Source organism: Onychomys torridus, chromosome 5 (genome assembly GCF_903995425.1).
Source record: "Onychomys torridus chromosome 5, mOncTor1.1, whole genome shotgun sequence".
NCBI classification, from domain to species: Eukaryota; Metazoa; Chordata; class Mammalia; order Rodentia; family Cricetidae; genus Onychomys; species Onychomys torridus.
This window is the reverse complement of record NC_050447.1, coordinates 31404224-31546543: the sequence shown is the minus strand read 5'-3', so window position 1 is coordinate 31546543 and position 142320 is coordinate 31404224. Positions and strand designations below refer to the sequence as shown.

The following is a 142320-nucleotide window of genomic DNA, read 5'->3' as shown; positions in this document are numbered from 1 at the left end:
TCTCTGTGGTAAAAATACCCATTCTAAGATATTATCTTCTCTCTGCATTAGAATTCTAGTAGGAGAATATGTTGAAGGTAAAATAATCATAATACAATCAAGCTGAGGTTTCAGACAATCCACATGTGCATCCTGTAATTTCTTTTCTACCAAAGCCAGTTCTCTCTCAGCCTCAGCTGATAATTCTCTTGGCCTATTTAAGTCCTTATTACATCACCTTGTAATGTTTGAAATAAATGACTTAGTTCTTGAGTTGTTAATCCAATAGTGGGTCATAGCCAGTTACTATCTCCCAGCAATTTTTGAAAATCATTAAGCATTTGTAATTGATCTCTTCTGATTTGTACTTTCTGTGGTTGAATTTAATTTTGTAAACTTATCTTATATCCTTGGTAATTAATAGACTCTCCTCTTTGTATTTTTTCAGGAATAATTTGTAATCCCCAACAAGGCAAAATTTTCTTTATTTCTTTAAACATTTTCTCTAAGGTGTCTTCATCTGAATCATCTAGTAAGATATCATCCATGTAATGGTAAATTTTAGATTGAGGGAACTGATTACAAATTATTTCCAATGACTGTTGTACAAAATAGTAACACAAGGTATTGCTTTTTAACATCCTTTGTGGATGAACTTTCCACTGATACCTTTGAAGAGGCTGGGATTTATTACAAGTAGGCACTGTGAAGGCAAATTTTTCTCTATTCTGTTTTCCCAAAGGTATAGTAATAAAGCAGTCTTCTAAATCAATCAGTATAATAGACCATACTTTAGGTAATAGAGAAGACAAGGGAATTCCATACTGTAAAGAGCTCATTGGCTGAATCACCATATTAATATTTCTTAGATATTTTACCATTCTCCATTTCCATTAAAAAGATTTCTTTTTAATGACAAATATTGAAGAATATGGGGGCCCACAGAGGCTCCCTAGTAAGGCCTTACTCAAAATCAGAGGATCTAAACTTGCTTTACCCAGCAGGGCTGCATAATGGGATAATTTGGCCAGGGATGTGGTTACTAAGTGTTTTGAAGTGTCTACACTTGGCTGTACATTGTGCTTTGACCTTGAAATGGGGAGGTCTTTTGCCTCTTGTAGCATGAATCTTAAAGGTACTTATTAATAAAATCAAACCTGAGGTCAGTTATTGGGATGAATGTTGGAAGATCAGAGAAGCAGAACAAGCCACAGTTTCCTCACCTTGCCAGTTCCTTAGCTGATCCTGTTTCCTCTGACTGGAAGCTTCTGAATCCTCATCCAAATGAATCTCAGCTGAACTGTGCTGCTTAAAGACTAAAGGCTTAACCAGCCCAAATGGTTCTAGTTTCTGGTCTTCACACCTTATATATCTTTCTCTTTCTGCCATCACTCTCTGGGATTAAAGTCGTGAGTCACCATGCTTGGCTGTATCCTTGAACAGATGGATTTCTGCCTCTGGAATGCTAGGATTAAAGGTGTAAGTGCCACCATTTTCTAGCCTCTGTATCTAGTGGCTGTCTGTTCTCTGACCCCAGATAAATTTATTAGGGTACACAATATTTTGGGGAACAAAATACCACCACAACCTCCCCCCTTGGTAGTGTATAAAAAGCCCATTAAAACAAAACTCTGGGTGGTTGGGTATCGACCCTGGGCTCTCTGGGAGCTATCCTGTGTCTCTGTCTTTCTTGTTGTCTCTATGTATATTTCTGTTTAATACTTCCTCATTCTTCTCTCCTCCCCCAAGAACCCTTCAACAGGTCAGAGCTCAACTCCAATAGGAGAATTCTAAGGACTGGTTGATTCTTTAATATGCTGAGCATTTAGCTGCTCTGGTACCAGCTGTTCTAACCCCTGAAATTTTTCTGATGTCAAAGACCATTGTTTCATCTAGACAGTTTTGTCAGTCAACCATTTTAAAGGTAGGGCTGTTGATACCTTTGAAAGATCAGGAACTCTTGTGCCTGTTTTATGTACAACATGAATGGTTAGTGACGATTCTTTATGATACATTTTAATATTTTTCTCAGAAGCATAAATTAGCTTATGGTTTGTTTTTGAAATTGGAGGGATGTAATTGGAGCATTGGAATCTGGGCATTACATTGCTGTAACAAATCATGTTCCTATAAATTCATTGCTATGTTAGCCACACATGACTTTCATTTTCCTCTCTGTCATTCCAGCCCTAAACATTCATCCCATCTTGCAGTTTGTTTTGCCTGAAATAAAGTTCCAGTCCCTAAAAGCTGAACATTTACCTCCTGAAAAGGCCAATATTGATGGCAAGATTTTGGTGCAACTATTGTTATATCTGCCCCTGTGTCTAACAATTCTCTCAGTTACATTTGTATTTTTAACTTTGGTCTTTGACCATTTATGGAAGTTTGCCAAAATATTTGCTTTATGGTTTCTCTTGAAATTTTTGTTTTATCTTCTAAAGCTGTTCTTTCATTCAGAGCAGTATGGCTTTTCATAACAGGTATTAAGTCTTTTAATTGCTCTGTGGAGGAGTTTACCCAATGCTGACAGGGAATGATTGAACCAAATTTGACATGGGGGCCTGCAAGAGGCCCCCCATGGTATTTCCCAACAGTAAAGGGTTACCTTGCCTATTCCATGTTGATCTGTATTCATTAGTCCAGTGTTGGCCTTTGCCAAACCTTCTGCATATTCCAGAAAGCTGGGACCTTCTGTTTGAATTCTCTCTTAAAAAAAAATTTTGTTCCTAGGAATGCCTTCTCTACAATTGCTTTTCAGTTTACCTGGTTTACCACAATTAAAACATCCAACTTTTGATTTTTCTTAAAATTTTTAGAAGTCACTTCTCTTATCCAAGTGAGATCCAACATCAGCTGTATTTTTAATCCATTTGTCTGTGGGTGCAGATGTTGCCTTTAAAGGCCTGGTCACCCTTTTACATTAGCATTTTCAAAAACCAAAGATTCAATTAATTGTCTAATTTCTGGATCTGATATCATTCTATTTACAGCTGAAGTCAATCTTTGTGAAAAGTCAGTGATGGCTTCTTTGGGCCTTGTGTAACTTTAGTAAATGGTCCAGTCCTCTTTCCTGATTCTTCAGTATTGTCTCATGCATTTAAAGCTGCTATCTGGCATAGGGCCAAGGTGTGATCATCAAATGTGATCTGTCTTTGCACATCATCATAATGGTCCTCACTGAAGATTTGATCTTGGGAAATCTCATAACTTCTATCCCTACCTCATTGTTTGATGTTCCTAGCTTCATCTTTCCACCAGATTCTCCACTGTAACTGAGGACCAGCTTCTAATACTGCTCTAACTAAATCTTTCCAGTCTTATGGAGTAATTCTGTTCAGAGTGGCCCATGAATTTAACATCTGCTTCTCAAAAAGTGAATGCATACCATATAAAACTGTTGCATCCTTAAATCTCTTCAAATCTAACATTTCTATAGGATCCTAGTTAACTTCTGAATAGCCTTGGAGATGTCTGTCATCTAGTGGTCATTCTTTAGTGGTAATTGGATAAATTAAGGTTGGTTTTCTGATGAAATGGGGTCTCTCCTCTTCAGTTTCATAATGCAATGGTGTGGTAACTTCTGCTTTAAACTCCTCTGTCTATGAATATTTTTCTTAGTTTCATCAGTCTGCCTTTCTAAGGATTTTATCTTATCAGTCCATTTTTCATGTTTGGCACCCATATCAAACAAGTTTTTAAGGGATAAAACAAGAGTTACCAAAATAATAATGATTATAATTGACATTACTTCAGTCCCAGCTAAGGTTATTATTCCTTCATTTGTTTTATTTCAAAACATTTATTGTGGAACTATACAGAGACCTAACTCCATGCATCATAATATTATTTCCCATTTTTTATGTGGGACACCCCCCTTTTTTTTCAAGGCAGAGTTTCTCTGTGTAGCTTTGTGCCTTTCCTGGAACTTACTCTGTAGCCCAGGCTGGCCTCAAACTCACAGAGATCCGCCTGCCTCTGCCTCTCGAGTGCTGGAATTAAAGGCATGCACCACCACTGCCTGGTCTTTTTGTTTTTAATTCTCTTTTTTAATTTCTTTTAACTCTAATTCCCCTTTTTAAGAATTCCCAGTTGCCTCACCAGATCTGCTGACGAGGATAGTGAAGTACAAGGCTGACTGTCACTGCATGGCACAGTTGAGCAGAGAACATGGAGCCTTGCTGAGGGCTGCTGCAACGGCTCACCTGTAGCCATGAACTGAGTGTGTGTCCCGGTTGCAACAACAGAAGCTTGAACTGGTGTTGAGGACACTAACCTATTGTGGCAGCAACCTGAGGAGGGCGACAGGCAAATCTGCAACCCACAGGAGAAGGAGCCAGCTGTCTGAAAAGCAGACATAGGAGGACTTCTGAAAGAAGCACATGTGGCGGGAGCTGCCTGAAGGCAGAGCCAGCCAGTGGTGGGTAGCTAACTCTGTTTGGAGCCCAGGCACCTCTGGAGTTTGGGGCCTGTGGAGTTTGGGCAGCAGCTGGAGGCTGTGGTAGAGAGACTGCGACAGGAAAATCCCAGGCTCACTCAGAGGGCTTGGGGCAAGGAAGGAGGAGCCAGCCGGAGGCACAGTTGTGGCTCTAGCTGATGCAGCTCTTCTTGGCCACAAAGCCATGGGCCAGCAGCTATCTCATGATTTTGTGCCCCAAGTTGGATGCCAGGTGATGTGTTTATCTAATGATTTTAACAATAAAAAATTGGGAGTCATATTGGGGTAAGAACCTGAGTGATCAGAGAAGCTTCAGAGAAGACACCAGTGACCTCCTATCCATTCTTCCATCCAAAAGGGCTGAGATTGTCTCAGCCCCTCCTTACTACTTCCTGTTTCCTATCTGTCCTCCAAGCCTCTATGGCTAATTTTGGTTAGCTAGCTCTGCCCTCTGACTCAAAGCAAGCTTTATTGTCAGAATGCCATCAAAATATCACATAACACATGAGCTTCATGTGGTATGACTTCCCACCTGCATGGTTGATCCATGGCTACTTGCATAGTGAGAGCCCTCTTGTGATATGCTGAATATGCTAGCCAATCACAATAGAAACTACTTCTGTCTTTGGCTACTTTCTGCTGTAAGACCTAGAAAAAGCTCCTAGACAAACAGTATTTCCCTCTACCTTGTGTTTCTCTCAGGAGTTTTGTCTTCTTTCTGGAGTCTACTTTCTATCATAGATTTTAAGAAATATTTTTAAAATATTTTCATATGAATGGGCATTTTGCTTACATGTATGTATGTATGTATGTATGTATGTATGTATGCCACATGTGTGTGTGGTGATTACAGACATCAGAAAAGGGTGTCAGATCATCTGGGAGGCACCATAGGAGTGTTGGGAACTGAACATAGGTTCCCAGGAAAAGCAGCCAGTCCTCTTAACCAATGAACCATCTCCCCAGACCCTCTACTATAAATCTTTGTTATCTTTAAGGTTTCTCTTTTATGTTTTGTTAAAGGCTTACTATGTGTATGAATGTATTTCTGTGTGGGGTATGTGCATGTGAGAGTAGTTGCATGTGGAGGCCTGAAGAGGCAGTTGGATTGTGGAGCTGGGGTTACAGGTTGTTACAGTTGTCAGCCATCTTTCTTGGGGTCTTCTCTAAGTGCAGGATGCTTTAACCAAGAGCCATCTCTCTCGCCCCTAAGCTTTTTTTTTTTTTCTATAAATAAAATGCCTCTTCAAAACTCAGCCTTGGCCTGTGGATTTCCCTTTTTGAGTTCCTGAGACAAGGACCTGGAACTAACTCCTGTGTTATGCACGCCTGAGGTGAGAAAGCGTGAGAAAGTCTGCTGTGCACTCCCAAGAACACCATTAGTTCCTTTCTCCGATTCACTCTTAGGACTCCAGGCTTCTACTTACAGATTTCCCTCCTTGGATGTCTGTTGGAGCCTTCACTCTTCCCTCAGGAGGATAACTCCCTTTCAGGGTGGGTAGAACCTCTAGAGCAGCGGTTCTCAACCTGTGGGTCGTGACCCCTCTGGGGCCTTTCCCTTAGCACCGAAATTTCCAGGAGTTTCTGTGTGATGAAGAGCACTGGATAAATGTTGACCAACTTTTAGTACAAAATCCATTTAAAGAGAAATTTTCTTTCCAAGAGGTGTTTATTGATGGGAAAGAAAAGTAGGCTAGAAAGCCGAGAAGGGGAGAGTGTAGAAAGGCCTGGCCGAAAAGCTGGCTGCCCTTCCTGACCGCGGGTGTCGCTGTCCACTCACTTCTTTTTCTTGCCCTTTTTTGCCTTTGCCTGCTTCTTCTTCTGCTTTGCCTTCTGCTTTGCCTCCCTCTCCTTCTTCTCCTTCTCCTCCTTCTCCCTTTGCTTTGCCTCCTCTTCTTCTTTCTTTTCCAGCAGTAATTTGAGGTTCGGGTCCGGCATCTTGCCGAACTTGTCTGGAGCAAGCAGATGGAGCTTTCGGAGCTTCTTGGCTTTGAAGTGTCTCCTTTGAAGACAGAAGTCGACGAGAGCGAAAAATGCAGCAACTGCCGTAAGAACCTAGGGAAACAAGTGCATCTGCATTGTTTTGACTACCCATCTAGAAGGCTGGCACAGATTCCACTCTTAGTCTCTCATCTGAGGTGATGCACAGTGTAGCCCAAAACACCTCGATCCTAGACCCACCTTCAGTAGCCCTCCCTGGTGTCATGCCCAGTGTCCCCTCATTTCCTTTTTACTTTCTTTTCACATACAGGAGAGTCACAGGTGACTTGGCTGCCTTCTTAGACAACACATTTAGAAATGTGTCTTCTGCATTAGAAACAATTACCAACCTCTTAAATTTGCTTTGACCCAAGCTTTGTTTGTTTGTTTGTTTGTTTGAGACAGGGTCTCATGTACCCCAGGCTGGCCTTGAACTTACTATTGTGCCAAGGATGGCTTTGGGCTTTGGATCCTCTGCCTCTAACTCCTGAGTGCCAACTTTGTAGATAGGCATGAGGTACTACAGTAGGATTTTGCAGTGTCATAGATCAGGCTAGACCAGCACACTATAGACTCAGGAGCAACCTAGCCCATGGTCCCAGGATTTTTGTGACAGTGAATCAGGAAACCCAGAGCTCAGCAGAAACACCTCACCAGAGCGATAATGAAGGTCATTGGATATTCTGTTTTAGACTTCACAGCAAAGACTATGGCGCCTATGAGGAACACACAGGTGCAGAGGTCGTTCAAGAGGTCCTGAAAGTGGGAGAGATAAGCTGGTCTTAGAAAGCTGTGCCCCATGTACCCCAGAAACAACACAGTATCCTCCATGTAACCATGTTCAAATGACCCTCCACCCCAATAATTTAAAATATACACAGGTAAATATGTTTCTGCCAAGCAGTTCAACCAGCAGCTCCCTGCTGGCCTTTGTGAGTGCAACAGAGAGTCCACACTTAACTGCTGTCAGTCCAGGTGAGCCACAAATACCATCTTGCCTAAAACACCAGGCATCTGGTGCCTATCGGTAGTCTTGTAAATAAATGCATAGGCTACTTCCTGGTCTCTCTGTTCGGTACTTCCCCTCATCATTTCTGTACTCTCCTCTCTGCAGCTTCCGTGAGCAGTATTGCTGCTGCCAGGAGGTTCTTGCTCTCTGACTTAACTCTGGGAGCCTTGCTGCTCCCTCTACACCCAACCCTGCCTTACCCCTGGATCACCTTCCTTGACTGCTTCCTCCTTCATCATTTTTTTCTTTTCATTCCTTGGGGATTTGGTCTTCCTTTACCACATACAAACTTTCTTCTCCCAACACAGAACAAAACCAACCAAAATTCTATGTATTTGTGCCCATTGTCCCATTTTCTATTAGTTGTGTTTTATCTTAGAATGTCCAAATTTTAAATTGTTTTTATTTTAGTGGGATGTACAATCTCTCCTGCCAATATTCCTAGGTACTCTCATTGAATGTTCTGTCCAACTTTCTTTTACAAAAAGTTTTGCTTATTTTTATTTTATGTGTATGAGTGTGTTGTCTGCATGCATGTAATCATACCAAATGTGTGTAGTGCCTGAGAAGGCCAGAGAGGGAATTGGATTCCCTGGAGTTACAGCAGCTTGTGAGCTGCTTTGGGTGCTGGGAACCCAACCTGGGTCCTCTGCAGGAGCAGCCAGTGCTCTTAACTTCTTAGCCAACTCACCAGCTGCTGTCCCAGGGTTTCAATGCTACCTCTGTCATATACAAGTTGCAGTATGTGTATACTTCTAAATTCTCTGATCTAGTCCTATGTTAGTATACCATTATAAAATACAATAGGCTGGGTGGCTTAAACAACAGATGTATATCCTCTCAGAGTTCTGGGTCTGGAAGGAGGAAGAGCAAGGTCCCAGAGCACTCTCCCTGGCTGGAGACAACTGCCCTTTCCTCTCTATCTACATATGACCTTTCATAGGACCTGTCTTTTCCTGGAATGATACTAATCATTTTGGATCAGGGTTCCAACCTTAATTTTTCTGTTTAATTTTAGTTGCTTCCTCAAAGGCCCCATCTCAGGATATAAATCCAGGGAGGACACAAACATTCCATTTGTAACAATTCCATTAGTTGATCCACGATCTAACACCAAATCTTAGGGTAAATCAAATTAGTTATACACAATGATGGGCTCATTATATTTTATTTAGTAATTTATTTATTTTTACTTTATTTGTATTGGTGTTTTTCCTGCATGTATGTCTGTGTGAGGTTGTCAGATCTTGGAGTTACAGACAGTTGATAGCTGCCACATAGGTGTTGGGAATTGAACCTGGGTCCTCTGGGAGAACAGTCAGTGCTCTCAACCACTGAGCCATCTCTCCAGCTTCCCCATTATATTTTAATACATGTATATAAAGTAATCGGTCACATTACCTCCCTCTCCCTGTCACTTTCTCTCTGTCTTTCTTCCCACTTTGGCTACTCTACTTCTTTCCAACTATCCTCACCTCCTTCCTCTTGTTACAATGCATTTGGCATCCTAGGATACTGTGTTGCATGGACTGTGCATACATATTCCTCTCTGAACAATGCGCATAATGACCTGTAAGCAACCTGGGACCCCCACCTGCATCAAACTACTAGTGGAATAAGTTCCTCCTCCTCTTAATGACTTGGGCAATTTCTACCCAAATTTATTCAGTACTGTGGAGGGGTCTATGAAAGGTAAGCTAAAACTGTGTTTTCAAGAGAACTTTTAGGAAGAATCCCCTATTTACCATCTTATGACTGTGCATATTTGGAGTTGCATATGATTAAAATCAGATGCATTAAGGGAAGGGATATGCCCATGAGCAAGAGCTTATGTAGTCCAAGCGTAGTAGTCTTAATAGAGAACCACCCAAATTAAACCCTTTGTAAGCAAACTCCTCTCCACTTGAGCCCCATAAAGGAAGTCCCAAACAATAACTGAAGGAAGCCCCCAAGCAATAGCTGAGGCCCTTGATTACCTTCACTTGGGTAGCTGCTGTCAGTCTTGACTGTGGATCTGCCTGTTCAATGGCTGCACTTTGCACAGAGATTACTGGTTACTTTGCAGTCTCTGTGGGCTTGAATAGGAGGCTAAGAAGCCAAAAACACCTTGCCAGACCTCCACCACCAATAACAGTATAGCCTAACCTGGCCTCAACTTGCTGGGTAGCTGAGGCTGGTTTTGAACTTCTGATCTCTTGCCTCAACTTTCCAAGTGTTAGAACAGAGGTATATGTCACCACATCTGGTGGCAGATGCTTCATTTATTTTCAGCCATATCTTAGCATATGGATTTCAACCCGAATTCTTTAGCTGTCTGATAAGTTAAAATGCCCAGTGCTCTCTCACTATTATTCAGCAGTTTCTTTCTTTATTACACATTCTCATGGCCGGTGATGGCAGCACATTGCCTTTAATCCCAGCACTCAGAAGGCAGAGGCAGGCAGATTTCTTGAGTTCAAGGCCAGCTTGGTCTACAGAGTGAGTTCCAGGTCAGTCAGGGCTACACAGAGAAACCCTGTCTTGAAAAACAAAAACAACGAAAACAAAAACCCAACAAAAGGACAAACAAAACAACAAAACATTCTCCTGGTTGCTTTAAGTTACAAGCAAAATTTCTGAAACATTTGTTGCCAGTGTTCCCCCAGTTTAACTATTGCTACTATAGAGGGACAAAGTTTTGGGGTTCTATATTATGCATATTTAGATGATGTCAGTTTCATTAAATGTACAAAGTTCTTGGCTTTGATCACTTTAAATGTTTCTTCTCCAGTCTCTTGTATGGAATTCTGATTTTGTATTCTGTGCCTCATCTTCTCCTTCATTCTCCTTCTGTTCATCTTTCAGGGCTAGTTCTAGCTAATTCTCCCATTCCTGTCAACTCACTCATTCTCTTTAGTTGTGTCAGATCTGCTCACTCATTCTGTATATGTATTTATTTGTATTTGTTTTATATGCATGAGTGTTTTTCCTGCATGTGTATATGTGCATCACATGTGTGTCAGTGAGTGGAGGCCAGAGGAAGGTCAGATCCTTTGAAAGTCAAGTCACAGGGAGGCCAAAAGCCACCTGATATGGGTGCTGGGAACTGAACCCAGGTCCTCTGTAAGAGCAACAAGTATTGTTTTTTTTTGCGGGGGGGGGGGGGGGGGTTGAAACAGGGTTTCTCTGTGTAGCTTTGTGCCTTTCCTGGATCTCGCTCTGTAGACCAGGTTGGCCTGCAACTCACAAAGATCTGCCTGCCTCTGCCTCCCAAGTACTGGGATTAAAGGCCTGCACCACCAACGCCCAGCTCAACAAGTATTCTTAACCACTGAACAATCTCTCTAGAGGCATTCCGACTCCCTCAACAACCTTTTGTTTAGACAAGGTCTTGCTTTGTCTCAGGCTGTCCTTGAACTCATGAGCCTCCTTCCTCAGCCTCCTATGTGCTGGGATGACAGATTGTGCCACCACACTGGGCCCTGATCTGCTTTTTAACTCATCTGTTCACATTTTTACTTCAAGAATTGTATTTTCTATTATAGACATTAAACTCTGCACTTTAAAAATGGTTTATTCTGTCCCTACAGTCTTTTTGTTGTGGTTTGTTTTTCAATACAGAATTTCTCTATGAAACCCTGGCTGTCCTGGAACTGGCTGTGCAGTCTAGGCTGGCCTAGAACTCAGAAGTCTGCCTGCCTCTGCCTCTGCCTCCCAAGTGCTGGGATCAAAGGTGTGTGCCACCATTGCCCAGTGTTATAGTCTTATTTTATCTGCAATCGTTTAAACAGCATTGATTATGTTCTCACATCATTGCTCATCTATGGTCTCTGAGTCTCAAGATTCTATTCTTCCAACTTGTTTCATTTATTTATCTTTTGATACCAAATTTTTGTTATGAGTTCAGGATGGCCTTGAAATCAGTTTTCCTGTTTTGGCTTTTGAGTGGTAGGATTATATACATATCCTATGTAAACACGGACCATGTGTGCCAATTTTTGATTCTTAGTTTGGAGAATTTTCAAAAGACCAAGTGTATCACAAATCACATGCTTTGGCTGTGGTTCTGCATTTATTTCTGTTATGAGTTATCATAAGTCCAAGGCATGAGTATTCTAGACTCTGGGCAGCAAAAATTCAGATCCCCAAATGTATGTAAGAGAAAGGTCTTAGCTTTCCCATTCTCAAAGAAAACTCAGGCCTCCTGTCCCCACTCCCACAGGTCAAGAATGTTTCCTGCTTCTTTGTGTTGGGAATGTGTGTATATCTTCCTTCTCCATCTTTCCTCAATGGGTGCAGTATTCTCTGGATGCTGGCTTGATTTTTTAGGCCTCTGCTTGGCTTTGGCTTAAGGCCCTGTGCTGGCTAGTTTTACATCCATTTGACATGAACTAGATTCACCTGAGAGGAGGGAGCCTCAATTGAGAAAATATCTCCAAAGATCCAGCTGGAGGGCATTTTCTTAATCAGTGATTGATGGGAGAGGGTCCAACCCATTATGAATCATGCTATGCCTGGGCTGGTGGTCCTGGGGTCTATAAGAAAGTAGGCTGAGCAAAGCATGGGAAGCAAGACAGAAGCAGCATTCCTCCATGGCATCTGCATCATGTCCTGCCTCCAGGTCCCTGTGCTGCTTAAGTTCTTATCCTGACTTCCCTTGATGATGAACTGTGATGTAAATGTATAAACTGAATAAACTCTTTCCTCCCCAAGTAGCTTTGGTCATGATTGTTTTGTCTCAGCAATAAAAACCTAAACTAAGACAGGCCTCATCTCTTGTCTTGAGAGTATTTGAAAATCCATATCTCAAGTTCCTGAGATGGTACCTCATGAGTCACTCCCAACCATCTACAGCTTGTACTGTCACTACTGCTGTTTTCCATCTCAAGAACCTCTGCATCCTATCTCGATTCCTTCCCTCTTCTTCCTCCTTCTCATCCCTCCATTCCTTCCTCTCTCCTTCATTCCCTCCTTTCTTCCCTCATTTCTCTTCCTCCCTTCCTTCTTTCCAGCTGGGCTATTTAGGTAAGCAATATTGGTTACATTTCCATCACTATGCTTAGGGTAAGTAGAGGAGGATTGACTTTCATGGTTTGGTGGACGGTATTTTACTGGATCTTTTCAGTCCCTTAACTGGACACATGGTCTCCATCTTTTTGTCTTCTGTGCATTCTATTTCCAAGAGTTTTTATTTTTAGTTCTATCTCCTTCCCTCCTGTACTGGACGTCTTCATGAGGACTGATGGATCCCTGGACACTAACAGCTTTTAACAAAAGGGCAGATAGTAGGTGATCACAGCTATCAGAATCATATTTCATTAAGTTTTGATCTTTTTTTTTTTTTTGTTTCTTGCTATTTACTAGTTGAATTGAGTTGAAGGGCAGGTTATTTGACTTTTGGCAATTCACTTGCTGGTTTGTAAGTGTAATGAAATGGGGGAACAGAGGTCTCTGGAGGTGGATAATGAGCAAAGGGAGTTGGAAGCTGAGGTGTTAATTGTCTATGAGGGAGTTAGGTGGGTACACTTGGTGATTCCATTATGTGAGGTGAGGGAATTTGAGTCATGAGCCCTAAGACACAATGGCAAGAAATTTATATGTATTCAATCTCCCTACAGATTGTTGCAGACCCTCAGGTACTGATAAGGGACTAGAGGAAGGGATGCTTGAGTGACTTACCAAGCTCAGCCTCACCCCATTGGATGACTATTTCAGGTTGACCATGCTTCTGAATCATTCTTTATGTTCATCAGAGACCTGATATTGTTTTAGACATGCTTGAAATTTGCTTCATTTTACCTTACTGGTTTATGCAGAGTTTGATTTTCTGTTTTGAATCCTGGAATGATATTCCAATGAGATGTATGCCAGCAAAAGCATTAGCAGAAATGGCTGGTTGCTACAGCCTTCCCTATTTGTGAGGCTAGTACCCAACACAGTTTTGGGGATCATTTCTTGCCTGGCTTCCCTTCTACAACCCAGCTTCCCAGCCTGAGCACCAATAGAGGAGGCAAGGTTGTCTTTTTCCAGGTGCTAGAATGTGACTGGCACCATATTCCCTACAGTCTTTACTTACAGTCATAGGCCAGTAGATGAAAGTAATGTATCTGCTGATGGCGAACGTATAAAGGAACATGAAGAAAAAAATAAAGGACAGTTCCATAGTGAGGACCAGCATCAGGAGGGGGTGTGAGGAAATTGATTCGAGGAGGTTGAGTCCAGCGATCATGAAGCCCTGGGTGGAAAAATACGTACACCTGAGCTGCTGCAAGGACTCCCCCCCCCCCCGACTTCTGAGGCCCTCCCTTCCACAGACACCCCTAGAATTCCAATCCAGCTTACGAGACTCAGGATCTTGACCTCGGCGTGGCCCCCTAGCCAGAACTCTTTATTGCTGTCTTTGAATTCCCACTTGTAGCGACTAAACCCCTTTCTTGTGCCCACATCATCCTTGGGCTGTACTTTTGTGTCAGCCATGGTAAGCAGTTGTTCTCAATTTCTCGGGGCTCAGACTTGCCTGCAGTCCTTGAACAGGCCCAGCTCAAGAGAGAGCCTGGTGTCTTCAGACCTGTTCAAGGGCGGCACTCAACTGACCGCTGGGACTGCAGAATTCTAACGCTTCTGGTTGGTCGGCGCGAGCACCTCATCTCGTGGACCAGCAGGATTGCCTCGACCCTGGCAGAGGCCAGAAATTCCCACCAGCCATGCAGCAACTTGCCCTAAGCACCACCTGTTCTAGTGAGGCCTTCCTTGGAAAGGAGTCCCAGGTGTGTGGCTGTTGCTCCCTGGGGTCCTGGCCCTCCCGACCTCCTGGGGCATCCTTGTGGAGGAGTGGGAGGTGTAACGCGACTTTTAGACAAGGGCACACGAGGAAGCAGAAGCGTTGCCGACTTAGCAGCCCTGTCTTTATGGTTACACACATGTGGGCTTGGGAGCTCATGAAGGCCTGGAGGGAGTGATTGATTATACGTGGAGTCTCTTCTAAATGCCGGGAAGGGCTGGGTGACTTCAGCAGAGCTTCTGCCTCAGTGGGGCGGTGGAGAGCTTAGTTTACATGCCCAGGGCTGTTTTCCATGTTATTCATGTTCTTGATGACCAATAACGCATCGATGAGACACAAGATTGCTGCCGAGAGGCACAGGATCTGTCAGACACAACACAGGTGGGAAGTAATGGTCAGATAGTTTACAACTGGCGCAGCGTCCATTTCTCATTCCTATTCCTATCCGAAGAGGTCAGGAGCTGCAACACTCCCTCCTGGCTGCTTGTAGGTCTGGTTTGTCTTTCCAAGAGAAAGGGAAACATTGGAGTTTGCTGCCCACAGTGGCCTGATCTTATAACTTGCTACTAGAACAGTGGTTCCCAACATGTGGGTTGTGACCCCTTGGACCTAATGACCCTTTCACAGGGGTCACCTAAGAAGAGTGAAAAACACAGATATGTACATCATGATTCCTAACAATAGCTAAGTTACAGTTACAAAGTAGCAATGAAAATAATTTTATGGTTGGGTGTCAACACAACATTAGGAACTGTGTTAAAGTGTTGCAGCGTTAAGTAGGTTGAAAGCCAGTGCATTAGACAATGACCTTTGCAGTTCTGAGTTGAGTGCCTGGCAGAGTTGAGCCTGAGTGGTGAATGGTCTGGAGCTCTCTGAGGAGGGGACAGGTTTGAGATTCAGAAAACGCACCTGCAGTTACTATGAGATGAAGGGAGAGTGAACCTGGATAAGGCAGGAAGACATGGAGGTGGGCTGATGCCAGTACAGGCAAGAAGAAATGAAGGTGGGAGTGTGTGTGTGTGTGTGGGGGGGCGACCATGGCAGTACAAAGCCCAACTGATGAGTTGCCAGATTGGGACCAGGGATGGCAACACCTGGTATTCCAGCCATGGATGTTTCTCTTTGTGGGCAACCTGGTGACAGTTTCTTAGTCGGTCTTGTTGCAGCCCCTGTGTGAGTTTCTTAGGGGAAAGGGATTGTTTCCAGTGCCCAACTCTAGCTTGGCACAATGCAGTGGGGCTAACAAATGTTTTCCAATTGTGGAATGAACTTAAAGAATTTAAATTCTTTTTAAAAGTTTCTACATTTCTCTCTTTGGTGTGTGTGTGTGTGTGTGTGTGTGTGTGTGTGTGTGTGTGTGTGTGTACATGCCTGTACATGCCTGTACATGCCACAGCACGTGTGTGGAGGTTAGGAATAACAGGTAGGATTCACCTTTCTCCTTCCATTCCAGCGCTTGAACTGGGCTCATCACGCTTAGTGGCAAGTACCACTAAGACATCATCCCTGTCCTAAACTGTTTTCTTTTCTTGGTTAATCTCTGTCCACATTATTGAACCAAGTCCCATTTCCTTACTATTCCTATTCTTTAAACATTTGATTCACTATCTTGTATTCTTCCATTTGATATGGATTTATGCTCAGTTCATCTAAGCTTTGTGACCCAGGACAAAGTATTAACCTCAGTCTAAGGACCTATCTACCTGGTGTTTATAAACCTGAATGTTTAAAGATTAAGTCAGGGACCAGGGAAGTGGTTCTGTTGGAATAGTGTTGGCCTGGCATGCATGAGGCCCTGGGTTTTGATCACCAGCACTGCATAAACCAAGCATGGTGATGCATACCTATCAGGGGAATAGGGTTTGTATGGAAGCCGGATAATCATAAGTTCAAGTTTATGCTCAACCACAGAGCAATGTAGAGAGTGCCTGGATTGGAGGCCTTATTTATAAAGGTCTAAGACTAAGGAAGTACCTAGACTGTGCTGGGCACACACTAGGTACTTCACAATAGACAGGATCCCTTCCTCCTTGACAAGCAGAGCTATCCAATTCTAAAAGCCTCCACTTTATATCTGTGTTTTATATAGTTCTCTAGCCAAGAAAAAACAAACTGATAGTATGGTGGTTTGCATAAGAAGGGCCTCTACAGGGTCATGTATTTGAATGTTTGGTTCTCAGTTGTTGAACTGTTTAACAAGGATTAGGAGGCATTTCCTTGTTTGAAGAGGAGTGTCATTATGGGTGGGCTTTGAGGTTTCAAGAGTTCAAGTCAGGCCTAATCTTATTCTTTTCCTGCTGACTGTTGATCAGATGTGAGCTCTCCACTACTGCTCCATCACAGTGCCTCTCTACCCACCGCCATGCTCCAAACCACGATAGTCATGGACTCATCCTCTGAAACTGTAAGCCAGCCCCCAATTAAATGCTTTCTTTTTTAAGTTTCCTTGGTCATGGAGTCTGTCTTCACAGCAATAGAATGGTGACCAAGACACCTATTTATAAGGATTTTTTCTTTTAGTATTTTATATGTAGTGTATATGATTCGCAAAAGTTATTCTGTAGATTCAAAAACTTATTTGGAGAATATATTTTGTGAGTTTCAGGTTTGGCAACTTGACATCATTTGAAGATGTCCCTACAAGAAAGAGAAGGGGGTCTGGAGAGATGGCTCAGTGGTTAAGAGCACTTGCTACCCTTGTAGAGGACCCAGGCGTGGTTCCCAGGCCCCTTGTACATACCTACATACAGGCACATCTCACACACACACACACACACACACACACACACACACACACACACACACGAAATTAAAAATAAGTCTTCTCCATCCTGTTAATGACTCCATGATGGCCTTCCTTTTTTGGGATCCTGATACAGTCTATTTATATTTGTTTTATTTTTCAAGACAGGGTTTCTCCTTGTAACATTGGCTCTCTTGGAACTCGCTCTGTAGACCATACTGACCTCAGACTCACAGATAGCCTCCTACCTCTGTCTCCTTGGTGCTAAAATTAAAGGTGTGCACCACTATTGCCTAGCTATATTATTTTCATTTTAAAATGTATGTATGACTTTATTTGTGCGTATATGTATATGCACTTGTGTTGGACTTGGGGATATATTGTAGATTGTTAGACTGGGTGGTAGATGACTTTAACCGCTGAGTCATCTCACTGACCCCAGACCACTGATCTTAAATAGATTCATAGAGGCCTCTACTTACCCCTCCAACATAGGGCCAATGCCTTCTTTCTTTTTCTTGCAATGTTAGTATGGCAACTACTCCAAGGAACACAGTTGAAATGATACTGTTGATAAGATCCTGCAATGCAGAGTTGAAATTGGTCAACTGTAAATGAGAATGTAATTTCCAAATATTCAAACAGGTCAGTGAACCATCTAAGTGTGGATACCTTTTAAACACTTTTTCTTTGATTGGAATGGACTTTCAGGGATATAATTATGGTTTTCAGAGATTTGAGTATGTGATTTTAAGGTCTTGGATAGGACTTTGTAAAATAGGTTTGATTTCATTAGAACATCATTAGGGATGTTAACATTTCCATTGGCTTTTCTTTAGCCATCTCTCCATGCCCTTCCACGGCTTTTCTTGAAGATACAGCAATTCTGTTCTATGGTCTAAGACTGGCCAAAATTGGCCCTCCATAACATGACTTTTTTTGAAGTTTTATATTTTAATGTTGATTCTTCATTTTATCCAATAACTTATTTATTTTAATATATGTAAACATGTGGGTTTGGGGGTAAATTTTATATTAGTAGTTCATTCATTCAATATATTCATATATTCATAGGTAAAAGTTAATGCTGTAGAAGTTGGGTTATATTTATTATTTTGTGAGCCCATGTATCCCAAGAACATCTAAACCCATTTGAAGAGCAGACTTGATTTTCTGAAGTGAATGGCTGTGTTGTTCACTCTTGTCTGAGACAAGGTCAGAATTAAATCAGCCTGATATGATATCTTCAAGTTCTGGGTTTTGTTTTGGTTTTTCAAGACAGGGTTTCTCTGTGTAGTTTTGGTGCCTGTCCTGGATCTCGCTCTGTAGAACAGCCTGGCCTGGAACTCAACAGAGATCCACCTGGCTCTGCCTCCTGAGTGTTGGGTTTAAAGGCGTGCGCCACTACCACCCAGCTTATCTTCAAGTTCTTATGTCCTTTGTTCTGCATTTTGGTTATGGGCTCTTCAACTATAGGCCAGCCTGCCTCTTTGTGCACTGGAAGAGTGAGCATGGATAGGAAGGGGTTCTCTCAGAGTGGGACATGACACTTTGATGGTAGATTGATGATGGAGTCTGTGGGACCAGTGTGTGGACAGGGCTTAGGGTGAAAAGCAATGATTTGATAAGGTATATAATTGGAGGACTCTAAGTCTGTGTGCCAAACTTGGGTGTTATTCCTCAGGAGCTCTCCATCTTGTGTTTTGTATCTTTAGTTACATTTTATTCATTGTATGTGTGTGTGGTGGGGGAGGGATGCACATGATATGCATGTATATTGAGGTCAGAGGACAATGTTTGGGAGCTGGTTTTCTCTTTCTACCATGTGAACCCCAGGTATTGAACTCAGGTCATCAGGATTGGTGACAGGTACCCTCTGAGCCATTTCCCTAGGCCTCACTTTTTCAAGTAGGCTATGCCATCTGGCAAGAAAGCTCCCAGGGATCTTCCTGTGTCTCTTTCCCCAGTGCTGAGATTACAAGCTTGTCTGGTTTTTGTTTGTTTTTTAACGTGTTCTGGGGATTGAACTCAGGTCCTCAAGCTTGCAAGTCTATAACTTTACCAAATGAACTATCTCCTCACCACATTCTTAATGGCTTAAGTGGTGGTGGCAGCCTGTCTGGGATATGAGCCTGTATGTAGAAAGAAGCCTGACCATTCAGTGTAAGAAACCATGATGACCTTAATGGCTCCCTTCAATGTAGCAAGCAATTCCTAGCCTACTTTGTTTAACTATTATAAAGAAGCCCTCAAAAGAATTGCTATGCTGTGTGTTCCCACAGAGAATGCAATAGTCATCTTGGAGAAGTTTATTAAGTTTTTTACGACTGAACACTGCTAAAGAGAGGAGTCAGTACTGAACTCATTGACTCCCATCAGGAGCATGAACAGGAAAGAAGTTAGGATCTATCTATCACCTTAGACTGCAAGTGCAGTATCCATTTCCATCATTATCTGTGGAAGGCTTCTGGAGAGTTCACATGATGTGGAACAAATAAGCCTACAGTGTTTTTGTGACTCACATCTTTGGCTGCCAATTCTTGGATGTGGGACCTGGGATCTTTTTTTTTTTTTTTTTTAAATCACCCCTCTGCCAGCCTGCTAATTTTTTTTTTTTTAAATGGGGATGATGATTGGGATTGATTACATTGATCCGAGGGTTAAATGGAACACTGAATCTGAAATACTACATGCTGTGCCTCTGGTAAGTACAGGCAGTACATACGATGTAGACTTGTGTTATCTGCTCTGTGAATGTACAGACAATGAACTTACTGCAAACTCTGTGTTTTCTTCCTGTTATGATTGGTGAGCCCAGAGCCCGGTCATGTCACCTGTCTCTGGAAAAGGCACTGATGTCTTTACTATTGGTCAACATTGGCATGAGGTCATAGCGCAAGGCTGCTGAGGTCTAAGACTGAGCTGGATTTTGCTGGCTCAAAGAGAAGTGCCTGCAGAGGGGAGGTGGGCTGAGGCTAGACAGGAGTTCAAAGCTTAGTGGGAAACTTTGTACTTGATGATTGTGTAAAACAAGATACTCAAAGATGTGAATGAGAATTTGAGAAAGAGTTTAAAGCACTCAGGAAGCTGAGGTAGGAAGATCACTTCATGTTCAAGGCCAGCCTGAGCTACAGAGTGAGACTCTGCCTCAAATACAACCAAACAAAATGAAAACAATGTTAACTTCTAAAAGCTAAAATGAGCTAGTTATGGTTCTAGGTCCTTGAGAATTTGGATCAAAGCACATTAATAACAATATACTAATGAATAGATCTGGCTAACTTGGGCACTCTGTCATAATTTTAACTCATTAGACTACTGCTCACCATGCTTGGCTCAGGTTGCTCATGACAGTGGAATCAGCTCCTGATCTGTCATCCCTGGGAGCTGTGCTTTGCCCTCTACATCTTTCTGTGCTAGCTCACATTTATTGAGCACTTTCTGTGTGCCATGTACTGGGCCAAGGTATGAGAAGTTATTCAATTCTCACAAAAGACTCTTACTATTCCCAGTTTGTGGTACCTTGCTGAAGGGTTGTTCATCCAGGAAGTGGCTAGGCCCCTCAGCAGTGTGGTGTTCACGGTCATCTTCTTTCTCTTATCCAGTCCCTTCCCTTCTTTTCTTTTCTTTCTTCTCTTTTTATTTTTATTCTTCTCTCCCCTTCCTTTTGCCATAAGTACAGACTTTTCTGTCTGCCTCTTCTGGATATTGTGAGAAATGTCATCCTGCATGGCCGGGCTGAAGTTGACATTGCACTTGGCTGTGCATAAAGGGGACTCTGCCTTCTGCAGGAATGCCGTCCCTACTCATTCTTTCTTCTAAATAACCCAAAGACGCAGATCCCATCCTCTCATTAAAGTGAAATGAATGTCCTACTTGACTATAATTTGCCACTAAGCTCCCCAATAATTTTGAGATGTCAAAAACTAAAATTATAGTTAGCAAAAAAAAAAAATGTACTTTCAATTGCTGGGCATAGTGATGTGTACCTGTAATCCCAGCATGCAGGAGGTGGGCTAAAAGGATCAGGAGTCATTCTTGACGATGTAGTAAACTCAAGGCTAGCCTGAACTACATACATGAGACCCCATCTCGAGGAAATCAAGGGAAAAAAGACAACTATGCCTTTTAGGATTGCATGCTGCTAGGCATGCTGGCACACACCTTTAATCCTAGCATGGGGGAGGCAGAGGCTGGCTGATCTCTGAGAGTTTGAGGACAACCTGGTCTATATAGGGAGTTCCAGGACAGCCAAGGCAACATAGTGAGACCCTGTCTCACAAAACAAACAAACAACAACAACAATGAAAAAATTGAATGCTTAGTTTGAAATTTTTCTGAATATTAGAAAAAAATTCATTAACTTGAAAAGGAAGTTAGGGGGACCTTCTCACAGGGCTACACCCGAGCATGTAAAGATGCCCCTGGTACTTTTAGAATCATCATCTCTTTAGAGTTTCAGGTTAAAGTGTGTTTATTATGTAGAAAGAGCTCTTTCTAAGCCAGGTGTCTTGTACACACCTATAATCATAGCACTCAGGAGGCTGAAGGAGGAACTTAAGCTTGAGGTTAGCCTGGACTACACAGGGAGTGCCTACCATAAAAACAAAGGCCAGGAGAGATGGCTCAGTGGGTTAAAGCCTTTGCTTCACAAGCCTGACTGCATAGGTTTGATTCTTTAATCCATGATGGAAGGAGAGAATGGATTTCCGAAAGTCTTTTTTTTTTTTCCAGAGCTGAGGACCAAACCCAGGGCCTTGCGCTTTCTAGGCAAGTGCTCTACCACTGAGCTAAATCCCCAACCCCTGGATTTCCAAAAGTCATCTTCTGAACTCTGCACTTCTGTCCTCATACATCCACACCAAAAATAATTAACAACAACAAGAGTGATTTCTACTGGAAAATGTCTTTTCTTGACCGGAACTCAATTGCTCTGACCACTAGTAATATACAGAAGTGTTGAAAATACATGTTATTCATCCAGGAGAGTGCAAGTTTTTGTTTGCTTATTTGAGACAGCTATGTAACCCCGGTGGGCCTTGAAATCACATTCTTCTGTGTGAGCCTCTCCAGTACCGGGATTACATGTGTGCCACAACCCCTCCCCTTACAGTAGTTAGAATTCACGATTTTCTTGGATATATTGGCAGATGACATGAGAATATGTTAGATAAAGTCAATAGCACTCAAACTGGAGACAGTGTCCCCAGCCCAGAAAAAGGCAATCTGTGGGGAATGTGATACAGAGGCATAGTCTACATTTGCTGGAGGCTGATAGCTGAGCTTGTACCTCTCAGTACAGAGTCCCCAGCAAAGACTTCAAAGGAGCTGCTGACTGTCCAGGTTCCATTATTCATCAGAGAGGGTGGCCCAGGAAAAATACATCAAAAACAAAACAAAACGAAAAACAAAAACAAACAAACAAACCCAAAACTTAAACAGTTCTCATTGAAGCTGACCTCATGAGTGTGTGTGTGTGTGTGTGTGTGTGTGTGTGTGTGTGTGTGTGTGTGTGTACGGGGGTTCAGGTGGGGGCAAAGGGTATTTGCCTTTCTATGTCCATGATAGGTGGTAATCTTTACCCTCAGTATTTGTTTTTTTCTATTCCTAGTCAGAGACTCATGTAACTGAGGCTAGCCTTGAACTTGGTATTTGAACTTCTGATCTCCCTGCTTCCTGAGTGCTGAGATGACAGGTGTATGCCAGCACACCAAGTTTGTTTAGTGCTAGAAATCAGTCCAAGGGCCTTGGGTGTGCTAGGCAAGCCAATCCTGACCAAACTACATCCCAAGCTCCAGCCCCTGCCCATTGTCAAACAAGAAGGAAAATGGGAGGTAAAAGAACTTTATCCTTTGTAGGGGCCTTTCAATTAGAAATCACCACTTACCTTCACCCTATACATTTTGTACCAAGTAATTTTGTCTGGAAAGAAAGGCTGGAAGGAAGGATCTCCATGCACACTGGGTACCTGTAGACTGTGCAGAGGCCAAACCAGTTCTGGGGCTTCCCCCACCTGTCTTATGATAGATCCCACATGACTCCTGCCACTTAATGCCAACACATCTCCAAGCGCACCTACCTGCTATCGTATTGAGTCTTCACCCCAGCACCATTACCCTCACTAAATTGGCACATCTCCTACCAGACTGGGGGCTCCCCCTTACTACCCAGTGGTAGCTAGTTGCACCAAAGTGGCATATGTCCTTCATCTTGTGGGACCCGAAAGGGGAAGACTAGACAGGAAAGGAGAGGATAAGAGGCAAGAATTTGGGTCCTATTTTAAAGGGTTAAAAACACTTCAAGTCTGTTAGGTCATTCCTCACTTGCCCAGCTGTGTGATGGTTTATTATGTGGTGGTATTATTATGTTTATTATTTGTTCTTTGAACATCCCAATACCTGGACAACCTTAGTCATCCAGTTTCCCCATTAGGCTTTAAGGAACTCCTGATGCTCTGCCAGACACTGGACTATGCTTTAGAGAACAATAGCAGGAAAAAAAGATAGGGGCTCTAAACCCCACTTGGGGTTCTCCTTGTCTTCTTCAGAGAAAAGAGGGCATTTTTCCCATCAGATGGTTGTGGTTAGAAGAACTGGCTGTACTGGAGTTGATCAAAGGCTTGGAGTTTAAGAGCTGGCCCCGAGCTTCCTGTGACCACTGTGAGCAGAGGTTCTCTCATGGGCAGCCCATGCTCAAGAGCTGCTTGCTAGCCAGCCTGACTGGGTTACTTCCTGGATATTTCCTATGTACCTTTCAATGAGGCATGGGGTTGCATGGCTTTCTTTAGCTTTTCTTCTGTTTCTTCTTAAATCTTGCCTGTTGGAAAGATGGCTCAGCAGAAGACCCAAGTTCAATTTCCAGAACCCATGTCGGGCAGCTCACAATGGCCTGTAACTTTAGCTCCAGGGGATCCAACACCCTGTTCTGGTCTCCATGGGCACTCATACTCTTGTGCACCCACCTCACCCCACCATGCATACACATAATTAAAAATAAAAAGTTAAAATCCTTTAAAAGAGTTGTTGTTTGTTTTTAAAATAAAGTCTTGGCCATGGTACCCAAGTAGATCTTATGGCAGTCACTCCAAGTTTCATGAGTTCCTACTCAGTCACTCATACCCATCAGGGTACTGGCTTCACCTTCTGAGAAAATCACTAGGAAACCAGAGAACATGGGGGAAGGCATAGACATGTGGCTTCAGTGAGGTGATTTGGGCTGAATGAAGCTGGAGAAACTGCCTCAAAATGATAAAGCCTGTGAAGTCTGGGCTTTAGAGTCAGAGAGGCCTGACCTCAAGTCTGAGTTCCAGTGAAACCTATATATGGCTGTGGGCAACTTCATCTTCTCACTCCAGTAGTTTCATCTGTTAAGTAGGGAGTGGCAGATGATCACAACCCTACTGGATGGTTGGCAGGATCAAACAAAACAAAATATGAAAAGGTGTTTTGGGCATAGCAAGTGTTTAGAAATGCCCACCTTATATTCCCTTGAAAATTGCCATGGGCAGAGATTTTAGTCATCCCTCCCCTCCCCAGAAACCAACTGCTAGTTAATAGCTCCCCAAACTAAGGGCCTTCCGTGCAGCAAATCATAGCAGCACATGTTTCGTCAGTGCTCTGAGGCTTGTTACTCTGTGGGATAGACACAGTTCAGCAGCCTCTTTAGAAAAGCCTGATACAGTTGAAGAAAATGTCTGAGATCCAGCTCACCAGCAACCCACTCCACTTTAAGGTTAGAAATAATGTACTATAAGGACCTGAGGCTGGGCTTGGGAACACAGGCTTGTAATTCCAGCTGCTTAGAAAGATGTCAAGTTCAAGGCCTGCCTTGGCTACAGAGTAAGTTCAAGGCTAGCCTGGGAAATAAGCTGAGAACCCGTCTTAAAATGAGAAAAAAATATAAAGAAGAGTTGTGGGGCTGGAGAGATGGTTCAGCAGTAAACAGCATTTGCTGCTCTTTGCAGAGGACCTGGATTGGGTTCACAGTGTGGTAGCTCACAATTGACTATAATTCCAGTTCCATGGGATCTGGCACCCTCTTCTGGCTTCTATGGGCACCAGGCATGTTTGCAGTGCACTTTTACACAGGCTAGCAAAATAGCCAGAGATATGAGTCTTGAAAGACAGAACTATAGCTCAGTAGTAGAGTGCTTTCATGGCATGCACAGGCCTTAGATTCAATTCCACACATAAACAAAGGAAGTGAGGTGTGGAAGAGATGGGAGCCATGTCAGGATTGTTCACAGTAAGAGAGAATGGCCAAAACTGTCCAAATACCTTATGGGATGTGGCAGCTTGTTTTTCTTTTCTGGATACCATGTACTGAGTGTGTGCTTGGTGCTAAGTACTATGCCATCTTTATACACATTCCAATGTTACAGAAACCCTATGAGGTAGGGACTCCTCCATACGCTTCCCCCTTTCTGCATTCCCTAGATGGGGAAAATGAAGCTACAAGGTCTTAGGAGTCTGATGACACCTAAGTGACATCTTTCTAAGCAGCTGTAATCCCAGTACTCAGAAGGCTAAGGCAAGAGGATGCTATTTTTAAGGGCAGCCTAAGTTACCTTGTGAGTTCAAGTCTGGCTTTTTCTATATAGCAAAGCCTTGTTTCACCCACTTCAAACATCCTCCTTAAAAATATAAAGGCCACAGAGCTAGTAAGGAAGGTCCCGAGGCAAGGGACTGGACCTGCTTCAGCCGCTGGAGAGCTAGGGGTCTCCAGGCTTAGCTTCTGGCATTCTCAATGGTAAAGAAAATGTGGAAAAAGCCACATAGCATCCTTTCCTGGATACCACCACCCTTTAAGATCATGGCTCCTAGACTCACACAAACACATTTTCCACAACTCTGTTATGCCAACTCTTGTTTGGGGTGGGTTATAAATCTACTTGGGTGACACTGTTTGAAAAGCAGAAACATACACTCTTTTACAAGCTTCTCTCCTCTTCTTAGGACAAGGAGAAAATAGGGCATGTGCTCCTTCACACAAGCCCTTCGGGATGGACTCTGCACTCTCAGCTAAAAGCAGGAGGCTGTCCTGAAAACAGGAGTCCAAGGGACCTTCCTGAGTTTGGGGTGGTTTCTCCCCAGGACAGGACAGTACTTCGTCATAGCTCTGCTGTGCAGTTGTCTAGAGATCTCTTTTGTCTTCCCTGGAAGACAATGAGGACAAGCTTACTCTTGGGGTAATGAGCAAAGCTTAGCTTTGAATTATGAAAACGAACACTTACAAGCAAAGGCCATTGTATACAGATCAGCAAGTGTTGAAGGGTTACCAAATATACTATGATAAAAAATAGGACGATGCAGGTTTCCTGAATTGTGATTGCTACAAACATCTCATGGACGCCACCAATGATGAAACAAACCACCGATGCTGCAATAATACACTGCAAGAAAAGAACAGGTTTGTTCAATGCATGTAGCTGTTTAGCAGTAGCACATATTAACTGGCAGCATTTGTTACATTTAATTTGATTATACTGCAGTAGCCTATATTTTAAAAAGTGTGTGTATGTGTGTGTGTGTGTATTGTACAAGTTTATGTGTGAGGGCATGAGTGTTATGGCATGCATGTAGCAATCAGAGGTCAATCTCAGGCAACAGGCCTCACTTTCCACCATGTTTGAGACAGGGCTTCTTGCTGTTTGCTGCCATGTTGTGTACTCAGGGCTATTCTCCTGTCTCTGCTTCCCATCTCATTGCAGGAATGCTAGGACTTCAGACTGCATCCTGCCTCATCCAGCTTCTGAATAGGTTCTGAGGGTCTGAACTCAGGAGGTCAGGCCTGTGCAGCAGGCACTTTTGTTCAGAGCCATCTTTCCAGGCCATGCCTGTAGTGTTTTCCACAAATATTTTATTTTTAATTGTTTTAAATTAATTATTTGTTTGTAGTACTGGGGCTTGAGCTCAGAGTCTGGCATATGCCAGGTAAGCATGCTACTGCTGAATTACATTCCTAACTAATTAATTTTTCAGTGCTAGGGGTCAAACCCAGGATCTTTATCATGCTAGCCAAGCCATCTACTACTGAGCTACATTCCCAGCCCTATTTAAAAGTATTTTTAGAAGTTAAATAATATATGCAAATAAAGATTGAACACAGAAAAGTTTTTAAACTTCTATCTTCTTCTCTATCCAAACCTAGTCTCTCTCTGTTTTGTTTTTCAGATAGGATCTCACTATGTAGCTCTGGCTGGCCTCAAACTCACAGAGAACCACCTGCCTTTGCCTCCTGAGTGCTGGAAATAAAGGCATGGGCTAGTCTATCTTCTTTAAAAAAAAAAAACCCACTACTACTGGGTTGTATTTCTGGAAGGAAACCCAAGTATATATTGGTTAAATTATGTTGATTTTGACAGAAATAGTGATGCAGAACCTCAGTTTTCTTTCTGTCCAGTTGATTACATCAGTCATTCACTGGGAGATGCTAGGATTTCCCCTAATGATCGAAAATGCAATTTTTGTCATATATTAAATTCTCAGATGTATTTGTGTCTCTTTTGAGTCTATTGTCTCATTGAGTTGTCAATTTTAAAGTACTTTTTAAAAAAATTGTGTGTGTGTGTGTGTGTGTGTGTGTGTGTGTGTGTCCGTCCATAGAGGCCAGAGAGGGTGTCAGATCTCTGGAGCTGGAGTTAAAGGGGATGGTGATCCAACTGACCTGAGCATTGGAAACAGAACCCAATTAGAGCAGCAAGTATTCCAAACTGCTGAGCCATTTCTCCAGCCTCTACGGTACTTTTTGAATGGTAGGGTGTTTGTACATGCTCATGATATGTACTACAGCTTGGTCCAGCTCTCTGTTTTCATTTTCAGACTCTTTATGATACCCATGATTGTCTTGGTCGTGTTCCTACACTAAACCTGTTGACGTTTTAATTGGGATTTCATCTAACTTCTAACAACCAATTGTTATTTTAGTGTGTTTCCCTCTCTATAAAGTCTTAAAGTTTTCTTCTTATAGGTTTTTGTTTTTACTTCTTTGCCAAATATTGATCATTCTGATGGCTGTAGTGAAAAGAAACATTTTCTTTTTATTTTATTTTTGAGAGAAAGTTTCACTATGTAGCTCTGGCTGTCCTGGAACTCACTATGTAGACCAGACTGGCCTAGAACTTACAGATATCTGCCTGCCTCTGCCTCCAAAATGCTGGGATTAAAGGAGTGCACTACTACACTTGGATTCTTACATTTTAGTTTTCTATAGAAAGTGTTTTAGTCTACTAATTTGATTGCCACCCAGCTAAATGTTCTATGTAGTCTCCCAGTGGATTTAAATTTTATAATCATATCAGTGGAAAGAAATATATTTCTCTTCTTTTTCCTTCTTTCTGGGAACCAGAAACAAACATTCAAGTTTTCCACATGTTCTCAAACACTATTTGATTTAATCTCATAACCTTCAATTATAATATGGTGGGTTATTTTAAGAGTCCTAAGAGAAAATCATCCTTGTGTTTTGTGGTATATGTTTTAAAAATACAGATGGATTTTTTTTGTTAATATGGTAACAGGTTTTTCCATTCTGGGGATCCATCCCAGGACCTCACACTTGCTAAGCACCCTGGGCCTGAACATTAATCTTTGCTTTGGTGCTGAGAGATCTCTATTTTGTGTTCTTTTTTTAAACCTGATAAGTGTTGATGTCAGTGTTAGACTGACTTGATAAAGCAGTCGCTCAGAAAGGGGTGGGGATACAGCTCAGTGGTAGTGTGTCTGTCAAGTGCAAGGCCTTGGACTCATTCTTCAGAAAAACACATCATTCCAAAGTGCCTGTTTCTCTAAAAATCTTGAGCATCATCAAAATGATATCTCATGATCTGAAAGAGCTGACCCTAAACATGTCGGACCTGATTCACTTTTATAATGAAAAAAATCATTTGTTTATGTCTGTGTATTAGGTGGGGAGAGGGCGCATGCGAAGGTTAGAGGAGAATTTATAGGGATGGTCCTCTCCTCCCACCATCTGAGTTCTGGGGATTGAAGTCTGGTCTTCAGGATTGATCATAGCAGCATTTACATAGGCTCCTTGCTTTCCCTCTGCTTTTATATGTTGCTCGGTTTGTATTTCTCTATTTTGGGGTCTGTTTGGGTCATTAAACTTTCCTCCCCGTAAGTTTTATGCCCCCATCTGCAGGTCCTTTCACTTTCAGTGATGGTTAGGAGCATTTCCCCATTCTCTCTTCCCCTTTTCCTGGATTACTGCCTGTTGTGTATGGTGGTCCTTATCAATTGTGCTTGCTGGTTTACAACTTTCCTTTTACTCAGTACTTTTCTACTTTTGTGAGAGGAAATCCTGAGAAAAGAAAGGGGAGGGTTATAACCTACCAATTTAGTCCTGAGAACTGTGTGATACTGGGGGGGGGGGGGGGGGTGGGGTGGCACCAGCATTTAGTTCCAGCGAAGTTCTGGAGGCAGAGGCAGGCAGATCTCTATGAGCTCAAGGCCACCCTGGTCGACCTAGCGAGCTCCAGGCCAGACAGGGCTATGTTAGTGATATTCTATCTCAAAAAAAAAAAAAAAAAAAAAAAGTGTTGGAAGAAAGGGAGTAAAAGCTGTGGCAAAGGGAGCTGTGGAGGACGTGCTCCAGGAGCACCACTGCCCGCCCTCCCCTATCCATCCAGCTGGGCAGCTTCTGCTCACCATCCTCAAGACCTTCAACACTCCAGCAGATGAGAAGATAAAATGCTTTGAGCTGTCTCTGAGTCTTTTTGGGACCTTAGCCCGGCCCTCAGCCCGTCTTTTGAACGATGCACGTATCTTAATTTTCTTAGACACATGGCCAGGCGGCGCCTTCTGGCTCTGGTTGGGTTTCGTTGGTGGTAATCTGCTGGCACTCTGTTCTCTGTGCACTGACCGTGTAGACCTACTAAATGATGTGGCACTCGGTGGAGGCTTTTTGGGAGGGGCAACAGAGGTGATAGACACCAGTGACTCCGAGCGTGAGGGAACACCCCTGAGTTCAGATTGTGATGTTGTGCGGCTGGGAGGGTGGATGGACTCACGTCTGTGCTCATGCCTGGTAGATGCAGGATTCATGGTGTATCTCAAGCCTGACTGTGTCAGGCTGGTCCTGGGGCTTCAGTCGGCACCCGTCCACTGGGGAACCAGCGTCAACGGCTGCTGGCAGCCTATCCCGCGTGCACCTGCCCTTGATGGCTGCGGTCTAGCCTAGCAGTCTGTTATTCTTGTGGTGATCTGGGGAAAGGCACTTTGCTTAGACTGGAAACTCAGACCAGCAACCATACCTGCAGGAGCTGCTGCCAGCCAACCCAGAGGAGAGGGTTTCTGTAGTTATTTGCTGGGTATGCCTGGCCAGATTCCAGCTCTGAGCCATATACAATAAGGCTGCTGGCAGAGTGCAGGGTCCAAAAATCTGTCAAGCTCCCACATCACCTAAGGGTTTGTGAGAAAACAGCATGACCAAAAGCAGCTTGGGGAGGAAAGGGTTTATCTCATCTTAGAGCTTGAGGTCCATCATCTAGGCGAGTCAAGGTGGGAACTCAAGGCAGGAACCTGGAGGCAGTAGCTGATGCAGAGGCCATGGAGGGGTGCTGCTTACTGTCTTACTCCCCATAGCTTGCTCAGCCTGAATTCTTACTTACAGCACCCAGGACCACATCAATCATCAATTAAGCAAATGTACCACAGGTCTGTCAATCTGTAACATTTTCTCAATTGAGGTTCCCTCTTTCCAAAGGATTCTATCTTGGGTCAAACGGACATAAAACTAGCTGGAACACACATTGAAATTAAAAAAAAAAAAAAAAAAGAAAGAACTGCGGAAAATACATGGAAGAATGAAGAAGTATGTTTAATAGCTAGTAAAAATGAATACAAATTATTGACTTTCATCTTTGCTGTAAGTAGAAGAACTTTTCCGGTAAGGTCCACTTGGATTGAAAAGAAGTTTTCGGTACACCAGGGCACAGTCAGCAATAGCACATATTGCTGTCAGAAGACAAAACACCTGCAAACAGAGACACTGCCATCAGCTTCTGTCACACAAATTCTCAGGGAGCTGCCCACTAGATTTCTCTCCTGCCAGGGGACAGAGCTTGCTCTCTGTGCTGCCATCCAACACTAATGTGGAAGGGACTTCAGAGAGCACTGCTAGTTTCCCCCATACCTCTCCACAGTAAAGGAAACAGTAAGTGCAGTGAGTAGAAGTACCCTTGAGGTGGAATGGGAGTTGCCTCTTCCTCCTGATTTGCTCTGGCACACATTCTTTAAAGCTCTACTGACTGGATTTAGCCGCCAATCAACATTTCTCTCTTTAGTGGTCAGCTGTTTGATTTTTCTATCAGCATCCTTGACCAGGTAAAGAGTTGGTACTGGCAGCAAATTAAGTCCTGGGGACCATAGTAGTGATACAAGTTTTGTAGGACTGGAGTGATAAGATGCTCCACAGTGGACACTCAAAGGCTGGGCAACATCTATGTAAGGCAGAGGGGTCTAGACAGGACTGAGGAGCTAAAGGGAAATAGAGCAAACTGCAATTCTACTGCCAGAGAGCTAGGGCTCTTTCTTTTCTTCTGGGCTAGGCAGCCTCCATTAATGGCTTATCTACTGTCGGCTTTCCCTTGTGTTAGGCTCTAAGCAACTTGAGGCTTGTTGAGTCCCATCCACCAGCTCAGTAACCACCCTGAAGGAATACATAGTCTCCATTGTGAGCCACATAATTAAGATTTCCAAGAGTTTCATTTAAAAAGAAAAAAAAGTGAAGTTATTTTAATACATTTATTTAGCTCAACTTATCCAAAATATTATCCCTTTATAAATCATTGCTATAATAAGTTATTAACAAAACATTCTATGTTCTTTTGCAGAGATAATACAATCTCTGAAATTCAATGCATATTTTATATTCAGAGCTTATCTCAAGTCATACTAGCCCTATTTCCTGTGCTCAGCAGCCATATGACCACTGGCTCCTGTACTGGATAACAGTTCTGTCTTCTAAGCACTTACCCAATGACTAAACGAAAGAAGAACTCAGTCAATGAATTTGAGTCCTATCACTGGTTCACCTTTTTCCATACTAGATAGATAAAATTGTCTTTAAAACAATTGGGGGAGATTGGAATTTCAGCATACCTCATTTCTAGAAAAATTATATAAGCTATGAAGTGGCTTAGTGCCTAGAGGAGTTGAAACCCAGAGTTCCGACAGACATGGCGAAGCACCGTCAATTCTATGTAGTCCTTGCAAAGAAAGAACCAGGAAGCAGGAAGGAAAAATTATCCAATTCAGTTCTTTAGATAAGAGCCTAGAAAAGCCAAATGACCAAATCTCAGAAAAATACTAGCGCTCTCTCTCTCTCTGGATTCCCACCTTAGACGCTAGGTAGCTGTTTTGAAATTCCTTTGGATTTCTACTGTTCTACACAGAATTGATAAGTCATTTATATCAGATATTTTAAAGGAAATTATTTAAAAGAGATTTTTCCCCCACATTAAAAAAAATGGGTTTTATGTGTATATTGGAAGAAAATTGGGCTTTGTTTGAAATTTTAGGCAGTCTGACAATGGAACAACTATATGAGAAGATTAATGTTGATTGAATTATGTACATTCTTCTTCTTCTTATCCTTATTTTACAATTTTAAAAGATAGTCAATTTAAGTGCCAGGATAAAAATTTTAGAAAAACTTGTTAAACCTGTTAAAATGAAGTATAGAGAAATTCAGATTCAGACAGAAGAAATTAAGAGTGAAGTTGTTTCAGGATTGGATTATAAGGTTACAGAAAGAAAGCCTGTTTTCACACAATTACCCTTAATTTATCTGATAACCATACAACCGCTACCTGGTCAAATGAATACACAAAATATTTGGACTGCAGTTGACATGTTAGACTTACGAAGGTTTAAGGAGGCAATAGTATCTTATGACATGCATTCCCCATATGTATAATGAAATGACTGAGCTCTTCCATTTAGGCTTGTCAGGATCAAGTCCAACCTAACTGACTTGCTTCTCTGTAAGCAGTCCTCAGAATAGCCCTTTAGTTGCAAGGTTTTCAACCACATCCCTTGCAGTAAGGAAATCTATTATATTGCATCTGAAACATTATGGGAATATTTGGTCTCACCTAACAAGTGATGTGAATCTTTTAAAAGAAGAGCTAGAAAACCCATACTCCATGTTTCTTTCTTTTTGTTCAACATCAAGTTTCTCAGAGCTAAGAGTTGTAGCTGATTCTAGCAGCTTCTTACAGTCTGGTACATCCCTGTAAGAAACATGTAGGAACCTCTTTATTTGGATAACTCCAGTATGAAACCATGTCTAATTATGCTAGTCAGGGAATGCATCTACTCACACAAATTATAAATCCAGTAGGCACTGTATGCCAGTTCAGGAGTCCCTGGCACAAATACAGTGCAGCTTGCTTGTATCATATTTCCAAATGAATTCACATTTTGATCAAACCTGAAGAAACTTGAAAGATGTCCCCCACCTCCCACACACATACATACACTACTTACTCCTCCAAGGATTGCCATTGTTGAAGGTTTTGGTATCAGTGCCAACACAGACACAACAAGCATGAATAATGTTGCTACTATTGAGTTGGTAATATCCTAAAAACACAGAATAGAAAAGACAGCTTATTATCAAAGACCACCAAGGCTGGGAATACAGCTCAGATCTAGCATAGCTCTAGGGCCTGGCTTCTTCCATGCCTAACATCTTGAGGTTAGGGGAGAGAAGACCAACAAGTACTGCTAAAAAAATATGGGGGCAGATCCCTAAAAATTTTTAAAGTTGCATTTTATTTGATGTAGCACACATCGCTGTCTTTTTGGAAACTAAAATGCTACAGTAAAATAATGCCTATATATTTGCTCTACAACATTCCTAGTGGGTCTCATATATCATATCAATCATTTAATTATTTAAGCATATATATGTATATACATATTCACTTAACATAGATATAATTAGAGGGAGAACTCATCTGGTTTGGAAAAGCAGATAATTATGCTAAAGATTTGGAGTACAGAGGGTCTTCTATGAAGCTGGAATGCTTATTTTTTAATAGGAAATGTGGAATAATTGGCTATCAAATAACTGTTACTAAAATGAAATTAATAAAACTGAAGCCAGGCCTGGTGGGTCATGCCTTTAATTCCAGCACTCAGGACTTTTGAGGTTAGCCTGTTCTACACAGAGTCCCAGGCCAGCCAGAGCCACATAGTATGACCCTATAAAAAACTAACCCCCCAAACTGAAAACAGCCTATATTTAGAATGGTAATTTCCGGGATGAACCTCACCCACATTTGTAATGCAGTGGCGTGCTAAATTATTAATAATTTTCCCAATTGAAACATTTTAACAAGAGTAATTTGTATTTTTAGGTGGATGTGATTGTAGAAAAGGATAAATTGTCCTTATCATGGAATGGAACACTTGCAATAATTAGGCAGGAAGAAATTAATGAAGAAATGCTAGATTCCAAAAGAAAAGAAGTTAAGGAAAGAAAAAGGTTTGACTCTAAGGAAGGAAGACAAAGTTGCAGGAGATAATGAGTTGGCTGTCTTGGGCTAAATCCCCTTTGCTCTGCTTCAAGGCAGGCCCCACTACCTCAGTCAGGCAGCTGTAAACAGCTATGAATTAGGCTATAAATGTCCTTGTACAAAAGTGGTGTTCTAGGGAGTGTGTAGAACCATGGAGTATGAGGAGAGGACAGGCTGGGAGAGGAAGGCACGCTTATCTCAGAATATCTTTGCTCCCTAGTGGAAGTTTAGAACATTGTGTTTGTTTATTTTCAGGCTATAGCCCAAGCTGGTGTGGTACTTATCATGTAGCACAGACTGATCTCTAATTCAAAGACCTCCTATCTTCTGCATGCTAAGATCATATGTGTGAGCCATCACACCCAACTTAAAACACTGTCTTTATATTGAAAGCTCAATATGCAGCCAGGCATGGTGGCATAGGCCTTTAATCGCAGCACTTGGGAGGCAGAGACAGGAAGAAATTTCTGAGTTTGAGGCAGCATGGTCTATATAGTGAGTTCTAGCACTGCCAGGGCTACTGAGGCCCTGTCACAAAACAAAAACATAAAACCCCAAACCCTCAATATGCTGTTAAATGGAATGCAAATTTAATTACAAAAAATGGAGATTCTATAGTAATTTTTAACCTAAGAGCCCTGGGTTTGTGCCTTCATTCATAATCTGTCAAGGAGTGCTAGAGAGGAACAGAGGCCTGGTCTACAGATTGTGTCAGGGCATGGATACAGATGGCAGATCTGAGGGCAGACAGGCGACCAGTATCTTCGAGTGAGGGAGCACTGGTTATAGGATATCAGTGTTTATCATCCCCTTCTGCTCCTTATAGAGCAGCTGTGGTACTTAGACGGTTCACTTTAACTGTAGTGAAGCCTCTGGCAGCTCTGCTACTCCACCCTGTGGGGGCCCCGTTATTACTACCTGTGTCCCTGGGATTTCCTCAGGAAATAGGAAATTAGGCAGTGGTGGCCTCCCCATTATAAGCTGCCTCTCCTTTCATGCTTGGTCTCACAACCTTCCTATTATTACCTGTCACTCATGGAAAGCCACTCTGGAGCAAGCCCACCGGGCCCTTCTATGAGCACAGCTGCTGGAGAATGGGGTTACACATTTCAAGACTTTTTCTTTCCATCTGTATGACATTATTCACTGTTCTTTTCTTCATGAAATGCTCTCCTGTCTGGTGTCTGTGACATTGGGCCCTCTTGGGTCCTCTCCTTTTTCTGGCCACTTGTCTCCACTCCCTACATTCTCTCTGAGCTCAGTTGCCAGCACCTGGTACTGACTCCCAACTGACGCTCTAGCTTCTCCTCCCACGCTGAAGATGTTATCAATAGGCCCCCAACTCCTCGGGAGATCCGACACTCTTTAATCCATTACCCCATTTCTTAGCCTGTTCTCCCACCTCAGCATTCTCCCAATTACACTTGGGAGGCCGAGGCAGGAAGAGTGAAAGCAGAAGGCCAGGCTGGGCTATAGGGTGAGTTCAAGGCTAGTTTGGGCAACATTAGTGAGACCTTGTGTCAAAATAAAAAGTCAAAGGAGATATAGCTCAGCAGTACAGTATTTGCCTAGCATGCAAGAGGCCATGGGAACAATCCCCTATAGGGCATCAATAATGATCATTTTATAGAAAGCAGAGGTTGCAACTAGTCACTAGTACTAGGAACCCCATTAGAGAACTCCCTTCTCTCCACCTATAGTTATAAACTTACTCCATGTCTCTATCATTTTTACGACTGATGATAACAGATTAAAAAGCCTCTGAGAACCACTTCCAGTTTGGGGTTTATTTTAAATTTTTATTATGTTATTATTATTTTGAGATAGGGCTGGTCTCTAACTCTCTGTGTAGCCAAGAATGACCTTTAACTTCTGATCTTCCTGCCTCCATCTTCTGAGATGTTGATTATAGGTGTATGCTAATATATCTAGGTTCTACTATGCAGGGGATCAAATCCAGGGCTTTGTTTATGCTTGGCAAGCACTCTACCAACTGAAGTACACACCTTCAGCCTGGAATGCTCATCACTTGCCTCCAAAGATGCTTCCAGAAGGTACCACTTAAAAGCATGTTTCTGGTTTGGGAACAGCTCTGAAGTACTGTCCCCTTAATAGTAGTTAGCAGCTTGGATGTAAGCATTTCAGAATCCAAGAAGACATGACAAGTGCAGCAGAGGAGGAGGTGGCAGCCACCTGTCTAGACAAAGAAGTGAAGGAGAGTTGGGGGCACAGAGGATACCCACCAAGACAGGATGCTGGGATGTGACTTCAGAGAAAAGAAAGAGGTAAAGTTTGATCAGGTTTTGCTAGTACTAGCTTTGTTGTGCCTGGGCCATATAGACGTCAACTAATAATTTCCATTTGTCTATTGTGACAGCTCTGGTAGCCACTGGAGCACTTGAGTAGACAAACATTTCTAATGCTATGAGTCTGGCAGTTGAGGTCCAATATTATCAAACATGGCTCAGTAAGATCAGTTGGAATTATCACAAATGACTACAGAATTTTCAAGTATGATCAAATTGTATTTTATTGAATGTTCTTAAATAGTTTGACTTTCCATTTTGAGATGAGGGATAGGCAAGGATAGTTCCTTGTTGTACCTGCTTGTCTCTGTCTCCCAATTCTGAAACTATACCCACACGCATTTAAAAAATGGGGTAAAACATCATAAATGGAGAAAACTCAAAGCAATTCCATTAAAATCAGGAAGAAAAGGTTGTTCACTCCATATCTATTCAATATAGTACTTGAAGTTTTAGCTAAAGCAATAAGACAACTAAAAGAGATCAAGGGATACAAACTGGAAGAGAAGAAAGCAAAGTATAGCTATTTATTTACAGATGATATGACAGTGTACATAAGTGACCTTAAAACTTCTATTAGGCACCTCATATAGCTGATAGACACTTTTAGCGAAGTGGATGAAAGATTAACTAAAAACCAAACCAAAACAGCAGCCCTCCTATATACAAATGACAAATGGACTGAGAGAGAAATCAGGGAAACAACACCTTTCACAATAGCCTCAAATAATATAAAATATCTTGGGGGCAACTCTAACCAAGCAAGTGAAAGAACTGTATGATAAATCTTCAAGTCTTTAAAGACAGAAATTAAAGAAGATATCAGAAGATGGAAAGATTTCCCATGTCCATGGATCAGTAGGATTAACATAGTAAAAATGGCCATCTTGCCAAAAGCAGTCTACAGATTCAATATAATCCTCATCAAAATTCCAACACAATTCTTCACAGACCTAGAAAGGACAAAACTCAACCTCATATGGAAAAACAAACAACCCAAGATAGCTAAAACAATCCTGAACAATAAAAGAACATCTAGGCTGGGCAGTAGTGGCTCACGCCTTTAATTCCAGCACTTGGGAGGCAAAGCCACGAGGATCTCTGTGAGTTCCAGGCCAGCCTGGTCTACAAAGCAAGTTCCAGGAAAGGCTCAAAGCTACACAGAGAAACCCTGTCTCGAAAAACCAAAAACAAACAAACAAACAAAAAACAAAAACAAAACAAAACAAAACAAAAAATTTCTAGAGGTATCATCATCCCTGATATCAAGTTGTACTACAGAGCTATAGTAATAAAAATCACATGGTATTGGCATAAAAATAGGCATGTTGTTCAGTTGAAGTGAGGACCCAGACATAAAACCACACACCTATGGACACCTGATTTTTTCATAAAGAAGCCAGAAATAACACTGGAGAAAAGACAGCATTAGCAACAAATGGTGCTGGTCAAACTGGAGGTAGGTATGTGGAAGAATGCAAATCACCCTGTACAAAACTCAAGTCCAAGTGGATCAAAGACCTCAACATAAAACCAGATACCCTGAACCTGATAGAAGAGAAAGTGGGGAATAGCCTTGAACACATTGGCACAGGACACAACTTTCAGAACACTGATAGTGCAGGCACTAAGATTAACAATTAAGAAATGAGACCTCAAGGTGGGTGGTGGTGGTATACACCTTTAATCCCAGCACTTGGGAGGCAGAGGCAGGCAGATCTCTGTGAGTTCGAGGCTAACCTGGTCTACAGAGTGAGTTCCAGGACAGCCAGGGCTGTTATACAGAGAAAGCCTGTCTCAACAACAACAACAACAACCAAATGAGACCTCATGAAACTGAAAAGCTCTGTAAGGCAAAGGACACCATTAATTGGACAAAGCAATAGCCTACAGAACAGGAAAATAATTTTACCAACTGTACTTCTGATAGAGGACCAATATCCAAAATATATAAAGAACTCAAGAAATTAGGCATCAAAAATGCAAACAATCCAATTAAAAAAGGGGAACAGATCTAAACAGAGAATTCTCAATAGAGGAATCTCAAATTGCTGAGAAACACTTAAAGAAATGTTTAACATCCTTAGCCATTAGGGAAATGCAAATCAAAACTACTCTGAGAGTCCATCTTATACCTGTTAGAATGGATAAGATCAAGAACACAAGTGACAGCTCATGCTGGAAAGGATGTGGAGCAAGGGGAACACTCCTCTATTGCTGGTAGGGGTGTAAACTTGTAGAGCCACTTTGGAAATCAATATGGCAGTTCCTCAGAAAATTGGGAAGCGATCTACCTCAAGATCCAGCTATAACACTCTTGTTCATATACCCAAAGGACATTCCATCCTACTACAAGGACACTTGCTCAATCATGTTCATTGTTGTTTTATCATAATAGTCAGAAACTGGAAACAACCTAGATGTCCCTCAACAAAAGAATGGATAAAGAAAATGTGGTAATTTACACAGCCATTAAAAAAATGACATCATGAAATTTGCAGGCAGGTAGATGGAACTAGAAAAAAAAACTCCTGAGATAACCCAGACCCAGAAAGATAAATATGCTATGTATTCACTCAAAAGTGGATATTAGCCATTTGTAAATGATAATCAAGCTACAATCTGTAGACCCACAGAGGTTGAGCAAAGAGGAGGGGTCTATGGATAAGTAGAGATGGTGCCTTCGCCCCTATGTTATAGTCTTTTTGGTATGGGAAGGTACTCTGCAGGCTATTGAAAGAAGAATGTGACACTAACCCACCTATAAAACCTTTTGATCTACAATTTGTCCTGCCTGCAAAATATGCCAGGGCAATGGTGGCACAGAATGTGTGGGAGTAACCAACCAATGTCTGATTTGACTTAATGCCCACTCCACAAAAAGGAACCCACACTGCTTGGGTAACCAAGAACCTGAGACTAGATAGCTCAAAGACCTAGGGTCTCTAACAAACACTATTTGTCTTAAAAACAACAACAACAACAACAACAACAACAGCAACAACAACAACAACAACAACAAACCAATGTCTTATCTAGTCATCATAGAGAGGTGGCTTCCTCTGGGAGCAGACAGAAACAGATGCAGGGACTCATGGCCAGACATTATGCAGATAGAGAATCTAAATTGGAGGTCTCCATCAAATCCCTCTCCTTAGACAATCCGAAGGAAGAGGAGGCAGAAACATTTTAAGAGCCAGATGGGGATGGAGGATACCAGGAGAACAAGGCCCTCTGAATCAACTAAGCAAGGCACATATGAACTCAAAGACTGAAACAGCAAGCACAGGGCCTACATGGGTCTGCACCAGGTCCTCTGCACATATATTATATATGTTAGATTAATATTTTATGGGATTCTTGACTATGAGAATGAGTGGGTTTCTGACTATTGTACCTGCTCTTGAGACTCTTTTCTTCCCGTTGGGTTGCTATGTTCAACTTTGATATAATAGTTTTTACTTCATCTTAATATATTTTATTTTGTCATGTTTATCTTTTAGAAGCCTGTTCTTTTCTAATGAGACACAGAAAGATAGTGGTTTGGGAGGGGAGAGGAGGTGAGGAAGAATTGGGAGGAGTAGAATGAGAGGAAACTATTATCAGGATATAATGTATGAGAAAAGAATCTTTTTAATAAAAGAAAAAAGGCAAAAGTTAAGAATATGCTCTAATTTATTAACATGGTTCTAAATTTGAATTTCTTTAGAACATTCATACTTAAGAGAATTCTCCAAACAAAAAGGTCAGCCATACCTACTGGTAGGGGCAGTAAAGAGAATTTACGTCCTGTGGCTGCCCTAGATCCCTGATAGCCTTCCCCAAAGACAACATGGAGCCCTTAGCAGTGAGCAGAGATCACCTTAAAGATTTAAGAGAACCAAGTAGTTGATTACAGTGTCTTTCTATGGCAGGAAAGAGTTTAAAGTTGAAAGTGATCACTTACAAGCAAAGGCCAAAACAACCATTTCATCACTTTGTCAAGTCTGCACATATACAAAGCTATGAAAAAGAAAATAATGACGAGTTCAAATCCAGTGATAACGATGTATGGTTCAGGGGCTTGTGCAATGATGAAAAATGTCACAGATGCCACATTTACTCCCTAGAAGAAGAAACAACAATTTAGTCACTGATCATACAAGTTAAAGCTATAGAAACAATTGGTTTACTTACTGTCGGGTGTATGTGTGCATGTGTGGTACTGGGGATTGAATCCAGGGTCTCATGTATGTGAGTGCTATACCATTGAGTCACATACATCCCTAGCTTCAAAGTGATGCCTAAAAACAAGTAAGAAAGACTTCTGTAAGACACTGTGGACATGAGAGGTATGACTAAGCATGTGGGCGTTGACTTCTGTTTGTGTTTTAGAGGAGTAAGTATACTTGTCATTTCCCACATCTGTTCTTATGATCTTTTCACGCCTAGTGTCTCCACTGCCACCTCTTTCTTTTAAGTTGTCTTCTCTTAAGATACCCTCTCCCCACCACACACACAGCCCTTTCCTTTCATCTTCTCTAGAAAAACCTTGTTCTTTTCTTTCCTCCCCTGCTTCATGTTACTTCTCAAAAAGGTCTACATTCTGGCTGCCTAGAATTCCTTACCATTCAATCTCTCATCATTCCTTAACTATTAGTAATTTGTAATCTAATGTTAAATTTGAGTTGAATATTGCCACGAGGGCAAAGGTGAAGGGGAGGTGGGAGTGGAGGAGGTGGAGGGGATGGGTTTAAACATACTGTCAGAGGAAAAATAAATCTGATGTTTAAGAGTTACTACTCAATGTACATTTTTATATACTTCCTCTTACTAAATATAATACCATTAGAATGAAGGGATAGCTAAAGACTGGAAACAACCTAAATTATGTCAATTAGTGAATGGATAAAGAACACTTTATCAGAGCTGGGATATAATTCAGTGAGAGGTATGAGGTCACTAACCTAGCATATGTGAAGGCCTTTGTTAATCTCCAGCATCCCCCCCACATACACACATGAGGGAGGGGGTGTCAGGGAGATACAGGTCTACCCACTCATACAATAAAGTATTAACAGCAAAAAGAAGGAAGTATTAATATGGCTATACTATTGACATATGATGAATAATTATGATGAATGAAAGATGACAAAAAGAGTATACACTATATGTTATTTATAGAAAGTTCTAGGAAATGAAAGCTTATCTTCAGTTACAGCAAAAGCTATAGTTGCAGAAAACAGAACTATACTTTATAGAAAATATACAGAAAGCAGATGAGTTGACCTCTGGGACTAGATTAGCTAAAAAGAACCGATTGCCAGGGCCATGAAGGACATTTTAGGGGTTTTAGGGTATTAATATGTGCCATTTAACCAGGCATACTCCAAGAAGTACATTATTGAGTCATTTTCTTGTGAAAATTATCATAAAATAGAGATACTAAGATGGCTCTGATACTACCAGGTGACATAAGCTCATGGGACCACTGCTGTATAAGCAAATAACCCACACCTAAGATGGTGTGCCATGTGTGGCTGTATTAATTATCCTGATTATGGTAATAGTTTCACAGGTCTGTGTCAAAACTGATTAAATGACATGTCCAATGTAAATGCTTGTGTCTTTTCCATCAACCACCATAACACAAACTTCTAGAATGTAAATTTGGTCATGCACTTCTTCATCTATTTAAAAATCCCTCAAGTCTGCATTCTCTACAGTTGAGTCCCCATCTCACCATGTGTCCAAGTTCTAGGAGTAAGATACCGTCTACTTCTCTGGCAAAAATGCACCTCTCAGTTTATACATGAAAATTCCAGGGGCCACTCGTCAAGCCTCATTGACCTTAGTTGTCCCTGGTGTTGGATGCAGCTGATAATGCCCTCAGGTTTCTTCAGTCAGCTTCCAGGACACTGTGCACTTGACTTATTCTACATCCCAAATGGCTTCTTCCCATTCTTTGCTAATTCTGCTAGAGAACAGAGTTCCCCACTCTCAGATTTCATCCATTCTCTTATCTGTCTTATCTACATTTCTTTCTTGATGACCTCATTTGCCACTAGACTTCAAACATGTCGACTTCAAATCTCTCCACCAAAATCCAGGTCCGACTCCCCATTCAATTCTGCTTACCAGTCTTACAGAGATCTCTAATATAATAGTGAATTCAAAGCTGAATTTCTGGTCCTCCGCCCACACTTGCTTCTCCTGCGGGCTTTCTGACACCAGTGGACAGCAAGTCCACTTTTCCACTTGTATAGACCCCAAACTGGGTAACATTGGACCCCTCCCTTTCTCTTACCCCATATCTAGGGCCATTAGCAAATCTTGAGCACCTCTGACTTGAAAGTCCAAAATGCTCCCAAATCCAATTTTTTTTTGGGGGGAGGGGGTTGTTTTGGTGATGACAACGGCGTCTGACTACGTCACCGTGGCTAGCCTAGAACTCCCTCTGTAGACCAGGATGGCCTCAAACTCACAGAGATCTGCTTGCTTCTGCCTCCCAAATATTGAGATTAAAGGCAATTACCACCACGCCTGGTCAAAATCCAAAAATTTTGGATGCTGTATATGACACCTGACCTCAGGTGGTTCAATGTACACAAACGTTTGTTTCCTGTATGAAATCACTAAAAACACTGTCTGCTACCCCACAGGCTATGTGTAAAAGGCATACATAAAACATAAAACTGAATTCAGTGTTTAGATTTGGATTCTATCTCCAAGATACTTCATTACATACACATAGATACTCCAAAATCCAAGACAGTTCTTGTTGCAGGATATTTGATCACATTGTGAACTCCCAGATTTTGCTAATTAAATAAAAATCAACCTTGGGTCAAGAGGCAGAGCCAGCAACTAGTTGACAGGAGGTAGCTATAGAGAGTTAGAGGGAATCTGGAAAATGGATAGAGAAATGCACAGGAAGTAGCAAAGAGGAACTTTTGAGTTTGGTGCAAGGGAAGCTCTGCTGCTGGGTTGCTGGCTAAGGAAGAAGGTCTGCTGATTGCTTCTTGGCCTCTCTGAGCTAGGAGGTTTTCACCCGTGCATCTGACTCCCAAGTCTTTATTAGTAAAATAGAATGATAGAGACTTAGTTAAAAACTACATTTGGAGGCAGACGCAGTTCTGGTGGGGTAAAGAAGTCCAGCCAGTCCTGGGCCTGAGCAGCAGAGCAGTGATTGAGGAATCACAGTCAGTAGCTGAAACAGCAGTAGATTCAGGTGCAGCTGCTGTACTGATGATAAAACAACAAATTCTGATCTTAAGCATTTGGGATAAGGGATCTGTATACCCCAAATATAAATTTGCTACCTACTGTGTGACCACGAGCTTTCCTATCCATGGCATTCCCCCTTGCTTACTCAAGTTCACGACTGCTGGCTGGCTCCTTGCTCTGTCTTGACCTTGCCATAGAACCATTACTGGATTTTCTTCACAACATATTCTCATTACTAACTGCTTTATCTCAATTAACTTTGACAAATACCATCTCAGCGAAGTTCAAACTTGATCACCCTACAACTATAATCTGCAACCTTCATCAAACTTCTCCTCCCCTGATACGTCCCATAGCATTTATTCTTGGGATGCTACATAATGTACTGGGCTTGACTCTGCCTCCCTCCCATCCCGATATATAAGTTCCACAATGCAGATAGGAAGGTGTTCAGTAAATATTTATTAATGAATACATGAAGCACCATTCAACTTCTTTATTGTTTACTACTAAGATTCTGAAGATTTTCTTGTCACCATTCCTTTATTTAGGTGCCTCTCTCTTAAGCCTAACACTAGGCTCTTCTTGAAGGTTTTATACTAGCTATCTTCTGGTTAGATGTCTCACTTCTGTGCCTGTGATGGCTATTTTTGATTGTCTATTTAACTATATCTGGAATGAACTATAATTCAGAAATGGAGGGCACACTTGTGGTCTGGATCTTGAGGCAAGAAGACAACATGCTTTTAATCTAGATCTTGAGGCTAGAAGGCACACCTTTAATCTGGGCCACACCTTCTTCTGGAAGCCTATATAAGGACAATGGAAGAAAGAAGGCAGGGTTTGTTCTTTGCCTGCTTGCCCTCACCTTGTCAGCACACCCAGAAGACCAACAGAGATACCCAGCCTCGTGGGACTGAGTAGCTACTAGATTCTTGGACATCCCATTCACAACTACCCATTGTTGGACTGCAGCCTGTGAGTCTTTCTAATAAAATCACATATATTTGAATATTTTATGCACACATTTTATATATTTTATACACACACACACACACACACACACACACACACACACGCACTCCATAAAAGTCCTGAGACTCTAGAGAACCATGACTAATACAGTGCCCTACCTTCACCCTATCACATATTATAACCATTTACTCCTGTGTTTGTGTTCTGGACTAAATGGAAGCATGACTCATAGTCAAGAACTTTTGTTCTGAGCCTGGCATAGGCTTTAATCCCAGCCATTGGGATGCCGAGGCAGGCAGATCTCTGAGTTCAAGGCCAGCCTGGTCTACAGAGTGAGTTCTAGGTCAGCCAGAGCTGCACAGAGAAACCCTGTCTCAAAAAACAGAAAAGAAAAGGAGAAGAAGAAGAGGAGGAGGAGAAGGAGGAGAAGGAAGAAGAAGAAAAAGAAGAAGGAGGAGGAGGAGGAGAAGGAAGAAGAAGGAGGAGGAGGAGGAGGAGAAGGAAGAAGGAGGAGGAGGAGGAGGAAGAAAGAAGGAGAAGGAGGAGGAGGAAGAAAGAAGGAGGAGGAGGAGGAAGAAAGAAGGAGAAGGAGGAGGAAGAAGAAAGAAGGAAGAGGAGGAGGAGGAGGAGGAGGAGGAGGAGGAGGAGGAGGAGGAGGAAAAGGTTTGTTCTGGCAGTTGGTGACATGGCTCAGTCAGCAAAGTACTTGTTGTACAACTTACATTTAAAAAACAATGCTGGGCATGGTAGAGAACACCTACAATCTGCCTGTAATCCTAGCACTGTGTAGGTGGAGATGGCAGGCCTCTGGTGCTTGCTGGTCAGCCAGCCTAACCTGACTGGCTAGCCCAAGGTCAGTGAGAGACCCTGTCTCAAAAACCAAGGTGGGCGGCTCCTGAAGAGCACCACCAGAGTTTGACCTTTTGGTGACTAAATCCACAAGTTTTATGATTCAGGGACTTTTGTCTTGGTGACTAAGTGGAAGAATTCTGTGAGTTAGGAAATCCAGTTTTGTCTTGCTTCCTCTTTAGTCTAGCTACTAGTCCAGAATTTGGAACACGTTAAATAGTCTGTTTAAATATTTATGTGTATGCCTCATGTGTGCAGAGTCTATGGAGGCTAGAAGAGGGCATCACATACCCTAGAACTACAGTTGCAGGTGGCTGTGAGCCACTCAACATAGGTACTGGGATTGAACCCCCAGTTCTCTGTAAGAACAGTACCTTCCTGTAAGCACTGAGCCATCTCTCCAGCCCCTCACACTGTATATAATATAATAAAATGTCTCTTGTGAACCATAACTTACAGCTATTTCTCAGAATCACAGATTTCCGACATAGGGAAGATTTCATATGCAATTTATTTTACTCATTCACCTGAAGTTTGAATCTCCTTTACAAAATCCTCACCCATCTTCATCTGTGCTTTCTGTTGCCTGGGAAACACTGCCTTCTCTGGTGGCCATTTAATTTTGGCACACTTTTTTAAAAAAGTAATTTGTTTACTTATTTTTTTATTTAGCCAGCATGTATGTCTGTGTGAGGGTGTCAGATCTTGGAGTTACAGACAGTTGTTAACTGCCATGTGGGTGCTGGGAATTGAACCCAGGTCCTCTGGAAGAACCGTCGGTGCTCCTAACCACTGAGCCATCTCTCCAGCCCTTGGCACCCTTTTAATATAAAACTCTTCTTCATGTTATGTGGAAATGTTTCCCTTGTAATTTTTAACTATCTCGTGTCAACCCCTCGAATTTTTAAAACTATTTCCTTTTCTCTTCTCTTTCAGTTTTCTTACATTCCTTTAACTATGGTAGTTTGTGAATGAAATGAGGACATGACCCTTCCTTGGTATGGTTGAGGAGAATGGCTTTTTCTTTGTATTTGTAGATATAAGGGAAAGTACAGAGTCTTCGGGAAGAGTCCAGACTGAACTGGACCAGGAGAGAAGGGATGATGAGCGAGAGAGGAAGAGAGGGAGGAGAGAGGGCAAGCGGTACAAGAGAGGAGCTGAGGACCCGGAGAGCCAGCTGAAAGGGCCAGTTTACACGTGGAGGGAGGAGAAGGGGGGGGGGGAGGGAGCAATACCCAGCCCCTGGGCTGGAGAGGATTTTTTAGGGTAGGGGCCGGGTGAGAAGAGCTGGGAGGGGCCACAGGTACAGAGTGAACCCTGTCCCGGGTTTCTTTGGGGCCTGACAGTTTGTATTTCTCTAATGTCCTTTCTCTGAAGCTCTGTCCGGAACTGACTGCAATGCCCTTGTTATGTCTGGAGCCCAAATAAGGGCAGTTTCCTCTTTGATCTGGGTTGAATCGCTGAGTTGCGTAACACCAAAAAGTCCTACTTACAGTAAAAGACCATCAACTTTTGTTTTTCTTTTTTCAAATCGTGTTGGAGTCTCAGTAGTGAAACTGCAGCTGCCTCTCCGGTAGGTTACCACCAAGTTTGTAAGTTCAAACGAGGGGCATTCAGGTAGATTCATGGGTGTGTCCCTACACCATCTGAAGAGGAAGCCACTCTACCCTACGGTTCTTCTCCCAGAGGACTGAGCAACAGAGCAATGCCTTGCATCTGGAAAGGCGTGGCTGGAAACAAGGTGACCGCGCAAATGCTGTCCCGGCTTCCTAACCTAGTCTCTACCACCCGGAGTAACCTGACCACCCTCCCTGGTCCTCACCAGCCGCAGCATCTTCACAAGACCTTTCACGCTCAAGCAGAAGGGCTGTTCTACGTCTTGCTCTTCGGACTCCATTTCTTCCCCCACAGACCCAACAGTCACTCTCCTTTTTCAAGACTTCTCAGTTAATTGCTCTCTCCAGGACTCGCGCCGCGTCCTTTAACTGCCGCCGCTGGGCCAGCAGTACCTCTCCCCGTCAAGTCTCGGCGCGCGTGCGCACTAGTGCAGGCCGCCCACTCCCGCTCCGACCGCTTGTCTACGAACTAATTCAAGCACAGACCTGGAGCCCCGCAGGTATGCCGCTCCTCATCCGGGCCAGCTCCACTCCTCTGCCCTGGAGCTTTCCTGTAGAGAAGCGTTGTTGGAGTAGGGGGAGGAAGACCCAAAAATGGCAGCCCCGCCTCCTTGTCCTTAGGATTTCCCTTGGCCACTTTGTCCAGAGCGGCCAGTCACTCCTCTGCATTTTTTTGGTAGCTCCTCTACATTATAAGCACATCCCGCGGGAAAACGTTGATTCACTGGTAATGAGTTAGACTTAGGAGAAAGAAGTTCCGGTGTTCTGTTAGACAGTCTGATTGACTGTGGGTAATGAGAATGTATTGCTTTATTTAAAATTAAAAGCTGTTACAAGAAAGGAATTTGAATTTTTTTTTCAGCACAGAAACTATTCCGAAGAGACAGAGTTACCCTGATATGAATATTACACAATGTGCACATGTAACGAAACATCACATGATACCTTGTAAATATGTACAATTATGTATCAGTTAAAATAAAAATACAAATTTACAAAGCAAGGATCTGTCTTCTTCTCTCCTTGCAGGGTCCCCAGGGTCTAGGGCACTCATCAGTAGCTGTAGATATGTAACCTGAATTTACGGCCTGGTCCTCCTAGTCTGGTCTTGCTCTCAGGACATGCGCGTCTAAGCTCTTTTGCCTTCCGCTGCTGTTAGCTGTCCCACAACTAGAACAGCCTTCCGTTTATAAAGTGCTCCAGTGTAGCCAGGACTACTCCATCTTGGATCATTTCTTTTTAGACACAGGAAGTATGGTGTCACTTCTTTTATGTGATTTGTCTTGTATAATTAGGTCATCGCCTGTCCTAGTTTGTATCTCTGTTGTTATGATAAATCAAATACTGACCAAAAGCAACTTGGGGAAAGAGAGGGGTATTTGGTTTATAGGCCTATCACCAAGGGAAGACAAGCAGGAATTCAAGGCTGAACCTGGAGGCAGAAACTGAAGCAGAGACCATGGAGGAACTAAAGATGTTTTCTGGCCTCCTCTCTCTGGCTTGCTCTTTCATAAATACCTCGGTTCACCTGCACAGGGACAGCCGTGCCCACAGTGGGTAGTCCTTCCTTCATCAAGGAGCAACAAGAAGATTCTCCACAGACATGCCCACAGGCCAATCTGATGATACAGCCAGTTTCTCAGGGGAGGCCCCCTCTTCCCTTCTAGTTTGTGTTGAGTTGGAAAGAATTAACTAGCACACCACCCCAGTCCATTTAGACCTCACTGGACCGTGCTCAGCTAAGACCTGTTCATTCTGTGGAATATAAGCAGCAGTTACTAGCAACTTCACCCCAACATGCTCACAAAAAAGTGGACTTTAGGCCGGGCGGTGGTGGCGCACGCCTTTAATCCCAGCACTCGGGAGGCAGAGCCAAGCGGATCTCTGTGAGTTCGAGGCCAGCCTGGGCTACAGAGTGAGTTCCAGGAAAGGAGCAAAGCTACACAGAGAAACCCTGTCTCAAAAAAAAAAAAAAAAAAAAAGTTGACTTTGATTTTTCAAGATTATAGTTGCCTTTGCAGGTGTCTAGCAAATAAACAGAAAGCCCAGTTAGGGTGATGGCTCCTGGTGACATCTCTAAAGAGGAAGGCAAAACTGAAAATACCTTTCTTCTCTCTGTCCAAGATGACTGGCAGCAGCTTGCAACCCGAAAGAAGAGGAAAATTTCTCTTCCCACATGTTGCAACTATCACATACAATCAAGGTGGCAACAGATGGGTTTATTTTTGCTACTTGCTTACAAGTGGGGGGTTACATGCTTTTTTCTTATCCCGTTTTGTCCATTCAGTGAGATATTGGTTGTGCCTTCCTGAGGGGTCAACATTATAGTCCAAATGTTGAAAAGGTCAAAGACTGTGGGCTTGGAAACTGACTTGCCTCCTAGCTCCCCTCGTTATGTCCTTCACTCTGCTTTTTGTGATGAAGGGGATTAAACCTAGGGCCCTTTTAAGCAAGCCCAACTCTTCGAGGACAAGCTCAGAAAATGGGGATGGCAATGTCTACCTGCAGAATCGTTAGAAGGAAAACACAGGACATCGTGAGTAGGCTTGTGCCTGGTGTGGGTGGAGCAGGCAGTTAAGGAAGTAATCGATGTCTTAATGAACTAATCAGCTCCCGGCATTTACTATCTACCCATTCCCTAAGTCTAGTTAGATAAGAGGTGCGTTCTACCGTCTGTAAACTGTAATCCTCACTTTGAATCTCTTCCGTGGGGCCTAGAGAGAGAAATACGCGAGTACCCTTTAAGGGGCGGGGCCGGGAGGGGTGGGGCGGGGCCGGGAGGGGTGGGGCGGGGCCGGGAGGGGGTGGGGCGGGGCTCCAAAGCCCACCGGAAGGAAGTCGGGCTTGCACATCAATTTGGGGCTATGCTGCTGCGGCCGCTGTGTGGCTGGGCTTCCCGATCTCTTCGTAGCGTAAGCCACGGAAGTCCTGGGAGCCTCATTTCGGGCACCGGGCCGCTGTGGGCTCCTCACCGCGCCTTGCGTCCGGGTAACTAGTACTTTTGTGCCACCTCGTAGGGGTCGCGCTGGCCCCCTCTTCCTCCTCTGCAAGTCATCGGACGTCTCCGAGGCCCTAAGGAATTGTGAGGACCCGCACTTGGGGCTCAAGCACGGCTTCTCTTCCGGTTTCCTGGTTAGATTCTTAAGGCCTTAGGAGAAAATGGGGCGGGAGCTGCATTTAACCAGCTCTCAGTGGATGCAGGTGCCTGCGGACCTAGAGGGCGGGTTCAGGCTTCTTAATTTCTCCTACTCTTGCTGGTAGTGGGGATCCTCCTCTTTCCAAATGGAGCATTGGTCTCCGCCTGCTGCCGGGGGTTGGCAGTGTTGCCAGCCTTGGCCTAGAAAACAGACAACCTGGGTCCCATCCCTAAGCCCAAGCCCACCGGCCGCCCTTTGGAATCTCTTGAGTGTACGTCATTCCTTGTGTCCACTGTGAAGATCCTAAGCACACAATACAGGTAAACAGAGTAGAATATACCAAGCGAAGGAAAGTAAGCAAGCACAAATGGACCTGGACCCAGGCAGACATCAGACAGTGACATTTCATGCGAGACCCAACCATAGAGGGTCCTGAGAATGGTAAACATTTTAAAGTCAAGAAGCAAGCATAAAAATGATCCGATTAGCACAGAGAAGAGTGAATAATCGAAACATTAACTTCCTTTCTTTTTTAGATAAAGATAGAGAAAATGATAAAGAGAAAAAAGCAGTGGTAAGTTCCTCTTTGTATGTATTCTCCAGTGTAGAATAATTTATTCATTTTTTTTTTTTTGAGCCGGAGAGTGAAGCAATGTGTGTGCAGTGAAAACAAGTACAAGGTGATATCTATCTCCAAATAAAACGTGAAAACGAGAGTAGGTGTAAATTTCAGTTAGTAGTGTGCGCTTAGCAAGCATAGGGTGAATCCCATTCTCAGCACCAGAGAAATATGTGGGGTAGATGCTCATCCGTTTCAGCTGTAATGGTTGGAGACCCGACTCTTAGCCCACAGACCTTGGGCTAAGCTGCTTGTGAACTCTGACAGCACACCTCCTGTTTTTGTAACCCCCTATTTCTTTCTTACCACATTTTTTCCTTTTTTTTTTTCTTTTTGTGAGCACTGAGGAGATTGGGACTAAGTTTTGCATATGAAGTGCTAGACACATAGTAGGCCTTCAGCAAGCAGTTGAAAGACTCAGATGAGAAATGTGCATGGGGAAACAGGCCCAAAGGTAATGGTGTTTATCTTTGAATTGAAATTATGGGTGATGCTTTTTATGTGGTGACTTAAATTTCTTCCCTGGGTATACACCCCTCCCTCATCAAATATTTTTAGGACCCAGGCACAGGCTGTGGTGGCGCATGCCTTTAATCACAGCACTGGGGAAGTAGAGGAAGGAGGAGCTCTGTGAATTCAAGGCCAACCCCATCTATAGAGGGAGTTCCAGAACAGTCAGGGCTGCACAAAGAAACCCTGTCTGGAAAAACAAAAATAAAACAAACAAACAAAAAAACCTAACCAACCAAACAAACAACAAACAAACAAAACAAGGAGACAGAGGATAGGGGTTGGGGGAGGCTCAGTGGGAAAAGTGCTTGTTGCCTAAGCATGGGGACCTGAGTGTGGAACCCCAGCCCTTGCATAAAAAGCAAGGTAGGAGTCTGTCATTCCAGTGATGGGATGCAGGGGCAGGAAAAATCCCAGGGATTCACGAGCCAGTGAATCTCTAAAGGATTTTCTGGTGGGAATAGGGGTAAGTGGTTTTTTTTTTTTTTTGTTTGTTTGTTTTTGTTTTTTCCAGACATGGTTTCTCTGTGTAGCTTTGCGCTTTTTCTGGAACTCACTTGGTAGCCCAGGCTGGCCTCGAACTCACAGAGATCCCCCTGGCTCTGCCTCCCGAGTGCTGGGATTAAAGGCGTGTGCCACCACCACCCGGCTCAAGGGGTAAATGTTTTTTAACTGTCTCTGAATAGTATTGAAGTCCTTGTAGTGAACGGGAAAGAATTATCAGGTGTAAAGTGACATCCAGCTTGAATTCCTTTCGTGTATCCAGGGGAGAGGAAAAGTTGTTTTCAGGGAAGAGCAGCAACAAAAGGCCCAGTAGTGCCCTCTGGGGTTTCTTCTTGCCTTCACTTACTCCCTTGGGTTTATTTTGTATTTACTCTGGGGCCTACAGGTACAAACTGACAGGGGTCTGGGATTAGAGGGTGGCCTGGCATCTGTGGGAAGTGTCATTGTCCATTTCTGGAGACCTGTTAGGTTCAAGGCTGGAAACCTTTGCTGCCAGTCAGCAGTGTACTTGCTAGGGAGAGTTTTATATTGGGTGTGGTGGCCAGTTGTGATAGGTGTTATAATGTAGAATGTGACAGGTGCTGCCTAAGGTCATGAGAAGGGGCCTGTTGGGCCTGGGTGTAAATTCCACCCACCTGCCTGGATTACTGCCTCAGTAAGTCACCACATATCTGTGAATACCTCCAGCCCTGGTGTAAAGCATGATAGAGTATGTACTTCTCTGTGTGACCCAGAGGATGTGTAGAGTGTTCTTAAGGACCAATTTGTCTTATGCTGAACTGTGCATCTCTTGTGATCTGCTGGAACCCAAACCACTCAGTCTACATATCACCAGGAGTGCCAGGCTGAGCCTTAGAATTGTTCGGCATGCCTCCCCAGGTGGCAGCCATCATGCCTAGGGTGTAGGTTCAGTCTGGTTTCCCTTCCCTTCTGTGAACTTCAGTTTTCTTTTCTGTGAAACATGTAAGGATCAACTTCCCAGACAACTTGATCGGGGTGTATGAGGCTCTGGGTTTGACCCCCAGCTTGTTAACAAAAAGAGAGGGACTGGGTCTGGTGTGGATGCATCACCCGGGTTTGTCAGTAGGGGGCAGGATGGGGGATGCTTTTTCTGTTACTGCTAAGTGGGACCTTGGGGCATTCCTGAGGTAGGGTTTTGGCTTGCCACTGAAACTCCGAGACTGAACCAAGTAGGCTGTTTACCCTAACCTAGTTTTTCCCTCATGTTCCTCCAGATGCTTGATTTCTATCCCTAATGCACATCTGTCTTCTGCTAGGTTTGTGTTGAGGGCAATATTGCAAGTGGGAAGACAACGTGCCTGGAATTCTTCTCCAACACAACAGACGTCGAGGTATGGCACTCACACTGGGTTTGAAGGAACCTGAAATGCCTGAGTGGAATAAGTTATGCAAGGCACAGACAGCCCTGTCCAACAGAAGGATGATGTCAGCCCCCAGTGCAGTGATCTAGTGTTTTTAAGTCTCATGGAGTGAGGCAAGAGGAGCGCTTTGAGACATCCCAGATATTAGTGTGTCAATATGAAGTCAGTATTAAAGTGATAAATGAACTGTTTACATTCTGTGTTTCATACTAAATCCTTGGGATTGGACATTTATTTAACACTTACAGCATTCTCGATTTGGACCTCAGATAGTCCTCAAGTCATAATTTTTCAACCTAGGATTTTTTTTTTTTTTGAATATACAGTGCTGCCAGAGCAGTATACATTCAGTAGAAACTATACTGTGATACCTAGTAGATTAGTATATTTAATGCATTTTCAGCTTGGTCTATTTTCAAGTGAGGACATAGCCCCATTGTAAATAGAGGAACATCTGTGGTCGAATTCCAAGGTCATAGTGATTGCATGTGGCTTGTGGCCCCTGTGTTGGGTGGTGCATGTACAGATCTCCCCATAGTCTGGTTAGGAAGAGTATCTGTGTGAGAATAGGGAAGGCAGGCTGCTGAGCCTGGCTCTGAGGTATCAGTGTCTCAGCAGGTGAGTAGCACTGTGCGCAGCTGGTTATGTATTTCTAGTTAATTTAAAATTCAGCCACTAAGAATAACTTCATAGATGTTTAAGAATCACTTCTCTCTACGGTGTGACCCTCGTTCTCTGTTCTAGGTCTTGGTGTCTTGTATTTCTGTGGCTCTTTTGTTACAGATTTAGTGTCTCTTGTGTGAAATGCTTGGGATCAGAAGTGTTTCAGATTTGGATTGTTTTTCAGATTTTAGAATATTTGATATAATATATAATGATCTTAGAGATGAGACCCAAGTCTAAACAAGACATTCATTTATGTGTGTACTTTATACACATGGCCTGAAGGTAATTTCAGTAGCCCGGACCAATATTTTGTGTGTTTGACTGATCTGTCGTGTGAGGCCTAAGTATGGACTTTTCTGTCTTTGGCATAGTGTCTGCTGGAAAGTTGATGCATTTTGGATGTCAGATTAGGGATGGTGAAGCCGTATTGCAGATTTTCTGACTGCTGCTTCCTTCTTCTCCTCCCTTCTCTCCTTCTTCCATCCCTCCTTGAGTGTACTTCTATTAACGATATATGTGGTTTGCTAAGATAAGAACCACTTTCCAGCCCTGGTGTTATGTTCTCTGCTGTGCAGAGAAGAGTTGCCATCGCAGGCCCCAGACAGCTGCTTGAGGTCTGCCCGAAAGGCTAGCCTGGGTCAGCACATGGAAGCAGAGGTCTAGGGAGGATTCCCACCATTCCTCCTTCGGAAGGGAAGCTTTCTGTGCCTGGATGCAAACAGTATGGACTGTCCTGAACAGACGCTTGCTCCTTGGAGGCCTGGGGTTTGGTAGGTTCCATGCAGTGACAGCCTGTGCACCTATGACGTCCCTGAACTCCCAGGTCTCCTAGGTCAGCTTCCCTGGTAGACAGACAGCATTTTGCATGTGCTGTGACAGCTTGTTGCTGGGGAAATTGTGTGTTATGAGACTCCATTGGGCAAGGATACTTGGGAGGTTTGCCAGTTTCCCTCCAGGTATATTTCCTCTTTGCAGATTTGGTACTGTGCCCTCTCATGGCAGTTAATATTAGCCATTAGTGTTGGATGATGTGTCTCATCAATCATCAGACCAGAAAGGGGCGTCTTAGGGTCACAGCCCTTGTCTTGAGTAGTGAACATCTCAATAGAACTTGAAAAGTCCTTATGTTCTCACTATGGACCTTGGGGCCAATTAACAACAGTTGCAGCAGCAATAGCTAATATCCATCCAATGTACCATGTGTGGGGGACCATCTCTCACCCCCACATTCCCCCAGAGTATTCTTGAGTAGAAGCAGCAGGAAATATTAGTTAGAAGAATAGAGGGGAGAGAAACAGATAGAAAACACAGGATAGCTTCCAAAGGGCCTGGATCCTAATCCATCGGGCACTGTCTGTCTCTGCCCTAGAGTTTTTAAAGGAATGCCAAGTGGTGGAACAAAAGACCTCCCCCCAGCTCAGCCAAGTGCAGACCATCTCAGACACCTGTATTCAGGCCCATGGTCCAGTCATCCTCTCCATGCAGACCTGCTGGGTAAAGCCACTAGGAGACCTGAAAATGGGCTCCAACAACCATGTTAAGTGTTTATGGTATTATCTAATTATTCCATGCTTATATGTATAACCCCTCCGAGGTAAGCACTATTACCTTTGTTGAGAAGAGGAAACAAAAGGATAATTGACTTATAAAATTTATATGGTGTAATAGTTAATTTTGGGTGAGAGCCTGACTGAATTCAAGACTACAGCAGCCTCCCACACTCGGCTCTGGCTTCATTTCCTGTGGTTTCAGTTACCTGAGGTCAACCAGCATCTAAAAATATTAAGTAGAACACTAAATTTAAACATTTCATAAAATTTAAATTATGCATTATAGTATGATGTGCCCAATGAAACCTCATGCTATCTTACTCTGTCCCATGTGAATCTTCCCTCTGTCTAGCACAGGAAAAATAAAAAACGAAAACAAAAAACAGAAAGCATGGCATGTCCCAGGCTTGTTGTATCTGAAGCTTCAGGCATCCACTGGGGATCTTGCAACACACCTCATGAATAAGGAGGCAGGTACTGTGCCTGGAGAACTATTGAAGCATTATTTCTACACATGTTCAGAGAGTATTTCCAGAGGAGACTGATCTGTAAATTGATAGGCTTACTAAGGAGGGAATATGAATGGGAACCGATAATTGGCTACAGGGCTGGATAGAACAAAAAAGAAAAGGATGTTCCTTCCTCTTTTTCCTGCTGTGGGACATCAAAATCCAGGCTTTCCAGCCTTAGGACTTTGAGACTTAGCCTGAGGCCCATGTTCCAGTGTTTCGGCCTCATGCTTAACATTACCCCATGACTTCCTTGGTTTCAGGCTTTGGACCTAGACTGAGCTATGCTACTTGTATCCCTGGAATCCCAGCTTTAGACAACTTGTCACAAGACAGAGTTCTTAGCCTCCATAATTACATGAGCCAATTTTGCTAATGAGTTCCTTCTTGTATGTCAATTGCTGTGTTCTTGTTAATGGACCTGCCCCTGTAGAGAGCCCTGACCCACACAGTAGTATGTATTGGGGCCGGGTCCCAGCTCAGGCTATGAAATGTCAGAGCCACCCATGTTTGTCCCCAAGCTACAAAGAGCTCAGCTAGCCTTACTAAGCCCACCCCCCTTCAGACTGAGCTGCTTTTCAGTTATTTACAGGTCATGTTTGGAAGTTACAGGAGGGCCCCACCTAGAAGAAGCTGTAGCCTTTCAGAGACCTCGGTTGTTTGGCCCACCCTTGGCACCCAGACGGTAGTCTTGTCTGTCTGTCTGTCTTCTAAACTTGGCATGCCGTTACAGCATGTTTTCTTTCCTTGCAGGTGTTGATGGAGCCTGTGCTCAAGTGGAGAAATGTCCGAGGCCACAATCCCCTGGTGAGTGCTTTGTTTCTTGCACAGACTGCCAGCTTCTTGGTGAGTACGCGGAATGGTGGGGCTGAAACCTGAGCCCATGCACACCCACTCTTTGTCCACACTGTTAGCTGATTCAGAAGAAAGGAGAATGGCAGATCAGAAGAAAGAAGAGGCCTGGGTGGGTGTGCACAAAGCCAGGAACCCCCTTTTGGCTGTCTTTAAAGATTCCAAGTGGCTTAGCTTTCCTTGAACCTAGTTCTAGGTCATCAGCTTCTAGATGAGCCTCTGACTTGGGTTTGGGCTTCATATTATCTAGTACTGGATCTCCTGTTGTTTACCCTGAAGCTACCTACCTTCCTTCCCAAGGAGGGCAGGGACCACAGTGTGCACATGCCTCTTCTCCCTCCTCCACTCAGAAAGCCCCGTGCTGCCCGCTTGAAAATGATGGAGAGAACGCAGACACTAGCAGAGGGGATGAAGAAAGGGGTCTTGGTTCTGGGCTCCATCCCATGTTATAGAGTGCTTAGTGTTTCTCAGATAAGAAAGCTGTAGTTTTAGCAGTGCCCTACAAGCCTTTGGTAATACCTCATGGAGCTGGAGTTCATGAGACTCAGGTCCACAGCAGCAGGATCCGTGCCTCCTGTGCTCTTTGGTTATACCCAAAGATGGCTGACAGTTGCCTAGCCTTTAGCACCTGTTTGCTCATTTATTCAGAGAATATTTATCACATACCTTCTATGTGGTAGACACTGCTCTGCATGCCAGACACTGAGCAGTGTAAAGTCTCTGGCTCCCTGGCACTAATATCAGTGTGGGGATGAAGGAGACACTTAGATGTAAGAATGTGGTGGGTGAATGTGGGTGAATTGTCATCAGAGAGGCTTTGCCTGGAAGCTGATGGAAACAGATGCAGAGACCCACAGCCAGATCTTACAGGGAGCTCGGAGAATCCTGCAGAAGATGGAGAAGAAGGATTGTAAGAGCCAGAGGGGTCAAGGACACCACAAGAAAACCCACAGAATCAACTAACCTGGGCTCACAGAGACTGAACCAACAACCTGGGTGGGAGCCTGCATAGGACTGACCTAGGCCTTCTGTCTATATGTTACAGTTGTGTAGCTTGGTCTTCTTATGGAACTCCTAACTGGGAGTAGGGGCTGTCTCTGACTCTGACTCTATTGTCTGCTTTTGGAACCCATTCCTCCTAATGGGTTGCCTTGTCCAGCCTCAACATGAGAGGAGGTGCCTAGTCTTAACTGCAACTTGATAGACCATGGCTGGCTGGTGTCCATGGGAGGCTTGCCCTTTTCTAAAGAGAAACAGGAAGAGTGTATGGGGAAGGAGGCGGGGAGGGGGAGAGGGACTGGGGGGAAAGAGGGGTAACTGGTCGGGGTGTAAAAACAAAACAAAACAAAACAAAACGACAAAATAAATACAACAACAACAAAAAGAATCTATAGTTTCTAGTTCCATGGGCTGGGAACACTTAGTCTTTGAATCTAGACATTGTATTGTGACAGGCTGTGTGCTAGAAAACTAAGGTACACACACACACACACACACACACACACACACACACACACACACGAGAAAAAAAGGAATGTGGTGGATGTTGGAGTTGTGAAGAGAGCTACAGCAGGTAAAAGAATGCTAGATAAGACAAGTTCATAGTATTTGAATAAGAATTGCACAGAGCTGTGACAAGAGTTTTACTTGTAGGATTGTGGAAGGAGATGGGTTGTCAGCTCTCTTTGGGTATAACAGAGAAAGTCCATCGGCATTCATACTTTCTAGAAGCCATAGAGGAACTAGGGCTTATTTATCAAGTAAGACAACTGGAGTTTCAGATGTCTGGGACAAGAGGAGACACTTCACAGAGCAGAAATACAGTCCCAGGAGGCTGCAGTATAAGAGCAACATCATCACCATCATCATCATCATCATCATCTATATTTCCACAACTTTCTGCTGGTCAGAAGAGCAAGACTGATGCTTGTGTGACAATTATTGGCTCATCGTGCTGGTCTGATGCAGAAAAGTATCTGTTTGTGCAGTCATCCAGTTTCTGACTTTGCTGAGATTTTCCTTTCACCCACGGTTAGGAAAGCCTTTATGTTTCAGTGCTGAGCAAGCACTTGAGTGTCATGAGTTTATACCAAGACAAAAACAAAACAAAACAAAACAAAACAAATGCAGAAAGGAAGCTGAGCATAGTCTCAAATGCTTGTAACCTCAGTGCTCTTGAAAGTTGAGGCAGGAAGTCCTGAGTTCCTGACCATCCTGGCTGTATAATAAGACGAGGCTTCCCTGTCCTTTCCACCCACCACCCAATACAACACACATTGCAGAGAGAGAAGCAAAAGATTCTTAGTGAGCAGCTGGAGAAGGAAGTGTTTTATCTGTAGGTGGCAGAATGATTGAGGACTGGCCTCTATTTAATGTAGGGTAGGTAGGGGAATGCATCTCTGGTAAGGTGACACTCGGGCAGAGGCCAACAACACACATAGGGAGGAAGCATTGCAGACATCTGGAGCAAGAGTAAAGAGGCAAGTTCTCAGGCCCTGAGATGGGGTCCTGCTTGACATGTTTGCAGAACACTAAGGACGTGTATGTGGCTAGAAGCTGATTGGCCAAAGGAAGAAGGGTAAGAGACGAGGATGGCAGTAGATTTCTAGGGTCTATGACTAGGATTGGGGTTTGATTTGATTTGAATGCAATGCTAAGTCCCTAGAAGGTTTGGAGCAGAGGAAGACATTAGCAAGCTCAGTTTGGCTGCTGGATAGAGAACAGTCCACAGGGAAACTCAAGGTCAACTACAAATGTCTGAGTGCTTGTTCCTCATATGGTCTGGCTGTTGGGGGCTGTCATATAACTGTATCCACATCTGTCTCTGCCCACCCTATTCTGAGAGCCATGCAGCTGTCCTGAGTCCACCTCTGGCCCCAGCCCTGCCCATGTAGGTTTCCTGAAATGGCTTTCAGTGACTGTAGACCTGAGCCCGCAGTTGCCATTTGGACGCTAAGTGCTTTGATTTTGTTCTGCAGGGTCTAATGTACCACAATGCCAGTCGGTGGGGTCTCACACTGCAGACTTACGTGCAGCTCACTATGCTGGACCAGCACACTCGTCCTCAGGTACAGTTCAGATCTTGCCTCCAACCTTGTCAAACATAACATCCTTCAAGTTCAGGGTGTTGTCAGATAGGGAAGTCTCACGAGGAAGTCTGTTGGGCTTGCATGCTGCACAGTCTTCTCTGACTACAGCAAGGTCCTCACAGGTGGCTGTCCTGAAGCTTCCTGGGCTCACGTTTTTGTAATCTGACCACTAAGAGACTTGCATCATTTAACCAGAGTGTGCTCCCTGGACTGCAGCAGCACTGTCACCTGGGGACGTGCTGGCCCTCCCCTGAGCTCCTGAGTCAGAAGATCTGAGGCTGAGGTCTAGCAGTCTGTGCCTTATCCAGCTGTACAGGGCTCCTGGAAGCATGTTCTGTGTGTCTACATGTTTGAGAACTATTGATCAAAGCTTCCTGGGGTCTGGCTTTCAGATTCTTGAAAGGATCTGATTCACCTTGGGTCACAAATGGCTAGCTTTGCTTCAACCAGGTGTTGGGGCAGGACAGGACATGCAGGGCTGCTTAGGCCCTTGTATCAGCAGGGGTAGATTGTCTTAGGAGGTAAGATGGAAAGGGAGACCATGATTGATACCTATGGGCAAAGCTTTATGCACAGCTGAAGCCTTTCCATGTAGGCTGCAAGACACCCCTACTATAGCCAATTATATTGGTACAGTCATTATGCTGGTCAGTTTGATCCAAGTCTGGTTACCTATAGCTGTAGTTACCATTCTTCTGTTGATATAAATCGTTTCAAACTGACAGACATGACTAGAATCTTTGGGCGAATATGAATTTCTCCTTCTCCAAATGTTTCTCTAAGTGATAGAGAACAGAGCACCTACAGTTATCACCTTTCCCCTTGGTTTGCTCTGCTTTGCCTAAATGGGTACTCTAAATTATATTCAATGATGTATGAATATTATGGGATATGGGCTGACACCTGCTAAGGAAGCAGAGACAGCTGGTTGGACTCAGCAGGAGAGACGTGGCTGAAGAGGGGGCCAGAAAACAACAGGCAAAGGAAGGTAGGAGCAACATGTACAGAAGGGATAGGAGGAAGGATGGATGTGCAGAAATCCTGGAGGGCAGATAGGTAAGCAGAGAGAGTGGGTTGTAGGTTTGCATGTGCCTGTGGCCGCTGTGTGGGCCATACTTTGTACACTAGGTGTCAGGGCAAAAGTTCCTCTTGCTTCCTAAAAGGGTGTTGTAGCTGAAGGGAAAAATGGCCCATGCAGGGTGTGAGCAACTTGCAGAAAGGTGATATCCAGTCATCCTCTTGCCTGCTGGGTAGAGAACTTCGCAGTTTTAGCAGGCCGAGCCTCCAGAATGCCCCCAACCCTAGCCTTCTGGGGCTCTGCCTCAGACACTCTGGTCTTCAGGTAAACAAGTTCCCCATCTCAGGGTTCCACTCATATTGGTGAAATTATTAAGGCCACTCCACATAGTTAAAAGGGAGGTTTATTTTGTGGGGTAACTTAAGAGTGAATGGATAGGTTACAGGGTCTGGGAAAGGTGTAGCGCAGTCCGGCGGTGTTCTCTGGAGAACTCTGCTCGGTCTACCTCCAGCGTCCAGGGTCTAGGAACCAAGAGACTGGCCCATCCAGATCTCGGGTCTTTGGGGGTCCTCTCTCGGCCCTGCCTTGTAGGCGTGACAGTTACCGAAGCCTCAATGGGGGTGGCACACTCACTAGACTGTGCCAGTTGGACAGTCCTTGGCAGCTCCGTAGTCTGTCCACATCCTAGTGGAGCCTCCCTCCTGCTATGAAAGCAGTGCTGCAGTGCTGCGGGCACCCCCCTCCTCCCCTCCCCCATACCCCCATTGCTGCCTTTACTGTCTCCTTTGTCCTCCAAACGCCAGGATGGTCAGGGTGGAGGGAGACGCACAGGGATTCATTTGATTTGACTTCTGCCACCTTGTCACCCTCTCCTCACAGTCTTACGATCGATCGATCAGCAGAGCTGGCAGGGACACAGGACAGGGTGGGAGGGGTGGGGCAGGTTTTCTGGCTTTGTCCTCCTCCTCCTCTTCACCTGAGAGTAAATCACTTTTTCCATTCCTTCAGATGTCACCTGTACGGTTGATGGAAAGGTCAATTTACAGTGCAAGATACATTTTTGTAGAAAACCTGTATAGAAGGTACTGTAGTTTGTATAGTCTGTTATTTATTAAACCACTGATTTTATGTATATGTGTGTAAGTGTGTGTGTGTGTAGGCCAAAGGGCAACCTTGGGTGTTGGGCCTCAAATGATCTGTATTGCTTTATTTTTTTAAAGACTTACTTAATTTTATGAATGTATGAGTGATTTTTTTTTCCTTACATGTATGTATGTGTACCACATGTGTGCCTGGTCAGAAAAGGGTATTGGATCCCCTGAAACTGGAGTTACAAACAGTTGTGAGACACCATGTGGGTGCTGGAAACCAAACCCAGGTCCTTTGCAGTCACAACAAATGTTCTTAATCACTGAGCCATCTCTCCAGCCCTCTACCTTGCTTTTTGAGACAGGGTCACTCACTGGCTTAGTTATCACTGATTAGGCTAGGCTGGCGGGCCAGTATATTCCAGGGATCTGCCTATTTTTACTTTCCAGTGCTGGGATTGCAAGCAGACACCATCATGCCTGTGCTTTTTACGTGCGATCTGAGAGTTGAACTCGGGTCCTCGTGCTCACACAGACACTTTACTAACAGCTCCCTCCCCAGCCCTAAACCACTGATTTTGGAGCTTGCCTATTCACTTGACAGATACGGAGTACCAACAGTACTGATGAGTTTCTGTTGATTTATAATATTGTGAAACAAATAACCACAAAACCCAGTAGTGATAGCCATCTTCCTTTATTGCCAGGTCAGTTGGGAGGTCATCCAGGTGGCTCCTTTACCTTGGCTGGGCTTAGCCAAATGTCTGGTAATGGGCTAGACTATAATGGACTCGGCTAGGGCAACCCAGGCATCTTGTCTCTCCTCCTCTTGCCTGTTATTCCCTCTGGGAGCAGAAGCAAACCTGGGCCTTTCATCTCCTGTGGATGGCATGGGCAGAAGTCCCGATGGAAATACTCCAGCACTTTCATAGTTGTTCCCTTGCTGATATTCCACTGGTCCTGTGCTCACAGGAGCCCAGGTTGGCAGGCGAGAGGAATTCCATAGCACAGTGCAAGTCTGTGGGGAAGATGAAGATTTGGGATGACTAGAGTAGTCAGTCTGCCTAGTGCTTATTTGATTTGTGATTTTTCACTCAAAGCTGGCTTCTGTCCTCATGGGCGCAATATTTTATCTAGGTAGAAGCCTCGAAGGCTTCTAGTGATCCATCCAGTGCTTTGGCCTCAAGTGGGGGTGGGGGTGGGGGTGGGCTACATTTCTATGCTTAGGTTACTGATGGTTTGAGGGGGTCTTAGAGGGAATGGCTTGCCGACTAAAGTCTGAAGTTTCAGCCCTTTCTGAGCTCTTTCCTTTAGAGCCGTGTGCCTGGTTCCCTGTCCTCATCAGGGCCCCCATTCTTACCATCTCTTCCTGCTTTGAGCTTCCAGTGTTACTGTCACTTGTTAGAGCTGGTCCTGATGCTGTGCAGGGTGTTCCTGGCCCTCCCATCCACAGCGGCCCTTATTGGTCTGCTGGTCCTGATGCTGTGCAGGGTGTTCCTGGCCCTTCCATCTGCAGCTGTCCTTATTGGTCTTCTGGTCCTGATGCTATGCAGGGTGTTCCTGGCCCTCCCATCCACAGTGGCCCTTATTGGTCTGCCCCAGCCCTTCCTGACCATCTCTCTCTCTCTCTTTTTAAAAATATTTATTTATTTTTATTTTGTGTGTGCGTGTGCGTGTGCGTGTGTGTGTGTGTGTGTGTATCCAGTGCCCACAGAGGTCAGAACAAGGCACCAGATCCCCTTGGACTAGATCTGTGGACAGCTGTGAGCCTCCACGTGGGTGCTGGGGATGGAAGCCTGTCCTCTGCAAGAACAGTAGTTGCTCCTAACTGCTGAGCCATCTCTCCAGCTCCCTGACCATCTGGCATAGATGCCTCCTTGGTTTTACTTTTTGTGTGGTGCTGTGAATCAAACCCAGGTCCTTGAATATACCAGACAATTATTTTACCACTAAGCCACATCCCCAGCCCGCCCTTGCTACTTTTAATAGTGATTTCCTTAGTAGTAGTTAAGACCTTTATTTGCATTGTTAACATTTGGCTAATTTTAATAATCACAAGTGGCAGTTCCATGTGGTTCAGCTAAAGTGATGATTTCATTGCCGTCACTTGACCCCAGCTGGATCAAATGCTCTTTGAGGGCAGACACAGTCTGTGCTTTACTACCCTAGCTGGAACAAGCACAGAGGGCCCTGCTTACTGCTTGTTTACACTTGTTAGATGGTTTTGGCCTCTAGCCAACTTATTCCTTGGTGCCTGCCCTCTCTTTCATACACACATTTTTGAGGGAGCAATGCTCCTGCTGGTCCTGAGCTACTATGTGTGGTGCGGCTGAGTCTGCTCTGCTTCCCCATCTTTACCTGGGCATCCTATTGATAGGTAAGTCTCCTTGGTACTGCTGGATGGGACTGGGAATCTCTGGATTTGTCATCTGCCTTCTGGTTGAGGATTATGATGTAAGGAATGAGGCCCACTATGCCAGCCAGCCACTATGTATTACAGGGAGTCCTCCAACCCTAGGCCTTGGCCCTTTCCCTGGAGAGTAGGCCTTCTGTCATGGGAACAAGATTGAATTCTTAAAGTTGTCCTTAGGACCAAACGTTTATGGTGCAAGATTTCCTCTTTCCTGCACCTAGCCCGTGGTTTCCATTTCACAGGTGTTGCCTTTGGTTTGTTGGTTTGGAATTTGTACTCTCTATTGTAAAGGGCTCTAGGTCTATTTCCAGGCCCAGAGCGGAGCAGCTGTCAGCCAAAGGCTTTCTGTTTTGATGGTGAAAAGTGTTTCGGACCAGAGTTGCAGAGAACTAATGGGAGAAAGAATGGAATTTGGGGTTCCTGTAAGGTCATTCTTCTTGCAACTCCAACATGCCCAGCGCACCCAATGATCATAATGGGGTGCTATAGAGAGAGGAGATTGTTTAGAGCTTTCTGCCCTCCGTCCCCATCTCATCCTGCTGTATGAGAACTAGTCACCAAAGGCAGAAGGTGATAAAAAACTAAATAAAGAGGCAGATAGATCCAGATTTGTGCAAAGTGGCACACACCTTTAATACCAGCACTTGGGAGGCAGAGGCAGGCATATCTCTGAGTTCGAGGCCAGCCTGTGGTCTACAGAGTGAGTTCCAGGACAGCCAGAGCTACACACAGAAACCGTGTCTCAGGGAAAACAACTAACCAACCAAACAAAAAACTGTAATGTGTCCTGGGTCAGTTAAGAAACAGTTTGGGCATTAGTGACCAGCATATATCACTCTGTATAACTATCTGAATGCCTTTTATTTGCTCTTTAGGAATACATGCCAGGTTCACATGGTGGATAAAATAGTTACAACCAAGATGTCTATGAACTGTCAACCTGTTTTTTCTAGCCTACACCACACGTAATGTAGAATTAGGTTTGGTGGGATCCTTAACCTGTACTTGGAACTGTCTTGGTTCTTACTGTGGGAGCTCAGTTGGGTAGGTACTGGCATGTATAGTGATCAACTGTAGCCCAGAAGTTTGTGTTTCCCCACCTCCTGACATGTCCAAGGGAAAGGCTTGCTAATGATGGTGATGGAAAGCCCTTTCACAGATGGAGTCTAGTCATGGCTGACATGGCAGTGCTGGGTTGGTCATTTCCCCAGGAATCCTTGGAACCTTTGCTGAGGATCTAGGGGTGGGGACCTGGCTTTGCAATCTGTAATTGAAGGTTTGGATATCTGAAAAAGCCCACAGATACACATTGGGGTTCTACATCTCCTCAAAGCAAAATTTCTAAGAGTGTTCTTGCCTTCGAGGCCTTGAACAAGTGAAGAGCACCCCAAAGGAGAAGTCCACCTCTTCCGGTGAGGGTGGGAGGCAGAATGAGTGCAGTTATGCCAAGAGCAGCCTGAGAGTTTGTATAAACTGCTGAAGAGGAAGATTGGGGTTTTATGCTGTACTCAGAAACAGGAATTTCTTAGCTGTATGCACTGGCCTGTAATGCGAAAGTGAAGGTGGTGTGGAAGCATCATACAGCTGAAGAGGCCACACAGGCAGTTGTGTAGTAAGCCCCAGAGGCAGAGAAATTGACTGTAAAGATTTTACACGACTGCCTGGTCCTCCTTTCTTAAGGATGGAGTAGAGGAGTAGAGTAAGGCTCAGATGGGAACACCAGGCAGGTCCTCCCCCTCCCCTGCCCTGGCCCAGAACCAGGAGGCCAGCACACAGAAACACCCTGTGATCCAGGTTAGTCCCACAACTGACAGCAGGGAGGGCAGCTAATGTGTTGGAGAGCAGATGGGACTGAGGGCAAGGCTCAGGCTGGAACTGGCCTCACAAGGTCATATGAAAACAACAGGAAATGATGGATTTAAGTATCCAGTTTCTGTTTTAATTTGTTTGAGACAGTATCTCATTATGCAGCCTAGGCTAGTCTGGAACTGAGTTTTTAAGTAGCCCAGGTTAGTGTCAATCATGAGATCCTCCTGCCTCAGCCTCTTAAGTGCTAGGATTACAGGCTGGTGACACAACACACAGTCTATGATTTGGTTTCTTGAGCATCAGGTACTTTCAGCTGAATTAAATAGAAATGTGGCACAAAGTATACTGAACTGTAGGATTCTCACTGGCAGAACATTACTTTAACCATGTAAAGATGTGTTACATTTGTTTAACTAGGCAACGGATGTGTTACATTTGTTTCTGCTGCATTTATTTAATTATGTAAAGATGTGTTGCATTTGTTTTACCTTGCCTGCCTAAGGCACCTGATTGGTCTAATAAAAGTCTGAATGGCCAATAGCTAGGCAGTAGAGGCCTAGGCGGGGCTAGTGGGCAGAGAGAACAAGTAGGAGGAGGAATCTAGGGTCAAGAGAAGAGAGGAGGGAGAAAGGGAGGGAGAAAGAAAGGGAGATGTTTGGCCAGGCAGTCACCAGCCAGCTAGACATGAAAGAAGCAGGACAGTAGGACATACAGAATGAAAGAAAGGTAAAAAGCCCTGAAGCAAAACGTAGATGAAGAGAAAGAGGTTAAACTAAGTTATACGAGCTAGTGGGACAAGCATAAGATAAGGCCACGCATTCATAATTGATAGTAAGTCTCTGTGTCATGATTTGGGAGCTGGTTGGTGGCACAAAAGAAAGCCTGCTGCAGGCTACCTTCCCTCTTCCTCCCCAGGGCCACAGTTGGTTTCTCTTCCCTCCTCTCAAGACTCTCCTCCCCCCGCCCCCCTTTCTAGCACACAGCCTGGACACCTGTTCTCTTTGCAGCCAACCTGGTCATACCCAGGCTGAGTGGGTCCCTCGAGATGATGCAGGTAGAGGACACTCAAAGGGAAGACACTCTTCCAGGGCCTGGAAGTCCCCTGGTTGCTTTCTTGCCTGTGCCCACTAGCTGTGCCCACTCTTGTTTGTGTCCTCTCTGGGCAGAGGATGCCCAAGAATGCCAGAAGTGGAAGCCAGGTCTCCTCTTTCTTTGTCCTCCCTTATCTCCCCCCGCCCCCCATGCGCTCATTATATGTAAATGTGGAGACCAGATGAGGACATTGAATCCTGCTCTATCACTTCCTGCCTTTTTCTCTTGAGATATTCTCTTGAACCAAAGCTTGCCTTTTGGGTAGACTGGCTGGCCAGGGAGCTCTGTCTGTCCCTACACCCCACTGCTGGGTTTATAGGCACATAGGGCCAAGCCTAGCCCCCCACCATGGGAAATTGTACCCAGGCACCCATGCTTGCAGAGCAAGCACCCTTACCACACAGCCACCTTCCCAGCCTTGCTCTTTAAGTTTTAACATCTAAAACACAGAACAGTGCCACACCCCATTCTTGTTTTGAGTACTAGCGTGTTCAGATTTGAGAAGAGCAAAGGGAAAAAGTTCAGTAGTTCTACAGCTCAGAGAAAAGCACTGTGAACATTATGGTGTATTTCTTTCTAGTCATTTCAAATGTGTGCTGCTTTTATGTGGTTGGGGCACATGTATATAGTTCAGTCTCCGGTGTTCATTGAGCATCAGGTTCAGAGTCTTTCTGCATATGACTTTACTGTGCCATCCTTCAGCTATGTCCTGCTGCAGAGACAGACCAAGATTCACTCTCATGCTGAATAGTGTATGGCAAGCATTCATGAGTAGTTTCATTGAAAACAAGTTCTAGGCATGAAAATGACTCACTGATTCACTTCCAACTTGAATGATTTCTCTGTGCTCAGAGGACAGACTAAAGTGTTCTTATCTGCTTGGAGTTCAATTCCAAAAGCATTCTCCATCTGTCAGTGCCATGGCCAGCCCCACGGTGGTGGAAGGTCAGATAGATGCTCAGGGTCTTGTCGGTATTCCATGGCCATCATTTGTGCACCACACCATGCAACGTGCCCTTGGTGGTGCCCTTCCAAACAGAAGCTACCCCTGCCTGGGTCCTTTGGGGAAATGACGCAGCACATGGGTTAATAAAAACCTGTGAATTCTCATTGCAGCGGGAAGATGCCCGAGGTTGACTATGTGATTCTGTCTGAGTGGTTTGATTGGATCATCAGGAACATTGACGTCTCTGTTGATCTGATAGGTAAGGCAGTCTCTCCCTACCGGAGGATCCTCTGGGTACAGCTGGGGTGAGGTTCCCCTTTGCAGAGACAGCAGGTAGGGGCACCTACCATCCATGGCTCTCTGTCCATCACAGTTCCCCCAAAGGCAGGCAGAATTTAGGAGGTGTGCTCCCTGTAAAGGAACTCTGGCCATGGCTCCTTAAACGTCCTTCCCCTGGGTCAGTTACCTCCAGGCCCCTGAACTGTTCTCATCTGATGGCTTCTCTGTGTCGTGTGGGAGGAACAGAACCTGGACACTGGCTGATGCCAATAGCTTGCCAGACCCTGTCGAGGAATGGAATTCCTTTAAGCTGATAGACTGTGGGGCTGAGGACATGTGGAAAGGGTCTGGGGGCCGAGCGTCAGGACCCCTGTTGCTTCCACAGGGGCCAGTGGGAGACTGAGCAGGCGTGGGCCGAGGCTCCTGCTATATTACTCAGGTAGTGAGTGCCTCTCCACCTCAGCCCTGTGCTGGCCTAGTCTTTGCTTCCTTCCACACTGGGAGCACAACAGTCAGAGCTGCTTGTGTTTTTAAATCTTAGTTTATCTTCGAACCACTCCTGAAATCTGCTACCAGAGATTAAAGATGAGGTGCAGGGAAGAGGAGAAAATCATTCCAATGGTAAGAGGCTAGAACCACCTCCACCTGTCCTGCTAGCCCTCCCCTTGCTGCCCACCACGCCACCATCAGGGGTTCTGTAACAAGAAACAGGAAGTATAACCGAGGGCAAACTCTAGCTTCCTCTATGGCTTTGGAGCCCTTGTGGGTGCCGCCAGGACTGCTCTGCTTCCTGTGGTTCCTGACTCAAGCTTCTGCACTCCCATGATCAGAGGGGCACATGCATGTACACACACATGCACACACACACACACCATGGATATGTACCTTTGCTCTTGTTCAGTAGTTTGTCTTCACACACATGCACAGACACACACATGCACACACGTTGGACTGACGTAAATGAGCCTTTGTACAGTAGTTTGTCGTTAGCTGTGATGTCACTTCCTGGACTTCCTTCCGCTGCCCTTCTCTTGCCCCTAGGCCTCCTGCAGTGACAGCCTGCAGGACGGCATATTGACAGTGTTTGTTCCCAAGTGTCTTGACACTGCGAACACTTTTAGATTTGGTCCTACTTCCTCTGTCCTCAACATGTGTGGGCCTGGTACCTAGCAGTTGCTTGGTTAATATTGGACTGTGTACCTTAGGTGGACAGTTATCCTTGAAGGATAGACAGGGGCTCGGTAAACTCTTTTGGGACATCATGGTGCTCTGGACTCAAGATGGGCTGGGCTGAGGGCCCAGAAAAGTCTGTCTAATCTCTAAAGCTCAGCTGAGTTTTGCCTTGGGCCAGCCATGACGGTTCAAGCCTGCTCTAGGCATGTACTTTGAAATCTCAGAGACAGGAGTGATAGAGATGGAGCACCATGGAACTGAGCTTAGGCTGTGCTGTGATGGGCTTGGCGTTTCTGTGCTGTCTTTAACAACTCGGATGTTCCCAAGAAATGTCATGTCTGGAGTCCTTCCAAGCCATTGTCCAAGGGGTTGAACTACTGGTTGTGACAAGGACATGCGGGGTGTCCAGTGGTGTGTAAGAAGGTGGCAGCATGGTTTGTGGGCCAGCTTCCAGGGTGGAGGGCAGACTATTGCTGGAGGAGGTGGTCTGGGCAGCTGGCATACACTGCCTGAATGCCTGAGAGTGCATGTGGGCAAGGCTTCACAGCATGCGGGTAACATGGCTTGGGGGCGTCTATCTCCTTTCCCTTGGGCTCCCCACAGGAGTGGTCCTTACGGGCTGGACAGTCTCTATGATGAGTGATCTACAGGGAGAGTTTAGTAAGGGGAGAGGCTGAATTCGATCCTTTTGGTGACAAGCCAGAGGGAAGGTATAGTGGCCACGGAGTGCTGGGACACCTGTCATTGACAGCTGTACACTTCCACATGGTGGAACTGGGTCTCCCACGAGAGAAGTGGCAAGAAATGGGAGATGCCAGCTCGGAGGTGTGCTTTTAAACTTGGCTAGGGAAGGCCAGTGGGAGGTTGGGGTATACTGACATTTCAACCACAGGCTTTTCACACAGCCATGCTGGTTGTTCCAGGGACCCTTGTTCATGTCACTTCCTAACAGTCCTTGAGAATTCTGACCTGCCATGTAGGCCTGTGAGACCCTTGGTGGGCGGGCTTTTCTCCCTTCCCACTCCCCACAGCCTGTGTGTTTCTGTGGCAGGAATATGTCAGTGCTATTCATCGCCTCTATGAGGAGTGGCTGGTCACTGGTAGCCTTTTCCCAGCTGCAGCCCCTGTTCTGGTAAGTCAGTGTCCCTCCTGGAGCAGAGACTCTTTTGTGGGGAGGAAGTCTCAGAGAATGTCACCCATGCCACAGAAAAGAGCTCTTTCTCTCTCCACCCCCATTTCTGGACAGTCTCACAGGGACTTGAACAGACTTGAGAAAAGGCTGGTTATTTTAGTAACGTGTTACCCACACAGCATCACTACAAAGAAGTACCTCAGCTGTCTCTGGACCTGGGTTTGAGTTTGGACCTTTGGGGATGATGGTCCCCATGCTTTGGTGGGTGACACAGAGTCTGTTCATTGTGGTGAGGTGACCCAGTGTCTTCAGAGAGCACGTCAGCGGCTGTCTGTTCTTAGGTGTCACACTGACGCCCTCAGGAGGTGCCTAGGGCATAGAAGTGCCACACTGCGGCCGCCTCTGAGCTCCTGGGCTGACTACAGTAACTCCTTGTAGCTCAGAGGTGATGTGTCCTCCCTACCAGTATGTCCTACTTCTTATGCCTGGTGTTTCAGTTTGCTCTTCCTAAACTACCTTAGGCAGGCAGTCACCACTTGAGGCAGTCACATGTCCAAGAGGGGATGATGAGCTTTTATTTATGACCTTGGGCTGTAGGCCACATATGCATTCTGGATCTGAGAAGCAGTTGGCAAGGCTGTGCAAAGGACATCTTCACTGTGGGAACTTCCAGAGTGCTTTCCTTCACTGTGAAGAGAAAACCCGAGGAGGCTAGGGAACTAGCAAGGTGTCGGAGAGCTCGTCTAGATGTTTGAATCCCTGGGTTTCGTTCCCAACACAATCTCCTGCCTCCCAGTTCCAATGAAAAGAAAAGGCATGGATGATGGGATGGATTCTCTAGTAAATTTCAGTTCAGATTGTAGACTTGTTCTGGAGCTTGGAGCTGTGTGGTTTTGACCTTCTTGGCCCCTCAGCCTCTTGGATAGCCCCAGGGAGGGTGGAGTCACTTAAGTGTAGCCTGTGACCTATTTGTTTTATTTCTAGGTGATTGAGGCTGACCACAACTTGGAGAAAATGTTAGAACTCTTTGAACAAAACCGGGCCCGGATATTAACTCCAGAGAATTGGAAGCATGGCCCGTAGGACTGGATATGGCAGCAGGTCTACATGACAGTGTCAGGAGTATCCCAGAAGGGCCACATTAGCTGTTGTTTAGAAGCATTTGGAAGAATCTACTCTCAGGAGCGTCTGTTACCTGGTCAGATCTATTTTTGCTATAGTCTTTTCATTTTGGGACAGATGGCTTTTGTCATCAGATCCTTGCAGCACACATTCCCCCTGTGCCCTTCCTGGTGGCTTCCTGAGGCTGAGGCCCTTTGCTGTGTCCCTGGTGGTGGTCCAGCTGCTATGTATCAGGCCACCCAGTGGGCCAAGGGAGCAGCCTTCCGTCATAGATAAGGATTTGAAGCTCGGAGAGGTGCAGGGACTCTTCAAGGTCATATAGCCTGTGCATAGGGGAGCTGGCACCATCAGACACCTGGCTTGGGCTGCCTCCCCCCCCCCCCCCCCCACCCCCACCCCCACCCCCACCCCCCGAGCTGTTTCTGTTTAGGCCTGCTGTTCTGAGCTCTAGCCCTCCATGTCTTTGTGAGAGGAGCTGGCAGTATGTGGACTCTATGACATTTCACTACTGGGCAAGGTTCAAGGAGGATCGACATCACTAGTCTTTGGCTCTCCTCTGTTATTTGCCCTGAGCCCAGTGTTTCCTGCTTGAAGATGCTGTAGCCTCTGCTATTTTGTCATCTGGATCTCAGTGTCATAGAGGAATCCTGCATTGGCCCTTGGATGGTGCCAGTGTCATTGAGGATGAAGGCCCTTCCCAGACTGCTGCCAGTTTTTGTCATTCTGTGTCAGAAAACAGACTTTTGGGACTTGGACACTTTGCCCTGTGCTGAGTGAGGCCAAGGGCAGGCAGCTGGGCTTCGTAGGCCCCATCACTGTCTCCTGTCCTGTGTGAGGAACAGGGCCCTTGGAATTACTGAGTGTTTGTGCCCAAGGGAGAGAGACATGGTGGCTTTAACTCTTTTGAAGTGTTTTTCCATCTGAGCGGATGTCTTGGACCACAGAGCACAGAGCCATCTCTACTGGATCAGAAAATATCCTAACTTTGCTGGGCCATAACTGCACACTGAAGCTGCAGCTGCTGCTTGAACCAATCGAGACCAAGAGGAAGCCAGACTGTTCCTCTAGGAGACAGTGAGACTGGGACCCAGTCAGGGTTTGCAAATAAAGGCATATAAAGTGTTGCAGCTCTTGACTTTCTGGAGTTGGTGGAGTGCATCTGGAGAAGACTGGAATCAGACTCAGGGAAATACAGCATGGTGAGCTGCTGATGAACATGTGCCTCTCCATGCCTGGTATGCCTGGTGGCCACAGACAGGGCCAAGAGTCCAGCTGTTGCTCCTTCCTGTTTGGACCGAGTCTTGAGCCCTTTGTGTGGTAGGAGGGATAGCAGCCAAGGTGACCATCCATCAGTACCTGCAGTCTAACAGGGATCAACCAGAAACCCGAGAAAGGCAGGAACCTTTGTACCAGCAGTCTTGACATCTTAGGATTTACAAATGGACAGTCCCAGCACTTGTCCCTCTGCTTAATGATAGCACTTGTTTTGGGAACAAAAGTGATTTTTATTCTCTTACTCTATGGTAGCCAATAAATTCTACATCTAAACCCTGATGTTAATTTTCTCTTTCATTTTCTTTTCTTTTTTTTTTTTTTTGAGTCAGGATCTTACCCTATAGCCCAGGTTGGCCTCAAATTTACTATATAGCCCAGACTGGCCTTGAACAGTAGCCTCAGCCTTTTGAGTGCTAGGATTGCAGGCATGTACCACCATGTCTGGCCTGTATGCTCATTTTTAATTTAATGTAATTTTATTTTTCTTGAATGTATTTGTTTTGCCTGTATGTACATGTGTGCCTGGTGACCATGGAGGCCAGAAGAGGGCATTGGATCCCTTGGGACTAGAGTTATAGGCAGTTGTGAGTTGCCATGTGGGTGCTACGAAGTATCCCTAGAAGAGCAGCCAGTGCTCTTAATCACTGAGCCATCTCCAGTCCCATGTGTTCAATTTTAAAATACCATGTTTTCTAATAGTGTGCCTGGTCCAGAAAGAGCCTGCTGTCCTTGTACCTTGACACCTGAGATAGGAAACATCTATAACAGTGGCTCGGCTTGTTTGCAGAAACCTTCCAGCTCAGAGATTGCTGCTATCTATCAGGAAGATCTGGTGGGGTTGGGGGTGATGGAGCAATTACCAGCACTAACATCTCATGGCCAGAAAAGGGCAGGTAGCACATGGTAGGTCATAGGGTCTGGTTCTTAGACATAGGGCATCACTCCCTAGAGCTGCCCTTGAGTGGCTGGTAAAGCATGGTAGGGGCTGGCATCCCTGAAGAGCCAGAGTGTCCTTGCTTTGACCCCAAGACCAGTGCAAAAGCAAGGCACGTGCATCTCCATACCCTGTCCCTACCCGCTATGGATGTCACCTGCTAAGGCTCTTCATGCCTCATGCTTGAGACTTATCAGCTGCAGAGGCATGCGATGCTGGCAGTGTGGGCATGCGCCTTGGGAGAGCCAGGCCAAGCTCTGACTAACCAAGGACCAGCAGGGGCAACGGTGGACAGTTAAGGTATGCTCTGCACGGTCTCTCAGGATCCCCTATGGGACTGGCTCAGGGTGGTACAGTTCACAGATGCGCCCTTTGCTGGATCTCCTCTCTTCCTCATCCCAGTTCCTTTACCTGCTTCCTGGGGTCGCCTCTCAAATGAGCCACTTATACCCAAATCCAATGCTGAGTACTACTTTGGGGGAAATCCAAACACAGAATCCCTCCTCTCCTCCTCCCCCATGCCTCCGTCCCTCCCTCCCTCCCTCCCTCGATGCTTTCCTCACACCCAGTACCTATCAAGCTGCTCTTTCAGCCCCTCATTCCTTCCATCTGGGTCAGATTCAGAAGCTGCAGTTTGGAGAGTCACTTCTTAAACAGTCCTTTGTGAAAAATTATCTATGGCCAGATAAGGGAAACACTGCTGAGAAGGTCCCCTTGCTTCTTGCCTCCAGGATTTCTCAGACTGAGTAGCAGGCAAGTGGGGTATGGACTTCTTGGAGGGAGGGAAATGGATGGTATTTCCAACCTCTTGGACTCTGGCTTCCTAAATAAAAACAAATTAGTTTTATTTTGAACTATGTGTATGGTAGCATATCTCTGTGGCACCCCAAATGTGTATATGTGCAGTACCTGGAGAGGGTCTTGGATGCCCTGGAGCTGGAGTTACATGTGGTTGTGAGCCGCTGGGTGTGGGTGCTGGGACTCAAATTTGGGTTCACTGTATAATCCTGCTTTTTCTTCCCTAAGGTCCTCAAGCCAATTGTGTTTTCAAAGCTCCTTTGCCAGGTAAGGTGAAGCAGGCAATCTAGGGAGAGTTCAGTAGCTTGGGGCTCTTCTGGTATAGACTACACACACCTCCCTCTTCTAGTAACACTAAGTGGCCTAGCTCCCTTACATGCACATACTATGCACAGACCCCTCTGTAACCAGGTAGCTGGCAATCTTGGCTCACCTCCTGTGTCAGGTTGCACACACTTTCCTGAAACAATGGGATGAGTTATCCCCCCCCCCCCCCCTTGGTTTTTCAAGACAGGGTTTCTCTGTAGCTTTGGAGCCTGTCCTGGACTAGCTCTGTAGACCAGGCTGGCCTCAAACTCACAGAGATCTACCTGCCTCTGCCTCCTGAATGCTGGGATTATAGGCGTGCACCGCCGCCACCACCACCCGGCTTTAAATTTTTTTTGGGGGGTGGGGGATAAGTTCTTCTTTACCAAACATATTCAAATATATTCCCAATGTGTCTTGGTATGAAGAAAGGCTGATAAGACCTCGACTGGTTTTGGATGTACATGCAGGATAAGGCAAAACTGTGTCCTGGAGTAAGCTTTTAGGGAGAGTCCTCTATTTTTACCATCTTATGCCTGTGCATAACAGTGTATATGATGAAAGTCAGATGCATTATGGGAAGGGGTATGCACAGCAGAAAGATGATTAGATGACCAAACCTATCAGCTAAAACAGAACCATCCTCATTCTGCCTCTTAGAAACAAATGCTTCATTCTCTTGGGTACGAACAATCACTGGAGCCTTGAGTATCCTCACTCATGCCAGTGTGTCCCTCTAATCTGTACTATCACTTCGCTCTGATGAAAGTTACTTGCTAATTTTATTTTTTGCAAATTGGCATGAGCCTTTATTTTCAATTCTTTGGATAAGAGGTCAAGAATCTAGAAATACTTGACCTAACCCTGATAGTCCTGACTACCAGTAAAAAGGTAGGATACTCAAAAGTTCTGGGATTAGGATGCAAGCATCTTTGAATGGGAGGAGAGTCCCTCTTTGGTCTATCATCCCAAGTCTAGCTGATATTCAAAGCTGTACTTGTCCACCATCGTGAAACTTTGCAGTTGAGAATGAGAGGCTTCTTGATGGGGATATGCAGGACCAGGTCCTTGTGTTGTCTTGAAGGGCCTGGTCCCTGGGCCAAGAAGTGTGTATGTGGGAGCGACATGTAAAATGAGTCTTATCTCTCATGTTTTTTGTTTGTTTGTTTTGTTTTTGAGACAGGGTCTTGTGTTGCCTCAAACAGGATGGAGCTGAGGCTGATTTTGAACCGATTCTCTGGCCTCCATCTGAGTGCTGAAATTCACTCAGGTATCTTACAGACGTGCACCACTACATTTGGCTTCCTATCTTTTTCTTTCATTCCTAGGCTCCAGGCAGATTGGTTCCTTGAAGAGAAGGCTGGAGTGGCCTTTCACTAGCCCAGACCTCACAAATTGGCAGACTCCGTTTTCTCCCTCTTGTGAATTTCTCCTGTTTACTTTTGATTTCTTACTGAGTTAACCATTTTCCCCAACCTAGATAGACATTTCTGTCCCCAGCACTTGGGAACTCATCACGCCTAAGAGCCACCCACCTCTTCCAGTTCTCAAAGGTAGGCTGTGATTGGAAGGGTAGGGGGAGGCGAAAACGCTAGGCATGGTTCCTGAAGTCTCCTTTCTTTGGCCTCCCGTGTTTGAGCCTGTCCTGCTTCTCCATGGCAGCTTTCTCACCTGATGTGTGTGTGGCTCCACATTGGCCCACTGCTGCCTGGTGTATTTGTTGTTCAGAGAACTAGTTCAGCTTTCTGGGCCCTCAAGAGAAGCTGCTTTCACTAGCATTTAGGGGAAAAGTGGGGATTAGTAGGGAAGTGGGACAAGGGATATTCAAGGATGGCTTAGATCTCAGTAGACTGGGGAACCTTCCCTTCAACAGCTCCTAAGGTCCCTGTATACCCTATGAACTTGGGCTTACTGTAAGAAGGGGCGGGGAGAGTCAGTTAAAGGTGCTACCTGGGCAGAGGGTCCCAGGTCTGAGACTCAGCACTTAATTGATCAAGCTCATTCATAACACCATGGGAAGGGCAGTTTTCTTTAAGAATAGAACTGTGTGTTGTTACAGGTTTTCTATTCCAAAGCCCGCTCACCCCTATTGGGCTCTGTGCTGGGCCAGCCCTAATCCTGGAGCCCCAGTCTCCGGTAGACAACTCAAGACACTTAGGAACAATCTAGAAAGGGAGAGGCTGGAAGGAGGAGAGACAAGAGTCCCAGTAAGATAGTCCTAAGGGGGAAGACAGTCCCTGGACTGTAGCCTCAGGCCCTATGTGACATCACAGATCCATGCCTTAGACCTTTGCCCGAAATTATGCTCCTTTTCAGAAAGCTGTATAATAACCATGGATGACTGTGAGGGGTATCTTGTGAGGGTCTTGCACATCCAGAACTCATAGAATGGCTTTCGGATGGAGTCTGGTTATTTCCCTGTAGCTAGGCATGATGGACAGTGGATTTTCTGAGCCTCTCTTGGCACAGCGCCCCCTTTCCAACACCTTCCCCAGCAGAGAAACCTTGGGGGTAAGAGTCAGGATGGATTAAAAATATCGCCCCTGGAGGCCAGTTCTGACTTCTTCATCTGCTATGGGCCTTGGTCAGCAATCATCTTCTGCCTTGTCTTTCTGGGATTTGTCCTCATCACCACGTGGTCACTATCTACCTCTCGTTGGTGATCACTGAGACTGATGGTTGGTGGGTAGAGCCAGGATGGGTAGGGCATGGTGGAGGGGGCCGAGATGGGACATGTGGGTAGGATGGTGGTTAGGGTAAAGGAAACAGACTTAAAGGTGTGCCTAGCCTCCAAGCTCAGGTCCACTAGCATTGCCTAGATAAGGGCTCCTGGGCTCCAGAGAGTTAGCTTGGGCTTGGGAAATATGCAGCTCAGCAGAACAGAACCCAGGACAATAGATCTTCTCCTTCTGATGATAAAGCTGTGGCCTTTCTGCTCATGTCCAGTCCCTGGACAACCATGTTAGTGTTGGAGGATGCAGACAGGAACATATAAGCATGAGTGTGGACTGCATCAGTATGTGCAACACCTGGGTGTGCAGATGGAAGCCCTGCATTCAAGAGGTATTAGTGTGGGCACCAAGGCTGAGTAAATGTATGTGAAGCTAGAGGAGGTAGGAGTTAAGCAATGGTGCCATATGAGTGTGTGTGTGTGTGTGTGTGCTACCTAGCTGTACACACTTGGTTTGTATGAATGCAGGCTTAACCCAATGACTGTAGAAGTTGCATGAGGTGGCCATGGACTGCTGTAGCCTCACTAGTGTCTTGTTCTCCCCTTTTTGCTTGGGTGAGGCCTGTCACTGAGCTGTGGCAGAGGCTTTGGGTGCTATCCGAAGCCTGGGACTTCCCGTGTCCATCCATAACTCAGCCACTGTATGGCTTTGTCTGCCAACAGCTGTGGCTTCCTGGTATGAAGTCCTCCTCTGGTCAGGAGAGCCTGCATGACGGGAACCGACACTCTATAAAGGGAAGCCTCCAAACAGTGCTGCTGAGAACCAGGTATGAGTGACACAGATCTGTCACCTCAGAGAGCCTGACTTCAAGGCACGGTGTGCCGTATCTCTTGGATTGCCAGTGGGATAGAGGTTGGTGGCCCACATACTCCCAGGCTTCCTTCCTTTCTTCTCACTGCCCTGAGGCTACTACATCCCTACCCAACCCTTCGGACAGTATGGCTGTGCTCCAGGATCTGGTCCTGCTTCCTCCTAGCATACCATCTGAATGGTGGACCATCACATCCCATCTCCTGGGGATTCCAGGCATCCAGCTGTTCTCCTTGGGCCTTGTTTCCTGGAAAAGAGAGGAGTCCAGCTCCTTGAAGGGTCGCACAGAGTCTTGAGCATGATGCCCACACCCCAAGGGGTGTGGGGATGGAAGAGATAGGGAGAACCATGAGGCTGATAGTCCCAGGAACTTAGAATGAGTGTCAGTGTAGGTGGTGTGTGTGGGAGTTGGCATGTGGCTGGATACCATCACATGAAGGAGGAGGAGCCCCAGAGTGGAGCCCAGGAACATATAAAACAGGGATGGGGTAAGTATTTTTGCATATAGAGAGGAATGCATAGCCAACAGGAATTCCCAGAAACCAGGACTGAGGGATTGAGTCTCCTCTAGAAAATGAGCAAACAGGTTCAGCCTCACAGAGCATCTCAGTGGCAGCAGATAAGCCCAGGATCCAAGTGTGAAGTTCAGCACACAGCTCTCTCTGAGTGTCCCCTGGCAGGACTCCCCTCACTCTTCCAGTGTGGACTCTGTGACAGTGAGCAGTGGCTGCAGGGAGCCAGCAGGTGGCAGTGTGGGCTGGAGTGTGGACAGTGCTGGACAGCAGGCCCACATTTCTCCAACACAGACATGGGCTTTCCAGAAGGAGCCTGGGGGTTTGGCTCACAACTGCCCCCTCCCCCGCTTGTTTAGGATGACACCCCAATTTCAGGGTGTGATCTTGGGAGCCAGGCCTATGCAAGTGCACTGTAGTTCTAATGGAAGGGAAACCTGTCCAAGAAAGGAAGTCAGGCTCCATCTGAAAAGAGGTCACCAGGGAAAAGCCTCCGTCAGAGATAGGAAAGAGGAGTGTCCCTGCAGAGGAACAAGAAACACATTTTTGCCTGAATGGCATTTCCTATTCTAGGAAGGATAAGCCTTAGGAGTACTGAAGGCCAAAAGGTGGTACCTAGTGTACTTGGAATCAAGTCTTGAAATTGGTTGTGCATCGTAGGCACACTAATATCAGACAGGCCTCAAAAAAGTTACACTATGTTTCACAAAAACATAAAAAGGGGGCTGGGAAATGGCTCAGTCAGTAAGGTGCCTGCCGTGCAAGCACAAGTTCAGATCCCCAGTACCCCAACAAAAAGCCAGGTATCATAGCATGGGCTGGGAGATGGAAACAGGAGGTTTTGGGGACTTGGCTAAACTAGACTAATCGGTGTCTCCAGGAACTAAGGAAGCAGACACAAGAGGATTGCCAGCTGGGTTACATAGTAAAATCTTGTTTCAAAAATAAATAAATGAAAGCAGAGAAACCAAAAAGGCACTCCCACGACACTGACTATGCAGATGCCCGGTCTGCCAGAGCACACACAACCTGGCCTCACCGGCTCAGACCTGAGCAGCAGCCAGCCGAGCATGTCAACATTCAGAGGCAGATTTAAGATTGCTTCCATTTAGGGACTCCTTTCCTCTCAGTTTGCAGCTGTCAGGAAACCTCCAGGGCCCCCATGCACTCCTTGCAAGTGTTACTTCTCTCTACATCTTTGTTGATATGATGTATTTATTTTGAACACAGAAAAGATACATTGCTGCTTATTCAGCCTAATCTGGGAAGGAGAACCTCTGTTCTGTAGATCCCTCCAACATGATAAGTAGGCAGGGATGGATTTTTCTTCCCCTAGCACTTTCCAGAGCCACAGAAACAGACTGCATTTCCTGAAAGACTCTCATCCCTGGGGTGCATTTGAAAGGCTACACAGTACAACAGACATATATATATATATATATATATATATATATATATATAATATATATATATATATATATATATATATATATATATATATATATATATATATATATTTTTTTTTTTTCCTAGAAAGCAGAATACCACAAAGGTGGGCACAACTGCTTGTAAACAAGGTTCCCTCCCCCAGGTGGAGACTATGACTCTAGGACGCTGCTTGCAGGATACTACAAAACCGGTGGGTGGGTCCCTTTTGACTCTGCATCAGAATAAATGCAATTTCCATAGAAAATAAAATTCAAGATAGCCATCCTTGCCACCCCTCTGCCTAAGAAAGGGAGTGCTGAATTGTCTTAGCCCTTCATTGGAGAAGTTGAAATGTGGGAGGAGGACCAGTGGGGGTGGGTCTGCAGCTTTGGGATGAGTGACAAGAGGCAGGGTGTCTTGCTCCCTGTAGTGCTGGCAGGGCTCTCCTCAGAGATGCTTAGCCACCACCTTTGGCAAGCCGGCTCTTCAAAGATCACCTCTGTCACCTTACACAGTCTTTGATGGAGATTGCTGGAGTTCACAGGCCAGGATCTGAGCCTTTTTCCAGCCCTCTGTCCCCACATGCCTGCTTCTGTGACAGGATGTTGGTGGCAGACACTAGTCTTCTCATAGTGGCATGGTGGTTTTTTTGTGGGGTCCATATTCTTTTTATTTCTGTCTCTGCATATGTACCAGAGAGGCAAGGCCAGAATTCATCAACTCAGTCCCCAGCTGTGAGTTGCCACCCTGGATAACAGCACTGGTTCTTGGGTTAGCCTGAGACCTCTTGGACTCAGGCTAGCAGGGCTGGCTGGGCACTTACTGAGCAGTGGGCCCTTCTGTGCCTCTGAGGAGTGTCTAGGTACCCTGTGTTGAGGCCACCCATACCTTGTCTTCATTGAACTCCCAATCCTGGCATGGACATGGGAACTGTGACCCTCCTCCATGACACATGCCCAAGGGCCTGTCCTCCCCCTGTAACTTGGGGTGGGTGTCTGAGCTAACCCCACTAGCACCACCAAACTGAGGACACTGAGATAGCGAGGGGCTCAATGGGCTGTGAGGACCTGCTGGTCATGCCTAGGCCACCAGACCGGTTTCTCCACCCTGTAAGTGGCAGGGTGATGACATTGTGACTCTTCTGACCTGGAGTTGAAAGATAGGCACAGTGCACAGTGGGGCCTCACTGGGACCTGTCTCAGCTCCCAGTGGGGCAAGCCCTAGGGCTTGTGGCAAGAAGTGGACCAAGCAGTTTCTGCAGGAGAATCAGATTGCGGCCACAGCCTAGAGGAGGCTGGGGGAGAGGGAGAGGGAAGAAAGTAGGGATTCCTACCTCCCCTCCGCCCAGCACTGTTCAGAGAGGTACTGCCACCAGGTGCAAGGTTCCGGGGGGAAAAGACACCAGATGGGGATACTTCATCTAAAGAAAACCTTCCCCGGTGAGTTTTTGTGGGAGTGGGACTTGTGTATATGCAGGTGTCTATATGTGTGTGGTATGTGTCAGTGTGTGCATTTGGGGGATGCCAGTGTTAGTGTGTTCTCATATATATATGCATGTGCATGAGTTGTGCGCACCTGTGTGCCGGGAGAAGATAGGGTAGCCGAGAAGGACCAGTAGGACTTATGGGCTGGGTCACTCACACAATCCTCTCAGGGCTGGCAGTCGGAACCTGGGTTGGGGTATGTGAGCCCTGGGAGTTAGGTGGCCGTGGTTCTGGTCCTGGCAGTGGAAGCAGGTCAGATGGGGAGCCTGCTCCACATACAGCTTCATAAGGTGGCAGCGTGTCCATGGAGACAGTGTGGAGGCCACTCTGGCCCTGGATCCTCTGCTCCTGCTGATGTTGGCTGTGGCCATGGCTGCTGCCTAAGTTGAGGGCACCATTCAGCATGGGGCAGGAGTCAGTCAGCGAGTAGGGTGGTGGTGCATCCGTGGGGACGTACAGCTGAGTGGCCCCTGGTCCCACACACTCCTCATAGCTGCAAGAGAAGAGTTTTCACTCAAGTTATGGATCCCAAGACCTTAGGGCAGGTGGAAGAGTCTATTCTGTGTGTTGAGGAGCCTCCCTCATTGTGGAAGACGGCCAGCCTCACACGCTGGCTCCTATAAGACGACACCAGTCCCCAGGGAGGACAGTCTGATACCCTTGAGACATGGGTCCTGGATCAACTTTACCTCACATCCCATGTGAACCCAAGCAAGTCCCTACACCTCTCTCCCTGGGGATTTTAGATTCCCTGGAGCAAGAGCAACCACTGTCTAGGAATAGTCCTAGGCTGGGCACTGTGATAGGACCCCATGAAATGTCTTTGTAGGGTTAGGAAGGAGCCCATGGGCCCCCTGAAACCGTAGCTGTAGAGCTAAAAGCATCTACTGCTTCTCCTGGTGCCTCTGGTGGGAGGGAAAAATGACATGTTTGCCAGGCCCAGGGTCTGCAGTGGGGAAGTGACAGGATTGTCATACCCTGCTCTAAATGACAGGGACTGCAGGTGGCTGGGACAACTCCAGTGCCCAAGAAGGCACTGTCACTTCATGGGGTTTGATGCCCCCAGTGAAGGCTGGCCATGATAATTCCTGTCCCAATGGAAGAGTTTTAGAATCTGGGGCTCTATGGGACTCTAGATGCTCCACTCCAAGAGCAGAGGCCTAGTGTCCAGCAAGCTTCCATCTATACCCCTCCCTTGCCTGACCACTGTCCTTGAGTCTCCTGGAGCAGTAGACTTAACTCCTCTTCCTCAGGCTCTACAATCGATTTCCTGTGTAAAATAGGATGGGTCATCCCATTTATTGGATTTTTCTTGGTGAGAAGAAGGCACTGTGGGTAGTTGGGGGCATGGTTCAGAGCTGGACCAGAATCCTATAGCTCCTGAGGGTGTGCTCTGAGAACATTCCCCTCCCTGTTCCCCAAGGAGTTCAGCTGCTTTAGCCTGTATAGGGAAGGAATTGGGCTCTACAAGGTGCCTCCTTTGTCCTTGTGGTTCATCTGAAGGACAGGGCCAACAGAGGCTACTTTGATTGATGTAGAGGTGCACAGGGATAGAGTCTGGGAGGAAGTGGGGGCTCTCTGTGAGTCAGAGCTGTCTAGGCTCATATCAGACAGGGGTGGACTGATGAAAGCCTACCCTGTCTGGGCTAACTGAGATTGGGACCCAGATGGCCTAAGAAAAGAGTATGAGAAGGTGGAGACGGGACTGGGAAGGCAGGGTCTCATGCATACCAACGATGATAGGGGCTAGCCAAGCCTGGGGACTCTGGCTGCAGCTGCAATGTGTGGGAAAGACTGATCGTAGGGTAGGCATGGATTCCTGGTGTCGCAAATAGGAACCCAAGAGATTTTTCTCCTTAAATGGACACTGATCCTTAAATGGTCATGACCCTGAATATCCCACCATTCTTGCCCCAAGGGAGATCCCTGGAGGAATTTATAGGGGTTCCCTAAAACTGTCATGAGACCACCCCAAAACTACAAGTCTCCCCTCCCCATCATCCATCAGCCTGAAGAATCCCAGCTGGTCTCTGTAGTCCATCCTGGTGACATTTCCTGAGTCATATCCATCCTCAAGGAGACTTGCTTGGTCAGAGGGCAGAGGCTATGGCCATGCCCACTGGGTCCCGGGGAAATGAGGTTCTTTCCCTGGGTGGGAGATCTTTTTATCCAGAGGGTCCACTTCTCTCCCCATCATGAGGTCCCCTTACCCTGGTGGAGAATCTGGGTACAGCTCCCTGAGCACTGTGACATCCACGTCCCCATCAGAGCTGATGTCCAAGGGCGGGGGCCAGTCCTCAGCAGGGCTACAGGCGTAGGGCATCCTGTGACTGGAGTGGCTGTGCATGTGTCCGTCAGATGCTGCAGAGAACAGAAGTGTAGGCAGCGCTAGGGACTTCCCTCACAGTAGCAGTCCATCTGAGGCTCGGAAGTCCCCACACGACCATCCCCTTACCAGGCTCGGCGGGCAGCTTCTATCCCGAGCAACGCCACCAGAATGTGAGCACTGTGCAGTTCTGGGAGTGAGGTCACAGGGAGGAGACAAGGCTGGACCTATCCTGATGAGTTTCCAGGATTGATGACAGCTTAGCCCAGGGCAGCCTTAGCACTGGATGGTATGGGTTAAGCTTTAATAAGCTAGTCCAGGCCTGTGGGAGAAGAGACATGTGTGCTCGGCACACATGTGACTCCAGAGACTAGTTCCCACTTATCATACAGGCTTTTCCTTCCTTTTGACCCAACAACAATGGAAGAGCATAGATAAGGAACCATATCCACAGGCCCAATGCTGGGGTTATTTGTGGGAACTAAGAAAACTCTCAGAAGAAAGACACATCCATTCATTATTGGTGGCTCTGCCCCCATCCGGCAGGTCGTGACCCTTATTTTATCCTTCATATCACCTATATTTTTAAGGTTTTTTTTTTTTACAATGACTACATATTGCTTTTCCACTAGAAAGAATAAACCCAATAACAGGCTGTGCAAGAGGAGCTGAACTGGGATTTATTCCCCTTTGGGGTGTCAGCGGGAAGATGGGAGCTTTGGAACAATGTGGGGGAAGAAAGCCAGGAGAGACAAGACAAACCACAGAACAGAAGCTAGGCCAGGGTCACCGGGCACTGGAGCTGGGGTCCTGCATTGCCAGCATCATCCAGAAGAATCTCTGGGCTCAGGCACAGGATGGACCCACTTGCAGAGCTGGAGTTGCTGTACCTCCTTCTGCAACCCCACCCCCATGCCCGGCTTGGGAACTGTAGTCCTCATCCTGGTTCTAAGCCTTGACACAAAGACTCATGAAGATCACTCCTTCCATAGCCTCTGGAAAACCTCCTTTAGTCTGAGTGCAGGTGGGGTGAACCACATACAGGCCCTAGTCTCATGGATGTTACCCCAGTGACTAAGGCTAGAGGTGTGGGTATGAGGGCAAGGAAGAAGAAGTTCCCCAATTCACTTTCCTGGTAGGAATAGGGAGGGCTGGAGATGTTTCCCAAAGGAAGTAAGCAGCCTTTGAGTCAGGCCTGGGCAGCTTCAGAACAGTGGTTGGGCTGAAGGAAAGCATGTTTGAAAGGGTGGATGCTGAAGGAGCAAGATCAGGTACATGGCGCTGGGGTGGGGGTGGGGGGTGGGAGTAGGTGCTAAGTGGGAGGAGCAGGGGGCATGAGGGGTGTCCTGGGTCTACCTTGCACCATCCTGGGGTGGGGGACAGTTAAGGTAGTACCCAGGTTCCTCATGGGAGCATAGGTCCTGTCAGCCTGGTCTGGGCTCTACTCTTGTCTTCTAGGGAGAGCTTAGCCGCTGCGAGATTTGCGGCCTGGGCTGGCTGAGCTTCCTTGCTGGTCCATACAAATGTGCTGACTTTTCTTTCTAATCCTAGCTGGTTCACAGCATGTCACTAACTGGCCATCTATGTCTCCCTGACAGATGACAGCCTCCCAGCACTGCCTAAGGTCTGGTCTCTTGCTTCTCTCTAGACTTCCCAGAGGAGCAGCATCTAGGTCTGAAGGGCCCTTAGCATCTCAGTGTCTGCTGGACCTAGCCCTAAGCCTGGTGGCCCTTTAGGGCTGTGCAGGGATCAGTCTGAGTGCACCCAGGTCAGCTACCAGGGTTCACATCTCTATCTGCCTCTTGGATGGCCCCAGGTCCATTGTTCAACTGCTCCAATCTCAATTTTGGATCAGCAAATTGGGGGCGGGGGCAGCAGAGCTAGCTATTCAAGACTGCCAGGAGGAGGATTTTGCAAAATGAGATAATGCAAAGGAAGTTCCAGTTCTCTGTGTTAGCTTCAGGTGTCCCTTAACTGCTAACAGGTGGCTGGCCCTGCTGGTTCTTTCTTGCTCCCAGGCTCCTCCTGCCTTGGATGTGGAAGGCCACTCAGGTCCCACATAAAACTTGAGTTTAGTGAGAGGCCCTCTAGGGTCCTGCACTCTATGGGCCAAGCCTGCCTTTTCCCCCTCCAATTGGGGACAGGTGGTCTTTACTCTGGGTGGTAGCCCTGGCTCTCCCTATACAGACTCCCATGGGCCTTGTTCCTGCCATGGAACACTGTCTCAGAATCAACCCATTCTGCTTCATTTAGATCATCGTGGTCTCTGTCAGGAATGAGATCGAGTCAGGTGGCCACGTTCTGTAAAAGTTCATGCATTCTGACAAGATGGACACTCCTGGGACTGGTCCCCTGCACCAGTAGCCACTGTTGTAGGGCAAGAAACCCTGAAATACTTTTTTTCTTTGTGGGCTCTCAGTGATATATTTTCACTGATCATTCATTCTATTATCCATCCATCCATCTATTTATATACCTACTCATCCTACTTATACTCCACCTGTGCCTTAACTTCTCATTTATCCATCTTTCCATCCTTTACTCACCCAGCCCATCTATGTCACTCAAGCATGCTATTTAATCCACCCACATATCCATCCTCCTACCCCCCATTTCTCTATTTCTCCATTGGTCTATCATACCCACTTACCCATCCATCTCCTCCACCCATCTATCCACAGATCTATGCATTCAATCTCTTATGCACCCATCCCTCTACTGGTCTAGTCCACATACCAATCTCTCTCTCTGTCCATTCATTCACTCATCTACCAATCTTTCTACTCATTCATTTCTTCTGTCATCCATATCTCCACTTATACACTCACCCACCCACCCATCCCTTTCTTATCCATCTGCTCATCTACATTACTTATCCTTTTGATCCACACATTCACCTATCTATCTCTCCATTTATCCAGTCACCCATCCACTCACCCAGTCTTCCATCTCTCTACTCATCCATTTCACTCATCTCTCCATTTGTCTATCTACCTATCTCTCTACCCATCCACCCACCTAACCATCTCTCCATTCATCCTGTCACCCAGCCACCTACTCACAAATCCATCTCTCCATCTCTCTATCCATCCATCCTTCCATCCAGATGCCTGCCTGACCTGTGTCAGCACAGCATGAACCAACAGTGGCAGTGGCTGAGGAGTATGACACACTCTCCATCTGGCCTCCAGCCTCTCCCTAAGTCCTTCTCTTGATAGACTACAGGCCTTTCTTGCTGTGAGGGACAGATAGTGGATGCCTGTGAGCTCTTCCTGATGGACCAGGATACTTTCCTGACCCCATGGCAGAGCTGCCACCCCATGTACACCTCCGTAAGTCAGTCACAGTGGCAGGAGTAGCATGACCCAGAGCTCACCTTGGCCCTGTTCGTATTCTCGGTGTCGGCGCCGGCGGTGGCGGTGATGGTGATGGTGGCGGCGGTGGCGATGGTGGTGTCGCTGGATGCGGGCTTGTCTGTCCCTTCTGATGCTTCCCACAATGATGGTGATGCAAGACAGGGTGATGACCACACCGATGACAGCACTTGCCACCAGCACCGGAGACACCAGCAGGTGGCTGTGCTCAGAGCTCTCAGAGAACGTGGTGGGGTAAAAGTAGCTGGTGCGGTTGTATCGTGCTACTGTGGACAGAGAGAGGAAACACTGAGCTGGGTCTCAGGCCTGCCACACACCTTCCTCCTTAAACCCCACCATCCTGAGAGTCACATATCCCTAAATAAATGGAGGAGAGTCAGGATCAGGCTTCTCATCTTGGTTGCTCCTGCTGTGGGGGAGGGAAGCAGGACTCCACCCAACTGCCTGCAGGGGCTTCTGGTGTTTGTAGGCTTTCCTCCTTCATTTCTCTTGGCTCTTCTGTGCCAGGAGCCCAACTAGCCCACAGATTGGAAAACTCAGATAGGGCAATGGACCCGCTCAAGCCAGAACTGAGGCTCAAACCCAAGAATCTTAGTGGTAGACCAGGACTCTCTTCCACCAAGATGTCAGGTTGAAAAATCTTTACCAAAGTCTTGGGAAGGGGCAAGAGGCATGTAGAAGGCAGGACAGAAGTACTTGGGGCAAGGGACTCAGCCAGAGCAGCCACAGGCACCTGTCACTTGGCCCGGGAATAGCTGTCATCTTAGTGAGTACCACTGAATTCCTGCGGCTTGCCGAGAGTGGTGGTGCAGGTACCTCTCATCATAAACATTGGGGCTCAATGCTGGAAGAGTCTATCCCACAGCTAACTAGTGGCAAAGCTAAGCTGGAGATGTGGCTCCAAAGTCCAGATGTCCCTTTCTAGCATCCCTGGCCCTCTGTGGGAGCCTTTCCTGAGGTATATTTCCAACCTCTGGACAACAGTGGGACACAGATTCTTGGACCTCAGGGGCATAGCAAGCATGGTTGGAAGTCATGTCATTTCTGGGCTCTGTTCTGAGAGAGATTTCCACTTGTCTGCTCACAGCCCATGTTAGCTGCACCTGTTGCTTAGGATTGTATGAGGTTTCCAGGCCTTGCATTTGATAACCCTTTATGTCCTCATGTCCAGCAACCAGGCCGGGTATATCAAAGGTGCCTAATATGTGTATGGTGTGAATGGATCCAGACTTGAGACCAGGAGAATGCCAAGGAGGGTTTGAGTTGCTTTGAAGGAGCAAGGCTTCTGTCTTGGGGGGTAAACAAGTAGAGTTTGAATGGTGACCTGCCTGTGTAGCTGCAGAAAGGCTTTTTTCCCCCATCTGAGGGTCGCTATACCCACCCTTCAGTGGTGGCTGCTTTTCTCTACAAAGTCCTTCCAGCACTTACCCTAAAGCCCAACCACACTCAGTCCCCAGTAAGAACAGGTGGGTAAAAGGAGAATTTGGGAGCGTGGCTGGAACTGGAAGATGCTTTAGCAGCAGTTTTAGCTCATGCTTTTGCAGCACACTGATAATCATCAGCAGGGGGTGTGTCACTGTTATCCATGCCTGATACCCACACTTTGATTGAAGTTCAGTATAAAAATCTCCCTTGGTGGGATGTGCAACCCATGGTCCTAGCTAGGCATGCATGCTTCTTTTGTGCCCATTCTGTGTGTGTGTGTGTGTGTGTGTGTGTGTGTGTACATGTGAGCATGGGGTGCACGCATGTGGAAACCTGAGGTTGATGTTCAGAACCATCTTCTATTACTCTTCCACCTTATTCATCGAAGCAGGGTCTCTCAGTCAAACCCAGAGCTTGTTGCTACGGCTAGTTTCAGTAGCCAGCTTACTCTGGGGGAGTCTCTGTCTCTTAACTTACGAGGTTGGAACTCTATGGCCTCCCCACCTGCCCAACTTTTAAATGGGTTCGGAGGGTTGGAACTCCAGTCCTCAAACTTGTGTGGCAAGTGCTTTAACCACTGGTCATCTCTCTAGTTCACACACACTTCTTGATGCTCTGACATGAGAATTGCTGGTGTAAATTGATTCCTGGGATTCTGTGAGGACAAACGCCGGCCAGTTTTCAGAGGCCCCACTATGTGTAGGCTCAGTGCTAAGGTCTCACTTCATCTTTGAGGTTATGTTCATTCAAGTTTTCCCATGTAACGTGAGGACATCGAGACACAAAGATATTAGATAACGCACATGCCAATATGTAACTGAGGCAGGCTCTCTCTGGGCTGTGGTTCCTTCACTAAGTCAGGAGATGGATAAGAAGGGGAGGGGAAGATAGAACTGAGTTATGAAAGAGTGTCAGTTAATTCTCACTGGGATTAAGTCTGTATAAATATGAGATAGCTTTGGTAAGATGTATGTGGTCAGCCCTAGAAAAATCACTAAATAAATGCAGTGGAAAATTTTTTCAAAAGGATCAAAATATTACACTCAAAAAGTACAGCAAAAAGTAGAAACAGAAGGGGAAGACATGAGACACACAGACAAAAAGTAAAATGGCATACATAAATTCAGCTGTATCATTGTCATGCGGAATGTGATCTGATTAACCAACCTGACCAAGAGTCAGAGACTCTCAGTCTGGACAAAAACTGTAACTATGTTACTGTCTGCAGGCATCTCATTTGGGAACCAGAGTTAAGAATGAAAGGATGGAAACATAGTTACTATGAAAACATAATTATAAGATGGCTGGAGTGGCTATAATAATTAAGAAAAAGAGACTTTAAAACAAAAAGTCATTAGAAATAAAAGGGACATTTTATAATAAAATGATTAATCCACCAGGAAGCCACAAAAACTGTAAACATATTCACTTAATAAAAGAGTCTCAAAATACATTAAGCAAAGGTTAAAAAACTGAGAGGAAATAGACACAGTAAAAAGCTGCTGGAACTTCAAAGCTCCATTTTCTATAAGGTTAGGTGGAAGCCAGAAGTAGTGGCACATACCTATAATCCCAGGACTTGAGAAGCAGTGACAGGAGAATCATAAGTTCAAGTCCAGCCTCAGCTATATAGTGAGACCCTCTCACAAACCAATGAATGAGCTGGCCAAGCAACAAACAAATAACTAAGCAGGAAAAATACAAGACTCGAAATAAATTATAAACAACTTTGACCTAACATATACCCACCAAACACTCCACCTGACAGAATAGTCATTCTTCTCTAGTACAATGGAACTTTCTCCAAAATGGTTCATAAGCTAGGCTGCAAGATGACTCCTAACTTATTTAAAATGATCAAAATTGTACAAACTGTGTTCTTTGATTACAAGGAAGATTAGAAGTGAGTAACACTAAGAAATTTGTGAAAAAATGTAGGAAGTAGGCAACAAATCAAGAAACAAATAACAAAATGGAGCGAAAGGCACAGGGGAAATTAAAACATTTGTTGAGATGGGTTAGTGAAAACCAGCATATCAGACCCTGTGAGATGATGCTAATGTAGTGGTTAAGAGATGTTTACAGCTTTAAGTGTCTATATACTTTTAAAAAAGATCTCAAGTCAACAAATAGTTTCTACCTTAGAATCCTGGAAAAAGAAGAACAAACTGGAGTCTGTGTAAGAAGGAAGGAAAGAAAAGGATTAGAATAGAAATGTGTGGAATTAGAGGCTCAAAAGACAATAGAGAAAGTCAGATCGGTATGTATGTATGTATGTATGTATGTATGTATTTATTTATTTATTTATTTATTTATTTATTTATTTAAGATGAACAAAATAGAAGAGTCTTTAGCTAGAAGGACCAGGAAGGGAGGTTTGAAGGAGAAGGTTCAAAATACTAAAATCAGAAATGAAAGAGGGGGCATTACTACAGACCCTAAAGAAATACAGTTATCAAGGAATATTAGGAACATTTAAATGTCAGGAAATTGGATATCTTGAATGAAACACACACATTCTTAGAAATACACAAAACTGAACAAATATACCCAGGAGAAATCAGAACCTCTCAGCAGATTTATCACTAGTGAAGAGATTGTTGAATGACTAATAAAAACAATCCCACAAGGAAAAATCTAGCCCAAGACTGATGAACTGTACCAAACATTTAAAAGATAAATAACTTTAATAGGTACAAAGTTTCAGTTTTGGAGGATGAAGAAAGTTCTGGAGAGGATGGTGACAGTTACACAATGTATGAATGGACATAATGTAATTCATCTGTATAGTTAAAATAATTTATATATACATACATATATGAAATAATGTAAATTTTCAAAAATAACAGTATAGGTGAGCATGCTTACCAACTCAATATACAAGGTCATCCTTACCCAGATACCAAAACCAGATAAAAATGTTACAAGAAAAAAATACAGTTCAATATTTATTAGAGAAAAGCCTCCTGCTACAATGCTAGTGAAATGAGTTCAGTAATGCTTGACTTCATGACTTCTGATTTGGCAAACAGTTCTTGGATATGACAACAAAAGCACGAGGAACTAGAGAAAAACAGATACACATAAAATTTAATAATCCATTTGCACCAAAGGAAACCATGAAGGAATAGAAGAGACAATCTATAGAATGGGAGAGAGATGTTTGTGAATTAGGTATCTCAGAGGGTATGAAAGTCTAGAATATATAAACAGCTATTAAAACATCAATAATATAAATATTGTGCCATTAGAAGAAAGCCAAGATCAGAATGGACGGTTTTCTAAAATATAACTGGCCAATAAACACACAAAAATGTGATGAAATGAAAAAAGAAAAAGAAAAATCTGGGTGTAGTAGCTCAGTCCTTTAATCCTAGCACTTGTGATGTTTAGGCTGGTGGATCTCTGTGAGTTCAAGGCCAGCCTGGTCTACACAGCGAGCTCCAGGACAGCCAGGGTTAGCAAGTGAGATTGTGGTGGTTTGAATAGGAATGGCCCCCTTAGGCTCGTCTATTTGAATGCTTGGTCATTAGGGAGACACTACTTGACAGGGATTAAGAGGGCCTTGTTGGAGTAGATGTGGCCTTGGAGGAAGTGTGTCACTGGGGGGGGGGGGGGGCTTGGGGGCTTCAAATGCCCAAGCCAGGCCCAGTGTCTCTTCCTCTCTCTTATTGCTGCCTGAAGATCTGGATGTAGAACTCTCAGCTGCCTCGCAGTACCATGTCTGCCCATACACCACCATGCTTCCCACCACAAAGATAATGTACTAAACCTCTGAACTGTAAGCCGGCCCCGAAGAAATGTTTTCCTTTATCAGAGTTGTCATGATCATGGTGTCTCTTCACAGAAATAGAACACTGACTAGGACAGAGACCTTAGAAAACAAACAAACAAATGAATGAATGAGAGAGAGAGAGAGAGAGAGAGAGAGAGAGAGAGAGAGAGAGAGAGAGAGAGAGAGAGAGAAGGTGCTGAAGTGCACATCAGAGCCACAATGAGATGAGCTTCATACTCACTTGGATGGCTATAATCAGTGAGATAGATGATACCAAGTGCTGTGGAGGAATGAGAGTCTTAAAACCTGTTCAAGTAAAGGATCTGTATGACAAGAACTTTAAGTCTTTGAAGAAAGAAATTGAAGAATATATCAGAAAATGGAAAGACATCCCATTCTCATGGATAGGATTAACACAGTAAAAATGGCAATCTTACCAAAAGCAATCTACAGATTCAATGCAATCCCCATCAAAATCCCAACACAATTCTTCACAGACTTGGAAAGAACAATACTCAACTTCATATGGAAAAACAAAAGAAAAAATTGTTCTAGGATAGCTAAAAGAATCTTGTACAACAGGCAACCTCTGGAGGCATCACAATCCCTGACTTCAAGCTCTACTATAGAGCTACAGTAATAAAAACAGCTTGGTACTGGCATAAAAACTGACATGTGGACCAATGGAATTGAGTTGAAGACTCTGACATTAATCCACACAGGTATGAACACCTAATTTTTGACAAAGAAGCCAAAACTGTACAATGGAAAAAAGAAAGCATCTTCAACAAATGGTGCTGGCATAACTGAATGTCAACATATAGAAGAATGTAAATAGATCCATATGTGTCACCATGCACAAAACTTAAGTCCAAGTAGATCAAAGACCTCAACATAAATCCAGTTACCCTGAACCTGATAGAAGAGAAAGCAGGAAGTAGTCTTGAACACATTGGCACCAGAGATCACTTCCTAAACATAACACCAGTAGCACAGACACTAAGAGAAACAATTAATAAATGGGATTTCTTGAAACTGAGAAGCTTTTGTAGGGCAAAGGACATGGTCAATAAGACAAAACGGCAGCCTACAGAATGGGAAAAGTTCTTCACCAACCCCACAACTGACAGAGGGATGATCTCCAGAATATATAAAGATCTCAAGAAACTAGACATCAAAATACCTAACAGTCCAATTAAAAAATAGGCTATAGAGCTAAACAGAGAATTCTTAACAGAAGAATCTCAAATGGCTGAAAGACTTTTAAGGATTTGCTCAACGTCCTTAGTTACTAGGGAAATGAAAATTAAAATGACTCTGAGATACCATCTTACACCTGTCAGAATGGCTAAGATCAAAAAACGCTGAAGACAGCTTATGTTGGAGAGGATATGGAGCAAGAAGAACACTTCTCCACTGTTGGTGAGAAGGCAAACTTGTACAGCCACTTTGGAAATCAGTATGGCAGTTTCTCAGGAAATTGGGAATCAGTCTTCCTCAAGACCTAGTGATAACACTCTTGAGCATATACCCAAGGAATACTCAATCTTACCAAAAGGACACATGCTCAACTATGTTCATAGCAGCATTATTTGTAATAGCTAGAACCTGGAAACAACCTAGATGCCCCACAACTGAAGAATGGATAAATAAAATGTGGTACATATACACAATGGAGTACTAAGCAGAGAAAAACAATGACATCATGAGGTTTGCAGGCAAATGGATGGAACTAGAAAATATCATCCTGAGTGAGGTAACCCAGACTCAGAAAGACAAACATGGTATGTACTCACTCATAAGTGGATACGATATATAAAGCAAAGGATAACCAGACTGCAACCCACAGCTAGAAACCCTAGGAAAGACACAGAAATTGCCCATTGAGAGAAATGGATGATATCTACATGAGCAAACTGGGGGTGAAGGAGGTAATAGAGGGCAAGGGACAGGGGATGAGAGCTTAGGGGAGTGGGAGGTTCGAACTGGAATGGGAACAGAGTGGGAGAGCAAGGAAAGACATACCATAATAAATGAAGACACCATGGGAATAGGGAGAAACAGAGTGCTAGGGAGGTTCCCTGGAATCCACAAGGATGACCCCACCTTAGACTACTGGCAATAGTCGAGAGGGTGCCTGAGCTGTCCTACTCTGGTGATCAGATGACTGAATACCCTAACTGACATCATAGAACCCTCATCCAGTGACTGAAGGAAGCAGATGCAGAAATCCATGGCTGGGTCCCAGGCAGAGCTCCAGGAGTCCAATTGATGAGAGAGAGGAGGGATTCTATGAGCAAGAGATATTGAGACCATGATTGGAAAAAGTACAGAGACAACTAGCCAAATTAGTGGAAACACATGAACTGTAGACCAATAGCTGAGGAGCCCCCATGGTACTGGACTAGATCCTCTGGATAAGTGAGACAGTTGTTTAGCTTGAACTGTTTAGGGGCCCCCAGGCAGTAGGACTGGGACCTGTTCCTAGTGCATGAGCCAGCTTTTTGGAACCTAGTGTCTATGGTGAGACACTTTGCACAGCCTTGGTGCAGGAAGGAAGGGCTTGGACCTGCCTCAACTGAATGTACCAGGCTCTGCTGACTCCCTATGGGAGACCTTGCCTTGAAGGAGGAGGGAAAGGGGGGCAGTTTGGGGGGATTCTGGGGGCAGGAGGAGGGAGGACAGGGGAATCTGTGGTTGGTATGTAAAATGAATAGAAAATCTCTTAATTTAAAAAAAAAAAAAGGAATGCCTTAACCTAAAAAAACAAAACTGCTCATGGGAATGTACATGCTATTGGCTCTTTTCTAAAAGCATTCTGGTTCTTTCCAAATGACTAAACATGATCTCAGATGACCCAGCCACCTCCTCCTAGGCATATACCAGGAGAATGAAAACACATCTGTGTAAATTAATAGTCAAAATAATATCATAACAACCCCCAAAGATGGAACACAGCTTCCTTCTCAGTCTTTAGATATTTTTTCCTTAAAACCCATACCCTCAGAGACTGCCAAATTTGGAGATCCAGATATGGGACCTTTGCACGGTGGGGCCTCATATGAGATTTGTAGGTCCCTGAGGATACATCCTCCAGAAAGATTAAGAGTTTCTAGTGGATTCTTTCACTTCCTGCTCTGATTAGAGATGCATACACTGGCACATTCCCCACCACTGTTACCCATGTCATGAGGTGGGGCAGTCATGGAGTGACCAAGCAGTCAAAGAGTGGCTAAGGCTTCTCTATACTATTTGTACTTGAAGCTGTCAAAACTGTAAGCTAAAGGAGCCTCTTATTTTATAACATTAGTTGCTTCATACACAAACAAAGCAGATTGGCTTGACCCAGCCATATAGCAAATAAAGCATGTGCTTTCTTCAAATGTCACTTATTACAATCTCTAAACGTCTCATTTACTCATTTGTTTACTTATTTAATGTGATATTATGTCTCTGGGCTCCTTGCCCACCTTACTGGTTTGTTAGCCCCTTGAAGACAGACTTCCCATCTGTCTTGCCTGGTTCCCTGAATCTGCAGCACCCGGTCAAATGCCAGGCACATAATAGATGCTCATTAGATATCTGCAGGATGACTGAATGACCTGCAGTGGACTTGTTGGCTGTCTGTTTTCTATTAGGCTAGAATCCAGTTTCTCTTCTATTTAACAGCTTGAATTTTAGATGAAGTGCCAACTTCTCATTTTGACTGCCAGCTATTGTTTTTTATTTTTCCCCAAGATGCAGATGAAAGATGAAACTCCCCTTCACCCACCCACCTCCATTCCAAAGGGATCTTTTTAAATTGTGTCATCTGACCTCAACTTAGAGCTAATCTGGAGCATGCCTTTCACTATTTCTTGTCTATGCCAGTGACAGGCCCTACTAATCTATGACGATTCTTCTCCCTGTTTGACAGTCTTAGCATCCTTTTCAATGTGGCACTCCATGCAATGACTTGAGCTGCCTAGAGCCAGCCATGAAATGGAGCTTTTGACCATCAATCATTCAGTGTGACACAATACACCGTGCTGTTCCCCACAAACCAATGGCCATGCTCTTGCTTTCACCTTCAGAGTCAGGGGCAGGGACTGTGGTGTGCAGGGTGTAAACTACTGGGAACAGGGATCTGAGGGTTCCTGTTCTGAATCTTGCTCCCAGTGAGGATCTAGACTGTCCTATTCGGAACCCAGATGTGGGGAGGGTTGAGAACACACTAGTCACACCCTGATCTAAGGCAGATGTACATGATACTAGAAAGCTGCCACTGTTAGGGCTGCAGGTGCCTAGACTGTAAACAGAGGGGTGTGTGTGAGTTTGCATGTGTGCATATATGCCCTGTCTGCTCTGCTCAGTGTGATGAACCTACTGCCAACAAGGTGTCAGCCCCATGGGGCACCTTGAAGATGTCTCTCCCTCCATCTTCCATAGCAGGAGATGAGAGCCTGTCTGTGGACGCCAGGCTCATTACAGGTTGGGTGAGAGATGGCATCATCTCCTATGCCTGCAGATGAAGCCAGTTGGCGCCAGTGTCTCTTGCATGGCTGTCTGGGAAATTAATCTCCTAGTCACCATCACCCACAGAGGAGGCTCTGCTTTAAATTATATGAGCAACTCTCACTATTTCCAAATGCAGGGCCATTTTATCAAGAAGATAAATTTGACTGCAGAGCAATAAAATGACAGCCCCCTTCAAGTCTATATGCCTCCCTGTCCCCTGCACCAGCTGTGGCAAGGACAGAGGAAGAAGCTAGCTTTGTCTTAGCTCATGACTTCTCCAGGCAACTTCTCCAAAGGTGCCCATGACCAAATTAACACCGCTTCACCACATACACAATGCACTGATGTGTCACCATCCCTCAGAGCCAGTAGGAGTGGCAGCTGTTTCCTGAGGACCCTGTGTGGCTCCATCAGATCATTTCCTCTAATTCAATGATGGGATCCCCAGGTAAGAGGTAAGGGGACAGCCACAGTGGGGTTAAGGAATTCCCCCAAGGTCACAGAGCACCAAAGAAAGAGATCTGGGTCAATGGGAAGCCAAAGCTCCTTTGCTCTCCATTCACATGAAGGTCTGAGAATAGCAGGTGCTGTATCCAGGGAGCCCATGGTTTCTTATGAAAGTAAAATCTCTCCTAAAATGATGCCTGGCTTTTTTGGGCCTACTTTTCATGTTGCAGGCTGTGACCTAGGCTTATTCAGGCTGAGTTAGCCCAACATTGCTGGTGAGATACTAAGTTTCCAGAGGCAGGAGCTCTTGTGGCTCAGGCAGCTACACATGGTAGCTGTACGGGGCTGGGCCATTGCTCTGTGAATATCCTTCCTCTGGATTGGTTCCAGAACATCTGGAGACATTCTAGACTGCAGAGTGGGACCCTTGGGTGACTTGCAATTCCTGATCATGCTGTAGCATTCATAGGCTGAGCATTTGCTATGCACCAAGCAGGCAAAATACTCTTTGCACAAAGGTTTAGCTCATTTAATCTGTGCTGTGATCCCCAGAGGCAGGTGTTGTCTTTCCACACACTTAAGATTAGAGGCACAGGGTTGGTCAAAGGGATGGAGCCAAGGCTTGGGGCCAAACGGCTCTTTACAATTCCAGAACCTGTGATCTGAGAAGCCTTGGTTTGGAGCCTTTGAAGGGTGGGCACATACCCTTTCTATCTGTCAATCCCTCTGCCCAGGGCTAGCTCAGAAAGGAAGCCTAGGAGCCACCTGAATGGCACCAAGAGCAATCAGCGATTGTGTGCCTTGGAGGAGGATGAAGGAGCTGCTCTAGGTCATTCTCATTCACCCACTGGCCTATCCTGTCCATCACTCACCCAACTCTCCAGTCTAATTATAAGGTCCACAGAAATGTGCAAGTCAGGCAGAGTATGCATATCCATCAAAGAGAGTTTATCAGGCCTTATGGGGTTTGTGTTTGCTTTATTTTACTTTGTTTCTATTTTGAGATATTATGTAGTATTTTACTATGTAACCTAGGCTGGCCTAGAACTCACGATCCTTTAGCTTCAGCCTCCTGAGTGCTGAGGTTACAGCTCTGTACCACCATGCCCAACTAGTCAAGTCTCATCAAGTCCAGTCTAGTCAAGTCTTAAGGAAGGAGTTCAAATCTAGGGGAGATCACCAGTTCATGATTAACTAGCAAATTCCACTGCAGAAGACTTTTGGGACCTCAGACGAGGGTCAGTGCATGTGAGGGATCATGAGAGGGTAGGTTACAGAGGAGACTGGTGGAGAGCAACCTTGGAGAGGCTGGCAGGACCAGACCATGAGGGCTCTTAAAAGCCAAATAAAGAGGCTTTCCTTTGCCCAGGGGCAAAAAGTGGCATGGTCAGAATGTTTTAAGAGAGCCCCTGGGCTGCAGAATGGGAGGCAGATGGGCAAACACATGATAGGAGGCAGGACACTTGGGAAGTGGCTGCTGTATCTGATACTGGGGGCAGGTAGTAGCCACATAAGCATGGAGCTGGGGATACAGGATGCTGAGCACAGTCTCCCACACCATGCAGGGCAGAGCACAGACCTTGGCTCGGGCAGATAGTCTTGATGCCACAGCCTAACACTGCAGTTTCTCGGCTCCATCTATCTGTCCTTTGAGTGACCTTTGGGGACATCCCAGTATTGTCCAATTCTGCAGATGGGGTTCCAAGGCCCCATAAGGCTGGGGTATTGCCTGGATCCATGGGCCACTAGTGTGTCAAGCAGAAGCCAAATCTGGTGTTTCTGGGTTGATGGTCTAGGAATGGGTTGGGAGTCATACTAACTGAGAAAGTACTAGATGATCTGTGTGGATGCCATTCTCACCCCATTTACAGAGTAAGACACTTCATCTTAGGGGCCGAAGTACCATGCTTAAGATCATATACCTAGTGTGTTCAGGTTGGGGATCTAATTCAGATCTCAGGCTTGTCTGGCTTCTCTGGCAGCTCATGAAGCAATGAGATATAGAACAGGCACTGTGTTTTGAGTGGCTTTTCCCTCCAAGCTTTACATGCTGGAAGTTTGGGCCCCCAAGTTACAGTAGTGAGAGACAGTGATCTTTAAGGGGTGGGGCTCAGTGGAAGGGAGAGAGGCCATGGAACACCACCCTTGGCAGGGATTAATGTTGGTCTTGGAGCAAGTTGGATCTTATGGGAGATGGTTATAGAATTGTTATGAAAGAGTTAATGTAGCCCCAAGCTCCCCTCTCTCCCTTTCTTCTCCCCCCCCTCCCTCTCAAGGCTCTTAGTAGAAGTCAACACCAGTGCTGCACTTCTACACCTCCAAATCCATGAACCAAAATAAATGTCTTTTATTTATAAAGCAACCAACCTCAGGTGTTTTGTTTCATTAATAGACTAAGATATCAGGAAAAGAGAGTATAATGGGTGGGTAATGGGGGGGCAGTATGTGACTTTGGACATATTCCTCTCTGGACCTGCTGTCTGCCTTGAACTGTGGCCCCTGCAGGGTAGGTGAATGGGGTTAAGAGGACAGAGAGGGGGTGACCACCATGAAGGGAGGTAGTGAGATTCAAGCTCCTGTCAGGCAGCTGAGAGCAAGGCTGGCTCCAGTTTGGAGAGTCTAGGCTGTAGGGACTCTGTAGCACTCCACTGCTACTAAATTCTTGCTGAGTATAGCATTCGGGCAGCCCAAGGGTCTCAATGAGTACAGAGGATCCTCCTTAGAGCCCCAAGCCATCTAAGCCTCAGAGGCACCAGGGCGCTGAGTCAACATGTTTTGACCATCCTCCTGCCCATTCTCCCAGAGATGCTGGTCAGAGAAAGAAGCGGAGGAAGCAAGGACATGGATCTGACTGATGGCTCCTGTCACAAAAATTCTTAAGTCATTTGTCACAGGTGCACTTCCCTGGGAAGTCTGGCCTCAGCAGGGTACTCCTTCACAGTAGAAGTGGGCAGGGTAGCCATGCAGTCAGTAGAAGGGATGGAGGGAGCAAGACACAGGCACCATCTTTCTTTATTCCCACTGACAGGTCCCAGCTTCCTGTGGGGACTTGGAGAACGTAAAGGACAGAGCTTGTTGACTTGGGCCCTTTTACATCTCCTCCCCCATGTCTTGGAAGGCATCTCTCACTTACTGATACCCAGCCACGAAACAGGCACAAGGATGTCAGAGGGCTGGGCAGAACATCTTGGAGAGGACATAAAGGATGGCACGCAGAATAAGATGAGAGGTGGGAGGAGCATGGGCTCCTAACATGGAGAGTTAGGTCTTAGAAGAGCTCCAGGAGGAGGGTGCACTCCAGGGAGGAGTGGGAGTGTTGCCTCAGACCACAGGGGCGAGGCAAGGCTACTTGCTGTTCAGGATTCTTCCTACAATGGGGATGTACCTCTAAAGGAAGTCAACTAATGTCACATCAAGGTCTGTTTGTGACGTCAGGAGTGGGGGCAGATTATGGTAGGATGAAGTATAATTCACTGATTCTTCATTAATTGACCCAACTAACAAATTATCCACCCTCCCAGGAATTATCTAGGTATTCTCTCAGCATCTACTTAGTAATCCACTTACCTGTCCATCCATTTGCCCATTGTCCATCCAGTCACCAATCTATCCATCCATAGACACATTTCTTCCCCCACTTACCCACCATTCACTTGTTTATTTGCTCATCTACACATCCATCCACTCATCAATCATTCATCTACCCACCTATGATCTATCCATCAATCCATTCACCCACCCACCTATCATCAACTCATTCATCTGCCCACCATCCATTTATGTATCTGCCCATCCATTCATCCATTCATTTACCTACCCATCTACCCACATTTATCCATCTATCCCCCCATCCACCCACTTACTTACCCATCCATTATCCATTCATTCATGCATCCTTCACCAATACCCACCAAGTGCTTATTCCATACACACACTAGTCTCGCAACATAACTATGAATCAGACTGATATGAATCTCTCAAGCTGGACAAAGAGATTCCCCAACAGATGTCCTGGCATGCAAATGGGGAGATTCGGTGTATCATGGAATTTCCTGGTCTCACTTCAGCAGAGCTACTCTATTCCCATCTGGTCTACAAGTCACAGTTAACCAGAGACCACTCCACTGCCAAGTAAAAGGTTTTCAACCACAATATTCAAATATAACTGGGAAAATATATGTGACCACCCACAAGCCCTTAATGATTCTCTAAACATGAGCTCAGAGTGATTTATTCCATTTAGACACATCCTGCCTCCCAAATAAACACACTAAAATGAGCTCAGATGTCCCTCCATATACCTAATCCCATATCTTTGTCACTTGGTAATATTTTATTTCTGGCTTGCAGAAATATTTATTCACTGGCTGGAAGTCTACTGAGTCACTTTGCCTATCTCTGAGCCAGCTGCTGTTACAGACTGAGCTGCGGTGAAGGATACTCTAGAGCTCACACCCGCTCTCAGTCCCTGCTAGACTGATCACCTGCCCCCCATGATTCCCTCTTCTCTTTCATCTCCACTTACAGTTGGCCCCACATTTCCTCTCTTTTACACAGTGCTGAGGACTGAACCTAGGGCCTTGCACACCCTAGACAACCACTGAGCCCACTCCAGCCACTGAGAAGCTGGTTCCTGTAACACTGATAGAGTCCCTGTGTATGTTGGCTAAGTGTGGAAGTGGGTTGAGAAGTATCTGTAGGGGTGGGGGTAAGGGGACTAGCTCCAACCTGCCAACTTGCGACTTTTAATCATGACAGAAAAATGGCCATTTACTTTAATGTGGAATTTCCAGGAGCTCACAAATATTTAATCCATAAAACGTTAAAATCCACAAATGTGGCAGATGACCACCAGCTATCCCACGTGGGAAGAGAGATTACTGGTGGCTGTGCGGAGGCCATGTCATCCACAGACTTCTGTATTGCAAAGGTCTTAGTCTCTGGAACAAGCCTACAGCTGTGATGACTGAGGCTTTCTCAAGTACTGTCTTCTTGGAGTTTTGCTGCGGCCTTCTGCTCCAGAGTCCAGACCAAGGTGATGGGCTTAGGAAGCAGCTTTATCAAAGGTGTGTCATTGCAGGTACTGTCCATCAACCCTGTCACATCTGTTCTAGTTTCCTTTACATTGCTGTGATGAAACACTCCTACCATGAGAAACTGAGGAAAACATTTATTTCATTGTATCCTTCCAGGTCCTAGTCCATTATTGAGGGAAGTAACTGGAGGCAGGAGATTAAAACAGAAACCAGTGCTTGCTGGTTCACATACAGGTTCATACTCAGCTAGCCTTCTTGTATAGGACAGGGCTACCTGCCTAGGGATTGTGCCACCTATAGTGGGCTGGGCCCTCCTACATCAATTAATAATTTAGACAGTCCCCCACAGACATTCCCACAGGCCAGGCTGATCTAGACAATCCCTCAAATGACTGTAGGCTCTGTGAAGTTGATAATTAAAGCTAACTAGGACAGAAACTCAATGTCAAACATATTCAAGATACGAATATCATAAAAATCATTGTTTTCCCCAAAGAGCTGATGCACAGAAGAAAAAAATCCAGCTCACAGATTTTTGGCACATGCTTATGATCCTAACATTCAGGAGGCAAAGACTGGAGAACCAGTCCAAGATCATTCTTTGCTCACAATGAGTTGGAGGTCAGCCCAGGCTCTGTGAGGCACTGTCACAAAGAAAAACAAACTGCGACAAGACCATGGGAACTGCACAGCTGATCTTTTCTGCCCTGTGCTTTGGCCTGCAGGACACTCAGAAACACTCCTGCAACTGACTTCAGCGTGAGTAGAAACTTTCCTATCTTTCTTGTGCTAATTAGCATTATGTAAGAAAGAAAATCCTGATTATTTCTGTGAGTAGATTTAGGGTCTGGGTAGATCACCAGTACATTATTTGCTATTTCAGAGGTGAATAATCACCTTGACATGGAGATATTGCCTACTCCCACCTCCACCAAAAAATTAAAAGATCCAAAATGTTGCCCTTTTATAAATGGTTGCTACCTTTTAAGCCACAGCTGTCTGAATCAGCAACTCCAACTCCACCACTATCAGCAGCAGTTAGGCTGCAAGGGCCATAGCTGGAGGGGATTCTGTTCCTTCTGGCTCCAACTCTTGCAAAGCTATGAAGGGAACTCAACTAAACCTCTGTCCCTCCAAAGAACTCAAGATCCAAAGGTTAAGGTGGAATTCTGCTCCTCAGAGAGGCTGAATAGCAAGTAGCTCACCTCCTCTCTTTGTTCGCATCCTCCAAGAAGCCCTCGTGCTTCTCCTCGCTCCTGCTTATAAACCCTTTCTCACCTGGTTCCTCCCTACCACTTCCTGTCAGCTAATTGCTGACTCAGCCTCCTGACTGCCAGTGAATTTTATTTAATCAAACACATCTTTGCATCATTAAACAAACATTCCACAGAATAAACAAAAGTAGCACACCTTGAAATAATATTCTACAACAACAAAGCTTTAGGGAAAGGAAGTCCTGCAGGTGGTTAATGCAGTGATTAAAACCCTTGGTTAGTGGCACTGGCTGTCTACATACCCTAACATCTTCATCTCTCAAATAAGATAATTATATTTGAAGGTGTTTCTGTGAATTGCACAAGACCATGTAAGTAGATTATATAAACACTCCATAAATGCAGTCACAAGGGATGGACACAACTGTCAGAATATTATTTCAATCCAACTTGAGCAAAGAACAGTGAGAATGTGTGGAGTTCTTGCCTATGATTGCTACCCATAGTTCCTCACAATCTTTGTCAGCCCGAATGGGAGAGGTTGTGAAAGCTAGCAGCTTCCCCACTACTGTGAAAAAAAAGAGAATATAGTTTACTTAGAATGCTAGTATTTAAGAAGTGGGCTTGGTGGTGAATAAACAGGGCTAGCTGCTACACTAGCCTCAAGTTGTGGCCCTGAGTGCAGCAAGAAATGGGTTGGTGGCCTAGCTGGCAACTGAACGGGGAGTCAGCTTCAAGGGCCAACGTCTTATGGTTTCTATTGCTGTGAAGAGACACCATGACCACAGCAACTCTTTTAAAGGTAAACATTTAATTGGGGCTTGATTACAGTTTCAGAGGTTTAGTTCACTATTGTTATGGCAAGCAGCATGGTAGCATGTAGGCAGACATGGTGCTGGAGAAGGAGCTGAGAGTTCTACATCTTGATCCACAGGCAACAGGGGGTGAACTGAATCCCACACTGGGTGCAGCTTGAGCTTATGAGACCTCAAAGCCTGCCCCCACAATGACATACTTCCTCAATCAAGGGCACGCTACTCCAATGAGGCCACACCTCCTAATAGTGCCACTCCCTATAGGCCAAGCATTCAAACACATGAGTCTACAGGGGGCCATACCTTTTCAAACCACTACAGTCTGAGAGGCCCTCCAAATCTCCTGGGGTTGACTACTGCCTGGAATTCAGTGGAGTAGAGCCTGGATCTCTTAGGCTGATACAGCCTTTACTTCTATGCAAAGAGATGTAAGCTTACTGAGAACTGAAAACAAGGGCAGTCTGGGGAGTCAGCATTTTCCCTAGGCCTCATACCACAAAGTCATCAGCAGAGAAGGTAAATAAGCTTTTCTATCTCAAAGCATTTGAGTACAACCTCTGACTGTCCTTTGAGTGAACACTGAGCCATGCAGATCCCATTCAATTTTAAGGAAGGAAATCTTAAAACTACAACTAAGAAAGAAAAAAATCTAAGTAGAAACATCAGCAACTGTATGATGTGGTAGAAACTGATTTTTACAGCCTTAGTTCAAACCATGTCTTAAATAACTTTTACTTTTTACAGCATAAAAAGTAAAAAAAAAAAAAACAAAACCAAAAAACCCATAGTTACTATATTATCTAAAGTGTTTAGTGGTCAACAAACACACACAAAAAATGAGAAAATATGAATTATAGTCAGAAAATACCAAATAAAAACAAAACAAAAAGCAGTCAGTAAAAGTGTCTGTGAGAATCCTCAGACTGGATAGACAAAAACTTTAAAACGATTATAAATACGTATGAGTCAATAGAGAAGTTCTGTTTAAAGAGTTCAAGGAAAGTATGATTGCAATGATCCAACAAATAGAGAATCCTGGTAAACCACAATAGAGAACTAGATGGAGCCAGGTGAGGACATACACACCTGTAATCCCAGCACTTGGGAATTAAAACCAGGAGGGCCACGAGTTTAATGCCATCCTCACTGTTCAAATTTCCTCTGTATTGCTGTGACAAAAACCTCTGATCACAAGCAACTTAGGAAGGAAATGGTTCATTTCAGGTTAAAGGTTACAATCCATCATTGAGGAACTCAAGAAAAACAACTTGAAGCAGAAACTAGAGGAATGCTGTTTGCTTACTCACAAGCTTACACTTAGCTTGTTTTCTTATGTAGCCCAGGACTACTTGCCAAGAGAATGGTGCTGCCCACAGTGGGCTGGGTCCTCCTGTATCAATTAATAATACAACCCCCACAGATAAATCCATAGGCCAGGCTGATCTGAGTATTCTCCTCTATTAGAGCTCCCTTCTCTGATGATTTTAGGTTGTGTCAAGTTGACAGGTAAAGCTAACTAGGACACTCAGCTACACAGTTAAAAGCCAGCCAGGGATACATGAAACCTTTTTTTTTTTTTTTTTTAATGCTCAATGGAACTGAAAAGATAATGATAAGAAACGATTAGAGGAACTCATCAGCAGATTTAAAGTGCCAAAGAACTGGTAAACTTGAAAACAAATCAAAAGAATGTCATCCAATGTGAAGAATAGAGGGGGGAGGGAGGGTAAGGGGGACGAAGGGAGGGAGAAAAAGAAGGAGGGAAGGAAGGAGAGAAGAGAGGGAGAAGGAGAAGGAAAGAAAGAAAAAACAAACAGAACCTCAGAAACTTAAATCAAATTTCCCCCAATTTGGCCACCTGCTCTACATAGCCAACAAACTCAGCAAATCCCAAGTAGAATAAACACAAAGAGATCCACACTTCAACACATCAGTCACACTACTGAAGGCCAAAGACAGAGAAAACATGAAAGCATATGGGGGGGGGGGGGGGGGGAACCCATGATTCCTGGTTAACAGCTAATAAGAAACCATGCAGCACCTGAGGCGGGGAACGGCAGTCGAGCTAACCATTAAATAAGAACACTGTATTAGCAAAACTCCCTCAAAACTGAAAACAAAGAAAAGAATTTCCAGATGAACAAAAGCAAGAGTGTTTGCTACTGGCAGACTTGTGTAAGAGAGCCTAAGCTGAGGAAGAAATGACAGCAGAGATTAGCTTGATTCCACAGGAAGGAGGCACTGCAAAGTTCCTGCCAGGGTAAATATACAGGCATTAGACAAGATTTTGTAAATGTATTCTTTCTCCTTTATTCTCTTTAAAATAATTTATCAATGTGTATGTATGTGTGTCTGTGTGTACGTAAGCAGATGTGGGTGCCCATGGAAGAGGCACTGGATCCCCTGGAGTTCACAGGTACTTGTGAACCACCTGATGTGAGTGCTGAGAACTGAACTGGTCCTTCCAAAGTGCTCTGAACTACTGAGCCATCTCTACAGCTCCCTCACTTCTTCCCCTAGGTTCTTTAAAAGACATAAGGCAGTACAATTATTAAATTATGATGCCATTTTGTTATGTTTACATCAGATATGGATGCAGTAAATATGATGATAAAAACATAAAAATGGGGGAAGATGCATTAGATCCAAGTTTCTCTATTTTACTGGATTGAGTTACTACTATTCTGAAATTAATTGTAGTACAGAAACTGACACGTATAACCCTCAGAGCAATTACTAGCAGAATTTTTAAAAACCCCAGAAGAATACAACCATCAAATTAAATATATTTACTTCATGGCAAAGATCTAAAGGAGGAATACATGGATGAAAGAGCCATGAGACAAAAGGAAAACACACATTGAAATGTCCCTTGCACTATTCCATTACTTATGTTTTTATTAGTTTGTATTTGTAAAAATATATGGATGGATTAATTACTTAAGCAACAGAGTAAATAAAAAGGCAAGACCAACTATACATTGACCACAAGAAACACATTTTTAGCTAGATTTAAGAAACAAACAGGTGAAAATAAAAGAATGGGAAGAGAAATACCATGCAAGTAGTTGGCATAATTTTTTTTTTCAAGACAGGGGTTCTCTGTTCAACAGCCCTGGTTGTCCTGGAACTTGCTCTGTAGACAAGGCTGGTCTTGAACTCAAAAGAGATTTGCCTGCCTCTGCTTCCCGACTGCTAGGATTGGAGGCATGCACCACACACCTGGCTGGCATGATTAAAAAAAAATTCTTATTTAATTAATCTATTCTATGTGTGCACACATACACATGCCACAGCACATATGTAGCAGTCAGAGGATGACCTGTGGGAATAGGGTCTCTCCCTCCAACATGTGGGTCCCAGAAATGGGACTCAGGCTGTCAGGCTTGGTGGCAAGAACCTCTCTACTCATGGGGTTATTTCACTGACTGTAGTTGGCATAATTATGCTAATTTCAGATAATTCAATTTGAGACAAGAAATATTACTGGAGACAAGGTCATTTCCTAGTGCCAAATAAGTATATTAGGAAGATATAATTGTTGGGTGCATATACCAAACAATGAGTGCCCCCAAAACATGAAAGAGAGAGTATGCTATCAGAACTGAAAAGTCATGGCGATTTCAATGGCCCAGCCTCAATAAGTAATGCAATAGCCATCTATCTAGAAGCTAAGTAAGGGTATGAAGGCTTGAAGCACATTAGCAACCAGCTTGACATAATTGATACTTAAAGAACACTTTACCAACAGAAGACTGCAGTTCTATCCAAGCACATGTGGGGCACAGCATAAGCAGCAATAAATTTAAAAAAAAAAAAAAAACCTGAAGTGTACAAAATGTATTATTCTTTGGCAATAATATAATTAAAGTGGACACTCACAGTATAAAGATACATGAAAAATGTCCCACCATCCCTTCCAACCCCTGTACACCTTTACACGTGTGTGTGTATGTGTGTGTGTGTGTGTGTCGGGGGGGGGGGGGAATTATAGCTCCCACAGTTGCTGTCCCTGCTGTCCAGACCTGGAAAAGGACTGAGACATCTGAGTCTGGGACACATTAAAGGTGGTAGAATTTTGTCTCCTTATCCATAAAGTTCCCCCAGTAACCACACACAGGTTAGCAGTGTATTAAAGGTGATGTATCATTAGTAGAAAGAGAACTAGGCCAGCTCAAGTTATAGAGCAAGATCAAAAGTCATGGGTTCACATCTTGCCTCTGCATTGTGGTGGCCACTGAGCTCCTTGAGCCTCTCAACTTGTCTGTAAAATTGGAGCAGTGTCCTCTGATATAAGCTAATCAAAACACATTGACTAACGGGATGCCTGGCTCACAACAGGTGTTCAATGTATGGATTTAAACCTTAAAATCCTAAAGTTATTTCCTAGATGCAGATTTAAATGTGAATGGTTATCAGGCATGGTGGCACATACCATTAATCATCCCAGCACTCAGGAGGCAGAGACAGATGGATCTCTGAGTTCAAGGTCAGCCTGATCTACAGAGTGAGTTCCAGAACAGCCAGGGCTACACAGAGAAACCTGTCTCAACAAAACAACATCAACTGCAGCAAAACCAAACAAAAATGAATGTGAAGGGTGAAACCATAACACCTGAAGAGGAAAGGAGCCATGGACATCTTCATAACTTCAGATCCTTTAAGTAGGACACAAAATGTTCTAACCATTAAAAATGTACAACGGGCTGGGCAGTGGTGGTGCACACCTTTAATCCCAGCATTCAGGAGGCAGAGGCAGGCGGATCTCTGAGTTTGAGGCCAGCCTGGTCTGCAAAGTGAGTTCCAGGACAGGCACCAAAACTACACAGAGAAACCCTGTCTTGAAAAAAACAAAACAAAACAAAACAAAACAAAACAAAAAACAACAAAAAGTACAATGGGACTCTGATGGGAGTTTGGGCCACACAGAGGGAGGGGTAACATGGTGAGGGGGTTGAAGGATTGCCCAGAGACTGAGATGTCAACAGGATCAAGGTGGGCAGGGATGCTGAGAAAAGACTTCTCGACTACATCCAATCATTAACAATGTGCCCCAGGACCTTGCAGCACACCTCTCTGAGCTGTTTGTCTACTGGCTAATAGATCCTAGGACACAAAGCCATCCTTCCCCCCATCTTCACAGAATCATCCTTTTTCTATGATTAGCTTTCACCCTAACAGGCTTGTTCTTTGCTGGATACACAAGCAGTCATGCCATCCATTACAGCGGCTCAATGTCAGAAGGCACTAACAGCCAAACACATCTGGGAGGGTACAGGAAAACCAATTTTAAAACCTAGGCCTCATGTTCACTGAGACAGCCCAAGACAGCCTTTCTTCAAACGATAAGCACAAAGCCCCACAGGACTCCTTTTCAGATGGAAATCTGCTATGCGGTCCTCAGCCACAGCTGACAGGAAGTGTCTTTGGATGATGGCTCACAGGTGGCCTCTGGCACCTCCCACTACCTGTCTCTGTGTTGGCTGTGTGACTTTGGGACCCCACTCCTGCAGCTGAAAGGCACATTCCTGGTTACTAACTTAAACTGAGAAACAGACCCTCACTTGGTTTTTATATGTCTTTGCGTTCTCATTCACAGCAAGCCAATGCCAAGTGGAAAAGAGGAGGGAAGGTGTGTGCCCCTTTGTTCCCAATGTGCTTCATCAACTTGCCATACCCCTGGCCTTGTGAGAAGACAGCTGTGTACAGCTGGGCCTTTCATATCTCAAATCCCAGTGTAGGAGCTAAGACAGAACAACACCTGACATGGGAAGACTGCTAAACGTTTACTGAGCCAGGCCAGGAGTCTCCTCTACTACTGAAGTCCGGTTTTTACTTAACATTCAGTACAATTTATATTTTAAAAGAACTTAAAGACCACTTGCCAGGTTTCTGAAGATACGAATTCAGTTGTAAATTACGCGCTGTCTGGGCCAGAGATAGTCACGTTGTTGTAGGTAATTGGATTTTACGCTTGGCAGACCGGCCGGCGCGGCACTACTGCAGGTACAAATGGTCATCTCACTCCTCCACAACACCACGGTCCCCACAGTTGACAGTGTGCTGCTGACATACTATGCGTGTGTAATTGCCACATGTCCTCTGATGTCTTCCAAATGTCACGATCACTGTAAACACTTTAAAGTATTGGGGAATCCCTCTTTATCTTGGAAAGTGGGAAAATTCTGAAAAAGCTTACACTATTTCCTGAGTGCTCTCTTCAAGGTTATTATACATGTATTTACTGAAATCTGAAATGTCAGTAACAATAGATAAAACCTTTTCCACACGTTGCTATGGAACTGAAAGTGCTCATCATGGCTTTCAAGTTTGTGAAATTTTAGTCTTGGAATGGCAGTGATAAAATCCTCTGCTCTTAAGGAATACAAGAAGATATTTCATAACCTCATGTTCAGTGAAATATGCATAAACTAAATTTTTAATATAAACTAAATAATTATGTACATGAAATTAACCCATATTTCATGGATAAAAAAGTAGGCATGCTCTATTAATCCAAAGAAACCATGATGAAAACCAGAGACAGTCCCTAGGCAGGAAGATTTTGCAGTAATATGTCCAGCCATGGAGTCATTCACAATACATAAAGAATGCCTAGAAATCAGTAATGAAAGCACACCATAGAAAAATGGGCAAAAGACTTGAGAGTGTATTAACAAGAGCATATTCAAAGTACTATACTAAGTCACTAGAAATTCAAATGAAAACCACCATGCACTGTCTCTGTTTCCTACTTGAATGGCTAAGATGAAACATTTTGACTGTGGTCCACTGCTGTCAGTGTGTACAGTGGTCAGAAATCTCAGATTTGCTGGGGAGAGGCCAGGTTGGAATTGCTACTTTAGAAATGTTTAGCTTTTACCTATGAATGATAAACATATGTACATCCCTACTGTCCAAGCTCCTACTCCTAGGCGGGGTGCCTTTTCTGTATGTTCACTGGAGCTGGGCAGTATAGCATGATGGCCATGGGCAGCTACTAAATACAAACTAATTAAAATTTAAAAATCCAGCTCTTTAGTTGCACCAGCCACATTCTGGATGCTCCATGGCTACATGTGGCTTGGGATGTTTATACTGGACAATGAAGAGAGAGACCATTTTCATTGCTGAAGAATGTTCTCTTCAACATAACTGTGCTAGGCTAACCACAGCATGGCTATTTACTCATCATCTCAAACTGGAGAATACACAGATGCCATTAGAGTAGAACAGATAAGTTGCTTGGGGTATATTTACACAAAGGAATACTATATGATGGTGAGAAAACATGATCTACAATTATACTCAATGAAGCAGGTAAAGTGTATAACACAATATTGAACAAAAGAACATACTGTATGATCTCAATAAAGTTTGACATATAGGCAACACTAATTTGTGGTCACCACTGGCACAGGATAGTGAGTGGAGAAGCCTATGAAGGAGTCCTGGGTGCAGTGAGACTGTGTTTCCCAGCAGGAGCATGCTCAGTATGTGAGAATTCTTTGAGCTGTACCCTGGTGATGGGCACCTGTCTGCATGCACATTCTCATCAGTGAGTGAGTGTTGGCAAACCAGCTTTTTAGAAGGAAAGAAAGGAAAGAAAACCTAAGAGAGAAGAGGGAAGGAAGGGAAGACAGAGAGAAAGAAGGAGAAAGGGAGGGATGATTGAAGAAAGAGCAGGAAGGAAGAGGAAAGTGTGAAGAGAGAAAAACGAAAGAAAGGGAGACTGAAGGAAGGAAGGGTCTCAGATTTGTAGTTTGCCAATTTTCATAACTACTCCCACCATGGTGATTTTAAAGCTACCGCTAGTTTAATCATTTGCTCATGAAAACCCTAAATATTTTTAATTATTGGCTTGCTGGTTGACATTTCTGCTATGGATGATTGATTGATAAATAAAATGCTGACTGGCCAGTAGCCAGACAGGAAGGATAGGTGGGGCAAGGAGAGAGGAGAATTCTGGGAAGTGGAAGGCTGAGGCAGAGAGAAGCTGCCAATTGCCATGATGAGAAGCAACATGTTAAGATACCGGTAAGCGATGAACCATGTGGCAACTTATAGATTAATAGAAATGGGTTCATTTAAGATATAAGAATAGCTAGCTAGAAGCCTGAGCCATTAGGTGAAACAGTTTAAATAATAAAAGCGTCTGTGTGTTTATTTTATAAGTGGGCTGCGGGACAGCAGGGGCTTGGCAGAACCTGGCAAGAAACTCTCCAGCTACACATTTCTGCTTAAAACAAAAAGGAAGAAAGAAAATCCTTAGAGACTGACCAGGCTAGGAGATGTGGATACTGTGGTGCCCGAAGCTTGATGAGGGATGAGGGCTGCTCCAGCCAGGAGTTGAGGGTAGGCTTCTCTGACTGTCCCATCTCGTGTGTGTGTGTGTGTGTGTGTGTGTGTGTGTGTGTGTGTGTGTGTGTGTGTTGGGGGTGGGGGCAGGGACCTTGCTGTGACAACCTTTGTCCCTTGAAGCAGCTCTGCCACAGTCTCCCTTTCCAAGGAGTCTGGTCTTCTTACCCTGGACTCAAGAGCTGGAGACTCTGTCCTGGGGCACTTTCTCACTTTCCTGTGGCAGCTGCACTTAATGTGAGGGTGGGATACTGAGGTGGCAGCTGCTCACAGCTCTGTGACTTAATCTAGCGCCTGGTCTCCACTCAGTTTCCATAAGTGTATGAGAGGAGGTTGGGGCGGAGCTCCAGGAGGAACAGGTCCTGCAGAGGGCTTACATCTAGCTTCAATGACAGGGCAAAGGAAGCTGGTTTACATCTGGACGGTGCGGGGGTGGGATGGACTCCTGATGACAGCCTGTCAAAATTGAAGGACAGTCCCTGTGCCAAGCTGGGGCTGCTGGGAAGGGAGGGGCAGTCTCAGGAGGACCCTGCAGGGAAGTCTGAGTGTAGGTCTGGCCATGACTATGGGATTAAGAGTCAGGGAGAAATCAACCTTATTGAGCACACTGTGTGTTCACCAGACCCTCAGTTCACATTGGAAACTGGGCCTAATTATCTCACTTCACAAGGGGCTAAGCAGGGGTTCAGATGAGTTAACTAGGTTTGCTCCAGTGTTGGCTGAGCCTGGCTCCTTCAGACCTTGGTGCTGCTACTGCATTAGGGCACACCACTTCCACACCCTACCCTTCGACCCTTCCCTGCTGAGGACACATGCCATCCAGGGATGCAGGGCCAGGAGGCTAGATGGGGGCTGAGGGGTGAGAGGTGAGGGGTGAGAGCTGAGAGCTGAGGGGTGACAGGAGGGGGCTGAGGAGTGAGAGGTGGGAGTTGAGGGGTGAGGAGTGGGGGCTGAGGGGTGTGGAGGGCATTGAATAGGATGAGTTTCTCAAAACCTGCACAGGGAGTTACCCTCAAGTTTCAAGGAAGAGGGGTGGGTTCAGAGAGCAGCCTCTAGAAGTTGATGTTCTGGGGACGCAGAAGGGATGCAGGGTCTCTGGGCAGGTTGTTTTCCCCACCAGAACCTGCTGTCTTGTTTCTGAAGCAGACAGGCTGCACATTTCTGTGGTGGTGTCACAGAGGATGACCAGCCTCTCCTGAGCCCTGGGCACAGTTCCAGTGGAGGCAGAGCTGAGTGCCAGGGTGGCTAACTCATGGGACCCCTTGGCAGAAGAACAGCAGTGTGCTTACTCATCCTCTGGCTGGAGAGAACACCATCCTCTCCACGAACATGGCTTTGGGTGCCAACTGGAGGGATCATACTTCTCTCGGCAAGACCACTGGATGTGGAAATCATCGTGCCCTCCACCAACGCAATGCTCACTCTTGAGTTCCTTCCCACACTTGTCCTGCCAGTCACTTCATCCAGCTGCTCAGCACCGAGCAGCACCCATATATTGACAGCTCTCCAATTTACAGCTCCAGCTCCAGACTCACCCCTGAACTCCAGGCTCATATGTCTAGCTGTCTGCCTGCATTTCCACCCTGGTGTCTACACAGCATCTCAGACGCAGTGTGCCTTCAAGTCTGGCTCAGTCAGCTCACCAGCTGTTCCAGGAGTTCCCCCAGTTCAGCAAATGGCAGACCTGTCTTTCCACACATTCAGCCCCAATGCACTGCCGCTAATGAGCCCTTTCTTCCCATCTACTCCATATCCCAATGGCTTCACTTTCCAGTCTATTGCCATCATTAACCTTTGTCCTAAGACCTCTCACTGCCTCTTAGGCTACTTCTTTGCCTCCCGACTTCCTCTCCTTTGGTCCCCCTCCAGCCTCTTCTGCCATACCAGGGTGACTGAAACTTTTCTCAGCTCATAATCCACCAAAGATTCCCAGACAGCAAAAGCCAATGTCTGACCATGGCCCCCAAGGCCCTGCATCATCTAGCTGATGTGGTAATTCTGGTACCTTCCCTATATTCTTCAGGCCCACTGTCCTTCCTATGCTTGAACAAGCCGTACCTGCTCCCATTTCAGAATTCCCCCTACTCAGTGCTCTCTTCCACAAGACACCTGCATGACTCGGTCTCCCCAAATCACTAACAATGTTCATATTTTTTTTTGACAATTTTATGTGTATGGGTGTGTTTTGCCTGCATGTGTCTGTGCACCACATGCTTCTATGCCTGTGGGGGCCAGAAAAAGGTATGGGATCCCTTGGAGTTGGAATTACAGTTGGTGGTCAGCATGTGGGTGCAGGGAAATGAACTTGGGTACTACCCAAAGATCACTAGTCTTTGTCCATCACTTGATGACGCAAGGGACCAGGGGGAAGGGACTTCAGCCAGTTGTTTATCCCTGGGTCTCAGTTTCCTCACCTATAAAGTGGGAGTTCATAAAAGTATGCATGTCAGAGGGCTGCTGTGAGGACCCAAAGAGATGGCTTAGAAAACCCTTATAAAGCCTTAGAATCCATATTTCCTGTGGCCTCCTCACTTCCTTGAAAAAAAAATCTACAAAGAAGGGTTATTGTGCCCATTCCACACATGGGGAAATCGAGGCTTAAAGAGGTAAAAGAATTAGTCAAGATGCTACAGCTGGATGATGATGGGGTCAGACCCGAGTTAGGGTAATCATGTCTCAGTTTTAGGTAAACCACGGCTGGATCGACATACAAGGTAGAGCCCTTTTTTTTCCCACATAAAGCTAGGTGTGGTGGCATGTGCTTGTAATCCTAGCACTGGGAGGTAGAGACAAGAAAATCCCCAGACTTTGCTGTCCAGCCAATCAATGAGCTCCAAGTTGAGTGAGACACCTCACCTCAAAAAATTAGAAAGGAATAGAGGATACCAGGTTCACCTCTGGCATCTGCACAAATGTGCACACACTCATATGAGCAAAAACAGTATATGTGTTTATTTATAATGTATCAGGAGGTATGAAGCAAATACAGTAGGGTGGGGTGGCAGGTAAGGAATGAGTTAAGAAGATGATGCTGGGGCTGGAGAGACAGCTTAGCACTTACGAGCACTTACTGCTCACATACACCAACCCAACATTGCCCTCACTCTGAGGGGCAAAGCAGGCCTAGGGGTCCTTGCCAGGCTGTAGGTTCAGGCCAAGTCTCAGACAGCCATCATGAACTTGACAATGGTGTGTCTACACGACTTCTCCACTGATTGTGGGGCACGTCTCCCTCTCCTTCATTTTGTTAATGCTACATGTTTAGTCTCCAGCACTCCCCCCCAAAAAACCCTCCTTCTTCAGATCTGTCCCCAGAGGCCATAGCGAAGCAGCCTGCCCTCACCACACAGGGAGCTACATGGTGCTGCCATCTGCTAGACGACAATGAAGAGGCTGTGTGGCATCTGTGCTTAGAGCCTGGGTCCCCAGGGAGTCCTGGAATGTTCTGCCCAGCAGGGGCCAGATGGAACCCATTCCCCCACCCCCAGCCTTCCTGAGGAACACCAGACCTCCTCCACACTCAGAGCTCCAGGCAAGGCCTCAGCAGGCTGGGAAAGGCTCACAGACACAGCTTCAAGCAGAGGAATTCCCTTTCCTCTTCTAGCCACGTGGCCAGAAGGCTTCCAGGCTTCCCTGACAGGGTTCCCCTGTCTTCCTCTTTCTTGTTCTCACTGTCTTTCTGCCTTGGTCTTCTCAACTTCCCAATGGGGCTGCTGTGGAGAGCTGCTGGTGGTGCCCCCACAAAGGGCAGAGACAAGCCAAAGTATCTGAAGATGGGGTTGGGAGGCAATAGACAGTCCAGCCCTTTATGGCTGATACCTGTCCAACTCCCAGAAGGCCAGCGAAGCATGCCACATCTCTAGTGTCCACAGGTGCTGCAGATCTGTTTTCAGGAGTGGCTTGGTGCCATTTTGGCTACGACCTTGCCCTCTGCCCCAGGCAGCCAAGAGCTGTCCACTCTCTGCAGACCTCACCAGCTAGGACTTTTGGATGGAGGTCTTTCTTTGGGAGACCTTTGGGCTTGGTTTTCCTTCTGTGGGTTGCATTTCTAAACCATAGGGGCAAAGGGTGCAGAGATATGAATGGGAACAAACTGTCGCCTACTCTGAATTTTCCAGGTTTCGTGGCTGCAGCATCTCTGCACAACCTGGCAAGAAAATCGGGTGAGCGAAGAAAGGCATGGTGGTCTCTGCCAGGTTTCTCACTGCATAGAGCAGCTCTAGACTGGAAAGGAGGTGTTAAAAAGAAGGGGCATGTGGCCCCATATGGCCACTCCTGGGGTTCCTCATAAATATTTATTTTCTTTATTATTTTTAAGTTTTAAAAATTTGAGACAGAATCTCACTCTTGTAGCCCAGGCTGGCCTTGAGCTGGTGATGATCCTCCCAAGTGCTAGGGTTACAGGTGTGCTCCACGTGCCTGGCTCCTGGTTTTTAAGGCTCGCTCCAATACCTCCTAAGACCCAGGAGAAGCTGGGACAGACAGCCTGGAAAATGCCAGCCCAGGGGCTGCAGCCAGAAGCAAAGCAGCAGAGTAAGGATGAATCTGGCTGTACAGAACAAGAAGAGGGGCTGGGCTGGACCCTGGGGCTCAGCAACAGAGAAAGGCACAATTTCCCCCCTCCACTGTCAAAGGGGCCATGACAGACAGGATGGGCAAACAGAGTGGCTGGAAGAACCTAGGAGGTGTCAGGAGTCAGGAAGGTGGAAGCCACCAACAAAGTCAAATACAACTGAGCTTTGGAGACGGTGGACAGGACTCAGCAAATGCAAATGGGTGGGGTCTAGGCAAGGAGTCAGATGCTGTGGTGAAGTAAACGACTGTGCAGAAAAAGATGGGGCAATTCTCAAGTGACTCTGAAGGAAAGGAAAAAGTTGATTGGATAATGGGAGGCAAAGAGGCTCCCTGGAGCCCCACGGTATTCCAAGCTCTTGGAGGCCCAGGGGCTCAGACACCCCTTCATCTCAGAGGCAGGGCCATGTGGCCCAGATAGGCTGGGGAAGCTTTGAGACTCTCCACTTCCCTTAGCTGCTTGCAGCTCCTCACCCACAGTATTTGATTACGGGACTATTCATACAACATGCACTTATTAGGTGCCTACTGTATGCTAGGCATTAGGCCTGTCAGCAGGTGGGAGAAGTGGACCGGAAACATTCAGGCATTGCTTTCTCGTGCCCAATAATATCTGTGACTATAACCTTGAGTCCTCAGGAGGAGGAGGAGCTGTTTGGAGGCCTTGGCTTCTATTAGCATCCAATAGCAATAAAATATTAGGCTCTCAAGTTCTAGAAAGCCTGCCACACTCAGCATTCCTAGCCTCCTTCTTTCCCAGCTCTCTGGTCTCACCAGTAGAGAGGGGGTAAGAACACAGCCATATTTAGTCTTCTGCAGGACAGGTTTCCCCAGGCTTTGAACAGCAGCTGGCCTGGGACAGAAGTTTTCATTTCCAGATTCTGCCCCAGCAGTGATGACAGTGATCTGGAGAGTCTGTGCTTATGAACTCCATCACAAATAGTCCCACTGACCCTTCCCTCCCCCTCTCCTGCCCTCAGTGGCCAGCACTGGCTGAACTTCACCACATCCAGTTATACTCTTGGCAGATAAGCCCACAGCCAGCCTCTACCCCACAACGTAGGTGGTGAGATCCCTGCCCAGATTCTGACTGAATCCACCTGCATGGGACATGCAGGCTCTCTGCCCCTCTCCTTCACTGGCATTCCCTCAATATTCCAGGTGTTAGCCTCTGGGGCTGTGGCTATGTGAGAGAGATGTGCTCAGCCCAGGACAGCACAGACTACTGGTAGAAACATAAGCAGACCTTAGTGACAGGTGAGGTGCGGGTCATCCAGCGAGTGTGGACACCAAGGCATCAGGTGGTAGGCTTCTGATGTCACCTCAACACACAGCCATAACTTCTCAACAAAGAATAGGCAGTTAGGCATGCTCCCCAAACTGTAAGTGATGCCAGTTTGGGGAGCTCAGGGGTGTAATGAGAGAAAGTAGGTTCTGCTGTGGAGCCATGAAGGTTGCCTGAGAGGGTGGAGGCCAACTCATAGGGTCTAGAGAGGCTGTTGTCTTGAGTTCCAATCGGGCATCTGGCTAGTCTACCCATGGACTCCTCACACTGGGACATCATGAGAAGACTCTTGAAGGCAAAATAATTCATTTTCTTCAGTCATTGGGGGCTTTCTAGTGAGAGCTATGGGATGAATTTCCTTATAGCAGTCAATCCCAAGGAACTCTTCTGTAGGACCCAAATCCATGAAGCATTGTTTGTGGGTAGTTAAGTGTAAGAAGAACTTAAGGCTTTTGTTTCCCACAGAAACCACACACAAAAGACCCTGAAAAGTCTGACAGTGGCAAAAATGTTACTAACGTCTCATCCAACACTTCCCACAGTTACTTGGCCATGGCATCGAGGGTGGAGGAGAATGCATCACTATGTTTCAGAGGAAACTTGATTCACATTTTGGGAACAGGACCAAGTGTGACTTTCGGTTTCCAAGGAGCCCACTATAGATGTTGGGATGGCCTGTGTTTCCCCTCCACACCCCAACCCCCAAGTCTGTCCACACTAGCCCTTGTCAGACTCCCCTCAGTGCCTTGGCCAAACATCCTAATGCCATCTTTACAACTCCACCCTCTAGTTCTGCAGTAGTGAGACCCCAGGCAGTGATGGACAAGGAAGAGACTTACAGGGGCAAGGGCGTTTGAAGGACATGTAATCCTTGGAGCAGAACAGCGGAGCCAGCCTGCCCACGAGCACAGCTCTGACTTCTTAAGGGGACAGCCCCTCCACTCACCTGTGGAGACACAAACAGGCAGGTGATGGGACACCTATAGCAACCACCATGTCTACAGGTTGTGTGTTTACATCATCACTTGAACCATCACTTGATGGGCTGGGACTTGTGAACATGCTCCTAGTCTGGGATTTCTGGGCTATAAAGTATAGGGTGTGGATACAGGGTAGGGTGAATGGGTGTTGGGGTCATAGTGATGTTTGGAGGGTAGATCTCTCTTTTGGGTGGACCCTGGAGTAGGAGTGAGATGCCATGGAGTTCTACTGTGGAAGACTCACTGTTCCCACATCCTCCATAGACTATAGTATCCTGAGTGTCTTAGGGCTGTCAGGGCTGGAAGGATCATTAAAGACTGGTTCAAAGTCCTCATTTCATAGGGCAGAACACCCAGAGGAGAGAGAAGCTTGCTCAAGGCTTTGTGGCTGGCTTTGGAAGGGAGTTCCTTGACTCCCAGCTCAAACTGTATTATGGTTTCACTCTAAGAACCAAGAGTGCTCTTTTCCTCCTCATTTTGTACATGAAGAAATTGAGACTCAGAGAAGTCTTGTAGCCTGGCCAAGTCACACAGAGGCCACAGGCTGGAGGTGAGACTCCAGATCTGTTTCTCTCATGATCCTAGCAGCCAGTACATCCCTTTGGAAGGTGCCTAACATATTAGGTCACCAATTTAGAAATAAAAGCCAGTGGAAGGAAAATGCCTCTTCCCTACCCCAGTCTGTCTCCATATGAACTCCGTGTGACACCTGATTTTCAGTGCAGCTAGGCTATGCCCGGCTACCTTAACACTCCTTTACAAGGAGAAACATCTTCAGAGCAACATCCTCTCATGCCACTAAAGATCTGAAACCAGTCAATCCCTCCTTGTGTGTTCCCAAAGGACACAGTGTGGGCTTTTACTTCTTATCAAGGAGGCACATTTGACTTCAGAAACTAAAATTCACTTTAAGAATTTTATTCTTATTTTATGTGGATGGTGTCCTATATGTCACCTATATGTCAGGCCTATATGTCTGTGTCCACTTGTGCGCCTGCTGCTCTTAGAGGCCAGAAGACTTTGAATCCTCTAGAAGTAGAGTTACAGACAGTTGTCAGCCATCATACAGGCACTGGGAACTGAATCTGGGATCTCTGAAAGAGCAACCAGGGCTATTAACTTCTGAGCCATCTCTCCAGCCCCCTAAAATGCACTTTTGGGGGTAACTGAGTAGGACCATGGGTGTTGAGTCCAGAGGAGACAGCCTGCCCCTTCCCCCAGTCTCAGAGGCCACCAGCCTCCCTGACGTTGGGGTCACACCATGTGGCCGGAAGTTACCTGTGGGAGTTGCATCCACAGGTTCTCAGCCTCACTTCACTTAAGAGCCCCTTTCCATGGGTGTTTTCTGTTCCAAACAGGCACAGAATTTGGATGGAACCCATTGGCTGAGCATACTGCATGGAAACACTAGCATTTCTGTTTAGTAAGTGAACAAGGGAACTGTCTATGGGCTGCCTTGCTCTTCTCCCTGATCCCTTAATACTAAAGTCAATGCAGCCACTTCTTGGCATTGACTCTGGCTAAAGCACTTCACCTCCCTGCACCTGGGAAAGCAGGGATAAGGTTGGAACAAGCTTCAGGAGCACCTGGCATGTGTGACAGGTCTCACGGTGCTCTCTTTGTTCTCTGTGGAGGCAAGAGGCATGCAGCTGATCTGGGGACACCTCTGTAGGTAGTGACTTGCCACTCACCTCTCAACATTATTCAGCTTTCCCAGTGTGAACCTAGGCTGGCCTGACATCCACCCTTGGTCTCCATAGAAACCAAGGGAGAGTTTTGACCTAGGGAGGGAGGGTAGGAGGTGATCTCCCAGGCTGCTAAGAGAACCAATTACACACCAGAAGATTAAAGAAGAACTTTAAGTCCTGTGACCTTTGCTTTCGAGGATGACATGTGAGGAGAACTGATGTCTGCATTTCTGTTTGTGGATGTACAAAGGGTACTGTCTGTGTGTATATACACACATGTGTATGTAAAGGAGGGCATGTGAGTGAGCTGACAACTCACACATGTGTATGTTAAGGAGGGCACGTGAGTGAGCTGACTCATCCTATTGCTTCAGAGAAATCTCTGTGTGTGTGTATGTATGCATGTACATATGTGCACACATGCATGCTTGTGCATGTCTGTACATGTGTGAAGGCCAGAAGAAGACATCAGGTGTCCTGTTCTAGCATTTTCTACCTCGTTTCCCTTTAAACACAGTCCCTCACTGAACCTGGAGCCAGCAAGCCCCAAAGATCCTGTCTTTATCCCCACCCCAGCTTTGGGGTTTTATGCATACATGGCCACACCTGGCTTTTTTTTTTTTTAAATGCAGGTGCTGGGATCCTAAGTCAGGTCCTCATGCTTACAGAGAAAGCTTCTTATCCACTGAGCCATTTCTCCAGTCCTTGAAGGAATCTCTTTTAAAGACAAAACGGATGTGTCAATTCCTTGCTCAAACCCCTTCCACAGATCCCCTACACCTTCACTCACTCCAGCATCCACAGCTCTGGGGTCTTCTTAACTCTCCAGTGCACTGGCAAAATGTAGGAGTTTAATAAGTGCATGCTGAAGGGACTTCCTGAAGCGCTGCCATAGCGAGGTGCAGATCACCTTCTCTTGAGGGGCTTCCCTCAGGGTGCTGTCTCTCTGCGAGTACTCTCTGGAACCACCGTTTCCTCTCACTGACCCTGGAGACTCTGAGGTGAAGGCTGATGATTCTCGGGGTATGGGGAGGATGGATGTCTCACAGTCCAGGGACTAAGAATTCCTGTATTACATGTGGTCAACAGCTCAAGTAGACAGTCCTATGTAGGAGACTTTGGGAACACATGGCTCTACACATGTGGTTCACATTAACCGAACACTTATTAAGTGCCAGCTAGAGTCACCTGCCCTATTGGGACAGGACCTTAGGGATGAGGACTATTATTTCAATTTTGCCAATGAGCAAACAGAGGTTTGAGGTGGTTGCTTGCTCAAGGTCACAGACCAGAGATCAAGGAAGAGCTGTGTACTTAGGGACCCTGCCACTGCTGGTATCCCTCAGTTAATGCCTGTGACATCCCTGGAGAGCTGCAGCCCTTGGTGTTCTGGTTAGCCCACTGTCAGGCTACAATGGGTCCCTTGGACTTTGGGGCTGTTTTCTCTCCTTAGCATACTGCTCTTGGTCCATCTACTTGGAGAACTTCCATGGTGTCATCAAATCCCAGCTTTCAAGATCTCTTTGTGAAGCTTCCTTGACTGCTGGTGACAGATCACTAACAATGGGGGCACTTCACCAGCGTGTGCACATCCTTGACACCAATTCTAAATGATCCTAAACACAGAGCATCTTGGAAGCATGGAAGGTCAGCATGGTCTGTGCACACTAGCTTGGGGCTCAGATTAAAGGACATTTTCAAAAGTATCTGGAATGTTGGGATAAGCCAACCTATGCCTGATACTAACATATGTTACCATGTAGAGACAGCCTTCAAGTAATGCTCCATGTGCCAAGAGGCAGGCCTTCTCTGTACAGAGTTCATCATCTCCATATATCCTGTTGACTATTGTGACACTGATGTTTGTTACAGCCAGGGCCACCATTCCCTGCACTGTGGACCACAGCTAACACTTTACACATAGCCTCTGGCTGCACTTTCCCAGCACCCACCCCATCCTGGCTTCCAAGGGGTCCCCTTGACAACATAAGGAATGGCTTTTCTTATCATTTGAAATTTTCTTTTCTTGTTTCTCTTATTATTTTTTAAAGCCAGATCTCATATGTAGACCATGCTGGCCTTGAACTCAAGACCCTCCTGCTTCAGCCTTTTTTTGAACACTGGGTTACAGATGTGTGCCACTACACCTAGGGCCCTATGCATGATAGGCAAACACTCTTTTCCTGACCTATATCCCTAGCCTCCAAGAGGGGTTCTTTGATTCTTTGGACTCCAAAGAATCAGCAAGATGTTCAACCTCCCAGTCTATTTTTCCCTCCCTCTGCCCACTAGAGGATCTCCAAGTGACCCACGGGAAAACCACTGCCTGGGGCATCAGACACTCTGTTTGGGCAAAACTCTGTGGTAGTCCCTAGGAGAAAGGGGCTGGATGTGTGGTGTCCATGTGAACTAGTACCCACCCGGGTCCCTGAATGTGAACAGAGTCATGGTATAGTAATGACAGCAGCTGAACAAGCCTGGCTCGGGTGGCCGAGACCATGGTTTTCAGTCTGTCGGGAGCGCACCCCACCTGTCTTGGTGAGTGTGGGCCCATTCGAGGTCACCATTACCCTGCTCGCCTCTCTCTCTGAGCCCAGCATCAGACACTCAGCTTTTTCCTGCTGTGACTCATCTCTGACTGGATTGTCTGGCTGGGAATGCAAGAGAGGGTGGGCGGGCGGCACTCCAGGCTTTGAAGTGGCTGAATGGTGTGTGGCTAGACCACGTCATTTGTACCTCCCTTTATGTTCCTGCTCCTGGTATACCTCCACTCTGGACTTGTGGGACACTCAGACCTGGATAAAGGAGGGTGTGGGATGTACTGGGGAATACTTCCAGGGGAGACTCAGAAGCAAGACTGGAGCTGGACCCAGGAGGCCAGCAGCCAAGGGAAAGGCTCTGGAATGGGCTGGAGCTCTTGCCATATCATGGAGGCCAGGTGACATACCTGGCCACTGCTGTCCCATGCTGTCAGCTTACCAAGTCCTCAATATGAACCTCAACTTTAGAGATGACAGTTCTGAGATACAGAAGCAGAAAGGGGCCTGGTGAGGGGGTGAGCCACCTTGCCCAAAGAGGGCTCCTAGGAAGACTCATAGCCGGACAGCCACAGGGTCAGCTTTTATTGTTCTCAGTAGACCTCTCTGGGTTTAGGGTGACCCTGAACAAGAGGCGATGGGTGAGAGGTCTCTAGTTCCATGTGTACCAGGTCTTGGGAGATGCAGATGGAGTCAATCTTTGACCATCTGTGTCTACACACACCTCTCTGGCTAAGGTGGAGCTACAGTGGTCATGTATGTTAGATGTCAGGGGAAACAGGGCAGAGATAGGTGTGCAGGTGGGACACTGTACATTGAGATAAAGCAGCTACAGTGGGTTTTGGTAGGAGGGTGATAGGTGAGCAGAGGTAAGAGACAGTCAGGCAGCTGTGGATCCCTGCGGGAGGAGACTCCAGTTAAGCAGAGCAGAGGGCTGGAATGCCCTGGGTAGGAAAGTGCGGTGAGTCTGACAGACACGTGGCTCTGAGATAAGAGGGTGAGAAAGGGGAGTGGTGATCACATCAGGGTGCTGTGTCTGCTCAGGTGCTTAGGGAGAACTGCAGACTGTAGGTGTTAAGTGTCATCGCTAACCTAGCACCCAGCCTGCCTGGCTCACAGGAAGTGCACAGTGACTACTGAGTGAATGAATGATGTCATCTCACAGGGCTTTGTTCCCTGGGTCTGTGGGTGGGCATGTGATCACTCAGAGCAGGAAGGAAGTGAGAAATTGTCCTGGACTTGGTTAGATGCTCTGCTCTTGCAAGAGCGCTATCCACCGTACCCAGCAGGTCTGGCACCAGCAACAGAACTCTATACTGTCACAGGAAAGGACCCAGCTGGGGACTTCCTCAATGAGGAGGTTCAGGCCTCCATAAGTGCTGCTACGTCCCACACTATTTATCTTGTGGTTAAAGGCAGGAGAATGAACTCAGCATTGGTGGGGAGGAAGAGTGGGGAAAGACAATGGCCACAGAGGTGGGCAAGAGGCCTTGAAGCTTGCTGGCAGGTGCCTGAGTTCTGATGTTATTAGAGACAGGGTATGTGAGCACCTCTGATTCTCTGGGCAACATCTGGCCACATGTATGCTGTACTGGACTGGTTAAGATCTGTCGTCTGGAGGTTTTTGGATCTCTACTTACCCTAATTTACCAGAATTGTGTTCCTCTATAGCAATGGTTCTTGACCTTCCAATTGCTGCAGCCATTAAGATACCTCATGTTGTAGTGACTCTCAACCATAAAATTATTTTTGTTGATACTTCATAACTGTTATTTTGCTACTGTTATGAATCATGATGTAAATATTTTTGGAGACACAGGTTTGGCAAGGGGGTCGTGATCCACAGGTTGAGAATCACTGTTCTACAGGGTCAAATCCCACCACTGTGGCCAAGACATAGAGGTCTGATGTCCTATGCAACTTCATGAGCTTGGTCCTGCCCGAGAGTACACCAAAGCCTGACTCAGGGCTCAGTGACATCAGAAGAGACCCAGGCAGGTGTTAATTATAACAATAAAATAATGACATAATTTCAATGCGGCCACCAATAAGAGAGGACAGACTGAACCAATTATGGCATGCAGTTATAGTGGTATATTATGTAGCCATGAAATCACATTTTTCAAAATTTTTAATAACATATATACTCTCAGTATAATGTTAAATGTTGAAAGAAAAAAAAAACTAGGTTATAGAACTGTGCATGATCCTTATTTTGTGGAAGAAAATCCCAGTGGAAACATTCACACGCAGCAAAAGATTAGGACGGAAATAGCATACACTGGAGGGATTAAGGAGAGTTTTTCATGTATTTCATATTTTTTATGGTATCTGAAATTTTCTACAGTGAAACATATTGATTTTATAATCTGAAAGATCATCAAAATGATTCAGAAAAGAACCTTTTGTGTTAGAAAGTAACTGGATAAAAATTCAAGGCCAGTTCATTGAAAAAGGCTAAAGCTAATTTGCCTTTGAACTTTTCTTTCATTACTGAGAAGTTGTTCTTGTTTGTTTGTTTGGTTGGTTTTGGGGTTTTTTTCGAGACAGGGTTTCCCTGTGTAGCTTTGGATCCTGTCCTGGAACTCACTCTGGTAGCCCAGGCTGGCCTCGAACTCACAGAGATCCACCTGCCTCTGCCTCCCGAGTGCTGGGGTTAAAGGCGTGCGCCACCACCGCCCGGCTGTTTTTTCTTTTTCAAGTTTGCCGTCTAATTTGCTGATAAGAAGGTTCATAAAGACACTTGAAAAGAAATCTTTGTGGTATGGGGGATTGACCTCAGGGTCTTGTGTATGTGACACAAGTGATCTGCAGAGCTGTATCGACTGCAACCCTCAGATTCTTTAACCATTTTTTATTTTTATTTTTTGTCACTGAATAACGCAGGTTGGCACTGACCTCACTCTGTAGCCCAGAGTTCCCATGAACCCATGATTTCCTTGTGTCAGCCTACAGAGTGGTTGGGGTTGGCATCAGCCTGTAATCTTCATTCCTTTTAACAAGCACCAAATTATCCCTGATACTTCTGCAAGTCTTTTTAAAGGGATTTCTTCTTCTTCTTTTTTCTGTGCGCTTGTGTGTGTACATATGCTCATGTGTGCAAATGCGTGTGCCTTGGAGGTCAGAGGAGGGCATGAGACCTCATCGAGCTGGAGTTTCGGGTGCCTCTGTCTGTGGGGGTGCTGGGAACCAAACTCTGGTCTTCTGCCAGAAGAGCAGCAAGCGCTCCTAACCATTGAGCCATTTTTTTTTCAGCTCCTGAAGCAAGTCGTGTTTGCCAAATATTTGAGGGGATGGTGTCTCCCATACTGTAACATTTTGTTTTTAATCAATCTGAACACTTGGCAAGAATAATGAAAATAGCAGACTTCCTGTTTTGCATGACACCTTATGATTTTGCAAAGCATACTAAATGTTGAGTGCCATTCTGGTCTCAGGAGACAGTGAGTGGTATTGCTGAGGGAAGATAATAGACAAGTAAGGGCTATAGATGTTGGAGGTGGTAAGTGCTGCAGAGAAAACTGAAGAGGTGTAGATAATGAGTGGGAGACTGCTCTTTTAAGTCAATTTGACTAAATGAGCTTGATAATTGTTTGAATAGAAAAAAAAAAAAAGGAGCGTCTAAAAATGTGATAGCCCATGGACTTACAGTAAGCACCTTCCTTTCCAGCTCTCAGACACTAAATGATTAAAGATCTCCATGGAGGGATCATCTTGATAACTAACTGCATGTCACTGGAGTTAAAATGCGCTAATTACCAATTTCTCAAACTCATGTAAAATTACAGTGAGTCACAGTGATGTTTATAAGTATTCTATACCTAGCTCCAGTCCTTAACCTTCCAGAGCTTCAGTGTTCTTCACTGACACAGTGGGAATGATTAGAGGATGTGCCTCCCTGCTTCCACTCTACCAGAACGTTGTCGTCTGAAATCAAAGAGAAAATGCCCATGCTTACAAAATCAAGTGTGGGGGTGTTTACAACACAGACATGCAGGGCTCCTGGCCAACGTCCACCGGATGCAGTCATATGCCTCCCATGCATTAGTTCCTTAGACAGGTGTGTGATCAACACTCGTCCCATTCTCAAGGTAACACTGAGGCTGTGAAAGGGAAGCCACCTGCCCAGAATCAAATGGTGTAAACTTGTCCTCTAGCTCCAAGAGCTGTGCTCACAGTCACAAAACTACCTTCTGCTCACTTGCCCAGGGGCAAGCCTCCCTGGTCTCCGTTTCTCTTTTAGGAAGCTGCCAGCTGATTAGTGCCTTCCTGTGCCCTGCCCCATGCTTGGTGCACTTTTGTGACCAGGGTTTCAAGTGACAGTGATGTCCTCTGAGGGTGTCCAGCTGATTATTGCCAAAGACCCATGATCATCCCACATCCCCATCACGTTTCCTATCAGATGTGCTCCAAATACTGAGTGGAGCAGCAGAACAAACCTAATTAGCTGCTGATGAACTCCTTTGGGAAGAGGAGGGGAGAGGGTTATAAAGATGCAGGGAATGGGACACCCTGGTGAGTGAATGGGGGAGGGATGGAGGAGGCTACAAAAGGATGAGAGGGAGTTCTGAGAAAAGAACCCCAAGGAGACAGCCATTCTGTCCAGCAACAGGTGGACGGACACATTTCCTGATTTCATTCCAGTTCTAGGTGGCAGGGACATGAGTGTCCTCTTTTTCTTTCCACCAATGCTCCTGGCCCCCTACATTGTCTGTTAACCGCCGCCCCCCCCCCCCCCCATGGATGCTCATATTTTCCTAAGCCCTTGATATCTGACCAGTCTGCTCTGGGCCTAAGGCCCCAGCTGCCCAGACTCAGTAGGATCCTGTCCAGGAAACAAGGCAGCTTTTAAGTTCAAAACATGCTATCTGTCACCAGCTCCAATTCCTTTATCAGGTTTATCATGGTCCTGTGACCTACGGGCCTGGACAGACACATCATGGTCAGCAAGGAATCAACACAGAGGGCACCCTTCTGACTCATGGTAACCTCAGTGTCCCACTGACTGGGCTTCTTGTTACCTGTTGGAACCATCACCCTGGCTCTCCTAAGCCACCCTGTGGAAGGTGATCTTCCCTTCACCCAAACCAGAGTGGACAAAGGTGTGTGTACAGAGTATGAACAATCATCCCGAGGCAGCAAGTATCAGCCGAAGGAAAAAGGACAAGGCACCCCTTGTAGTGAGTGAGACTCTCACAACCCGCACAGAGGCATAGAGAGGGGGTCTGGGCAGGGCAGCGGATGCCAGAAAGTGCTTGAGAAAGAAAGGCTTAAAGGAAAGTCTTGCTTTGCAATGAGATGTCAGTAGGCGCTAGGGGAGCCAAAGGCTTTCTTAGAGGGCAGGAAGGAGGGCAGCACCATGTTCCCTCACATTAGGGAAATTCACTTTGTCTCAGGAAATGACACCTGTGGCCAAATGCAGTCAATATGTCAGGTGCCCCAGAAGAGTCAGCTAATGAGCTGGATTCATTTCCTGTATGTTTCTGGTGAGGAAAACTGAAGCTCAGAGAAGTCAAGTGTCTTGCCTAAGATCACACAGCTAGGGAATCAGCCAAGGGTGTTTTATGGCTGCAGTTTCTGCACACTAACAGAATCATGCGTACTTTTCAAAGAGGAAAACTGAAGTGGCGGAAGTAAGCAGTCCTTATAACTGAGAATCTAGAGGGCCCTCTGTTGGCCCTCAGGTGCACTTGGACTCAGTGAATCAAGACTCTTTACAGCCCCTTACTTCTCTGCTAAGTTACTTGTGTTATCCCCTTCCTAGCCTGGCTTTGGCTGCCCATGCAGGCACTGGAGTGGCTGAAGCAGGTAGCCCAGGGTCGACTCGCCTGTTTCTGGACTGAAAAGAGCCCGAAGGACGACCAGGAATGGCTGCGAGAGTCATCTGGGGGAGAGTGGGCATTACCGAGCTTGGGAAGGAATCTGGATAGAGGTGGCAGTGCCACTCAGCGCTGCGCAGTCAGCGGAACCGCCACCTCCGAGTCAGCATCGGGTTCTTCCCAAGAGACGCACTTGGGAAAGTCTGCCTTGGGGGTGGGGGGGAGGGCGGGGAGGCGGGGGACGAGGGGCGGCGAGGAAGCTCCTTCTGTCCTAGGTGCTACAATATCAGGGGCATGGTCCAGGTGAGCCGCCCGCTGGAGCGTCAAACTTCCTGGCTTAAGGTGGTGGGAAAGGGTTCAAGCTCAAACTCCGTAGAACCCCAGTCCTTCTCTCCTAACCCAGACAAGAGTACACCCTAGTGTCTTTTCCTGAGTGGGCTGGTCCGCGACCCTCCAAACCGAGGGCTCGGGGCTGAGGACCCTGTCTTGGGCTCCCACCACCGGAAAACACTCGTTTGAGACTCAGGCAGGCGGGAGTCCTCGGGTTCCTTGCATTTCCCGGGGGTTGAGCGGGTCTCTGTGACCCCCTCGAGGATGCGGGAGCAGGAACCGCAGGAGTCCCGGGAAGGCGCTCAGTTCCGCGTGCGCTGAGGTTCCGCTCGGGACCGCGTCCCCCGCCGCCCAGCGCGTCCCCGGCCGCGTGCGTAAGCCGCCGGGACCCCCTCCGCGGCCCTCCCGGTGCCCCGCGCCCCTTACTCGGCTTAGCTGCCGCGCTCCGCTCCGTGCGCCGCAGTGCCGGCTCCAGCTTCGGCTCCAGCTCGGGTCCCGCTCGGGCTCCGGCTCCCGCTCAGATGTCGCGGCGCTCGGGCTGGGCTGGGGCGTCGCGCCGCTCCGCCTGGGCCTGCTGTGCGTGCAGGGGCGGGGCGCACCGGCGGGGCCGGGCCGAGCGGACCCGCGCCCGCGATCCCCAAACGAGCCGCTGGCGGCGGTCTCCGGGGCCCTGCCCTGCCCTGCCCTGCCGCAGCCCCGCCTCGCCGCCGGTCGCCGTCCCCGCGCCGCCGCTCGCTCCACCGTCACCCTCTTGGGTCGTCCTCGGCGGCGGCGCGGCTCCCGGGTCTCAGCTCGGCGGTGGCGCGGCCCGGGTCATTGCTGAGATGGGGACGCGGGGGAGGTGGGAGCGCCGAGCCGCGCCCCTCTGCGCACAGCCAGCCCGACACCCACACAGCGGCGGGCGGGGCAGAGCGGCGAGGAGGCCCAGGGATGCAGGGAGGCCGATGAGCTGGGGCAGACGTGTGAAGGGTGGACAGACAGACACGTGCAGAGAAGGGTGGGCCAACCATATGTCAGGGAAGGACAGCCAGACAGGCTGGACAGAGACAAGAGCAAAAAGCAGAACGGAGGGTGAAGGCGGCAGGAGGGACACAGCCTGCTGGCCTTTGGGATGGACAGAGGAGCCTGTCAGGGCCTCTGGCTCCCAGCTGCTAGAATTCTCTTCACGTAGGCTTGGTCAAGGCCTCTAATTTGAGCTACCAGCAGGTCTATTTTCTTCACCCCTTGCCCACTCGGTGCTCTACGTCTTGGTGCTCAGTCTTGTCAGATGCAAGCCTGCCTTGGTAGGTCCCTGGCTCAGGTGAGAGACTTGGGTTCCAGTTCTTCCTCTGCATTCACCCCACTTTGGGGGCCTCAGGCATGCCCCACCCCACCCATCCCCAGGCCTTTCTTTTTCATCATTACCACAAGGTCCCTGTTAATTGCACACTTAAATATATTGGTGTGCTCTACAGTTACTGGTAGAATCATTTTGAATATGTATTCGCTTGGGAGAGTCCCAAAAGGGCTGCTGCGTCTGAGTGGGACTGTGGGGGTCTGCACAGGATGACACTTGGTAAATCTGACCAGTGAATCCATGAATTGAGTCGTTGCCAACCCTCTCTAAAGACTCATTTTATTGATGAGGGAGCTGAGGTTTAAAGATGCAAGGACACCTGAAACCCTGACGCCTGCCACTGGCTGGGAAGCGGTTCGCAAAAATAAAACATGATGACAAAGAGCTGAACATGTTGATGATAAAACCTTGGGGAAGCAGAGGTGCCCTGGGGACCTTGTGGAAGAGAAGTGAGCCAGCTGCAGGCCCCAACTGGGAGGTGGGGACAGAGCAGCCTCCAGGAGAAAACAGATGGCTTTGTACCTCAGCTCTGTTAGGCACCATGGCTGCTGTTTCCATGTGGGGAGTCAGGATTAGATCCCTTACCAACCTCCTTGGGCAAGTGTTCATTTGGGACTATGCCTCCCTAACTGGGTTCTTGGTCCCTCCCCATACCTATAGAGGTTCATCTCAGCTCCTTGGATCTATCATGGGGGAGAGGAGAGGCTGAGAAGTATGAACAATGAGGTTAGAATGAAGGATCCTAAGAAATGGCCTGGGTGGACCCTTTGTCCAAATCCAAACCCAAACCAGGGAGCCAGGACTGGAGGCTGACTCCTAGGCCACAGCACTATCCACTGCACAAAGACGGACCACGGCCCTCTGAGCAGATGGATAGTCTAGTTGTTGAATGCTCACTCTTGGGCGAGCCTGAGTGTGTATGTGTTTTAGGGGTATGGCTCCCTTTGAGTGAAAAGACACAGCCCTAAAGAATTCATTTTATTTACACTCTCCACCCTCTCATTTGAGCATCTCTGGTCTGAGAGAACTGTGCCTCAGATCCAAAGGCAGTTTCAAGTCAGGTTTCCAGTCTGGGTCTAGCTTAAAGGAGTTGGATTGTGACCGCATGCCTGCCATCTCTGTACCCACCCACAAATACACATTAGAGTAGGACATAAGGAAAACACCAAAGGGAGAAAGAAGAAAACAAAACCACCCACTTTAATACTGTATTTTCTTTCTCCTTAAAAAAAAAAAAAAGAGTTGTACAACTCTGCATATATCCTTCAATAGAATGAGCTTGCTGAGTGTGGTCTCTTTCCTCACCTGGGTCACAGTTTGAAGAGCTGCCTAGCACTGTACTTGAGGGCTATACTGTATTTTATTTTGTTGTTTCCCTGCCGCTGGACATCTGGTTTGTTTCCCCTTCCTATCTGTAGGCAACACTGTCGTCCGTGGTCATCCCCGTGGGTAAGCCTGTGCCTGTCTGTGAATATCCTCTGTGCCAGTGGATGCGTCTGTGCACTTCACGGGCATCAAGGGTGCACAGGGATGTCTGGCATCTGCTCTGCCAAGTATCAGGTAGGGATGTTGCTGAGGGGAGCCAGCCCTTCAGGAGTTCATGTGGTAATGGTAATGTTTGAACATATGCCCAGAGTCCATGTTGTTAGAACTCCCAACGCAACAGGATTTAAAGGTGGATAACTTTAAGAGATAACCCAGCTGTTATGGAGGGATTATTGAGGGAGTGGCTACCTTCGGAGTGACTTCCTTAGATGTTCCCCCCTCATTCTCTTCACCCATGGGACACTTGTAGACATACTATGATTCAGCACGAAGGCCCCTTTCCAAGTGTGACTCTTGATATTGGAATTTTGGGCCTTCAGAGCCACGAGCCAAATGCATTTCTGTCCATTTTAAATCATCAGTCTATTGTATTCCATTGTACAATGAACTAAGTACACTGTCCTGAGAGTCCCCAAAGGCTGGCTGTCTAGACTTACCCTAGAGTGATAGTATGTTCATTCTACCCTAATCACTAACAAGGAACTATCCCATTCCCCAAAGTAATTTCAGTTTGTAAAGAATAGGTCCCTTAAGTGATCTGGTGCACTGTCTAAAGGTCTCTTTTATAGAAGTATGGTGCCATGCTTTCCCAGGCTTGAGCTATATCATGAAGGACCTGAATCTCTACAGTCTTGATCTTGAGGGTGGGGGCAGAGAGACCAGAAAACTGTCAATTTGGTGATGAATCTTCCTCTTTCCATATACATTATCTTGTTGGTGCCCTGGAACTTGTTCTGGTGGCATTAGGGGCTGATGAAGCAAGATACCTTGGCTCATGGCTGGTAGGAGGTGGTGGGGAGAGGAAGCAGTCTTACCTAGAGTCACAAACACAGAGGTTACAGCTGACACAGAATGAGAAAATTCAGGCAGAAAATACAGAAACACCTATACTCCTTGGGGATAGCTCCCTGTATGCTGAGACCTTGGGCAGTTTTGTGTACATAGTGGCCCCCTTCTCCCAGCTTCATAGATGGATTGGTCAAGGCTAGTAACTCTCTCCAGTGCTGGTTAAGCAGCACTGGGAAACAATAAGAGATTTTTAAAAATAGGCAAAAATGAGCCAGGTGTCCTCTAAATTGAATATTGGCATTTGTTTCTCTGGGCTTTGTTCCTGCCGTGGCTACTGTATTATCTATAAGAAAATGAGCAGTGAAGTAAACTTTTCATCTGAGGTAATTATGAGGTCTGTGGGGGCTGGGCTACAGCTGTGCATGAACACACAGTCTTTGGAGCCTCCATAAGAACAGAGTTTAACATCTTTTGAAAATAATAAAAAAAGAGTATTAATCCAAAACAATTAGTTTCTCTAAGACATTTTCATACATGTGTCATTATACACTGCTCATAGCTACCCTCACCACCTCTATCTCCCTTCTCTCTCCCACTGTCCCCCTTCCCTCCCTCCCTCCCCCTCCCTCCCTCCCTCCCTCCCTCCCTCCGTCCCTTCTTCCCATCTTATCCCCCTTCACCCTTCCTTCCTTCTTTCCTTCCTTTCTTTGAAAAGAAATTATTTTATTTTTGTGTATACATTTGTATATGCCATGTGTGCAGGTGCTGTAAGAGGCCAGAAGAGGGCACTATCTAGTGCCCTGGACCTGGAGTTACAAGCATGTGCATCTGTGTATGTGGCTATCAGAACCCCTAGGACTGAAGCTAGAGATGGTTATGAGCCTTCATGTGGGTTCTGGGAATTGAACCCCAAGTCCTCTGGAGGATCATCTAGTGCAGTCAATGGCTGAGCCATCTCTCCAGCCCCTGACCTTGAACTCTGGATCTTTCTCCCTCCACCTCCTGAGTGCTGGAGCTACAGGTGTGTGCCACCACACCTGGCTTCATGTCTATTTAAATCTAGGTTCTGCGTATGAGAAAGAACATTGTATACATCTTCTTTTTTTCCTTCTTTTTTGGTTTTTCGAGACAGGGTTTCTCTGTGTAGCTTTGAGCCTTTCCTGGAACTCACTTGGTAGCCCAGGCTGGCCTCAAACTCACAGAGATCTGCCTGGCTCTGCCTCCTGAGTGCTGGGATTAAAGGCGTGCGCCACCACCCCCTGGCTCATTGTATACACCTTTAATGATTCTTTTGCTAATAAGTTAAATAAAATTTTAGACATGTGTTTATATTCATGTGACATTTATGATTTTTATCCTTTAATCTTTTATCTATTTGGAGTAATGATATTACTTGGCAATTCTATCCAGATGGTGCTGTTTTATGTCATATTTTTTTCCCTTTTATTGCACATACTTGGGTCTTGGGTCCGGAGAAGGGAGGGAAATTAGTGTAGGTTGGATTAGCCCTGGAGGGCTTTCAGGAAGAGGGGACATAAATGGCTGTAGAGGGTTTATAAAGTGAATCCTAAGGATGAAGAAAAAACACAGATAGTGCATAGAAAGTGAGTGAAAAACAAAGCTACTTTCCAGGGCCGCTGTTTGGAGCAATACCCACTAATAATAACCACTATGTGTTGAGTACAGTCCCTGATGCACAGTGAAGTCTCAAGAAATGCTGTGCACAAATGTTGAATGTTTACTTGCACAAGAAAGCAAAGAAAAACATGTTTCTTACAGCTTTTCTATTTGTTTTTGTTTTTTGCTTGTTTTTCTTGTTTTTGTCTTTGCTCTGCTGGCCTACTGGACTGAAATATCTTTCAAAAATAGAGCTCAAGCTAGGCAGTAGTGGCACATGCCTTTATTCCCAGCACTTGGGAGTGCAAAGGTAGGCAGATCTCTATAAGTTCAAGACCAGCCTGGTCTACAGAGCAAGTTCCAGGACAGCTACAGCTACACAGAAGAACCCTGACTCAAAAAAAAAAAAAAAACAAACAAACAAAAAGTAGATTTCAGTGTTTAAAATAATATCAGCTTCCAGACACAGTTTTCAGAGACTACATTTGAGTCTAAATGAAAAGTTTAGAAAAATAATATTGGCATTCCATAAACTCAGGCATTTAAGGGTTTACTAAGAGCTAACCTATGATCATCTTTGTTTTTCTGCCCACCCAAGGGAGAGTAATTTGTAGTAAAGTCCCAGGATAGAATCATCCACTAGAGTGAGTGTAAGACAGCTAGGGACTGCAGAATGGACAAATGACAAACAGTGGGGAGTGAAAGGAGCCAGACACTGTGTGGTTCTGTTTATATAGCAATCCAAAGCAAAAAGGGCGATCGGCAGGGCTGAGGGTCTTGGCACAGTTTCTGCTCGGGCATTGTCGTGACTGGGTGAGAGTTTCAGGTAGCCTGGCAGTGCTGTTTCCTGCCCTGGGTGATGGGTATGCTGCCAAACTTTCTTTGTGTAGATTTGTTCAGATCTCTGAACAGCAGAGCCACATGCATTTTAATACTAAACGATAATAATAACAATAGTAACAGCAACACTACTAACACTAATACTAAATAATAATATATCTGGTTTTCATGCCCATGCTCAGCAAGCAAGAGCATTGGGCTCCCAGCTTGAAGATGGAGGTGGTGAGGTGTGTCTGGCAGTGTGGGGGGTGGTGGAGTGGTGGGGGGGACGTCAACATGGGATTCCAAACACAAGAGGCAGAGGAAAAGGAAATCCTATTTATTCCATCTGTGCAAAACTTTCCAGACTACAAAAATAGTTTCTTTTCTTCTGAGCAGCAGTTTTCCTTATCTTTTCATTTATTTGAAGACACTTCTGGAATATTACAGATCTTGCCGTGGAATGCTTCCCTCTGCAACTGCAACTACTTCGTCAATCCTGGTGAGGGATGGGGGTGGAGAACTCAATCCCAGGCAAGTACGGGAATTGTACATTTCTGTGTCATTCTGGACTTTTTATTTCCTGTCTGTAATTTTCATTTTTCCCAATTTGCTCACTTAAAGATTATAATTTTTTCTATCATCCTTACTTATTCCCTAATATAGGAAGATAGAGTTGAATATATGTTTCCTGGGACCAGAAGGCACCTGCTTGCTAGAGAAAACACACAATGTGGATACTTTGAAGTGGGCTTGATTCCTTCTGAAGGAGATGGAATATAAATAAACAATAGTACAGAACAAACTACTTTCCATGGATAAACTGATGTGCGTGTGCGTGTGCGTGTGCGTGTGCGTGTGCGTGTGTGTGTGTGTGGTGTGTGTGTGTATGTATGTTGCATGCTTTCCAATGATTCCTCAGAGGATAAATAATAAAATGAGAAAGGGTCACATTGAGGAAGGAAAGGAGCTGGCCTGGCACAGGGAAGGTGCCCAGTGCCTGTGTATGGCACTGGCCAGCAGGGGCCTAAGTTACAGAAAGCATTGAGATGTTCTCTCAGCCTCTGACTGACTCTAGAGGGCTGGTATCAGGAGACCCAAGTTCAAATCCCTTCTCTTCCATTTACTTGTTCTATATCTTGGGACAAACTACTTGTATTTCAGAACCACCATCCAGCAGGAGTCTCATCTGGGGCTTGGGTATCCTCTGTAGCATCTGTGGCCTGTGGCCTCTCTGCTGGAGTGGCCAATGAGAACGGTGGGTTTTGCCCTGCCTCTCTTTTGTGTCATGGCCTTCTCTCCCAGAGCTTCTGGCAATTCCTGGGAATTCAAGAAAATTTCTAGTCACGTATACTCATCCATGTCACTCAGAGTAGGGAATGCCAGAACCCACCATCGAGGAGTTGGGGTACTTCCTATTGGACAGGCCCTAGAAGAATTGTCCTAGTCTGTCAGTTATTTTCGTTTCTTAATTGACATAGGATATAACTATATGTACTTTCAGGGTGCCATGGGCTTCTTTGATTACTAGTCATTTTAAGCTGTCCGTGATGAACTTGAAATGCTGCTGTAAGAAGCTGTTTCCTGGAACATGTGTCCTGAATGTAGCAGTTTGCAGAAACAATTTATATCCTGGCTAGAGCTATTGGCTGTCTTTAGGTGGGGAGAAGAAGGCTGTCTAGTGCGCAAAGGAAGCTCACGAATTTGGTTTAGTGTTAAAGAACTGTTTCCCCAGGGTCTCTGTGTGGACTGTCAGCTTGCTCCTTTTTAGTGTTGATTATGTGCAGTTTCGAAGCAGGACACAAACTAGGGCTGGTTGTGCATGCCTGTAGTCCCAGCTACCCAGGGTGCTGATGCCAGAGGATCGTAAGTTTGAGGCCTGCATGGGCTGTACAAAGAGTTCAAGGATAGCCTAGGTGAATTAGTGAGACTCTATCTTAAACATTTAATAAGATTAAAAAGAATGGCCTGAGGATATCGTTCAGGGATATAGAGTATTTGCCTAGCATGAACACAACCTCAGGTTTGAGCCCCAGAACTATGGGTGGGGTTGGAGGAAGGTAGAGACTGGTCTCCGCATGAACTCTCCATGACTCAGGCTCTTGAAGGAACGCTTGCCCCACTGCAGACTCAAGAGCCTCCTTCCATCCAACCATGTCCCTGTCAAAGCCTCTCAGGAGCTTGACTGCTTACGGCTTCCGTGCACAGGCCCTGACAGCAGAGTCCAGGTCCTTTCTGACAAGGAAGGACCCTGCCCACCTGTCCAGGTTCTTTCCCAGCCACTGTCCATCTTAACTCTGTATCTTGGCCACCTTAGACATACAAAGAGCCCCCTTCTCTGGCCCCATTTTCCCTTGGGCTGAACAAATAGCTCTTCTGTCTAGCAAGTGAGGTTTGCTTGTCTCACAGGCCTGCTTTTCCAGGGCAGGAGCTAAGTCTGGTTCAACACCAAGTCCTCAGCTCTGGGTCTTTCACAAAGAACTGTGGGTTTCTTGAGAGAAGATGAAATAAAATTGGGAAGTAAAGGCCATGCATAGTGGCATAAGCCTTTAATCCCAGCACTTGGGAGGCAGAGGCAGGAGGATCTCTGTGAGTTTGATATTAGCCTGGTCTATAGAGTGAGATTAGCAAAATCACTAACTAACTAAAGTTCATGAACAACCAAGCTACAGTTCATGAACAACCAGTAAAGCCAGGTTTGGTTGGGATGATGTCATCCTTCTTACCAGGCTTGGTTGCTGGCTGAATACAAAATACCTTTCTCATTTTAATATTTTCAGACTTAGAGAAAAGTCACCGATCAGTACAAAGAGTTCAGGTATACCCTACACCCAGCTCCCTCCAATGTCAGCAACATATGATGTTAGCAATATACGTGATCACAAAACCTGGAAATTAATGCTGTTGTATGTGACTCTCACCTGTTTTTCTAGAACGTTCTTTTTCTGTTTCAGAATCCAATTCAGGATCCCAAGTCACTCATAGCTGTTGTGTCTCTTCAGGCTGTAACAATTTCTGACCATCCCTCTTTTGTCCCTTACAATCATGGCCTTGACTCCTCTGATAAGTGTTGATCACATTTACAGAAGCTTTTTATTTATTTATTTCCCAACTCCTGGTTGGCTTCCAGATGACGGAAGTTTCCGGAAGTTTGCCCTTAAGGCAAGCTCTGGATAAGAGCTCCTTTTTCTTTTCTTCTCTCCTTCTCCTTGCTTCCCTTGGGATTTTCTAGAACAAGAGTCAGAGAAAAGCACATCAGAAGGAGGTGATTAGTGTTTCTTGACCTTTGTTTCTGGTCCAGCAGACTCTGCCCACATTTGCGGTTGATTACACAATTAGCCATGCACAATGACCTTGTGATGGACATGGATGCCTCCTTGCTCTACCCCTTGTTCTGCCTATCTTTCTCCATTCCCCCCCCCTTCTTCCCCTTGGTAGCAGAATGGAGGGAAGGGGTCCCAGGCTGGCAGGCTAGGATCACACATTTCTCAGGGGTCATGGACTAGGGCACTTGCCAGACTTGCTGTGGAGGTGGGTGCTGGATTGCAAAGGAGGGACACTGTATGCTGAGTCATATTGCCCTGAGGTACTCACTGGTAGGGTCGTGTGGCTCAGAGTCATCTGGGATGGGGCTCACCCTTGGTGACAACGTGCCAATCAATAAAGCCTCACTCATCAAATTCAGAAATTCGTCCTCCCATGATACACTTGGGTTTTTCTGAGGGAGGATGGGAAAAAGATGCTAGAACATATTTCCATTCGTTTGACCCAAACAAACCTACCTGGTTTTTATCACTGTTCTTCTTATTGTTAACTCATAGTGATGGGATGAATCTGATGAAGGCCCAGCCCTTAGTGTGTTCATACAGGGAGACAGACCATCGAAGGGCCTAATGCCTTGTGACACAGGCTCTGTTGGAGGAGTTTGTGAGAGCATGGTGAAGAAATGCTCTTAACTAATGAGTCGTCTAGCTAGTCTCCATATGCTAGTTCTCTCCCTCGCTTTTTATTATTTAAAATAATTTTCAAATTTAAGTATATTTGGATCACATTCTTCCTCTCCCTCAAGTCCTATCAGATTCTGTCCCTGTCCCTACCCACCCGACTTTAAGTTCTGTCTCAAACAAACAATACAACAGCAAAACCCCCAAACAAAACAAAACAAAATAACCCCACCAAACTATTAACTGAAAAAAAGCACACACAAAAAACTGTGCACTCCATTATATGTTGGTCAACTACTGACCAGGAGGCCTACTCTGGAGTGGTTGATATATGCAGTTTCATGCCATTGGAGAAAATTGATTTTCCCTCTCCCAGTAGATATAAATGACAACTCAGTTGTTAATCTTTAAGCTAGTAGCTAGGTTTCTCATTCATTCATTAATTTTTTAAAAAAATAACAAAATAAAATATAATAAGATGAAACAAAGCCGGGCAGTGGTGGCGCATGCCTTTAATCCCAGCACTTGGGAGGCAGAGCCAGGGGGATCTCTGTGAGTTTGACGCCAGCCTAGTCTACAGAGCGAGATCCAGGACAGGCACCAAAACTACACAGAGAAACCGTGTCTCAAAAAAAAAAAAAACAAAAACAAAAAAACAAAAACCAAAAAACCAAAAACTATTACATTAGAGTTGGTCAAGACAAGACAACAGAAGGAAAAGAGCCCTAGAGAAAGCACAAGAATCAGAGACCCACTTGTTTGCACAGTCAGAAATCCCATAAAAACACTGAACTGGAAGTCACAATATAATCACAGAAGACCTGTGCAGGCCCTGTGCATGCTGCTCCAGTCTCTGTGAGTTCATATGAGTTTTGATCATGTTGATTTAGAGGACCCTGTTTTCTGAGAGCCCTCTTTCTCCTCTGGCTTGTACCTTTTTCTGCCTCCTCTTCCACAGGGTTCCCTGAGCTCTGAGGGGAGGGATTTGATGGAGGAAGCTTCTTTTATGATGGCTGAATAAGGCACTGATTTATGAGTATAGCAGAACATCATTAGGAGTCATTTTATCACTACTTTTTTTTTTTTTTAAAGACTGGTAGTATTTGGTTTTACTCTGGGTCCCTGGCCTATCTAGTCTTTGATTCTTGGTCACCCAAGCAGCACTGGGTATGCATTCCATCTCATGGAATGGGTATTAAGTCAAATTAGTTTCTGGTTGGTAACTCCAACAAGCTTTG

General features: G+C 45.6%; 5 protein-coding genes across 11 annotated transcripts; 1 reads left to right on the top strand and 4 right to left on the bottom strand.

Moving 5' to 3' along the window:
* Positions 1-4255: 4255 nt before the first annotated feature.
* On the bottom strand, positions 4256-13862 carry Cmtm2 (CKLF like MARVEL transmembrane domain containing 2). Its single transcript, XM_036188849.1, has 5 exons — positions 13728-13862; positions 13462-13620; positions 7052-7153; positions 6361-6472; positions 4256-4293 (listed from the first exon to the last, which is right to left on the bottom strand). Exons 1-5 carry the CDS (start codon positions 13860-13862, stop codon positions 4256-4258), a joined length of 546 nt encoding a protein of 181 aa, XP_036044742.1.
* Positions 13863-14429: 567 nt separating this feature from the next.
* Positions 14430-29952, bottom strand: Cmtm1 (CKLF like MARVEL transmembrane domain containing 1). The gene is made up of 4 exons (XM_036188848.1): positions 29557-29952; positions 26142-26300; positions 17392-17490; positions 14430-14529 (listed from the first exon to the last, which is right to left on the bottom strand). The coding sequence occupies exons 1-4, from the start codon at positions 29950-29952 to the stop codon at positions 14431-14433; spliced, it is 753 nt and encodes a 250-aa protein (XP_036044741.1). The 3' UTR covers position 14430.
* A 750-nt stretch (positions 29953-30702) lies between these two features.
* Positions 30703-48055, bottom strand: LOC118583455 (chemokine-like factor). Of its 4 annotated transcripts, none has more exons than XM_036186788.1 (4): positions 47872-48053; positions 40686-40844; positions 33400-33495; positions 30703-30883 (listed from the first exon to the last, which is right to left on the bottom strand). In XM_036186788.1, the coding sequence occupies exons 1-4, from the start codon at positions 47899-47901 to the stop codon at positions 30755-30757; spliced, it is 414 nt and encodes a 137-aa protein (XP_036042681.1). In that variant the 5' UTR covers positions 47902-48053; the 3' UTR covers positions 30703-30754. The 4 variants fall into 4 exon arrangements, with proteins under 4 accessions (XP_036042681.1, XP_036042682.1, XP_036042685.1 ...); XM_036186789.1 differs by lacking the exon at positions 47872-48053 and adding an exon at positions 47592-47863; XM_036186790.1 differs by lacking the exon at positions 30703-30883 and adding an exon at positions 32785-33143 and having other exon boundaries at positions 47872-48055.
* Positions 48056-50203: 2148 nt separating this feature from the next.
* On the top strand, positions 50204-73829 carry Tk2 (thymidine kinase 2). 4 transcript variants are annotated; one of them, XM_036188102.1, is made up of 10 exons: positions 50204-50373; positions 51059-51096; positions 53433-53507; positions 57016-57069; positions 60093-60182; positions 62230-62303; positions 68740-68828; positions 69390-69469; positions 71073-71153; positions 72138-73829. In XM_036188102.1, exons 1-10 carry the CDS (start codon positions 50250-50252, stop codon positions 72234-72236), a joined length of 804 nt encoding a protein of 267 aa, XP_036043995.1. In that variant the 5' UTR covers positions 50204-50249; the 3' UTR covers positions 72237-73829. The 4 variants fall into 4 exon arrangements, with proteins under 4 accessions (XP_036043995.1, XP_036043996.1, XP_036043998.1 ...); XM_036188105.1 differs by having other exon boundaries at positions 50306-50467; XM_036188104.1 differs by lacking the exon at positions 50204-50373 and adding an exon at positions 50525-50963.
* A 7320-nt stretch (positions 73830-81149) lies between these two features.
* Bean1 (brain expressed associated with NEDD4 1) lies at positions 81150-131917 on the bottom strand. The gene is made up of 5 exons (XM_036188178.1): positions 131459-131917; positions 120518-120624; positions 88257-88520; positions 84765-84915; positions 81150-83047 (listed from the first exon to the last, which is right to left on the bottom strand). The coding sequence occupies exons 2-5, from the start codon at positions 120540-120542 to the stop codon at positions 82708-82710; spliced, it is 780 nt and encodes a 259-aa protein (XP_036044071.1). The 5' UTR covers positions 120543-120624; positions 131459-131917; the 3' UTR covers positions 81150-82707.
* Positions 131918-142320: the final 10403 nt, after the last annotated feature.

Coding starts and splice junctions, on each gene's coding strand:
- Tk2 (XM_036188102.1), top strand. CDS start 50,250: ATGCTGCTGCGGCCGCTGTGTGGCTGGGCTTCCCGATCTCTTCGTAGC. Junction 51,097..53,432: donor ATAAAGAGAAAAAAGCAGTG/GTAAGTTCCTCT, acceptor GTCTTCTGCTAG/GTTTGTGTTGAGGGCAATAT. Junction 71,154..72,137: donor CAGCTGCAGCCCCTGTTCTG/GTAAGTCAGTGT, acceptor TTTTATTTCTAG/GTGATTGAGGCTGACCACAA.
- Cmtm2 (XM_036188849.1), bottom strand. CDS start 13,862: ATGGCTGACACAAAAGTACAGCCCAAGGATGATGTGGGCACAAGAAAG. Junction 7,154..13,461: donor TCATCTACTGGCCTATGACT/GTAAGTAAAGAC, acceptor TCCCACTTTCAG/GACCTCTTGAACGACCTCTG. Junction 4,294..6,360: donor GCTTGCTCCAGACAAGTTCG/GCAAGATGCCGG, acceptor TGTGGGTTGCAG/ATTTGCCTGTCGCCCTCCTC.
- Cmtm1 (XM_036188848.1), bottom strand. CDS start 29,952: ATGAATCCTGCATCTACCAGGCATGAGCACAGACGTGAGTCCATCCAC. Junction 26,301..29,556: donor TGTTGAAGGTCTTGAGGATG/GTGAGCAGAAGC, acceptor CTTTTCTTGCAG/TGTATTATTGCAGCATCGGT. Junction 14,530..17,391: donor ATTGGCCCTATGTTGGAGGG/GTAAGTAGAGGC, acceptor TGTGTCTGACAG/ATCCTGTGCCTCTCGGCAGC.
- Bean1 (XM_036188178.1), bottom strand. CDS start 120,542: ATGTCCTTCAAACGCCCTTGCCCCT. Junction 88,521..120,517: donor CTTCAAACGCCCTTGCCCCT/GTAAGTCTCTTC, acceptor CTCTGTCCACAG/TAGCACGATACAACCGCACC. Junction 84,916..88,256: donor AGAATACGAACAGGGCCAAG/GTGAGCTCTGGG, acceptor TGTTCTCTGCAG/CATCTGACGGACACATGCAC.
- LOC118583455 (XM_036186789.1), bottom strand. CDS start 47,666: ATGGAGTCCGAAGAGCAAGACGTAGAACAGCCCTTCTGCTTGAGCGTG. Junction 40,845..47,591: donor TTGTGAAGATGCTGCGGCTG/GTGAGGACCAGG, acceptor TTCTTCTTCTAG/GGAGTAAATGTGGCATCTGT. Junction 33,496..40,685: donor GGTTGTTTTGGCCTTTGCTT/GTAAGTGATCAC, acceptor CTGTGTTTTTAG/GATATTACCAACTCAATAGT.